General features: G+C 46.1%; 2 protein-coding genes across 2 annotated transcripts; one reads left to right on the top strand and one right to left on the bottom strand.

Moving 5' to 3' along the window:
• The first annotated feature begins 28,043 nt into the window (after positions 1–28,043).
• LOC144256039 (single-minded homolog 2-like) lies at positions 28,044–66,025 on the top strand. The gene is given in 13 exon segments (XM_077801209.1): positions 28,044–28,218; positions 30,109–30,191; positions 33,071–33,160; positions 40,934–41,042; positions 44,082–44,167; positions 46,464–46,663; positions 51,204–51,310; positions 61,281–61,357; positions 62,156–62,297; positions 62,656–62,843; positions 63,498–63,560; positions 63,562–63,907; positions 65,868–66,025. Coding segments are annotated over 13 exon segments (1,824 nt in total).
• Positions 66,026–72,241: 6,216 nt separating this feature from the next.
• On the bottom strand, positions 72,242–88,958 carry LOC144256038 (biotin--protein ligase-like). The gene is made up of 6 exons (XM_077801208.1): positions 88,921–88,958; positions 81,759–81,826; positions 80,259–80,419; positions 76,481–76,595; positions 73,938–74,151; positions 72,242–72,413 (listed from the first exon to the last, which is right to left on the bottom strand). The coding sequence occupies exons 1-6, from the start codon at positions 88,956–88,958 to the stop codon at positions 72,242–72,244; spliced, it is 768 nt and encodes a 255-aa protein (XP_077657334.1).
• Positions 88,959–144,179: the final 55,221 nt, after the last annotated feature.

Genomic DNA, 144,179 nt, shown 5'->3' with positions numbered 1-144,179 from the left:
ATTACTTGCTCCCTTCACCGCCGTGTGTTTGACAGGACGTGCCACACACCAGGCCTCCTGTTGACTTAGTTCCTGTCCGGGCAAAGCTAAATAATCCAAGTCTGAGGAATGGTGTGACTGGGGGAGAAAGGCCCTGCCCTGGGAGGGCCGAGGGCTGCTTGGTGCTGAGGGCTCGTGGGGCTGGGAATCTGCTCCCTCTATGAAGGGTGAGGCTGAGGGGAGGAGGGTGTGCCCACACCTGATCACTCCAGCTGCCCAACACACTGTGGGAGCCACGAGGCCCTCTCTCCCACACTGGAAGGACTTTTGTTGCTGTTGTATGTTTCATAAAAGCCAAACACAGTCAAATAACAGCACATCATAAAACCCAACAGAAAGAGAAGGAAATCCGAGGCAGCAACTTCTTTCTAGAAACAGTACCCCCTGTTTTGAGCTCACTGCAGAAGGTGGTTGTGCTCGGGGCATTAACACCTAGGATCTTCCGTGAGGTGTCTCAGTCCACTCCAGCTGCTATAACAACACTGCCTACGTGGCATGATTTTAAACAGCTTTCATGCATTCCTCACAGTTCCGCAGTCTGAGACGTTCAAGATCAGTAGACTCAGTATCTGGTGAAAGTCTGGTCCTCGTAGATGGTGCCTTCCTTGTGTCCTTACAAGGTGGGAGGACAAGAAACCCCCTTGGGCCCCTTTTTATAAGAGAACTGACTCCAATCATGACCTCTCACCACCCAAAGGCCCTGCCTCTAATACTAGTGTCTTGGGGACTCAGTTTCAGTGTGTGGCTTGAGGGGGGGGGGGCACAAACATTCATACAGTAGCATTCTACTCCTGGTCCCCCCAAACTCATATCCTTCTTACATGCAAAAGACCTTCATTTCATTCCATTAGTTCCAAAAGTCTTAACTCACTGTGGCATCAACTCCAAAGTCTGAAGTCTGTCTAACTAGCATCTCATCAGACTTATCTTAGTCTTTTTTCTGCTGCTATAACAGAATATCACAGGTAGGAAATTTTATAAAGAAAATAAATGTATTTCTCACAGTTCTCGAGGCTGAGAAGTCCAAGATCAAGGTGTCAGCATCTGGTGAGGACCCACTATGTTTCCTGGCCAGTGTGTGCACAAGAGAGCAGGGGCAGGGGAAAGGGCTGCACTCATTCTTTTTTTTTAATATTTATTTTTTAGTTGTAGTTGGACACAATATCTTTATTTTATTTATTTATTTTTATGTGGTGCTGAGGATCAAACCCAGGGCCTTGCACGTGCTAGGCAAGCGCTCTACTGCTGAGCCACAACCCCAGCCCTGGACTCATTCTTTTTATCAGAAACCCACTCCCCTGATAACTACCCCTCTCCTGCTATAGGTCATTGATCCCTTCAAGACATGGTCAGCTCTTAAAGGGTCCACCTCTTATTTCTTTTACAATAGGAAGTAAATTTCAGCCCAAGTCTTGGAAGGGCCATTCAGGTCACAGAAGAACTCATGGTACAATTCATCCTGAGGCAAAGTACTCTCCAATTCTGAACCTATAAATTATGTGCTCCCCAAATACAGATAAGCCCAGATAGACCTCCGATTCCACAGGGGAGAAATGGGAAGGGGTCCCCAGTGAGTCCAAAACCCAGCAGGGCAAACATCAAATCTCAAAGTTTCAACATCATCTGCGACTCCAGGCCGCACTTCCGGACACATGGAGCAGGGTTCCCGCAAGCTCAGGTGCCCTCACCCCACAGCTTTGCTGGGAAAGACCACGTTGCTGTAACTCAGGTTGGGTTCTAATGCTCGTGGCTCTGCTGGCATAGAGTCTGGGCAGCCTCAGCCCCATGCTCCACTGGGCATTGCCCTAGTGGGCTTCCTATGGTGGCCCTCTGCCTGGATGGCTGCCCCAGACCCCAGGTGGTTCCAGCCTTCAAAATCCAGGTGCAGCTGTGACACCTCATAGCTCACGCATTCTATGACCAGTGGAGTTGGAACCACCTGCAGGTGCTGCCAAGGCTTGCCATCAGCTCTGCCTCCAAGGCCAGCCACATGGCCCCATCACACCCGGGCTATGGTCCTGGACAGCACAGATATGGAGAAGCAAGGGCTTGGCCACTTGTCTTCTGGGTTTCTGTTGGAAGAGAAGAGAAGAATGACTGTCCTCTGGATAGAACTCGTGAGGACTGGGCTGACCAAGGGCATCAGCACAGAGGATGAGAAGAACAAAAGTTATTAAACAGGGAAGAAGGCAGGAAGGAGGAGCACAGAAGAAGGGGGAAGACACGGGGACCTGTTCCTGGCATTTGTCTTCTGTCACAGCACCTGCGAATTCCTCTCCACCATGGTGGCGGCCAGGCAGTGGCAATGGCAGGATTTGAACTCCAGGTTTGTGTGATACCACAGCCAGAGCCCCAGGCACCTGCCCTTGTGCCCCAAAGTTTCAGCATCGTGCCACGGGGTTCCATTATTTTTGCACCAACATGAAGATTTCTCTTCTGGGAGGTTATGAGGAGGTTCCCCCAGAACAAAAGGAACTTGCTTTGCATGGTTTTCACCCCAACATCAGTGAGAAAATAAGTCAGCAAACCTGGTTGGAACCAGAGGCCAGGAAGCCGCAGTGCCACATGTGAGCAGCATAAGTCACTGCTTTGGCACACGGGGACATTTTTTGCAGAATATGACTATCTTTATTGTATTTTCTTAAAGAAGTTCTTGTTCATTATTAAATGTCCAAAAGCATAACTGTATGAAGACATAAAAAACAAAAAAAAGATCTTTTCACCATCTCCCTGCTCTTCAATAATATGTGTGGACGGTTCTAATCATAGATGGTACCCTGCAGGCAACGTGGTGCATTGAAGGTGTCTTTCCACAGAGGGACCTTCTGAGGCAGCTCACCCTTGTCTAGGCTGTGAGAGTCCCACTGATGGATGAATCCTGTTTTTATGATCCCCCCTTGATGGACACACAGGTTGTTTCCAAAGTTATGATGTTATTAACAATCACAGATGTCTTCCCCTGTCTTAAAGAATTTTCTCAGGACAGATTTACAGTGCAGATTTTACATTGATTTTATTTATTTATTCATTCTTTTATTCATTTTAAGAGACAAGGTCTCGCTATGTTGCCAGGCTGGCTTTGAACTCCTGGGCTCAAACAATCTTCCACCTCAGCCTCACGAGTAGCTGGCAGTACAGGTGCACAGCCCTGCACCCGCTTAATGACTGGTATCTCCATGCGTGTTATTCTGGGTCACTCCTACCTAGAGCAAACATCCATCTCAGTCACAACACCGTCCATATTCATGGCTTCTCCTGTACCTGCTGTTGCAGGACCCCCAAGACTCTTCAAAATGTACTCCCCAAACCCTGCACTAGGCCACCCTACAGCACCCTGCAGTATTTCTTTCCATGTTCCTGTGCCACCTTACAAGATGTCAACAGCTCAGCCCCTTGATCAGCCTCACCAACACCCAGCAAGCCCAGGCTGGGGCCAGGTGACTGGGACCCTGACAACATTGAGGACTTGACCCACACTCTGGTGGGAGGCGCTGAGGTGTCAGAAGAATGGAGCTATCCGTGGCCCCACCATACACCGTCCAAACCCAGTGCTGCCCTGTCTCCCTCTATCCTCATCCTGGGAGATTCCAGAGCACCTGTCAGGATGGTGGGCCAGAAGGTCGGCTGGCTCCCACTTATGGATGGGTTCTCTCCTAGGAGTCCTTAGGCCTCCACACCATTAGGCTCTGGGCTCAAGGACCTATGGGCTTCTGAAATGCCTAAACTCCTCAGAATCCCAGAGTGAGTATGGTCAGGTTCTTGCCGTGACCATGCTGTGGGTTATCAAACCTCCATCTTTAGGGGGTAAAATGGGCCCCTGGAGAATTTAGAGGGGATAAGTGTCCCAGGCATCTCATGGGCAGGAGGCTGATGAGAATGGAAAAACTGGAAGGTAAAACTCAGAGATGGGCTAGAGGCATTTCAGAGTGCTAGAGTATCAGAACTGGTGGATCCTGAGCTCGTGCATCAATCCGTGTGGCTGCAGTGACAAACATCCCTGAATTTTCAGTGGTTATAGGAGCCCTGTGTTATGGGGTCTGCTCTGCGGCTCTACTCCTTGTGTCTTCCCTTTCTGGGATCCCGACTCACAAAGCAGTGATGTTCTGCCAGCAAGGGAACTGGCAGGAACTCCCACAAGGCTTCTTGGGTAGAGATTTTGTAAGTATGTGGCTTAAGCCCTGCAGTCACATTTCATTGGCTGAAGCAGGCCCCATGGCTAAGCCCAGCATCAATGGGGCAGGGAGGCATCGTCTTTTAAGAGGGAAGATAGGTGTGAAAATAGTGAACACCATCCTTGACTGACACATGTGGCGCATCCCAAGCTGTGTGATACCACCCGGAAACAGGCACAGAGAGGGGGAGTGGCTTGCCTGAGAGCTACAGACCATCTAGTAGCAGAACCAACACTGGTCAATCCTGGCCATCGATCCTGCTTCTCGACCTGACCCCAGAGTTTCCCAAGAGATATTAATGGATGTCATAAGACATTTCAGAGCTTCAATATGGAACTGAAATTTATGACTCTCCAAGTCAGGGAAGTGGGCTCAAACTTTACCAGTTTCTTTGACCGCAAGCCCCACGTGACAGGGTGGAAAGTGGCTTGCGTGCTATAGGGAACACACTTTGGGAAACAGCAGCATGGTACCAGTCAATCGAACGGACTCTAATTTGCTCCCAGGAACATGGGACTTAAGTTCTATGTTGCTCTAAGGAATGTTTTACAATAACATAACCTTAGTATAAATTCTTCACAGCTCACAAACAGACACAGTTTTCCCTTTTAGAAAGTTCACATGACTTTGTAAGTCCATCATTAATTTTGATTATTTTTTCCACTTTCATTTCTTTTCAATTTCAGCCAAAAATGTAATAAATGTCATGAAACAGATATTCATAAAGTCATTGGTGGATGAATCATGACTGTGGCCAGCATGACCACTGTTCAACCTAGGGGGGTACCAGTGCTGTCCTCCCAGGATGTCCAAGTCCATCCTCCTCTCATCTCTGCTGTGGTCAGCCATGGGTAAATCGCTGTTTCAGCCACGGCTGTTTGCTGCCTGAATCCCTTCGCACCCAGCATGTGTCTGGCGTAGCCATGTCAGGCTGAGTGGGAACAGGCTCAGACACCGGCTCATTCTGTGAACCAGGGAAGCTTCTTGGATTCTTTGAGGTGCTGTGTGTAGAGCTTTTGAAATAAACCTTTCTGAGCTTGGTGTTGAAAACCGTGTTGCTCACAGCGGTACTCTGAAGTTTTAACCCCCAGTACCTGTGAAGGCGGCCTTATTTGGAAACTGGGTTGTTACAGATGTCATTAGTTAAGATGAGGTCATCCTGGAATAGGGTGTGCCCTTATTCAGATGTGACAGGAATCCTTATAAGGAAAGAAGGCATGGATACAGAGGGAGAAGCTCTCTTCCCCACCCAGAGAACTACTCTTTCTTGCTGCTCCACGGAGCCCCTCTGGAGACAAACACCTCTGCACAGCAACTGCCTCTGTGGCTCGCTGTGCTGTTTCCCATCCTGCTCCTTCCATTCTCTGTTCCCTCCCTCTCACCGCCTGGGATTGCACCTCCCATATTCTGTATTTTCGTGGGACCCTTGCCTCAGGCTCGTTTTCTAGGGATTCAGTGCCAAAACAGGTAATTCAAGGATATGAAAGTCAAAGAACAGGGAGGAAAACGTTTTCTGAATTGAGACCACATAAGAGACAGGCCAGGACTTTGAATAAGTCCATTCGTCGATTTCATTAAGCGGCTTCATTGACATGATCATGCCAGCTGTCCCCTTGGAAACTAAGTCACCAGAAAAACAGAGGTATCAGGCTCTAGTCCTTCATGCCAGCTCGCCTAACTGTGCCCCGGCTCAGCCCAGACTGATGCTCCAGCAAGGTCTGTGTCCAGCCACTTGGGGTCCAGGACTGTAGCCTCTCATGGGCTCTCAAACTTCAGCCCAGGAAATAAGCAAGGGTGGAGGATCGAGCACTTCTCTTCTTTGCCTTGTGCTGTATTTTAATAATGAACGCAGCAGACATGGGCGCAAAGAGAAGCTTCACTGTCAAGCAGTGAGGAAAACACAGGTGAACAAGTCAGACAGGCAGCAGCCCTGCCCCCAGACACGCCTGTCCTCTCTCCGGTAAGCTGGTCCCCAAGAAAGATCTCATTCTAGTTTTGTCCATAGAAGAGTTCAAGGGGACACAGGCCCAGTGTGCTTGTGATGACCAGGTTCCACTTGCCATCCCACACAAAGATAAAGGTTGGCTCCCTTTGAAGGATCTTATTGAGAACTCTTCCAAGTAAATTATAATTTAAATCCACCAATAGGTAGCCACTCGGACAAAACACACCCCTTAGACTCATATCCTGCAGTTTCCAAGAATCCTCAACATGGATTATGCAGCTTGATAACAACCGCACAAGCTACAAATCTGTGTCAGCCTTGTATTAAGTCAAACCATGTAAAATGGATAATTTCATAAGTTGGAAATAGTTAAATATCAGCAGTTTGGTATATTATTTAATTTATTACACAGTCCATGTCTGAATTCTGGGGGAAAGACCACATGAGTGAGCAAGGGTGCTTGGAGAAGACTTTCAGGATTCAGGATGCGGGGAGAGGATGAGGAATGGGCATTAAATCAAACTGTACCAACAACCTCTGCGTTTCCTAGTAGGAGCTCAGTGCCATTTCAAGGTCAGAATTTGTTCTGTGTTCTTTCAACAAAAGAATCTTATTCCACATGTAAAATAGGTGTTTAGCAAGTATTTGCTGGCTGATGAATGGATACAGAGGTCAACAAGAGGATTACCTGCACCCCAAAAGGAAGAAACAGAGAGCAAAATCATGGCTTGTTTGTCTAAGCAACAAGGGAGCTGGAACATCTGTGATTTCCAATAGGAACTGATTTGTCAGGTGACCTTGGATGAGAATGTTAACACTCTTTTTTGTTGCCATGAAAAAGGGAGACGATATGTATTCCATACAGGGCAGTGCTAAAGGGGGGTAAAGGTAATTGATCACCGTGACTGTGAGGAAGGAAGACGGCATCATAAATACTAATTATAATAACCATTCCTGGCTTCTAAGAAAAATGCCTTTAAAGAAGAAGAAGAAAGTAAAGTGAAATTCCTCCAGAAGGGAGCCTCCTGGGCAGCCTTGTGTGTTTGAACAAACCTGAAGGGGAAAAAGCTTGGTGGCAGTTTGCTGCAGCTGAGTAGGCAGAAAATCTTATATTTTAAAATTGTTCTTATGTTAATGGCAAAAAAAAAATTGTTCCTATGTGAATTAACTTCATGCTTCAATTGCCAAATTTTCAGAAACTTAGATTAATAAACTCAGGATCAAACTTGCAAATAATTATGTATTTCTTCACTTTCTTTACATAAATGCTAAATACGAACACTTAAAATGCCAGGTCATGGATTAGCCCCCTTCAGTAATGCTGTTCTAGTCCATGATGACTGTCTCTCTGGCATCCCCCAGCCCCTAGCAGGTGGTTGGATCCTGGAGGGGATATCTCAGCACCCTGAGGTTTCGGGTGCGCTGTTCCATGTCCTAAACCCTCTGCAGGTCATCAGCAAACAAACAGGAACACATGGCCTGATTTTTTTCGAGGTGGATTTACTAACCCTGAGTCCTTTCCCTCTTGGTTCAGCTCCTCCCTGCTTCTCACACGCATGTTTACAGTGTGGTTTGCAGTGCTTTGAACCCAAACAGAACACTCGGGGCAGGGCAAGCACTGGCTGCTTTAGCCCACAGCCAGCCCCATAAGTGGTGGTAACTGACGCTCGAATGCAGGACATGGAGCATTCCTTCATATCGCGGCCATAATTGAATACACATGAACCGCCCCTGCATGGGTGACCCTGGAGTGTGCCACACACCTGGAATTAGTGAGGTTCAATTAACATGTCACCATCACTAATAGCAGCTACCGGTGAGAACCACCAGTCAGCTGCCACAGCCCAGCAGCCTGGGAACAGAGTGTCAGCAAGCAAGCCCCAGGCTGCTGCTCCCAGCTCTGCTGTCCCCACCAGCATGTAAAACCTGGGTTTTTTTTTCCAGAAAAACTTATTTGCTTTTAATTACTCCAATTAATTTTACTTAATGGTTTGGGCCATATCTCACTCAAAGAGTTATTTGGGAGCTAAAATTACCCCAGTAGCAAAATGAGAAAAGATGGCAGAGACTCAGCAAAATTTTTGTGACAACATATTAAATATTAAAAAAAAAGACAAGAAATGGAATATGGCCTGAAAGATGGGACGGAAGGCGAGGAAAGGCAGGATGTGTGCCATGAATTCCCCTTTCCCTTCTTTCACTCACTCCCGGGGTGTTGTGCACTGAGCATGGCCCCAGACACTGCCAGGGTTGGTGCCAAGAGCTCACAGGCTCCGGTGAAAGAGCCTGGTGAGATGGCAGGGGACTTGGGGCCCAGTGGAAGACAGGGTGGCCACTGAGAGCAGGGAACAGCCTCAGCGGTGCCTGCCCTGGCCTGGAGTCTCGGATGGCTTCCTGGAGGAAGTGGCATCTAAACTCAAGGAGGGGCCTGGGGCTATAGCTCAGTTGGTAGAGTGCTTGCCTTGCCTGCACAAGGCCCTGGGTTCAATCCCAGCACCACACACACACACACACACACACACACACCTCAAGGAGGAGCAGGAAGCAGAAGGAAAATGGCAAAGGAGGTAGGGAGGAGCTTTACGCCAGTGTCTTCCAGAAGTGATGGTCTTCCCTTCCTTTAAGCAAGTGTGTGCACACACGGAATATTCAGATTCAAAAAACCACAAGGTGTGATTTTGGCATATTCTGGGGAGAAAGGAAAATTGATATTTTATAGTTTATACTTCCATTTGTATTTGATAAATCCCATTTAATTGATGAAACCTCGTAGCACTGTTTGAGTGGCAATGAGACTGTCCTCCCTGACCACGCCCCCAGCTTTGCTCTGCCTGGCCCCGCCCACACCCTGGTTGCTTCCTGCAGACTGGGATCTTCAGGCCTCGGTAGTTCTCTGGCTTCCTCTGAAAGGAAGGAAGGTGACTTAGGCACAGGTTGCTTTAGCACTTTGGTTGGCCTCCAGGGGAAACAGGGGCCCTCGGGACCTGCTCTGGCCCCTCTGGACACACTCCAGGCCTTTAAACCTCCTGAGGAAGAGAGACCTCTGGAGAGGGGGATCAACCTAGGTGGCCCTGGGGGGCACTTCATTCTAGTGGTTGGAGCAGACAGGCGTTAACTTCTCCTTAAATCCCACACAAATGACAGTAAAGGCAGAAAAAGCACAAAAAGACCAGGAGAAGAAGCACAGAGACAGGAAAAAATTAATAACAACAGTTTGAAAGGGGAAAGGGGAATGGACTGATGATATTTAACTCAGCAGGAGGAAGAGAGAGGAGAGGGGGAGAGGGTTCAGTCATTGCTGCAGAACCTCAGAGAGGCTCAGGAATTGGGGTACTAGATATTTCTGACTGCGAAGGTACACTGCCAGCTGCAAACAGGGAGGTGGCCAGCATCTGGGAGTGTTGTAACCTCCAGCCCCCTCCGCAGAGCACATCTGTGGTTTGCATTGCCTACTCTCTGAATGTCCACCCTTGAACACTTCTCCCTCATACTAGAAGTTTCCTCTCTGACCAGTGGAAGCAGAGACTCAGCACTGGACCCAGATGAGGGTGGGGGACATGTAGAGCCCACTCACCTAACAGGAGCTAAACCCTGCCCTGTCAAATGACACTGCAAGGGCCTTTGCATTTTGGAATGGGAGGCCATTCCTAGAATTGCAGAATTTTACCAGTTTCCAGGTTGGAATTCATAGTTTGGCTTCTTTTAAAACTGGTGAGCCAGCTGCTATTCTCACACCCATCTCCATTTTTTTTTCACTGACTGAAAGGGAGAATCCTGTGGAGGGGCATGCAGAAGGGAGGAACATCAGGGGGGGACCCAGCAAGGAGGGAGTACTCCACAGGCAGCTACCACAAGGTGTGATTTTGGCATATTCTGGGGATATGCCAGAATATGCCAAAATCTCCTGGGCTGGTGCAGAGATTGTGAGACTGAGAATGGGCAGCATGTCTTCAAGGTCTTGCTCTGTCCTTAAGGTATTTGCTGTCCCTCCCTGCGGAGGGCTACACTTCCTTACCCTGTTGGCAGCGAACTTGCCACATGGCTTCCTTGACCAATGAACCGTGAGTGGAAGTGATGCGTGGTGCTTCTGAGGAGTAGCAATTACACAAGGCTTAGCTCTGTTAGACCACCACTGTTGGCTCCTTCTTCCTCCTCCACTATGAAACCAGCTTGCCCTGATTGTTATGGCTTGAATCTGGAATGTTCCCCCAGAGTCTCATGTGTTGAAGATTTGGTCCCCAAAGCAGCAATGTTCAGGGCTTTTATGAAATGATTGGGTCATCAGAGTTCTGACCCCATCAGTGGATTAATCCATTTAATAGATTAATAGTCTGAATGGAGTATTGGGAGGTAGTAGAAACTTTAGGCAGGTGGGACTCCCCTGAAGGAAGCAGGTCTCGGGGCCATGCCCTTGGAGACTATATCTTGTCCCTGGACCTTTTCCACTGTCTTTCTCTCCTTCCTGGATGCCATGAACTGACAAGATTTCTTCTACCACCTCCTTCCACAATGATGTTCTGCCTCATCTCAGGTCCAAATCAATGGAGCTGGTCAACCATGGACTGAAACCTCTGAAACTAGGAGACAAAATAAATCATTTCTCTCTTAAATTGTTTATGTTAGGTATTTTGATACTGATGGACACTGGGTCCTGGATCTTTCGTGTGTGTCCAGGGGTGAGGAGAACTAAACCTCTGTTGAGTTGTGTATCTGTGATTTTGGGGGCTGTTTGTTACTGCAGCATACCAGTAGCAAAAACTCTGAAAGAGCTCCGGTGACAGTGCTGTCAGGATAGGCAGGAGAGGCATTCTCTGTCTCCTGCAGGGATGATAACCTTTCCTGGCTCCCCAAAGACAGCTGTGTGGGCCTGATGATGGCACTCTTGGCCCAAGCAGGACCACCTTCCCAGAGGGTGCCAGCAGTGGTAGCATAAAGAAGTACCTCCTTCTCATGGACTGTGGGCTATTGATGTGTACAAGGAGGCCAGAATGGGAGGACAGGAGGAGAGCATCTCCCTTGGGGAATCCTAGCCATGTACCAGAACTTTGCAAGGCCCGGAAGCTCCTGTGTAGGAATGTGGGAGCAATGAATGACCCCGAAAGAATCGGGACACTAACGATGCCAATTATGAGTTTCCCTTTCTCTATTCTTTTTTTTTAACTTTATTTGTTTATTTTTGTGTGTGATGCTGAGGCTCAAACCCAGCGCCTCCCGTGTGCTAGGCAAGTGCTCTACCACTGAGCCACAACCCAGCCCCTCCTCTCTCAACTCTGAATGTACTTCTACATTGGGCTTTTTGATGCTTACCACAGCAGGGGACGTGGGAGGACACTGAGAAACATGGACAATGACCTCAGAATGTCTGTCCCAAGCGCCAGGAGCCGGAGGGTTGATAAACATGTACTCGTTGAGCGCCAGTGTTATGCTCCAAATTGTACGAGTGTTGTGAAAGATACAAGATACATAAAATAAGGTGCTGCCCTCAGAGTGCAATCATAAGAGGGCTCTAGGGGACAACGTGCAGATCCAGGGAAGGAACATGTTACGAAAGGCAGAGGGTTTGAAAGGACCAGACTTCTGCCCTGCACAGGCTCACACCAGTGATCCAGGTGTCCCTGGGGCTGACACAGGTGCCAGGTCTGACCTCCTCCTGGTGGAGAGGTGGGGCTGCAAGGAGTTTACCCCTTTTGCAAAGTCACAGCAAATTACAGATGTCAGAGACTGGGGCTGGGGCTGGGGCTGAATGGCAGAGCACTTGCCTAGCATATAAGAGGCACTGGGTTTAATCCTCAGCACCACATAAAGAGAAACAAATAAAATAAAGTCATTGTGTCCATCTACAACTACAAAAAAAATTAAAATTAAGAAAAAAAGATGGCAGAGACAATGTCAGATTTCCAGGAACCAACACTTTTTTTCTCCATAAGAGCAAACAGAATAGCTGAAATTAATAGGATGGAGAATGTCAAATATAAGTGCCACCCAGGGACCAAGTCTTGAACACACAGGACTTTTGGGGACACTCAAGAGGAAACTGAAAAGGTGCCCGATATAATTAATGCTGGACTGAGGAGGAGAGAGTGGCTCATTACATATTCACTGCTGGCCGCCTTGGGACAGAACTGTAACCCACTGGCCCCTGGGACAGCAGCTGCTGTGATGCTTCTTTTACATGGTAGTGGATTCTGTACTCACCCTTCCCTGCGCTCTCTCTGGGCCACTGTGAAGCCAGGTGTCCAGTGTGCGGGTGTCCCCAGGGCCTCTCCTGGGCCTCTCCAGGTTTCTGGCCTGCTCGATCCTCTGGCATTCAGGAGCCTTCAGAAGGACTGACTTCCACAGGTCAGAAATACACTCATGCAGTGAGTTCAGATCCCCTGACATTTGGTTTGGGGAAGGGACAGACCACCTGCTTTTGTCTATAACTTAATGGGTGCTCCAGGACATTTCTGGGGTGGAAGGAGTATTAACCTTGCCAAGTGGAGGTAAAGTCCAGCTATTTCCCATTTAAAACCTTTAAAAGTAACTGTCCATTCCAGAACCTCCCCTCCCTGTCTTCCCACTCGGGTTGCCCTCTTTCTTGGTGTTGATGATGCTCCCTGCAAAGTCCCACCCCTGTTTTGGCTGGATCTGGCTTCTAGTTGGTCCCACAGCCCAGGCCCACAGAGCCCACTCAGGGCGGGGGCCCACCTCTGCTCTTGCCCTCCCCGGGTCCTGGGGCTTCTGTGTTTCATCTAGGTAAGGAGGCCATCCCCTCATGCCTGGCTTCACGGACCAGACGTGACACCCCACGAGGGGCCCTGCAACTTGACTGTGGACACACGGGTTACATATACATGACCCAGACCCATCCTTCATCCAAGGAAATTCAATTTTAAATCTGCTTCAGGTCTCTTCTAGCCAAGAAGTCTTTTCTTCTGCTTGTCAAGTCAAAGAAGTGTCTCTGGAGCCTATTTTGTCTGTCAAAGAACCTTCTTTCTCTTTCTTTTTTCCAATTCTCTCTGTGCAGTATAACTGAAGGGGAATTCTCTTTGCAGTGTCTAATCAAATGCAGAAACATAAGAGAAATCTCAAACCCACAAGACAGCAAGTTTGTTCCTGCAAGCTAAGTAACATGGAGAGACTACAGTGGGCCCTTCGTGTCTTGGGTTCTACGTCCTGAGATTCAACCAACTGCAGAATACAATATTTAGGGGGAGGAATTGCATCTGTACCAAATATGTGCAAAGATTTGTTTCTTTATTCCCTACAGAATATAGTATAATGACTATTTCCATAGCATTTACATTGTAGTAGGTTTATAAGCAAAATAGGGATGATTTAATTATGTAGAACAACGTGTACAGGTTATATGAAAATACCATGCCACTTTTTCTTTTTTTGTACATGGATTGAACTCAGGGGCACTGGACCACTGAGCCACATCCCAGCCCTATTTTGTATTTTATTTAGAGACAGGGTCTCACTGAGTTGCTTAGTGCCTTGCTAAATTGCTGAGGCTGGCTTTGAACTCGAGTTCCTCCTGCCTCTGCCTCCTGATCTTCTGGGATTACAGGTGTACCATGCCATTTTATGTCAGTGACTTGCACATTGAGGCTTTTAGTGTCCAAGGGGATCCTGGGCCAATCCCCCAAGGATACCGAGGACAGCTGTCGTGTAAATGAAGAGACAGACAGGAAGCAGATGAGCTAAATGGCCATGCGTGATAAGCAGAGGGACTGGAGGAAGAACTAAATGAATAGGGAATGGCTGACAGCAGAATTATGGCCGACAAGTTTTGGCAGGGGGGACTCTGGCAGGGTGTGTGCTTGGGGCAAGTGAGCCTTCAGTCCCCCCATATCTGAGAGTATACCAGGTGGGAGGAAGAGGGCCCTAGCCACCAGCTCAGAGCCTCGGGGACACCTGGGTTAGTTTCTGTGGCCCTGACGTCCTCACCTGCCTGCTTCCCAGCTGGACTGGCCCCAGGGAGGACCCTGTCCTCCCACCACCACAGCCTCCTGTGGCTCTGAAGGTGCAGCTGCAGCAGCCTGGCACCCAGGCTGATGCTGGAAGTGGGAAGGCAAGCCCACCCAGGAGAGACAGGGAGGAGGCAGCAGTGAGCGGCTGGCCCACCTGTGACCATACAGCCCTGGCATCCTGAGAAGACGTGGTCATGGGGAAAAGTCTCCCCTGTATTCACTGACCTTCCCTTGTTCACACCCCCCACTCTGACTTCCCTGGGATACACCACCAAAATCAATGTCAACACACATGCTTTCCTGCAGGCCATTTCTTAGGGCACTGCTTGCCTGGCCCCTTCAGGGCATGCCTCGGCAGAGCCATGAGGGCTGAATACTGTCGGTTATGACTTCAGTGATTTTCTGGGACTGGTGCTAGAGAGTCACCTGGGTCTCTGTGGTAGTCTCTACCAAGCTACCACATGCTGGGTGACTTAGAACAACATAAACTCTCTCTCTCTCAGTGCTGAGGCCAGATGTCTGGCGTCCAGCTGCATTCCCAGCAAGGCTCTGGGGAGGTGCCTGCCTCTCTTCTTCTAGCTCCTGGCGTCCCTTGGCTTGTGGCCACATCACTCCAGTCTCTGCCTCCGCATTCACCTTACCTGAGCCTCTGCCTCATTCCTTATCAAGACACATATGGTGGCACTTAAGGGGCACTCAGAGAGTCCAGAATCTCCTCACCTCAAGATTCCACTTAATCACCTCAACAACTTCTGTTTTCCAAATAAGTCTGCCTCCTCAGTCTCCAGGGATCAGGGTGGGTCATACTTTTGAGAAGCCTTTTTTCACCTACTAGACTCTCCCTGCTCTCCTGGCTAAAGTGTACTGCAAGGAAGGAGGAAAAAAAGAATCCAATGAAACTCTGACTTCACAAGCCAACAATTCTGTGGAGAAGCTTTAGCAGGGAGAAGCCTAATGTTTCCACTTCTGATGACTTCTGGGACCCAGGAGGGACCCGACAGTCAATCTTCATGTCAACATGTGCTATTTCTTCCCTGAGAGAAACAGAATGGAACAGTTGAGTGTTGCTGGGTGGAAAGACGGGCTCGTGCAAGACCAGGACGGGCTGTGCGCTCCAGGCACCTGGAGCTGTGACCCGCACACCCAGCCTCTCCTGCCTCCCCTGGCTCATCTCTGCTCCTTTGGGTCCAGCAGTCCCAGCCTTGCCAGAGCTGGGGAGAAACTGACAGAGCTCCATTTGCAATCCACCTGTGGCAGGCTCATAAATCACACCACAGAAAACTAGCTCCTCATGGCAGCGGGCGGAGGAAAGCTCTGCTCAGAGACTGAAACACATGTGAGTGGACAGTAGGTTGTTTGCTTTTTCAGCAGGGGGTCATGTGTAAGAGGGTTTTGCACCGTGTTCTCTCAACTTTTAACGTTAATAAAACCAAGAATAATCATAGGCTTGTCCCCAGGTGTACAAGTCTGTGACTATGAAGTGTGACTTCAGGGGAGAAGGGACGGTCGTAATCCCCCATACTCCTCCCCTGCTGACCTTGAAAAGCCAACTAAGTTAAAACCTCAAATTCTACAAACCCTCCCTTTGAATTTGCCCATGGTCGAAATGTTAATATTGCTGGATACAGTCGCACTGTAAGCATGGCTCTGTTTGTACTCTTCTCCCAGTGATTTCCAAGAATGAGGTGAGTGTGACCTGAGATACTGCCGCAGATGGGACAAGGAGGTGCTGCTGAGGGTGGAGAGGAATAACAAGCCACAGTTGAGTTTCATACCTGGAGAGGGTCTATGTGTTTCTAACTTCACAGGAAAACCAACATGTTGTAAGTGAAACACATAAGCATGTGCATCCGTGTGAAGGTAAGTTCCCCAAAGAACTGTGGGTGATAGCTTCTACTTCCCCATCATGAGAAACCAGCAGCTGGAGAACCGGCTAGCTCCAAAACAACATTATCTCAAACAAGACGCATCTCTGCAGCTGAAGAGGGCTCTGGGGATGCCATGAAATAGACACAGATGGACAGAGGAAAGCTGAGCCTCAAAGGGCAGGGGTGTCCAGGGGAGGAAGGGAGTCACTAGTAACTCCAGAAGTAGAGCAGGAATCACCTAAGATGGCAGAGGCTGGATGAGAAGGAAGAGGCTGAGGGGCAGGGAGATGGGGTGGGAGTCACTGAGAGCAGGGAGAGTTGTCCTGAGACATGGTCCCTTGCGAACCTGAATCTGAGACTCTTACTTGGGGGATTCCGAGGTGATCTTTCATAGAGGAGAGGGAGTTCCTCTAGCTACTGGTGAAAACAGAGGTAGAGTCTCTTTGGAATCATAGTTTGTCTAAGTTGGTCCTGCCAGAATCCTACAAATAAAACCTACTGTACTGATAACTTCACAAAGAAAAATTGACAAATAAATGGAAAGGCAAGTCACTGCTAATTAGAGCTAACAGAAACAAGAGTCAACAGCCTTAGATCCCCAAGGATTACAGGTGTTTCTATATTTGCAACAACATGCAGAAGAGGTAAGTACAAAATGCTTAGAGAAGAGAGAATACACTTATAAAGACGGGTAGGCAACAAGAAACTGTCAGGCATGAATAGATTGAATCAGGAGGGAAAAAATGGAACTTCTAAAACTTATTACTTTAAATATCAAATTTTTAAAAAGCTCAATGGATCAGATAAACAGTAGATTGCAATCAAAGAGAGAATTAATGAACCGGACGATAAATCTGAAGAAGTTATCCAGAATGCAGCAGAGAAATAAAGAGATGAAAATGTGACAAAGTACAAAGGATATAAAAACTAGAATGAGAAGGTCTAGTAGAGAGGTTGGCCTAACGTCCCTGGGTTATGCCTACTTGGCCAATTGATTCTTTAAATAGTTTTATTAGAATACAACCACACTTGTTTGTTTATATATTGCCTCTGGCTTCTTTCACACTATAACTGAGTTGATTTGAATCCGTAGAGACTGTGTATCCTTCAAATTCAATAAAATATTTACCCTCTGGCCTTTTACAGAAAAAGTCTACTCCTGCCTTGATATATGTCTGGGAACCCAACGGGGATGAATGGAGAAGGGAAAAAAAATAGAGGCAATATTTTTAAAGAGAATGACTGAGTTTTCTAGAACTAATTGAAAACATAAACCCAATGGTCCAGATAGGACAACATATTCCCAGCAGGATAAACACAGGGTTATGTCTGCTTTGGTGCACTGAATTGTATTTCTCTAACCCACACCCAGTACCTGTGAATGTGAACTTACATGGAAATCAGGTCTTTGTAGATGTAATTAAGCTTAGGTTTTTGTTTTACTTTGTTTTGTTGTTTTTGAGGGCCTTTTTGTTTTGCTGTGTGTGTTTGTTTTGTGGTGCTGGGGACTGAACTCAGGGGCATGCACACTAAGCACTGAGCTGCATCCTCAGTCCTCAAGTTAAGGATTTTGAGATGAGATCATCCTGGAATTAGGTGGGTCCTAAATTCAATGACTGGTGTCTTTCTAAGGAAAAAATTAAAAAGTGTGGGAGGAAGGAGATAAAGAGGGAGTGGGAAGGAGGCCAGTGATACAGAGATTTTGTCTCTTGTCTAGAGACAAGAGCTATCCAAGCCAGCGGAGTCCTGGAGTCACCAAAGTTGTAAGAGGCAAGGAGGGATTCTCCCCTAGAGTCTTTGGAGGGGATAACTCTATTTTGAACTATGAGAGAATAAACTTCTGTGTTTTAAGCCACTCCATTTGGGGTGATTTGTTATGGCAGTGACGAGGAACTCAGATTTTGTTGTTTAGTGTGGTAGAGTGAAAACGATTCCAAGGTCTTCTTTGTTCCCACATCAGAAGATACCAAGTTCCTCAGCTCTTGAATCTGGCCTGGCCTGCGAGTGTTTAACCACAGAATGTTGAGAAGTGACGCTCCCCCAGCTCCAGGACTAGGAAGCCCCGGCAGCTTCTGCTTTCACACTTCTGGGAACTCTGAGCTGCCACAAGTTCAGTAACCCTGCTGAAGAGTCCATATGGAGGAGCCCCAGGGAAAGAAGAGACTGTTGGCCACGAGGAGAGAAAGGGCAGCCATCAGCTTCCAAACCTTCTGGACACTCCTGGCACCCAATGCTTTAGAGCTGCCCTTTGGTTCTGTTTCACTTCTGCCTGACTCCAGAGCCTGGCTCTCAGGACTAGAACCCCTAGTGCCTTCTGGACCCCAGGGCACTTCTTCAGAGGCAGCTCAGCCTCCACCAGGGGTCCTGTCATATGTGGGTGAGCCTCTTGGCGGTCCCGGCCCAGACCAGCCCCAAGATCACTGCAGCTCTAGGTAGCCCACAGAGTCACCGGGCGTTGGCAAGCCTGAGAAAGAAGAGGCCTTACGGTTATAGGTACCGTGGGCTTAACAGGTGGAGACCATTGTTCTTGCTCCTGCTTTCAGGAGATGAGCTGATAATAATGCATTCTTCAGGCAAGTGCAGGTAGAGCTTCCAGACTGGAGCCAAGTCTCAGTCTCACTGCCACAGGACTAATTTTGTTAACATGAACAGGAACGTTTTATTACAATCATCATTATCATTAATATCTTTTTTACACCAAAATAAACAAAAACTGAACAAATAAAACAAAATGTTCAATTAATATTGTATCAAAACAAACTCCTGGTTAAATATGTGCCTTAGGGCCAGAAACTTAACCACTAGGTGGAACTCTAGAGGCAAAGTGGGATGGAAACCATGCATACTCTAATCAGAAAGAAAAAGCAAAGGAAAGAAGAGACAGAGGAAGGGAAGGGGCTCGGAAAGGGGAATGAGCTCACCGTCCTGAGACAAATGAGAGTCACCAAAATAAAGGAAAGCTTTTGCACTTGCTGAGAGCTAACTAACTGCCTAACAAAACCTGCACCCCAGGCGTTGGCAACGCTGCTGCCCGGAGATTTGCCGGAGCCTTTGTGAATATGACAGTCATATCAGCTGTTTCTCAACCAAACACAGTTTAACTGTAAACTCACCAGCCTTGGTAATTTTGTGGACTTATTTTTCATTTAAATACCTACTTTTTCAATTAAATACCCAATTTTCTTCTTCTTCTTCTTCTTCTTCTTCTTCTTCTTCTTCTCCTTCTCCTTCTCCTTCTCCTTCTCCTTCTCCTTCTCCTTCTCCTTCTCCTTCTCCTTCTCCTTCTCCTTCTCCTTCTCCTTCTCCTTCTTTTTTTCCCAGGATTAAACTCAGGGACACTCTACCACTGAGCCACATCCCCAGCTCTCTCTTGTATTTTTTTAGAGACAGGGTCTCACTGAGTTGCTTAGTGCATCACCATTGCTGAGGCCGGCTTTCAACTCTCAATCCTCCTGCCTCAGTCTCCTGAGCCACTGGGATTACAGGCGTGGGCCACTGCACCCAGTTTATTTTATTATTATTATTATTTAATGTAGTGTTGGAGATTGAACCCAGAGCCTCACATATACTAGGCAAGTGCTCTATCACTAAGCCACATCCCAGCGTCTGTTGTAATTTTTTAAATATTTTTTAGTTATACAAAGATACAATATCTTTATTTTGTTTATTTTTATGTGGTGCTGAGGCTCTGTCACTGAGCCACAACCCCAGCCCCTCTGTTGAACTTTTATTTCATGATTTACTCCTTCTGAATCTGAAATTTTTGCAGAGGGGTGTGTGTGTGTGTGTGTGTGTGTGTGTGTGTGTGTGTGTGGTTTGGTTTTGCAGTACTGGGGATTGAACCCAGGGCCTCATGCCTGCTGGGCAAGTGCTCTACAAATAAACTACCTCCCCAGACCTTTGCAGATCATTTTAAAGCAATCTTTTTATTTTCCTTTTTTTCCCCTATATGATTTTGCCTCCAATTCTTTCATTTCCAGAGGCCCTGAACTCAGGGAGAGAAGCACAATGAGAGCCAGGAGTAAGACCCTGTGTGCAAAAGAGAATCAGCTGAACATTCACTGCTGAATAGCCCCACTCAGCTCCCAGCCCTGGAAGTAAGATGTCTTTTCTCCAATCAAAAAACTGGGGGAACTAGAGAAACTAAAAGCCCCCAGTAAGAAGACTTACAGAGAATAAGAGTTGAGGCCCCAATAAGGAAATCCCAACCACTTTCCAGTGGCCCTGCAGAGAAGCCCAGCCACAGCAGGTCCCACCAAACACCACGGGCTTCTGGCCAGCTCCTTCCCATCTGTGCCCAAGGTCTCCCCTTTTCCATTTGTTTGTTTTGGTTTCTGTTTGTTCTGTTAACCCTCATTTAGATACCACCCTCCAACGTCTTGTGATGGAGATTTTTTCTGGCATTCTAATGTGAGGTGGTCTCTAATGTGAGGTAGGAAATAAAAAACAGGAAAGAAAGGCGAATGTCAGCAGAAGAAAACTTCAACAACGACAACAAGAATCCCCAGGAGAATCTACCCATGCAGAAACGACGACGGAACGTGGAGGCAAAGACAGCGCAACCAGCAAGGCACATTCCTGGAATACAAAGATGCATGAGCTGAAATGAACACTTTGATAGTCTGGTTGGAAAACAGTTGGAAAATCACCCCCCGGGAAATAGGAGACAATGATGGAGAAAAACGAGAGGAGAGAGATGAGAAAATCAGTCAACACAGAAGCCAACATCCAACAAAAGGGGTTCAGGGAGACAATGTGGAGAGGAAGGAGCTACCAAAGAAAGAAGACCCACAAATGTCACCACCGAGAGGCACCATCCCCCAGAATGAACAGGCAGGGAGCACCCGGCACAGTGAACAGGGGGAAAGGGCACCCACACACAGTTAAAAAAAAAATCAAAATATTTCAAAGAAGAAAAAAATAGTTCAGATTTTTAAGATTTAGAGTGATATCAACTGGGTAGGACCGTTGGCTGCTGGAGTTATAACGCAATGGCTGCAAAAACAATTTCCAACCCAGAATTCTATAGCTAATCTGGCAGTTCAGGAATGAGGGGGACAGATAGGCCAAATCTCAAACTCCAATCCTCACAGGCGTCCTTCCTCAGGAAGTTCATTGGAGATGGGCTTCACCAAATGAGAAGTGGTCCAGGTAAGACAACAGGAGAGAAAGAGAGAGAGAGAGAGAATGAACACATAAGCACACAAGCTGGGTTTAGGAAAGGCATTTTATATCATCTCAAAGCCCCACAGAAATACTTACTAACTACAAAGAGAATTGGAGTAAATTGTCGTAGGAAGTCTGAGAGATCCCACCTTCATCAAGGGATGAAATTCAACATCAGCAGGGACAGGGCAAATGGAAGCCCTGTGCCAGTTGATAGGATGCAATGAGCGCGAGGTGTCCCCTGGAACTAATCCCAAGGGACATCAGACAGGAGGGCTGAGGAGCCACTTCAGAATAAAGAAACTAACAAGACAGGACAACTAAATGCCGTGTGCGCTCCTGGGTTGGATCCTGGGTTAGGTTACAAAGAACATGAGAGGGAAAATGAATGGAATTTGAATACAAACTCTTGATTAGATAGTAGTGTTTCAATAGAAGATTTCCTAATTTTAATAATTTCATAGAGGTTATGTAAGGAGTATTCTTGTTCTTACTGAAGTATTTGGGGCTCAAGGGGCATGATGTCTCCAAGTTATTTTCAAATGAATGAGAGAGAGAAAGTAATCAAAGGGGAGGAAATGTAAACGCTTTGTGAATCTAGGTGAAGGGGTGTGGCTCCTCATAGTATTCTCGCCACACTTCTGCAAGCTGGAAATTATAGGAAAAGCTGCAAAATGTTTCTTCTATTCCATTAAGAGTTCACGTCCTCACAGTTTGCCCTTGATGGTTTTACTAAAAGCATAAATGAACTAGCTGGGCACAGTGGCACACTGCTATAATCCCAGTGGCTTGAGACTAAGACAGGAAGTTTGCAAGTTCAAAGCCAGCCTCAGCAACTTAGTGAGGCTCTAAGCAACTAACCTAACCCTAACCCTAACCCTAACCCTAACTAATGAAATATAAAAAAGGCTGGGGATGTGGCTCAGTGGTTAAGAGCCTGTGAGTTCAATCTCTGGTACCAAAATAATAATAATAATAATAGAACTAACAGAGCTTAAGTAAGAGCAGCTATGCAGAGATAGGTTGGACATGAATTAATTTCCCTTTGTCTCACCTTCCTCAGTTATGAAATGGACTAAAAATAGTATTTACAACCCAGATTTTGAGGCCCACATAAGAAAAATGCAGTGTTCACACTTTGTTATTCAAAAGCTCACTTTGAAAAACAAACCCTTAGACACACAACTCCTCTTTGCTGAGACCTCAGCATGCAAAGGTGACACTTGGGGCTTATTCATGCAGTCTGTCCTTGTATGTGCCTAATATTCAGGTTTCTATACCTATATAGGAAGAGGGTGACTGGACTTCCACTTAGCCCCAACAGGTCTCACTATCTCCCAAGTCCTGTTTCACCATCTCAAAAGTATCCACGCTCCAGTGGCCGTTTATACAGAGAGGAAAGGCAAGCAGAGAGGCACATCCCTCTTTCTAAACACAAGAATAATCTAAGAGGCACACCCCTCAACAACTGGGTGTTCAAAACCAACACACCTGAGACAGTCTCCACGGGTCTGGAGATGCAAGCCTGGAATCAAGGACATGCCGTGGATGACTCCTGTTCCCATCCATGAAGAAACATCAGAGCGAACCTTACCCTAAGAATAACCGTGAAAGCTGGGAAAATACCAACAATGGCCTCCTTGTGAGTTGAATAGTGTCCCCAGAGACTCTTTTTCTTCCCAGATCCTCAGAAAGTGATCTAATTTGTATATTTAATAAGTAAACATTTTGAGATGATATCATCCTAAATTCTGAGTGTTCTCTAAATACACCGGTTGGTTGTCACATCATGTGACAATGGAGGCAGAGGCTTGAGGGGTGCAGCCACAGGTCAAAAAATGCCTGGGGTCACCCAGAAGCCAGTTTGGAAGAAGCAAAGAGAGAGTCTTCCCTGGAGTTTTAGAGGCCGCATACCTGCCAGGGCCATGATTTCAGACTTCTGGCCTCCGGAAATGTGAGAGGACTTATTTCTCTTTATGTAAGCCACCTAGTCTGTGATCACTGACAGCCCCAGAAAACTAGAACAGGTCTGGTGGTGCTGAAGGTACGAAAGTCAGGATTCAGCACCTTCCAGAGAGGAAGAAACCGGTAAGTATTCCAGGCGTCCAATTGAGACCCAGGAGCACTGGCCCTAAGAGAAAGGGGGATAAGATCCCGCCTGGACACCAGAGGGGTCTTCTGACGGATGAAGACACCAGGGCCTGCATCTGGTTCACGGGACCCAGTGCAGAGATCTCCGTATACACGTATGTATAACTGGTGGGGAGAAGGGACAGAGAGAGGACAGGGATGAGGAGAACCTCCAGAAACACTAACTGATGCCAGGTGCAGTGGCACAGGCCTGTCATCCCAGCAACCCAGGAGGCTGAGGCAGGAGGATCACAGTTCAAACCCAGCCTTGGCAACTTAGTGAGGCCCTAAGCAATTTAGTGAGACCCTGTCTCAAAATAAAAACTAAAAAGGGTTGGGAATGAGGCTCAGTGGTAAATTGCTCCTGATTCAATCCCCAGTACTGAAAGAAAAAACCAAAATTATAAACTTCTAAAGGACAAGTCTTTTTTAGGAAAAATCAGTAAAACTGATGAAAACCAAGACCAGAACAACAACAACAACAACAACAAAATCTTCTTTTCTTCACCAACTTTATTGAGGTAAAAATTGACAAAATAAAAAGTATACAACATGATTTGATATAGGTATACACTGTGAAATGATTACCACAATCAAATTAACTCCTTTGCCACAATTACTTATCATTTGTGGGAGGGAGAACACTTAATAGCTACACTTATCACATATTGGAATAAATTATTAGGCAATGGCTCTGGCTACCTGTAATTAATTGTAAATGATTAATTTATATTAATATTGCAATGGTCCTATGCTTCTTTCTAGGAGTAGCAATGACCCCAAAGAAAGCTGGTGATGTCTCCATGGGGTTTACACACGGCAAGCAGTGAAAACTCAAGGTATTCTTTCAGAAAATTAGAACAGAAAATCATATGTGATGTTGGACCGCAAGTGGAGTTTCTGAAGTAACCACATGGTACTAATTGCCTGTGTAGACAAGAGCTTATAAATCACATAGGATCGAATCTCGGCAGCTCTGAATTTCCTGTTGCCTCTGCTTGCTCTGGCTGCTGAAGTTCTCTTTAAACTCTACTTTGGTAGAGGTTGGAAATCCAGTGGCTGTAATGGAGGGTACCCCACACACACCACCCCAAACTTAGTAACCAGGTCTCTGATCTGCCATTGCAGCAGCCTCTTTGGAGCCCATTCCCAGCGGAACATCTGGGGGTCATCCCCCTTGATCTCACGCGACAGTCAGTTTCCGCTGGAGATGGGCTTCTCAGGTGGGGGGGGGGGCGCCTGGGGAAGAACAGTTGCCGAGCATCTGAATTGGAAAATCCAAACAGATGTGGGGTGGCCTGGGACCGCCCCTTTCCTCTTGGGGCCTGAATTTCGACCAGATCAGTTTCCTAGTAGAAAATTTCTAAGAGATGGGGTACACAGGGCATGCTCCCTGGCCCAGAAGATTGGAGCATGGTGCCTTGCAAGTAGGCAGCTCCTGGGAAGCTATGGACCACAACTTGCGGAGACCCCTCTTGCTACCTGCCCTCTACAGTTTCCTTCCTGGCCAGTAGGCCAACAGTGGTTCTGGTGATACCCTGGACTGGGGTTGATAGGTGGGGGTCACTACATCTGTGCCTCTCCTGGGGCCATGAGCTGGTCAAATGTGTGGACCAGGAATCTCTCACCACTTCAAGAGTGAGGGACACGTAGTAGGTGTCCAACTTAAGGTCACCACGGGATGTTCCTAATTACTCCAATTAGCACTTGTTCACTGCTGTACCAAGTTTAAGCAAAGCTTCTAACTTCATACTGTCTCACTGTCTGGGTGTTGTCCTAATTGTTCTGATCTGAGGGCCCCAGGCTTTAACTCAGGTAGGGAGAGCCATGGGATGGCCCCAACCAGAGCCTGGGATTTTTTCCTTTCACTATTCCACGTTACTATCACTATCCTTTCCGCTTGGGAATCCTCAAGACTCCTGCCCAAGTACTTGTGGTACTTTCGATCATGCTGTCCGGGGACTCTAGGCCCATAGCCAGTTGTGTGTGTATGTGTGCCCTGAAAGAATGTTTGTGCCTGCTGGGCATCTGCTGAGGCCACTTTGGGCCTGGAAGCATCCCACACCCTGATATCTTAGAGGCTTCTAACGCCCCATTTTGCTGTCACTCAAAGGAGGCGATTTGATCCTGTCTTGAAGGTGCCTAAACAGCGGCTGCTACTGTAAAAACCCGGTCTGGAGAGCTCAAGTGCGCTTTCGGTAAAATCTGGGAAATTTGGTTTGAGCAAAGTTTCCGTTCTTGTTACTAGTCGGGTTTCTCCCACTTCCATTTAGCCATGTTTCTGCCATCTAGGTAATCCCCTTCAAGCCGGGGAGGAATTCTCCCGAGTCCATAATTGAGGGTTGGAAATCGTGGGGGTGAGAGAAGCGTAAAATCCTCCTGAAGCCTGGGAAGTGCTAGAGTGCGCTTGGCAGGGAGGTCTGCAAGAAGCTCTGGCGGGACCGGTCCGCAGCCCTGCTCTTGGAGCCCCTTGTCTGCGAGGCCCCAGGCAGTCAACAGCGCTGCGCGGCGTGGGATTCTGGTCACGGAAGTGGGCCGTGGATGCCTGTTTTGGGCACCTGCAGATCCGCGCCACTGACGCGCGGCCCCAACTCTCCCCTCGCACCGCTGAAAACTGGACAGCGTGCCTAGATCCGAAACCCCAAAGGAAAGTGCGGGTTCCACTGCGCTCCTGGCTCGTGCAGTTTCGCGGTTTCCCAGCACCATTCCTAAGAACATTGGCCACAGTGGATTTAGCAGGACTGGGCAGGCTGATGCCCAGACCAGGTTTATGCTATGAAGCCCAGGGAGGGAACCCACATCTCCTCCAACGCCTCCAAACTTCGGACCTTCAAAGGGGTCCGGGAAAAGGTCAGAGCGTCTACTGCAGGCACGGTAGCCGGAAGCTGGAGAGGAACGTGAGAGCAGCAGACTCCTCCCGGCCAGAGGTAGAGCGGCGGCACCTACCTATCCCCCTATCCCTGTCCCACCTCCTAACCGGTGCCCACCCCGAGGTCGGGGGCCTCCCGGCCCCATAATTCTACACCTTTTTAGCACAGTGCCAAGAGCTCCCTCAGGGCCCAGACACCCAGAAGGAACTGCCCTCTGGCCTGTCCCTGACCCGGTGAAGCAGGGAAGCTGGCAACGGAACCGTCCTGGGGCGTTCAGACTCCAGGAAGGACCGGGGTTTCGGAGATGGCAGTGGGGGGGGGGTGCGGAGGGCCCAGGAGTCCGAAGGAGGAGTTGGGGAGGAGAGGTGGGATGTGACTCTTTAGGTCCAGTGTGGCCCTGCGGGAGAGCGTGTGTTCCCAGTGCCCGCGTCTTCAGCAGCGCCTCCCTTCTCCAACTGCCTTCTGCCGACCACCACGGGTCCCACCAACGTTCCCCCAGTGGCCCTAACTCTCCATGAAACGTCTGCCCAAAAGCGATTCCCCGAAATTTAGGCTGCGTTGGATCAGGCTACGAGACTGCTCTGGGCTGCTGGAGGCAGGGCAGTTGGGCCCCGTTCCCGCCGGCGCCCTGGAGAGGCCTCCCAGCTGGGCTGGGCTCCCCAGACCCTTCCCTCCCTCTGGCTCGCGCGCCCCTGCGGTCTCCCGCTCCTATCAGAAAAGTGTCAATCTCCTTTCGCTCCGGAGTTTCCAGGAGAGAAAAGGCAGAAGAGTGACTTCGGAGCGTGTCGGGAGGGGAATCTTCCCTCTGGGCACCCCCTTTCCGCACACGGAACTGAGGAGGAGGGCGTGGGACCAGCGCGGACTTGGAGGCCTCGATCCTCCCCACAGGGCACTTGGCCGCTGGGTCGCGCCACCTCCTCTTGGCCGCGCCCGCCGGTGACCAGCAGGGTAACCACAGAAGAGGCCTCGGCACCCCTCCCTCGTTACTCTTTCACCCCACCCCGCAGCCCATCCTAACGCCCACGTCCCGCGACTCGCTCTCCAGAGCCTGTCTCCGCGGCGCGCAGCGTTCACTCACCGCGATCTCCCCGAGCCCGGGAGCGTGCCGGTCTTTCTCGGGACAGTTCCTGGAGGTAGAGACGCGGAGGCGCGCCCGTGATTCCAGGGCCGCAGCGGGGTCGGAGGCGAGAATCGCTGCCCCTGCCCCCGCCGCGGTCCCTCCCCCCTGCCTGCCCCCCCCCTCCGGGCCCTGGCCGCCCAGTGCTCCACCCGAAGCCGGGTCCGCCATAAACAAACGGTGCTGGGTTGCACGTGGACTGCGGAGCAGCTGCGCCTCTCAACAGATTGCGGACTCCGTTGCGGGGTCTTCAGGCACAGGGAGCAACCAGAGAGGGCAGGAGAGCGCGCCCAGGCCTGGGTCCAGCCCAGCCGTCTCGGTCTAGTTCCCCTCGGCTCGGGTCCGCTCCATGGCTCCGCAGCCGCCGCGGCCCCTGCCGCCCTCCAGATCCGAGGGGCCTCGCGGCAGCGAGTGCCAACACCCGGTTAAGGACTAAACTGCACCACCGCCTCTTCGCTGGACCCTTATACCCTAAGAAAAGCTGAGGCCGGGGAGATAGAAGGCTAGAAGAGTGAACAGGAAGCAGGACTCCGGGGTCGCCGAGGAACAGTCCAGCTCCAGCCGCAGCTGGAGCGCGGGGCAGCGCAGCTGGTTTGCACTGAGCTCTGGGCTGGCAACTGCTGAGAAGTTCCTCGGTGCCCAGGCAGGTCCCGCGCACCTGTCCGTGGCCAGCACCCGGGATTCACCTGGCCCCCGGTCCCCTTTCCCTGTCCCAGCTGCCGCAGCCTGAGCGGGACTCCGCGGGCCTGGCCAAGTCTAATATGCCCAGAGCCGAGGCGCTATGAAGGAGAAGTCCAAGAATGCAGCCAAAACCAGGAGGGAGAAGGAAAATGGCGAGTTTTATGAGCTGTCCAAGCTGCTCCCGCTGCCATCGGCCATCACTTCGCAGCTGGACAAAGCGCCCATCATAGGACTCACCAGGAGCTACCTGAAGATGCACGGGGTCTTCCCTGAAGGTGAGGCCGCAGGTGGGCGGCCGGGAACTCTGGGGAGTTAGGCAGCCTTGGCCCTGGCAGGAGCCGGCCCAGAGGAGCCATCGAGGTCTCCCAGCCAATACTCGGGTGTCTTGGGAGGGCCCAGCCGGGACGCAGACTCAGGGAAAGGGGCCAGGGCCACCAAACCATCTCTTGGCTCAGGGCAGCGGCAAACCAAGGATTGTTCCAGGGACCAGCGGTCCCCAGTTGGCGTTGGCATGCTGGTCCATGCAGGTTTTATGCTCTCTCTCTTCCTTCTTCTTTATGCTCTCTCTCTTCCTTCTTCCCGCTCTGCTCCTCCCTTCTTTCCTCCCTCCTATCCTTTCTTTTCTTTCTTCTTTGTGAATCCATTTTAGTTTTGTTTTCTTTTCCTCTCTTCTTTCTCCTCCTCCTTTCCATTTTCAAACAATTCTTCTTTGTCTTCTTTTTCTTCCGTCTCTTTCCTCTCCTTCTCTTTCTCCTTCTTCTCCTCTTCCTCCTCCTCCTCCTTCCCTTTCTCTTTTTCTCCCCCACCCCCTTCTGCTCTGGTTTGGTGTGGTTTTGTTTTCTTATTTTTTTCTCTGTTCCTTTACTCCTTTCCTTCTTATTTACCTACCTCTTTTCCCTCCTTCCTTCCTTCTTTCTTCAGCTCCCGTTTCTTTTTCGGGCCTTCATCCCTCCTTCTCTTTCTGGAGAAAAGAGAGCAAGCAAGCAGGGTGCTTGGTGAGGCCACAGCCACCGAGCACTCATGGGAGTCAGTCCTCAGTGCTGCCCTCCCAGTCCTCTGGGGATCCGAGGTTCGGGTAGGAGAGATCGCGGGTTGGCGAGCTGGAACACCTGTGAAGAGAAAGGTAATTATTTCGAAAATGGCAGGCAGGGCAGAGCTTAGCAGTTCTTTTAGGATTGAAAATACACTACTGGCAGACCGAGGACTCACCATCAGGCAGAGCTTGTAAGAAATGGTGGCCTGCTGGATGAGCTTTCCCAGAACGCACACGTCGGCCTCCGCCAGGGACTGTGGCCACCCGGCCAGACCTCCAAACAGCAGGTCCAGGATTTCACCCCCAAGGGACCCCGACACTGCCGGGAAGGGCACTGTTCAGGGTTCTGATGGGCGAACCAGGATTTCCAGGCCCTGGAGCCACACGAGAGGACTTCGTGGTAAAGAGACCACTTCAGCTGCAGGGCACTGGAGGGTCAGTGCAGTACAGGCGACAGGTGTCTTTTGGTCACAGGGCGCCTCCATTAATATCATCCGCGGCCCGGCACTGGACCCGGTAAGCTTTTGCGCTCAGCGCCTCCAAACGTGGTATTTGCAATGGTTTCTGGGTCTGCAAGCTGCGTTTTCCATGGTCTTCCTCGTGGAGCGCAGCGGGCCTTGTCGGCAATTGGGGCCTGCAGTCCTGCGGCGGCCCGGGTCCGGAGCAAGCACCGGAGCAGCCTGGAGCCCTAGGGAGCTGAGCGGCCTGAAGCGGTGGCTGGGCCTCTCGGGAGCCTCCCAGCCTGGCCGCGCGGTCCGCGGTCGAAGGGCGCTTTCCTCCTGTGCGCAGAAGCGCTGAACCTGCTGGGCTGGGGCCTAGCGCAAGTTCCTGCGTTTCCTAGTCCGATCCTCGGAGAACCTCTTCCCCAGCCCCTTCCTTCGCTGGGAGTTGTTCACCGCGGCGTTTCCTACTAGTCGGCCCAGCGATGAGGCCTCGAAGGGAATTCCTCCTCAGGTCTTTTTCTTTTAAACCAAGGACAAAGGGGAGGCTGCGAGGGCACAGGCTGCAGCATGCTGGGCAGAGGAGAAGCAGGGGCACGCTCCAGCCTGGAGGAACTCAGGCTCTGCGTGGCGCCACCGCCTCTTGCTGAACGTGGCCGGCCGTTTACTGGTTGTTTCATTTCCTTGTCCAGGTTTAGGAGATGCATGGGGACAGCCAAGTTGCACAGGGCCCCTGGACAGTGTCTCCAAGGAGCTGGGATCACACTTGCTGCAGGTAGAATCACCACACCGGGGGAGGAGCGCCGCCGCCTCCAGTCGCCCTGGCAGATGCCCCGGCGGGGGCTCCCTTCCGACCCTGCCACCCGAGTCTCAGGTGCATGGCACAAATCCATAGGCCGACCCCAAGCTGAAGAAGCCCCAGGGGTGGGGGTGGCTCCCGCCCGGGAGGGTCAAAACCCAAGCGTTGATGCTTAGCCTGTCCGGTACAGCCTCAGCCCCAGCCCCAGCCTGCATCCCTCTCCCTCCCAGCGCCCCAGGAGTTTCTAGCTCACCCAGACCTAGGCGGAAAGGCGCCCCTGAACGTGGTTAAATCGTTTCAACCTTACTTCGGTTTGTCCTAGACACCAGGCCAGGCTCTGGAGCCAGAGAAGCACCGATCAGGAAGCATTGAGCCACAATGTGGCAGCGTTTAGCAAGTGTGAGTGTGTGTGTGTGTGTGTGTGTGTGTGTGTGTGTGTGCGTGTGCGCACGCAGGAATGCGTAAATGAAACGACAGCATCAATAATGAAGCAGCAACAGTTGGCACTTATGCAGAGTTTATTACAGACCAGGTTTCTTTTCAAAAGTTTACTTTAGCATCTGGTATCACCACCCATCTTGGTCGCTTGGTTTGGGGTCAGGCGTTTTGTGCTTCCAGTTCCTGGCCTTTTGGTCCCAGACTGCTACACTGCCAGGACCTCAGCTTTCTATCCCTGCAGTACAGAAGCGCTGATAGGCACCCCAGCGGTGAATTTAGGATGGGTAACCTGGGCACCAGCGTCCACTTCCGAGTCAGTATCTGGCGCTAGCAGAGGACAGCAATGTCCTTTACAGAGCCTCATCAATGGCCTGATTCATTCACTACCACCACCCCCCGCCCCCCATAGAAGAATGCTTACCCAGACCTATTTTGCATTTCCTCTATTTTGTGTTTCCATTAAAAGCGGAGGGGGGGAGGGTAGGATGTTGGCTGCAGGGCATTGTGACTTAGATCTGCAAGTAGGCCACTGAGCTCTGCATTTTGAAAAACCAGATCTTTTCAAAACTTTTGCCCCAAATGCCTGGGAATTATTTGTTTTTGAAAATACATGTGCGAGGGAGAAGGGAATGGGGGAATCTTTGAAACCCGGAACTTTCACAACTAGAGAGAATTGCAGTAGCATAGCAGCCGGCCAGGTAACGCTCTCTGGGAGCCTGGCCCACACGCCCTTGGCTCGCCGGCTGCCCGCCCTTCCAGCTTTGTGCTGGATGTTTTCCGTGTTTCATACTGTCCACATTATAAGTGACACTAATATCAGGGACAACTAAGTGCTTGCAGGGGAACGTCAGAGAAAGTCTGGTGGGCAAAGTCAACACTTCCAGAGGTCTTACATTTAATTAATTCCTGAGTGGTGTGTGGATGGCTGTCTTTGCAGTTATTATACATGTAAGTGAATTAGGTAATTGAAGCTAGGAAAGCACACTCCATGTTTTCCATTAAGAATATTATTTTTTAAGCTACTGCTGGCAACGTTTAGAATTTAAATATGGTAATTTCTTCACTTATATTTGTTTTCCTAGATGTTGCAAGAGATCTGTTTTGTTAAATGTATCTCTAATGGTTTTAGAGTTTAGCAACTATGCAAAATACACCAAAGTGTCTGTAACTTTAGAAATTGCTTTATAGTTTATATTTCTGAAATGTCCCAGATTCTGTTAGGAAAATGTGTTGTAGCTGAGTTAGAAACCTGAAAGTAAGACATAATCAAGTTGCTGGTCTCAACCTAGCACAGGGAAAGGTAGTGATAATTTAGTTAGCAAGGAATTTTTGCAGCAAATGGTATTTGAGACAGCAGAATGTAAGGATATCTTTCAAGTTTCATTTCTGCTACATTCTTTATAGCCCACCTCCAAGGGGGGGGGTAGAAAACCCAAAGGTAATCTGGTTTCAATTACATGCTGTAAAAATAGAATTTGTGGCCAGAAATTAATTTGGAATATTTTTTTATGGGAGTTGCACTGCGGATTGTATGGGTCTTTAACAAACTTTATTGCTTTTCTTTGGTTCTGGATCTAAAATATGAATGAGTAAATAAAGTACAGTTTCCTTTTTCAAAAATTTAGTCTTTGACACAGAAAAATAATCATTACCTTTTTATTTGTCTTAATTATCTCTTATAGTTTTATCTTATTTTTAGAGGGCTTAGGTAAAAATCAGAATTTCATTTGGGTAGTTTTAATTTTTTTGGAAGATACTTTTTCTCCTTGAATTTGGCAAAAGTTATTCAATCTCTACAAAGTTGAAATAGTTAATTCTATAGACTTTGGTAAAATAATCGGGTATTTTGTTTTATTTTCTGGGGAGTGGCAGTGGTCGGAATTTATTATTCAAATGGTACTTATGGGTAACTAGAATATTGTGGCAAATAAAGAGTATGTCCTAGTGGTATAAATGACTGCCAATTATGACTTAAATGGTCTATATAGTAGTGTATATTCCCCTAAGTACCATAGAACTCCGGATTTGTGCTAAGTGCTAACATAACTCCAAACAATAAAGCTACTACATTTAAACTGAGCATGATAGGAATTCTCAAATTTTTCACATGATTTTTGTGATGTGGATGTAAGGTTGTTTTTAAAGTGCTTTAAAAGCATTTCAGAGCCTGGCTTGGGAAATAAACCTTGAGTGTTGTCACCTGTGGTCCTCATGGCCCTGGCTTCTTTTTTTGAATTTAACAAATATGCGTTGAATTTTTTTCCCCCAGTTCTGGGCTCATGGATGCTGGCGAACACTTCACCACTGAGCTTTATGCCTTCCTCCCACTTCACCTCCAGCCCAGTGACAGCAAAATTTCTAGATTTAATGCTGGTGTAGAACTAACATCTCTTACCCTGATACGTTTTCTTTTTCAGACTTTGGATGGATTTGTTTTTGTGGTAGCATCTGATGGCAAAATCATGTATATATCCGAGATGGCTTCTGTACATTTAGGTTTGTCCCAGGTAGGTATGGCCTAATTTTATGTACCATCAAAATATTCGATTAAATGGTAGCAGATTGTGACAGCTTTGCCTAGCCTGAAAATGAGTCTGCATTTGTGTATGAACATTATTCATAACTGAAAAATACCCCCACCCCCACCCAGTGCTGGGGATTGAACAAGCTCTACCACTGAGCTCTACCCCCAACCCCAAATTTCTCTTAATAGGATGCCCATGCAGTCATCGTCGTCGTCCTCCTCCTCCTCCTCCTCCTCCTCCTCCTCCTCCTCCTCCTCCTCCTCCTCCTTCTTCTCCTTCTCCTTCTCCTTCTCCTTCTCCTTCTTCTTTTTCGAATTTTTACCTTTTTCCTTTCTTTTTCCTTTGGGGCTTGTGACCACTATGTCTTCACCGTGGCCAGCCCTGTTCTGAATCTGTCCTATGTATGCCCTGCCCTATCTGCTCACCTAGTGATGTTAGATGGCACAGAAAAGAGCTTCCCCAGGGGACCTCCAGTCAGTCCACACATGCTGGGCTGCACAAGGTATTGTGCATTGCTGTGAGGTGAGAGGAAGCTGCTGTAGAACATGGATTTTATGCGGCATGTGCTTTGGGGAGACAGAAAGGGAAGGGGTAGATTTATGAGTGTTCACATGGAATTCAAGGTCATTTTTCCTGAGTTTTTCCAGTTCAGTGGTTGTTTCAGTAAAGCATTTTATATGCTTGTGATAGAAACTCATAAAATTCAGTTTACTACTGTTTTGCACTGCAAGGTCCTGGTTTCTTTAGAACATTTAAATATTACCCATTTTTTCTGGAGAAGTGAAACCATCTTCTGAAAAGGGGGTTTCTCCCTTAGAAGGAAGAGATGATCTCAGCTTGTGGCCCCCCAGCCAGATAAGGGTTGGGTGGAGGGTTTGGCTGCTGTCTGGGCCTGTGGATGGCCCGGACAGGGAGAAGCAGACTGGGTTTCCCTTTCACATCTCTGATTTAACAAGCGTGGAACAGAGAGATAAAAGTCACATTTTTTTATACATGCCAGGACTAAACGTTCCTTTATATTGTGAGCTCTCAACGTGACTTTTCATCACAAGTTAGGACATACTTCAATGAATGACAGAGACAGAACAAGGGCTCCCGAAAGGCATGTGAGTGACCTTTCTGTCCATCCTCCTCCCACAGTTAAGCCCAAATGGAACATGCCTATTAATGTTTCTTGAGTTTTTCTCATTGAAAAACAAAATTACCAAATTTGGGAACCTGAGTTTGGTGTATTCCTTTTCTTTTTCTGCCAGTACATTAAAAAAAAAAAAAACTTGTCATTATTTTACAGCCATCTCTTCCAATGTATGCACATCCTTCTCCACATCCAAATGGGCTTATGTGTTTCCTATGCAAAGTCTGTTAAAGGAAATTGCATATTAAAATTGTTTAGAAGGTTGTTTCTTACTCTCTCTTCTCTTATGGGACCTGCTATCCCAAATAGTTTATCAAAGCTTGATTATTTTTTTTAATGTTTATTTTTTAGTTATAGGTGGCACAATATTTTTATTTTATTTTTACATGGTGCTGAGGATTGAACCCAGTGCCTCACATATACTAGGCAAGCACACAACCCCAACCTCCAAAGCTTGACTCTTGCATCTATGTGAACCGAGGGATAAATATGTGTACAGACTGAGAAATGTTTTGAGAAGATTAGATTTACTATTTCTATGGGATTGGAGATTGTAGCAGCTTAGTGGTAGAGAATGTGCTTAGCTGAATAAGTCCTGCCCACCCCTCATCCCCAATCCTCCACAAATAAATGGAAAGGAAAGAAAAAAGAAATGTATTACTTTACATTTTTTAGAATTAATCAGAATTATTTACTTGCACCTAGACTGGTTTCTACTTCTGACCTAATCTGTGGATTATTTACCTTTTAAAATTATAATTTACTTTTGATAGTCTTACAATATTGTCACAAATAAGATAAAACATTTCATATACTTTTAAGATGATTTGTCAAAAAATTTTTGATCAGGGGCTCACACTGGCATTAAAGTTTTTTGTAGCTCCAGACAGAGGCTAACACAACCTCATTGAGGAATCAGAAAAAAACCAGTTGCCCTGCATGATCAACTTGACTTATTTTTTTTTACAATTGTCTTCTCTACAGGGAACAAAGAAGCTAAAGGAATCTACAACTTTCTTAGAAAATGGTAGCACTGGCCCTTCCTCTCTTTTAAAACAAGGATACAAAGTTGTATTTCTGCCTAACATCACAGAAATCAATTTGACCACTATTTTTCAGTATTAAATTTATATCTGAGATCCCTAGCAGTCAAAACAAAATGGGAAATAAATTAAACTATCCAGGAATTTAATGTCCTGGAGTTATATTTTAAATAATATGGTAATGCCTGCTCTGTCTCTCTTTCAGATCATGCTGGGAAACAGATCAGAATAACTATTTTGTGTGATTTGTGAAGTATAGGGAGCTATACAAAAGCCAGACAGCCTCACTTTCATTAAACACAGTTTGCAACTAGAGTCCTTTGGTGGGCATCTCTTAGGGTTGCTCGGTCACTTGGAATATGTGGGCACATCTTTAGGTACTGAGCACAACTTAAGCAATCTGTCACTCAGGCAGCTCAGCCTACCAGCCTATCTTGCACCCCACACAGACTCTTTTTATGTGGGAAAAAGATTCTGTTGCTTATGAACACAATAATTAAGAATGACCAACACATTGGAAAGGTAATGACTAAGCCTTCTGTCAAGACTAACTCCACATGAGGAAATGGAGGCAACATAAAAGTATGATGTTTCCTTTTCATCCATCATATGCAAAAATACAACTTTGTATCGTTGTTTTAAAAGGGAAGAAAGTCCAGGTATGACCATTTTCTAAGCAAGTTGTAGAGATTCCTTTAGTTTCTTTGTTGCCTATGAAAGGACAATTGTTAAAAAGATAAGTCAAGTTGATCATGTAGGGCAACTGATTTTTTTCTGATTTCTCGATGGAGTTGTGTTAGCCTCCGTCTGTAGCTACAAAAACACTTTAATGCCAGTGTGAGCCCCTGGTCAATGGCTGGGGAGTGTTCCACAGTGAACTGTTTACATAGGCAACAACAAACTTTTCTCTTAGATATGCCTTCTGTTCATGATTAACTCCACAGAAGGAAATCTAGGTAGAATTGCAATGTGTATTTTTTTTCTGTCTTCTTTACTTAAACAGTAAAATAAAGTATTGAATAGGATGTCAAATACCCAACTACTCTTTTAAAAAAATGTTTTGCACCCTTTAGATTATTTTCATTATTAGCAAAGAATTGGACAAATATAACAAACCAAAAACCTTAATAAAATAGGCTTACAGAGTGGGGATAGAACTCAGTAGTAGAGTTCTTGCCTAACGTGCACCAAGCCCTGGGTTCAATCCCCAGCATGCACACAAAAATATTAGTAAAATTTTACCCAGTAGACAGAGTAATGCTTTAAAAGGTTTTCTGGTGAATAGCAATTGTAATAATAGCTTATATTTACATGGTGCTTGTCTGTGTTCCTAGAACTTTCAATTACTCTCAGTGACATTATCTCATTAAGTGAGGTTCATGTTAAGTCAAGGTTACACTCCTTGGTAGAGGGTCACAGGAACATACCTTCCCCCATCAGTTCTGCCATAATCATGTGAAAATTCACAGCAGAAGGGAATTGTTCTGTTTTGTCCTGCTTTTGATCTGTACTATCTAAATACCTGAATTATACATTTGAGGATGTAAAAATGATTCTTTATATTCTTCAAACCCAAAGCCATTTTTTTTCTTTCATATGCTGGAGATGGAACCAGAGTCTCTTCCATACTAGGCAAGTGCTCTACCACTAAGCTATACCCCCAGACCATGTTTATTTTATTTTGAGGCAAGTCTTGCTTAGTTGCTCAGTCTGCCCTCGAACTTACCTCATTCTCCCAAGTAGCTGGGATTGTAGGCATGTGCTGCTGCACCAGGCTTAAAAAGGATTCATTAAACTTTTTTTAATTCCAGTATTGGAATTTTAAAAAATCTACGTCTTTTGACAGTGTATTTTTTTAAAATCTTAAGCTAGTAAACAAGAGGTCATTGTTGTTAAACTGTGGTATTAAAAACGGCAGAGATAAGCAGAAAGTACAGTTAGTTTGTCCACCTAGTCCAGAGGCCGAGCATTAGAAAACAGTTGCATCCAACCTGGGGATTCTGTCAGGTTTGCAGGCACAAAAACATACAGACTATTTTAATATGTTGGAAAAAGTAGTGCCAGGAAGCACTCTTATCCATAACATTCACTGAACATTTGCCAACGGATTTGATTCCTTTTTTGTTCTTATTATTGTAATTATTTTACTTATATTTAAGCAAAAACAATCCCTGTATAGCTGCTCTATATAGTTTTAAATATCCTTGTGGTTCAGATTTCCTTACCAAAGTTCCATGTTATATAACATTGAGGTTACTGGTATACATTTTCATATAAAATAGCTGTTTATGAGACACATAAAGAAAAATGTAATATTTGAGATTGATACCAGAAACACAATCATACAAACAGCAACCGTGTAGGTTAGAGGCACAAGACCAAATTCTTTCACTTTTGAAATAAAGAGAAAGGACGATGTTTTATGTTTGTTGACATAACTTGAACCCTGAAACCCAAACCATCTTATTTTTAAATGCTCAATTTACCATACTCAGCAAAACACCCAAAACAGAGTAATATGCATTTCCCCAGTGCCGAGTGACACTGCCCTTCCCCACAGAATATACCCTTTTAGTGTTGTATTTATCATAGGCAGTTTTCTTGGCAGGAGGAAAAGCTATTCAGCAAAATATAAAAAAGCTCTTAGTAGAAAAATCATTCATTTTGTAGTTAGCAGGGTTCTACAAATAATAAGGGATCTCATCGAAGTTCTGTTTTAATAAGTCTTGTGTACAAGTCCAGGGAGTTTTATGGCAACAACTTTCTCTCCTTCTCTAGACAGACAGACAGACACACACACACACACACACACACACACACACACACATTTTTTTTTTCCTGCAAGGTAGTCACATTTCTTCTGGCATTGAAAAGCATGAATAGATAAATAAATACAGGAAACACATGTCAACCATAATTTTGAGTTAAGGTCAGCACTGTTTTATCATTCCAGAATTTGTTCTGTAAAAACATTTCCTTTATTTGAAGGCTGTTTTACTTCCTAGACAGTCTTAGTGTTTTCCTGTCCATTTTATAATGGACCCAAGGACTCAGAAAATCAAGCCCTCCTTCCCTGCCTCTTGACCCTCCTGGTTCTCCAATCTCTGATGAGAACAGGAACTTTGGAAATAGATGAAAAGATTTGGGGATTAAAACACAAATCCCACCCCTAATCAGTAGAGATACAAGTTTTCCTGCAAGTCCCTGAAGGTGTTTCTCAACAGAGACCTTAGTAAAGTACTATTTTTTAAAAATTTTTAAAATTTTTGTTGTAAATGGATAGAATATCTTTATGTATTTACTCCTATGTGGTGCTGAGGATTGATCCCAGGGCCTCACACTTGCTAGGCATGTGCTCTGCCACTGAGCTACAACCCAGCCCGGCAAAGTACTATTTTTTCTCTCAAAAAGAATTTCAGGCAAACCAGAATGATCATTTTTTTTTCCCTTAAAACATGGACAAGGGTATCCATTACAGGCCAATACTAAAACAGTATTATTATTATAATTATTTTAAAATAAGCTGGACCTCAATGGCACAGTGCTTGTCTAGCATGCTTGAGGTCCTGGGTTCAGCCTCCAGCCCCCAGAATAAATATATAAATAAACACATATATAATAAGCCATTGAAATAATGATTTTAAAAATCCAGCTCCTTTAGTGTTTAGCTCGAAACTCCCCATCTTGATAGCACTCTGCAATGTGCCCCATAGCTCTGTCTCATGTGGCTGGCTTAAATGTTGCTGGTTTATTTAAAACTTTTTAAGGGGTAACAGGAATGACTTGAAAGAAGAAGGTTCATTTCTCTCTCTCTCTCTCTCTCTCTCTCTCTCTCTCTCTCTCTGTTTTCCCAACAAAGTGACATAAACGTTTTTCACATGGGCCAATCTCCATTGAGGTCGATCGCAGAGGCCCAGATTCGGGAGGTGGCTGTGAGGAGGTGACAGGGGGATGTCTGTAACAGGATTCTCTCTGTGCTCTGCTTGCCTCATATTCAAAGGAGATGCTCCAGGAACAATGCTGAGAGTGGAGCCATGCAAGCCTTCTGAGGGGATGAAATTACTTAGCAGACCAGAAACAATCTCTTCTGAATAAAGAAGGCAGTTTGCCACATTTTGACAGATTAGGAGAACTGGCTGGGAGGAGTGGGATACATTACTTCACCTCTCCAGGGCCCTTTGGTTCCAAGTGAAGAGCTGAGGGCCCTGGAGGCTCCTGGGAGAACTTCTCACTGAGCCACTTGGCTGGCCTTATGCTGCTGTGGGACCTGGCACATGGCACCTGCAGGGCTGCCCCTTCGTAGATGACCCTCTGACTGACAGCAGGTAGTCTCCAAATGTGCCCTGGCCAGACACAGGACGGCCACAGCCTCCTTGTGCTCCCTAGCATCACACCTCCCTTGGGCAGGGCTGTGAAGACTCTTCCAACCCACTCAAGGTCCTTTGCCTCCCAAGGGCACTATTTCAGTGGGTTCCCACTGGCTGCGTTGAAATTACCGTCATTCTTCCTGATGCTCCTCCAAACAATACTGGGATACACTGACAACTGGCCTTATCTGTCACTCCCAACTCTACTAATAGGAGTCTTGAAAACAGGACTGTGCCCCAGTACTCAGAAGGCTGCCCTGGTGGCTCTTTCTGAAACTTTCTGTGCCTTTGCCCATCTGTGAAGGGGTGCAGGTCTCCAGGACTCAATAGCATATCCCTGAGTGGCATCCGTGCTTGGGAGAACATTCTAAAGGTGCTCATAGTCAGGAACTGGACCCCCAGGGCCCTCTGTGCAAATATCCCAGTAGTGGGGTTTTTCTGGAACCACCCATTCCTGCAGAGCCAGGTCTAGGCCGACACAGACACGGCTGGAGCCTTGTGGGGCGTGTCTGGAAGGAGGCGTTACCCTGGTGTTGAGGTAGCAACCCCAGGAAATAACCACCATGTCATGTGGCTGGCTGGAGTGGCCCCAATCCCTCCTGCAGTTCACACAGAGACACAGCCGCACCCTTGGGCCAGAGCTGTAGAATTTGCACAGTCATCTTGGACCAGGAAGGCCAGAGACACATTTCTGGCAATGTGAGAGAGGCCTGGCAGTGCCTGAGGCCTACGTTTCAGAGCTGCTGAAGAAAGGGGCTTTGTCAGAGTAGAGCCTCTCGTGGTCCCTTGGTCAGCTCTGAGAGGTGGAGTGGACGCGGCTCTGGGAGGGAGCACAGTAGGGCCGTAGTGGCTATCTCAGGCAGGCAGCATGTGAGTGGGGGTGCAGGACGGAGCCCAGAGAGTTGGAGTCCATTTTGAGCTGTCTCTGAAGGACGCTGCCCAGGCCCCTCCAAGGCCCCTCCAGGGCGTTCCTTCCTGCTCGGGCCTCCTGGGCTCTGAGCTCAGGCCCGGCCCTCTGGCTTCTCAGGCATGGAAGGCAGTTCAGAGCTGGGATGTGGGGAGGCAAAGGTGCCACGTTTGACACAGGTGTGGGTCGTGGGCAGACTCCAGTCCTGACCCCAGCAGGGTGTGAGCATGTGGCACACCCTGCACTTTCCCCTGGTGCCAACCCTGGAGAGATGGTGACATTTCTGTTCCTCCCACCCTGCAGGTGGAGCTCACGGGCAACAGTATTTATGAGTACATCCATCCATCTGACCACGACGAGATGACGGCTGTCCTCGACGCCCACCCACCTCTTCACCATCACCTGCTCCAAGGTAGTTCCTCCAGGTGAAAGTAAACAAGGCCACGTTCTTAACTATGACCCAGGGCTTGGCTTACCACACCTGCCAAGGTCTAGGGGTTACCAGAGCAACACTTGGCCCCATCAAGTGGGAGGTGCATTTTGGCCTCTGTCTTTTAAACCAGATTATTTAAACCAGCCCCCATTACTGCCAAAGACTGTTCAGTGCTGCCGGGGACGAAGGTGCTCGTGATTTAGAATTGCAGGTTGCAGCCTCACAGGTTTAGACCTGGGCTGCAGCTTCTGAGGATACAGCCCATGGGGCTGTGAAAGTGCCTGGGGGAAACTACACCTGAAATTCCCCTGGGTGACAGCAGTTCCTTTGCTATGACCACAGACTGTAAACCATCCTGAGAGCAGGAGGACAGTGGCTTTGCTATTTTCATGTTACCTTGTAGCCATGGTGGACATTTCAACATATCATTTATGCTCGTGGCTACTGCAAAATTCTGGAAGTCATGAGACCCACCACTGAACCTTGTTATTTAATGTAGTGATAAAATAGCACACTTACATCCATGTTCAGGGTGTGCCACTATGTGTTTAAATACTGGGATAACTACTTTCCTACATAGTTGGTTTGTTTTGTAACTATATGCATTTTATTTCATGCATTTAAAAGTTTTACTCTGAGCAGGGGTCTGGGTTTTTTTTTGCCATAGCACAAATCAGTTAAGATGCCCTGGGCATCACAAAATTAGAACAAATGCTGGGAAGATACAGAAGTTTTCCGGGACCCTGGCCTTTTAACTTTGTGGACAGCTCAGAGAGGCCAGCAGGCTAATAGTTCTCACTTATGCCTTAGACTATAGTACTCAATGGGGCCCCAATTCCCCAGTGGAACAAAATGCAAATAAAAGACTTCAAAGTGGTGAGGACATTTAGCCATGGAGGAGAAATATGGCTTTCATTCTTATTGCTCCCTTCTGGGGAAGATTACCGTCATGCTCGGAGGGGGGACCACAGAAGCGCATGCTCAGTTGTCCAGCAGCAGTTGATCTTGCTGTTCCTTTCCAAGGAGAGAGTCTGGTGTGCCAGCTTCTGAGACAAGACGGGGCCCGACTATAACTACAGCCTGTGATAGTCGTTGGGATGGGATGGCGTCTAAATCAACATGAAAAAATGATGCCGAGAGTCATTCCCAACAACTATGACTAATCCTTCCACTGTGGCGTGTTTTCAAAGCTGGACACAGACAGCAGGAGTCCTAGAGAATTCCTCAGAACACCATGTTGTTGCTTAAAACACGGCACAGGGTGCACCCTGCCTGGCAGTGAGTGGCCTTCTGCTACTGCCCTGGGTTTCATGTTCCCCGTCCTGTGTTGTAGCCTCTGGAAAAGTGTTGAAGGAATGAAAGTAAGTGCAGCTGGGGGGACAGTGAGGCCTGTCTACTCCTGTTTCTGTGGGGTTCAAGGCTGAGGTGGAGAGCAGTCCTAGAGGAGAGGCAACAAGCTGGGGGCCTAGGGTCCTGTGCTGACTCCCTGCAGCGCCAGCCCAGGGGTGCAGGGAAGGCTCCCGAGCACACGGTGCTCTTCTCACTCACAGATTTTCTGCCTGGATGGAACCCCATTGTTTTATGGTGAAATGTGTGAGAAGTGCGCCCTCCCCCCAGATGAGTAAGACCAGGTGGTACTTTTGAGACGTGAGCTTCCACACCTCAGTGACATCTGTCTGGTTCAGACAGGAGGACTGTGGGTAAAGCACATAGCCTGTCCAGCTGGGGGAACCAAGGAGGTCTCTGAGTCGATTCCCAGACTTCCATGAGGCAGTGCCCTCAGGGACAGTGGAGGACCTTGCTCCACTCCAGCCTTTTTTTTTTTTTTTTTTTTTGGTACTGGAGATTGAACTCAGGGGCACTCGACCACTGAGCCACATCTCAGCCCTATTTTATATTTTATTTAGAGACAGGGTCTCACTGAGTTGCTTAATGTATCACAGTTGCTGAGGCTGGCTTTGAACTCACAATTCTCCTGCCTCAGCCTCCAAAACCACTGGGATTACAGGTATGCGCCTCCATGCCCTGCCCAATCCTTTTTTAATGATAAATTTATCACCAGGCACAATGGTGCATGCCTGTAATCTCAGCCTCTCAGGAGGCTGAGGCAGGAGGATCACAAGTTTAAAGGAAGCCTCAACAACTTAGTGAAACCCTGTTTCAAAATGGAAAAGGGTTGGGAATGTAGCACAGTGCTAGAGACTTGCCTAGGCCTTGTATTTATTTACAAAATAAATAAATAGATAAACTTATTAACCTCCAACAAATGTCTATTTAGAGAGGAGTGACAGCCCCTCACTCGGAGGTGTGGCCTTTCTCTATTGCTGTCTCCGAGGGCTGGTGTCCTTTAAAGCCGAGGAGGACTCCTGTATGTTTGCAAGAGAACTCTTTATGCACAGGGCCTTTCAAAGAAAGGAAAGGAAGGTCTGGCTTAGCTAAGCTGTGAGGGGTTCCCTGGGGAGGTGGAGACAAGGGTTGCTCCTTCCAGGGCCAGAAATGAGGGCCAAAGCTTTGCTCTGGCCATGGTGGTTCTCGGCACCCAGCGCCCACAGTGCAGGAGGTATGAGTGGCTGGCCCCCTCTGCCAGGGAAAGAGCCTACTCTGTGACTGACACTTAGCATCTGCTACCTGAGGGGAGTCAGACTCTTCTGGGCCTTCACGGTATCTCAGGCACCCACCCCAAGACTGCCAGGAAGTTCTCCCGATGCCAAGCCACTCTGTGGCCTCTAGGAGGTAATAGTGGCCATTGGAGTTCTGCCAGGCCCAGCCCTTGACTCCAGGCTGGCCTCCAGGCTGTGGCTGAGATTTGAGCTGCTCTCTTTTGGGGCCTGTGGAAGCCACACCAGGACAGGGCCAGTCTCTCCCCTCCTCACCCAGACCTTAGCAAGGTCTCAGGGTCAGGGTCGGGCACAGAGGAGCAGGCCTCTGACTGTGGCCCTGGGAATTTCATGATGCTGTGTGGGGGGAGATGGGAAGCAGGTGGGACCGTGGCCCATGGAACCTCGCTCCTGTTTTCAGAGTACGAGATAGAGAGGTCCTTCTTCCTCCGAATGAAGTGTGTCCTGGCAAAAAGAAAGGCCGGCCTGAAGTGCAGTGGATACAAGGTATGAAGGGCCCTGGGGGGACGGAGAGCTGCCCGTGTTCTGCACTGGGTACTTGGTATTCCACCTCACACTCAAGGATGTCTGCAGAAGGGAAGCCTCGGGAACCGAACATATCATCCCCACAAGGGCAGAAGTCTCCAGTGACTGGCTCATGGCTGCTTCTGAGGCCCACGTAAGGGCTGGTGCTTTAGAGGGATAGTCCAGCCTGGCTGGCTTTCGTCCCATGAGACCAGAAGTGGCTGTGGCTCAGGTTAGACTTTTGCCCTGGTGCCCACAAGTTCCACTTTGCATGCTGGACAGTCCCACAGTAGCAGCTGCCCCTGTTGAGGATCCACATTTGTTGAGGATTCCTGGGCAAGGTCCCGGGCCATAGTGAGTACTCAGAGCACAGAGCTGTCACTCTTACCCTGGAATGTTCCATCATCCAGGGCTGGTGATCATGAGCTTGACAGTGATAACATTCTTAGGTGCCAAGTAGAGCTTTGCTCTGAGGTACCACGTCTGGTGAATACAGTCACCCCAGCCCTTGCACGGGAGGGTGGCTGTCCTCATTGTGTACCCAAGGAAGGGAGCAGAGAGGGAGAGGGATGGTGAGCCTTGTGGAGCCGGGACCTCCATGCCCAGCCCCTCCTCCTTGGCTTCATCCGTCTTCCAGACAGGTCGCTTGTTCTGGCTAATTCCAGCGTCTAGGAGCAGGTGACCTACAGAGCCGGCTGGCAGTGTCGTTCCACAATGTCAGAGGTAGCTGACGTGGGTTAAGGAAGTCTGCTGTGCACCAGGAGCCTGTTACCCTCCGTCCTCTCTCTGAGCTCCCCACTGCCTCCAGGATCCTCTGTGCTGTCCTCCCTGAGAGGCCACAGCCATCAGTCACTCTGCAGTTGGAGACAGCAAGGAAGCTTTTCTAGAAACATTTGTTCCTTTGAAGAGGAGGGGGGGTGGGGAGAAGAGGAGGCATCTGTGTCTTTGTCCTCTCTTTTTGGAACACCCCTCCCAGCCCCTCCCAGCCCCTCCCAGCCCAGGGTCTTCCTTCCCCTCAGCTCCTCCCAGTGCCTTCCCCATTCCAGGCTGACCCTTCCCCTTGGCCCTCCTCGGCCACCCCACTCTGAGCTCTTCCCTTGGACCTCGACCCCCTCATTTGTTCTGTTTTATTTTATTTTTGCCCTACTAGGGATGGAGCCCAGGGCCTGCCACCGAGAGGTAAGAGCTCTACCACTGAGCTGCTCCCCCAACCCCTGCTCCCTTGGTTTTTAATTGTCCCAGGCTCTAAGCCGCATTGGGCCAGGATGGGCAGCCACCAGCCTGGCCTCTCCCGGAGACATTCTTCAGGAGACTTGGCTCTTGACTTGTTTCTGCTGCTTATTGATGGTCCAGCTGTCTAATCTGCAGCAGAACATCACCTGTCTATCTTGTCCTCACTTCCCTGCTCAGTAAAATGGGAGAATAGACTACAAGGATTTGGAGATTTCTTCCAGCTCTACAGATGATGAATACCTTGAGGGATCCTGGAGAAAGGGTTTTTGAACAGAGAACTTGAAGGCTAAGGATGTTAGTCTGTACCACTGCAGTTACGATGATTGTGATTCCAACACGATTTTACTGACTTAATATGTTTCTGCCATCCTGGATCCCAGAGTCTCGTGCAGGCCAACAAGCTATACCCTGCAGAGCTATGCCCCAGCCTGTTACCGATTTTAACTGGCATAAATTCTACTCATCAGGCTCCAGGTGGTATAGAGGTTCCTGTTTGAACTTGGTTCGTTCTTGCCTACATGGTCTTTGGCTCTAACTGGAAGGCTTTTAGATAGCCACTCTGACTTGTTGATTATTAAGATCTTGAATTAAAATACATGAAATTAAAAGACATAAAAATGAAGATTTAAAAAAAATCTATTGAAAGGATTCTTAATTTACTGGAGTGTAGGAGCATGTCAGGTGAGGCAGAGGTCAAATTCAGTCCCAAAGGAAGGTGGGAAGCATTTTAATTACTGAAGTGAGCATTAGTGAAACAAATGGCTGTCTTCTAAGAAGGTCTTGCTGTGTTCTCTAAGCACGACTCTCAGTGGGTTCCTTACATATAAACTCATCCTATGTCAGAGAGTCCTAATTTGTGACATTCCTTACTCAGGGTTGACAGAATAAGACAGCCCTTATATTTTACTGTGACACTGTCTGCTAAGAAAGGCATCTGTTAGCATATTGTCCACATTCTCGGTAGAACCTGGGTTGGGGACGTTCCATGAAAGGAGTCAGGAGGAGTGAGTGCCACGGCCAGCTGACCTGCCCTCTGCTCCCTCAGGTCATCCACTGCAGCGGCTACTTGAAGATCAGGCAGTACATGCTGGATATGTCCCTGTACGACTCCTGTTACCAGATTGTGGGGTTGGTGGAGGTGGGCCAGTCCCTGCCTCCCAGTGCCATCACAGAGATCAAGCTGCACAGTAACATGTTCATGTTCAGGGCCAGCCTCTATCTGAAGCTGATATTCCTGGATTCCAGGTGAGTTGTGGCACCTGCCAACAACACTGCTGTGACATTCTGGAAGATACCGATGATAGAAATTGGCCCCAGAGCTCCACGATGTTAAGCCAAACTATAACAAGGAATAAGTCCTACTAAGAATGTGGATTAGAAGGGGATTTAGTGAAATCTAGTCATGAATGGAAAGAATTAATTCAGCTTTGGACTCTGGGACTTATTTTAATTAATTAAGTTATATTTGAATCATTTCAGCGGAGTTTGGAATGGGAATATGTGTTGTGGGCACAAGTTATCCTTTTCTGAAGGCCCACAACATCAGAACTATGTCTTGTCTCTCTGCCAAGCTGGTAGGATTTTAAAACCAATGGGTTTCCACACTGAGCAGGGTGAGAAGCCCTCAGATCCCCCACAGCCATGGCAAATTGGAGGCTGGGAGCAGAGAGGTCGCCTTCCCTGGGGGAACACTTGACCAGAGCTCAGCCAGTGCCCTGCCTGTGTCTGGGCTGGGGGAAGGGAGCCTGAGTGAGGCAGAGGCACACCAATTCTTGTCTCTGGAGGCTGTGCTAGAGAGGCCTCAGGTCTCTCCCAGGGCAGGCTGCTGGCCTCAAAGTCTTTGTACTTTTTATTATTTTTTTAAACTGAAATTTATTTTTGCAAGTAATAACTGTATTTTTGTGGGGGATAATGAGATGTTTTTGCTCATGTATGGTCTTGAGGCTTTGGCTTGTGGGGCCTCTTCCATTTTCTTATCTGCAAAATGAGAGACCTGTCCATGCACTGGCTACCACAAGACTAGAGAAGGACGAAATTAGATGAGAGATGAGAAACAGAAAACTCAGAGCCTCAGCTGCAAACCCAGAGCCTCAGTTGCCTGCAAGGCCACCTTGTTTTTCATCCCATAGATTCCTGAACTGTGCAGGCAGGAATGAGCTGTCAGATCCTTCTTTTAACTTGGCATATGTGGCTGAGATTTCTAGGAGAGGGGATATATCCATTTTGGTTCCTGTGTGTCCTGAAGCTAGGATTTACTGATTATATTCCCCCCATTTTTTTGTTGAAACAGGGTCTTATTATGTTGTTCAGGCTGACCTTGAACCAGAAGTTCAAGAAATCCTCCTGCCTCAGCTGTCTGAGTAGTTTTGATTACAGGTGTGCACTACTGTGCCTGGCTACTACTTGCTATTCTTACTTTTTTACTTTTAAAAGACAAAGCTAGGTAGGGGCAGGAGGTAGAGTCAGAAATGACTTGAGCTTACCATGATTGTATCTCAGAACCATCCAAGACAGAGGAGCAGCAAGAGGTGGTGTTAGAGAGTCACCATTATTGTCACAGAAACTGCAAGCCAAGGGCAACTAGGACTCTTTGGGGGAGCTGATGACACCTTTGAGGGTGGCCCAAGGGTGACAAATGCTCTTTTCCTGCCCTGCAGAAGGAGCCCCTATGGGGAGGAGGCCAGGCCAGCTGCCTCCTGCAGTGGGCTATGCAGTGATAGGAGACTTCTTTCCCAACTTAGGAATCACTTCTGAAAGCAGGCTGGAAATTGGCTGTCCAAGGTCATTACCGAGGTTACTAGGGAGAATCCAACTACTTTCTCCCTTGTTTTGCCTCCTAATATTTCTCAGACAATTAAAAACAAACAAACAAACAAAAACCACCCTGAGATCCAGTGAATTCTCTAGAAGAAGAAAGAAGGGGTGTCCCAGAGGGAAGATGTGGAGTCTTTTCAAGTTGTTCAGCCCACACCACTGTGAAATGCAGAGGGTCTTCCAGCAAAAGGTGCAGGTGGTTAGCTGCAAGACAGGCTGCTTCCTGTTCCTCAGGCCTGTGGGGTACCAGTGAGGGCCTGTGAACCTCCCTGTAAGAGCTGCACCCCTGGAGAAACTAGAGAAAAAGGGTAAAGATCTCAAAGGCTGGGTGCAGTGGTGCATACCTCTAATCCCAGTGGCTCTGGAGGCAGAGGCAAGAGGATCGTGAGTTCAAAACCAGCCTCAGCAATTTAGTGAGGTGCTAAGCAACTCCATGAGACCTTGTCTCTAAATAAAACACAAAAAATTGGGCTGGGGATGTGGCTCAGTGGTCGAGTGCCCTTGAGTTCAATCCCCAGTACCCCCCCCCCGGGAAAAAAAAACAAACAAACAAACTCAAAGGAGACTTCTTGTCCCCACCTAAGCCCTGCAATACTTCCTGCTAAGTATCAGGAAGCTTCTAGTAAAGCCTAAGGCTTTTCTAAACTCCTTCATGGAGGAGGGCTTCAGGGGCCAAAGAGCACTGGAGAATCCCTCATGGTCACTGTGGTCTTGCTTTGGTTGCAGTTCCTATGGTTTTTGAAAGGCCTCTGGGCCAGGGCATGGTGGCTTGGGCTGGCCCAGTACTGGGGGGACAGCAGTGGCCAGGCTGGGTGGAGGCGTCAGCTTCTGGTCCAAACCCCAGGAGCCACAGCAAGGGCTTGGCCAGAGGCCCAGTGGCTCCAAGTCACAGGAGCAATGGTGGTAGGCTTCAGGAGGCCCTCTGGCATGCTACCCAGGATGGTCCCAGGCAAAACTGAACTCAGCATAACCTGACATTAGGTACCTAGGGGTTTGTGGCACTTCATTTTGAAATTGTAGCTGGTGCTTTTGCTAAGGATGGGTGAACCCAGCGATGTTTGGGGTTTGGCAGATCCTTGTGACAGGTCTTCAGACACTAGAGGTTTGGAAAAAACCAGGAGGGCATCTTGCCAAGCCCTTCCCCTTCCCTTTAATTTTTAAAGCCAGTATGTACTTTGATGAGAAACTCAATACATGTGTTTCTGATTCATTTACACGTTCAGGGCCCTTGTTCTATAATTTGACATCGAGGAGGCTAAGAAGCCTCTTTCATCCCGCGCTGTGGAGATGTCTGTTTTTCTTTTTGGGGGAAGCCAGACATCTCAATTTCCTGCCATGGAGTTTGACTCCGATGGGGCTTGAAGTTCTAGGTGGCCCTTAGACAAGTCCCTTGAACCCTGAATGACTGGACTGGAGGCAGTAAAGTCTCCTTTCTCTGCCTCAAGCCCCGTTCCTTTCCCACCTTGTAGGAACACCTTGGGGATGTGCACAACAATTTGGGAGCCCCTCCTGGGAACCCAAAGGCTTCCAGAGATTTACCACCCAAAGCCCCAGCAGAGCTCAGCAGAAGGGGAAACGGGCTAGAGAATGGTCGTGAGGTCATTGCCCAGTTTAATTTGCAGCTCATATTTTACATATTTCATATCCTGGCTAGTAGGTCCCTAGCCCAGGCCCTCCTGGGTGCCCTGGCCTTCCTGGGTGCTCCCTCCTCACTGCTGCCCCCAGGACTGATTCTCACCATAGTCTCACAGCCTTTGGAATCTCTTCCTGTCCTCCTCTTTCATCTGTCTCTGCATATCTGTCACCGCAACACTGGCTTAGGGCCACCCCCTCTAAAGGCACAGCTCCCAGCTTGGAGGCTGCAGCTGGGGAACCCAACCATTGCCACACCAGTTTCACCTACAGACAGAGCCACCCCAGGCCGTCAGTGCGGAGGTGGTCTTAGATGCTAACACCTACTGTTCTTCAAAGAGCTGGAATGGGAAATTAATCTGCCCAGGGCTTGACGGAATAAAGAGGGGTGGAGTCCCACAGGCACTGAATAGAGGCTCCCATTTCTATGGAGAGCTTCGGGTCTGCCCTCTAGTCACAATATCCTCAGATGTTCCACTGCTCCTGGGCGGTCTGAGATAATCCTGTAGTGATACGAGGCTTAAACATCTGTAATTTTCCATAATTCCCATTAGTAGGAATCACCCAACTGCAGGGTCCCAGATATTGGGAGCCGGCGACCACACCCTGAAAATGGCGCTGGTTTCCTGCTTCTGCTTAATTGGCAGTAAGAGTTGTTAGAGGTAAACAACTCCTTGTAAGGCTGTGGGGCTGGGCTCTGGCCTGCTTCTGCTGCGCTGTACCTATTAGACTTTTCCACGTGGTGCTAATTCATTGGCGGGGCTGGGTACTTAAGCCAGGGCAGACCGACTGCTCGGGGTCTTTTCAACTTACTTCAAGGGTCCTGAATAAACTGCTGAAAGGAGAATCCTGTGTCGTGTTTTCCTTGCTGGCGAGGGGACGTGACACCCAGAGATCAACTGTGTCCATTAGGAGTGTCCAGCATGGAGTCGAGATTTAAGCAACCCAAGTGCCCGTCCACAAAATGCAAAACGTGATCTCTGCATGAAACAGAGGATTGCTCTCATCATAGCCTCTTTCTCCCCATGTCGGTATCAAAGTTCACTCCTATGTGCCCTCAGATAAGCTCACCCCTGAAAAAGCCCGCAGTCCTAAGCCATCCCAAACACACTTTGAGCCAGGGGTTTCAGAACATTCCTGCTCACAAATAGTGCTACATCCTGCACTGGGCGAGACTTCAAAGATTTGCTTCTTGTAAAAAAGATCACTCTCAGTTTCCAAAATCAACATTTCCCCTCTGAGCCTTTTAGCACTTGATTAGTTGGCAAAACCAATATTAGTTTAAATGAAAGGCAATCTACAGAGCAGAGTGACTCACGGAGCTGCCGTCCTCCCCCAGGGTGACCGAGCTGATAGGCTACGAGCCACAGGACCTGATTGAGAAGACGCTGTACCATCATGTGCACGGTTGCGACGCATTCCACCTCCGCTATGTGCACCACCTCCGTGAGTAGTACCACCTGGGCCTGGGAGGCAGCTGGCCAGGGAGGGGGCATCCCTTGCCTGGCACAGTGTCCAGAGGAGCCTGAATCCTCAGAGGGGCTTCGTCACAGGTGCCAGTTCTTGAGCATCCTCTCCAGAACCTGCTCATGAAGCCGGCAGGTGCAGGGTGTTGGGGAATTGCCTGGATTCCAGATTGTGGACTTGGAATCCAGCTTCTATATGAAGTGTGCACACCAGCTATGAATAATGGCAATAACCAGAGAAGAATTGACCCCTGAGCACTTAACTGTGGTCAGGGACTGGTTTAAGGGATTAAGCAGATTACTAACCCAGTGAGGGGGAGTCTCGTGTGCATGCTTCTCCTTCTACTGTTGAGGATGCTGAGGTCCAGTGAGGTAGAGCCACTTGCCTATGTTCACTCATCAGGGACGTGGCAGATCTAGGAGTCAAACCTAAGCAGAGTCCAGTTGCTGAACCCCGACCCTGCTGGCAATGCTCAGGGAAGGCCTACATGTTCCATGATAGAAATCAGCTTGGAGTGAGTGAACAGAACAGTGTTTGATCGGCCAATGGAGGTGATTTGGGGATATCTGCATGTTTCAGAGGGGATGTTCCAGTCACCGAAGTATCACTATCAAAGTGACACTCCGAGAGTCCAAATGCAGCAAAGAATAATTTGGATGGAGTAGAACACCTCCTCCTCCTGCTGCTGTTTAGTGGGTACATACAGATGGTCAGAGGAGCTCAGTCTCCTGCAGAGGGACCCAGAGGGCTTGTCCTTTGTTCTCGCTTTGCTGGGTTAACTAAGAGATGTTAGAGGACAAGTGCTGGTATCTTGTCAGAGGTGGGCGGCAGTTCCCGGGGCAGCTAAGTCTGAAGCCACATTGTGCAGCGTAGAACACGGCATCACTAGGGTGTGGCTGCTGTTTTCTTCTCCCCGAGTCACCACAGGCAGAGGCTGTGGCAATCAGGACTTTCAGCTGGACAGACTCCTTGCTCCCGTGTGCACATGAAGACTCCGAGTTGTGAACCATCCTTCCTCCCTTCCTTCCTTCATTCGTACCTTCCTTTCTTCCTTTCTTCCAAATCACAATCTCATAAGCATCCCTGTTACTCCTGAGACCAAGGTGGGTAGGGAAGCAACAGCTTAGCATCTGGGTGGAGTCCGTAGTAGAGCCTCACCCCTGAGGAGCTGAAAGTGGTTCTGCCAAGGGGGCAGCCATCCCACAGGCTCCTGGGGAGGAGCGTGCTGGGAGCTTCTGCTGCAGCATTGAGCTGCACGGGAGAGAGTTGCTCAGAGTGTGGCTGGACGCTGCCCATGAGGCCTCCGAGCATGGGGAGAGAGAACCGGTGGCGTTGAAAGTCCTCACTTTTTGAATTTTTATTTTATTTGTGGTGCTGGAGATGGAACCCCTTTTCCTGAGAGAAGGTAAGAGGATTTGTGCTTTGGAAAAATCATGAAGGTCCTAGAGACGCTAGTCATGTGACCCTGGCCAGGGCCAGAATGGGCAAATCAAAGAAAACCAGAAAAGGCTATCGTGGCCATGATGGTGACCGTTCCAGGGCTCTGACAGTGGCTGGGGTTGAGCAGCTCTCGCAGAGACCAGGGGACAGCAACCCTCTTCCCGGGCTCGGGGAGGGCGAGCATGGTGGGATCCACCATGAGCCCCGGTGACTGCCCAGCCTCCCCTCTGCCAGGGTGCCCTGGTGCATAGAGAGGCTGGCATCGAGGAGTCCAGGCGTTCACCCAGCAGAGTGCTGGGAGCCGGCCCCGAACTCACGCCTCGCTTCCACGTCGAGACAGGCCCTGTGCCTGGGTAGCACCAGCCCTCAGGGCAGCCATGACCCCAACCTGGCAGTTTACCCTCAGTGTCTGTCACTCTGACCAAAATACCTGACAAGGGCACTTAGAGGAGGAAAGATCTCTTCTGGCTCATTGCGTCAGAGGATGCAGCCACAGGCAGCTAGCCTGAAGGCAGAAATGTCATGGGGGGAAAGGCGTGGCCTAGGAAAGCCGTCCCCTCATGGGAGCTAGGAAGCTGCAGGGGAAGAAAGAGAGGAAGGGCCAGGGACAGGCAAACTCCTCCCCAGTGAGCGCCTCCTCCGATGGCTCCATTCACCCATCAATGGACTGATCCATGGGCTGATCCACTGATGAGGTCAGGGTCCCTGGGATCCACTCACTGCCTAAAGCCCCGCCTCTGAACCTTGCTGTGGTAGGAACCAGGCCTTCACCAAGAGACTTTGGCGGTCATTCCAGATCCAAGCCCTAACCCCCTCCTCTCCCAGGCCAGACTCATCAGATAAAATAAGCACACATCGCCAGCAGCCGGGGTGGTGGGGTTGGGACTTCATGATGTGACACTTTGGCAACTTCAAAACCTCCTCAGTGTGTGGTCCCAGAGGCTCTCCTTTCTTCCCCAGGCCCAGAACTGGGGCAGAAGGGCCAGCGCCAGGCCTCCTGGTCCCAGCTCTCCATCCCTGGGTCCAGATGCACCTGTTATATTTCCTTAAACTCCAGTTACAGACACTGAGCTTGGAGTACAGGGGCAGTTGTTTAGTTGAACTGAAACATGGGTGGGGAGAGGGAAAAGAGCAGGGAGGAAGAGTCTGCTTCTATGGGCTACTGCAGGGGTGGCTCATGCTCAGTCCCCGGGACTCTGGAGCCTGTATGGCCCCTGCCCCAGAGTTATGGAGCCCACAGGGAGAGGGAGCCGAGGTAGTTAGACTCCAGCCCCTGACAGTCACTGCCTGAGGACTGATCTCAAGGCAGGGCCTGAGGAGGGAGAGCAGGCAGGCAGCGGGAATGGCCACTGGCTGTTGCCCAGGTCAGCCTCCCCCAGCCCCTCCTCAGCTCCCACGTCCCCTGGCCACCATCTGGGGCTGTGTGACGCAGTCCAGGCACTGGCCCTGCACCAGTTCCCCTCTCCTGCCAGCCCTGGCTCTCGACTTCTCTCTGTTTGGTGGGGCCACAACTCTCTCAGGGGCACCGTCACCTCTCTGCCTTCCTTGCCTGGGACCCTGTTGGCCAGCTGCAATGTCCTCCTGTCCAGCTCCTGCTTGAGGGCTGAGGGAGCCCCCACACAGGCCAGTTCTCTGCACTCCAGCTGGATGCCAGCGGCTGCCACCTCTCCTCCTGGGGCCATGTGTCCAGCTGCTGGCCCCATAGAACCCACCCAGGGACCATAGTCCTTTCTTCCCTTCACCTCCTCATGGGGACTGGGCAAAATTGTGAGGGTGGCCATGACAAAACTTGCTGACGAGGTGGCCTAAGTGACAGACACTTATTTTTCCAAAATTCTCAGACGGGAAATTCAGGATCAGGGTGTTGGCAGGGTTGGTTCCTTCTGGGCCCCTCTCCTTGGCTTGTGAGTAGCGTCTTGCCCTGTGCCCTCACATGGACATCCCTGTGTGCATCTGTGGACCTCATCTCCTCTTCTTGCAAAGACGCCAGTGACATGAATGATGTGACCCCAGGCCTCTGTAATCACCTCTTTGAGGGCCTGTCCCCCAGCACAGTCACACTCTGAGGTAGTAGGGTGAGGCCTTCCACAGGGAACCTCATGGCAGGGGACCTGATCCCTCCTGCTTCTCACCCATGTCATGGGCCGGGCTGCCTCAGTCCAGCTGGCCAGGCAGCTTGGGGAGCATGTGAGAAGCCTGAGAAGGCTGAAGGCATAACTTTGCAATGTGATTTTTCAGTCTTGTCACACAGTGCTAAGGCTCAGGGGCCTGGCCCGAGAGGAGGCCCCCAGGCTGGCCTGCTATTCTAGCCTCCTGCCCTCCCATGCTCCACCCAGAGCTGCATCACAGCTGCTGCCGACCCGGCACTTGAGTCCTTTGCTCTGATCAGCTAGAGCTGGCCTGCTGGCTCTCTTAGGAACACAGGGACATTGGCAGCCTCTGCTGCTCCCCCTCCATCCTCCGCAGATGGCTGCAGGTACCGTAGGCCACTGTCCCACCCACCTGGGCTCCTTAGGACTTCTCAGTGAGAGGTACAGAGGCTCCTTCCGGCCAGTTGGTGAGGTCACTGAGCACAGGGACGGAGCGAGCAGCAGCTACCCTGCGGGACCAGAGTGGGTCGCTGTGAGGTTTCCAAGACTACACTCCGCACAAGCCAGGCTCTCTGGAACAGGGCCAAGGCCCTGCGGAGGCCTGACTGGACACGAGGGCCATAGTCAGCTGGTTTTCACACATTTTTTAAAGATGATCTTTATTGGAAGTGGGAGTCCATGGGGTCTGCAGAATCGCGGTCCCCAAGAAATATAACTCACAGCCTTCCAGAAAGGCAAGTGTGAGCAAAAGCAGAGCCTGGCACTGCTGTTGGGAGGACTCTGGGGTCAGTGTGAGTGGCACCGCAGCCCAGGGGGGCTTCTGTGCGCCACAGTGGCAAGTGGGCCTGGTGTCCCAGGGAAGGTCTCCAAGTGAGGCTGTGCCAGGTCTACCTCAGAACCTTCATGACAACAAATGAAGACGGGACCTCACAGGAGAGACTGTGGCCTTCCCACCCACCCCACCTCACTCCTGGGGACCCCAGGCACGATGCAGTCATCTGGCCTCAGACTAGAGAGGCCACGCTCCCCCAGACACCCTGACAGGCTGGTGGGGAGGGCTCGGTGTCTGCGCACCTGATGATAGGTGTCGAGGGACACCTGGTGGGCTTCTGTGTCCATGGTTCAGAAGAATCATGACCTTCCACAGGACTGAGAATTTCACCTCTTTGGGTAGGCCCCTACCCAGAGTGGGCCAAGCCGAAATGACAGAAGAGAACGCAGGCCATGTCCTAGAAAGGCTTTGGGGCCTGAATGTGCAGTTTACAAAATTTTAAGCAGAACTGTTATGACAAAATTATAGGACATTAGAGTAACTGTATAGAGCCGAGGAGAACACTCTCTGAAGGGCACACGGTAGTCATAAGCTCAGATGCTTAGGGGGCCAGGCACATAGCAGGAGTGGGCAAGTTAGTATAGGGCAATAGAAAGTGGCAGAGTCTGGGCTGGGGATGTGGCTCAAGCGGCAGCGCGCTCGAGGGTTCCATCCTCAGCACCACATACAAACAAAGATGTTGTGTCCTCCGAAAACTAAAAAAATTTAAAAAAATAAAAAAAAAACTCTCTCTCTTAAAAAAAAAAAAAACAACCAAATACCACAGGTGGGGTGATTTATAAAGAACACAGGTTTATGAAACCCATGGTTCTGAAAATGGAGAAGGGCAAGATCAAGAGGCTGCTAGTGGCAAGGGCCTTCTTGCTCTTCCCTAGGAGACTGCTCTCTCCCCTGGGTTGGCATGTCTTCTTCCTGGTCCATCTACCCTCCAACTAGCAGGTGTAGTGTTGGGGGTGGGGGAGATTGTACTGGGAAATGGAGACCCAGTCCCAAAAGATGGGTTTCATCACCAACTACATAATCTCTGGAGTCCCATCTGGTAGAGGAGGACCATGGCGGGCACAGGGGCTGCTTGTACCATTTTTTCCCAGCAGGGAAAGGGATTTGTTTCCTGCAGCTGCTGTAACAAATTACCACAAACTGGGTAGCCTGAAACAACAGGAAGGTATTGTCTCTCTGTTCTGGAGGCTAGACGTCTGAAGTCAAAGAACCGCAGAGCCAAGCTCCCTCCAGAGGCTCCAGGGTAGGGCCTTCCATCTTCCTCAGTTGTGGGTGGCCTCACGTGTCCCTTGGTTGGGGCCATATGACTCCAGTTGGCCTCATCTTCACATGGTGTCTCCTCTGCATGTCTTATAGGGACACCTGCTGTTGGAAGTGGGGTCCACGGACCTTGTCTTGAGATCTGTCACTTGATCACATCTGCAAAGACTCTTTCACACATCCCTGGTTGTGAGGATTAGGATCCAATATCTATCTCTTTCGGGGGAGACACTGTCCATTCAATCCAGGACAGGCATTGCAGCATCCTTTTCTACCCTTAAAATGTAAAACAGAGATGGAGGGCTGGGGTGGTGGCTCAGTGGCAGAGCACTTGCCTAGCACATGCGTGAGGCAGTGGGTTCGATCCTCAGCACCACATAAAAATAAATAAATAAGTAAAAGTCATCATGTCCCTCTACAACACACACACACACACACACACACACACACACACATATATATATATATATATATAAAAGTTGGTGAGATGGTGCAGCCTGCAATCCCAGCTCCTTGGGAGACTAAGGCACGAGGGTTGTAAATTCATGGGCAACTTATCAATGCCTGTCTCAAATTAAAAATATAGAAAGGGCCAAGCATATAGCTCAGTTATAGAACATGCCTGGGTCCAATCCCTGATACTGGGAGGTAAAGAGGAGTAAAAGAAAAAAAAATCTAAAACAGAATAGAAGTATGCCCAGACCTGCAGGAGGAATTCTAGAAGGACCAGGAAGGCTGCCTGTTTCTCTGGACAGTATATTTATGGAACTAGAATTTCTATCCCAGCATGGGTGGGGAAAAAAACAGGACTAGGGGCTTTCATCTAAGCATGGATCACGCAGAATCCAGGACGTCGCCGATGGTGGTGTTGGAGATGCCACACACCGAGGGGTGCAGCGAGGACTTCTGCCCTCTGGACTCATGGTTGAGGGAACACCTCGTCCACCACCACCACAAGAAGGGATTTACTTTATAGTTTTGCAGCCTGGGATCATTTCAGGCAGCTAATCAAGGATGACAGACTGGAGGGAGAATTGATGCAGACCAAGGAATGTTGTGACTAAGTGTCTAGGATTTCGATTTGGATTGATGCGTTGACTATTGCCATGGGTCATAGGGAAGCAAAAAAAGAGAAAAAAACAGAAAATTAAAAAAACCCAAGTATCTGGTTGTTTGGTCTCTGTACCTAGCCTGATCATAGCAGAGTCAGGAATTAGACAAAAATGATAGTCGGGGAAGGTCCGAGATAATCAGGTCTCAGCAATTTCTGTAATTTGATTCTTAAAATATGCAGGATAAACTGGCTTCATTTTATCCAGCTTGACATGGTTACGAATAGTTTTTTGGAGTGTTATAAGAAATAAGAGGAAGTAAAGTATAAGATCAGAAAAAAGAAAAGCTCAGGTCGTATTCCCATGGTGCTTTACAGGCACTGCTATGCATGGATATTTTTTTTTTGTACTGAAGATTGAACCCAGAGGCACTTACTCACTGAGCCACATCCCTAGCCCTTTTTTGTATTTTATTTAGAGACAGGATCTCGCTAAGTTGTTTCGGGCCTCACTAAGTTACTGAGGCTGGCTTTGAACTCGCGATCTCCTGCTTCAGCTTCCTGAGACACAGGGGTTACAGATGTGCACCACTGCGACTGGTTTAGGCATAGATTTTAAAGTCCAGGAGACCAGCAAGCATTTCTGTTAAAGAAAGAAGAGTCTGGGACTCCAGTTTGTTTAGATGGCATCTCTTGGCTATATGGGAGCCATCTACAAATTGGCTCACCCCAGAGATGGCTAAGAGAACCTTCTGGAGGCCACTGATTCTTCCTCCCACAGTCCCATGTGTCCTCAGCCACAGTTTGTGGTAATGGAGTAAACAAGGCAAGGCATTTGGAAAGAGCTGGACGTAGAAACCTTGGGGATTTTTGTTAGTTCATTTGGGGTTATTATTGCTTAAAAAGCAAGCCCCCAGAGGAGAAGCGCTACAAAGCTTCCCTCAATCCTGCCTCTGTCTACACTTGTCAGCACTGATTTTGCCCCTGCCATGTTGATTCTGGACAGAAAGAGTAGGTCTCTACACCGTCCCAGAGGGAGCTGCCTCTCCAAGGGGATGGGATGGCTGTTACACAGCAGGACTGTCCTTAGGATGTGGCCCTGATGGATGTGGCCCTGTATTTCTAAAACTCACACCTCCTTCTTGTTGAAAATCTAGCAAATGAAGAAAAGCTGAAATGAGGAAAATGCAAATTACTTGTGGTTTTACCAGTCAGAAACAAGTGAGCAGGTACTGAGCCCGTCATCCGTGTCCGCCACTGCAGAAATCTTCACACGGAGGGCCTCATCCTCCCAACAACCATATGACATAGGGCTAGGGTTATCCTTCTTTTATAAATGAGGAAACTGAGTCACAAGAGGGTCAGTAGCTGGTCCAAGAACACCGTTGGTGCATGTGCAAACACATGTGAGTTCATTCTTTCATGATCAGGGTTCTGCTCTGTGCACTCCTGAATCTCATCTTAACACTATGTCATCTGCATTTCCCACTGTACCACAAATTCTTATGAATTGCTGTTTCAGTGGCTGCATAGTACTCCATAACTTATTTACCCTTTCCCTCATTGTTGGGCAGGTAAATCTCCCCAAAACTTTCTTCTTCTGTTTTAAGCAAATCGAATCTCTTTGTACATTAGTCTGTGTTTACATTGCTTATAATTTATTTCCATTGGATCAATTCTTGGAAGTAGAAACCTGGAAGGGGATGAGCCACTACATTGCTTTCCCAAAGGATCAGGCCGACTCCCTTCCATCAGCACACAGAACACCTTCTCCAGAGATTAGCCAGATTGCCTGTTGCTATTTCTTTTTTTTTTTTTCTCCTTTAGATAAACTCAACTTTTTAATCGTTTCCTTGGTTTTTGGTGAGTGCTGTGCTGCCATAACTTTTTTCTAATTCTGGAATATTTTCAAGGTCTCCAGAAGCAGCCCAGTCCTGTTACCATTCTTTCCCAATCCCCCTCCCACTTCAGCCCCTGGCATCTGCAAATCTGCTCTCTGTCTCTGTGGACTTTCCTCTTCTGGACACTTGGGATAGAGGGAGTCCTACACTGTGCTGATTTGATGGATGGGCTCTCTATGAGTCAGTTCAGTGAGTTGAACACATGTTCATTACTTTGCCCATTTGTGTTTCTTCTTTGGTGAATTGTTTGTTAATGTCTTTCCCTTGTATTGCTTTTGGGGTCTGAGTGTTATAAATTGGTAGTAACTCTTTATATATTAAGGTTAATAATTCCTTGACTATCATATTTGTAGCATTTTTTCCTTCTGCACCAAAATATTTTGATGTGGGTGTTAAAGTGGAAAGAAAGCACAAATGGCAGGGAGAGCCCAGGGAATGTTTGGGTGGGGATGAAAGGGGGGCTTTGTCTTGTTGGTGCAATACCACAGCCGAATGAGGTGGTGCTGATAGCCAGTGCAGTCACAGACTTAGCCCCTTTGGTCTCTTCCCCAGATGTCTGCTCAGGTGGCTGCTAGTTGGGGGCCTGGTGCTAGGCCTACCTTGAGAAACAGGAATGTTCTGGAGCTGGGGGTGGACAGCTGGGGCGGAGCTTTACTCTTTCCATTCCCCACACACAGCTTCTGGCGCTTGCCTCCCCCTCCAGGCCGCCTCCATGGGCCTCCTTGAGAGCTGTAAGGGAGAGTCACAGTTTGTGGGTCCACTGAGGCTTTGGGTGAGCTGCTCAGCACTGAGGTTTGCACCCATGCATAGAAGATGGGCCCACAGGCCCAATTTTCAGGAACTATGTCACCAAGCAGAGGACTCTGCTACCCGAGCAACACAGGAAATGAATTGGCCCCAAGAAAGTGGGTAATTGGGAAGAAAATTTTAATGGCAACAGAGTAGCAAGCAATTTCACTGTGAATACACAGTGTCTGGGTATCAGCAACATTTGACTCCTAGCCCAGTGCCCTGCAGTTACTTTATTTTGTTTAAATGACTACATCACTCACCCCCTCTGCCATTAAAGATTGGGGGGATTAAGACATAACTGTGACATGTTGGATTCTAAAAAAGCAGATGGACGTTTCTGCCCTGCCAGGTACCGAGTTGCCGAGGAGCTGTTCCCTGCAGTGGAGCAGTGCTGTTCACTCAGGGGTCTTAGTGGACTCCTTGAGGTTGCCGGCAGCATCTGAGTGTGAGTGTGTGTGTAAGCGTGCCTGACTCTTCCATCAAGTTCAGAGGGGTCCTTGGCCCCAAGGCCCAGGATGCAGGTCCTTGGCGGGGTGGCATTCCAGAGCGGGGCCCGTGGACTCATGTCACCCTGTGCTTGCAGTGTTGGTGAAGGGCCAGGTCACCACCAAGTACTACCGGCTGCTGTCCAAGCTGGGCTCATTGCATCGCTCCAAAAGTGTCACCTAACGCTCTGTCTCTTTCCAAAACTCTTCATTTGTCTCCTGTTTTGTTTTTATTTGAACAAAATAAGAGTCCAGTTTTGGGGGAGGGTCAAGATTTTCCCAAGCTCAGCAGAGAGGAGTGAGTGCTGGGGGGGGCCTCAGATCCCAGCACAGAGCCCAGGTGGGGGTTGGGGGAAGGCCCCACCTTGAACAGGGTACAAAGAAGTACACATCTGGATCAGGAATACAAGCTCACATAATCCATGTCCACAAACCTGGATCATCTTGAATGCTTCTACGATTTGGGAAAGAAGAAATCTCTCATTTCCCGTCATCTATCCATATAGCCTGTTGCAAATGACAGAGAATACTGAAAACTCCCGAAGGTCAAGTTCAATTGCAAATACATTTAAGGCCATTGGAAGCAACTGAACATGAGTCACTCTGCCCACCAAAGCTATTGTGTATTAAACCACCTTGACCCCAGGCTTAGTCCTGTATTCGATGCCCTCATGGTCCCCCAGCAACCCGGAAAAGAGTCCTCATTTGTGTTCTAAATACTGTGGTAGAGCCGGGGGTGCAGAGCACTTGCCTAGCCTGCAAAAAGCCCTGGGTTTGATCCCAAAAATGGAAAGGGAAAAAAAAAGGCAATTAAGAGTTAGGTTCCAGGTTCTGCGCAGAGCAACCACTGGGTCTCTGTGTGTTAGCTACACAGTGGTCATGGCAAAACTGTAAGGGAGAAATGATTCGGCCTAGTTATTATTCTCAAGCACCGAGGTGTTGGCTGGACTTGGGGGGCCACCTCTCCTTCCAGGAACAGGATGCTCAGCTGGCTGCCAGGATGCCGATGCTGTCTGGAGCCCCTGGTGTGAAAGCCGACAAGGCCAACTCCAGGCTCCTGGCCCTTTCAGGGCCCCTCACTCCCGCTTCTGGGGTGCTCAACGGGAATCAGCCGGGTCACAGATGTGCACCAGGGATGAGATGATGTGATTAGTGGCACTTTGGCCCTCCCTTTTGCCTTGACAGCCTTAGTGGCCCAGGATGTCCCCAGGAATCGTGTTTGGGCTGTATGGGATTGGAGAGGGCTGTTCTGACCTCCCTCGATTCCTGCCAAATAGCACTAATTTTGCCAGCATTCCTGGGTCACCCTCTTGGGGCTTCAGGCAGATTTTATCACAAGATTGAGCTGTCCTGTCCTCAAATGCCACCCACACCCAAGCTCAGTGAGAGGATCCGAGGAATTTGGAGAAGGAACTCGCTCAGGGGACAGAGCCAGGGAAGCCACTCTTCCTCCACCGCTCCTCCTCATGACAGGCCTGCTCTCGCTTTCCAGGGACGTCGAATACAAGGAACTTCAGCTGTCGCTGGACCAGGTCTCCACTTCTAAGTCCCAGGACTCCTGGAGGACCACCTTGTCTACATCACAAGAAACTAGGAAATTAGCTAAACCCAAAAACACAAAGATGAAGACAAAGCTGAGGACATACCCTTACCCCCCACAGGTAACCCACCGTGGTACAGGATGGGGCTTGGGACACCCTGGGTATGCTAAGGAGTGACAGCCCTCTGAACACGTAGCTGGATATCTCTACAGAATGGAGCGGGTCCCCAAGGATGTCCTGCCCACAGGGTGGTGACATAACCTGGGGACAGCTGACATCCAGGTAGACTTGTCAAGAATAGGAACTAGAAGACCATTGGGAGGGCACATGAGCCTGTGAGACTCCATGTAAATAGGGGTTAGAAGCATATCACATGTGTCATGTTTTCATAATATTTTTTTTTAAAAAATGAAACCCCTTATTTATTTTTTTTAGTTTTAGGATGGAACTCAGGGGCACTATACCCCTGAGCTGCATCTCCGGCCCTTTTTACATTGAGACAGGGTCTCACTAAGTCTCTGAGGCTGGCCTCAAACTTGTGATCCTCCTGCTTCAGCCTCCCAAGCAGCTGGATTACAAGTGTGCTCCCTCTCCTCCCCCTTTGAAAGCACTTGGTGTTCTGTCAGATATAACAAGCGTCCATGTGCATTTGGGGTGGGGGTCTCTTTCCATCCAGGGGGTGGGTCACTGGGGAAGGCCCACCTTGGCATGGGGCAGGGACATGGCTTACCCACAGCCCCTCGGCTGGCCTCCATCCATCTTCTTTCCATGCAGCAATACAACTCCTTCCAAATGGACAAACTGGAATGTGGCCAGCTGGGAAGCTGGAGAGCCAGTCCCCCCCGTCAATGCCTCGGCTCCCCCAGAACAGCAGCTCCATTCAGAAGGCAGTGACCTTCTGTACCCGCCATCCTACAGCCTGCCCTTCTCCTACCATTACGGACACTTCCCTCTGGACTCGCATGTCTTCAGCGGTAAAAAGCCAATGTTGCCAGCCAAGTTCGGGCAGCCCCAGGGATCCCCGTGTGAGGTGGCACGCTTTCTCCTGAGCATGCTGCCAGCCAGCGGCGAATGCCAGTGGCATTATGCCAACCCCCTAGTGCCTAGCAACCCATCTCCAGCTAAGAACCTTTCTGAACCGCCCATGAACGCTGCCCGGCACAGCTTAGTGCCAAACTACGAAGGTGGGTCCTGTTGGCAGGCGGGGACGCCGCAGGGAAGGACTGGGAATGGCTGGGGGCTGTGGTGGTAGGTGGTGGTGGGGGCAGATAGAAACGAAGTCCTCAGGGTTTGGGTAAACCTTGCCCTTCTCTGCTCCTAAGTACAGCTTCCCTGCTCTCCTGTGCTTCACAAGAGAGAAAGTCACCTGTGCCTCGTGCACACCAGTGGCACTATAAAGGGGACAGGGATCTGAGCATTCAGACTCCATATAAATTTGGCATCATCCACTCCACAGGGAGGCCTGTGATTTCCAAACCCCCTCCCAGGTTTTGAGAACCCCCAGGTCCAGTTATTTATTTATTACTTATTCTTGTTTCGCTGGGCTGGGGATCAATAGGTCTGTTGTTTTACATGATTACTTTTCACTTTACCCCAAAATGATCTTGAGAGACAAAAAGGTTTCCAATTTCCTTCTCATGCTGCTTTCAAAGTGCAGAAAAGGAGAGTGATAACCCATGGGCTCAGGGACAAAAGTGCCACTCACCAGATCTAGAACCAATAACAAACTCTCCAGGACTCAGTCTCTTCATCAGTCAGATGGGATCATAAGCCATGTGATGTGTCTGCCTTCACTTGCCAGTTCAAACCACAACAAAGATCAGAATGGCTTTCTTAGCCTTCTCCCCCTGGTGGCAGGTAAGCAGTCCTTAGTGGAGTGCCACCAGTTGCTCAGGACACCGGCCAACTTCTTTGACTTACTGGACCAACCCTAAGAAGAGGGTGGAATGTGGGGACTGAGGGTTAGCTGCAGGAGATGTATACCTGATCCACCCAGACCTGACTGAGGCTCAGACTACAGACCAAGATGGTGTGAATGTCCTGCGGCTGTTACTAGGATAGCAGTAAATGTAGATGATGTGCCCAGGAGGGTGATAGATTTCATACCAACCTGAGATTTCATGGGAGAAATCTAACCTTCTTGATGATCATGAGGAAATGTTTTTCAAAAGTAGACAATTTAAAAAGGACCACATCGGCCATCAGGGCCTGCCACCCTGTCTTGGGCCTGGGCCTGTCCTAAGAGCCAGATATTCCTCAGATTTGTATTCCCAGTACCCCCTGGTCACTGGGTCCTCCACAAAGCCAAGAAAAACAAAGTAAAGGGTTTTGACAATAGTTGACAATATTACTCACTTGAGATGGACTTAAAAATAATTATTTTTTCTTTGGGGTTCAGTATTGATATGATACACAGAATTTGATTTTTATTGATATTTTATTGATATCATATTTTATTGATATGATACACAGAATTTGATTTATATTGATATTTTTAAAGTGAAGGAGGTTAATAACTACCTGCATATCATAAGCTTGGTGGGAGGGGGGACACCAAAGATGTTAATTTGAGGCATTTTGTGATCAACTTCCTAATCATTTGGGTATTAAAGGAAGACAAAGGTCCTCATAAAGTAAAAAGCCCAGATTGCTAATTGATGTCAGGCATGTAATTGAGAAGGCTGGTTTAATTATGATCCTCTCAGCAGGATCATAAAGCGCCTCTCCAGGGATAAGCAAAAACCAGGGTAGACTGGAGGGCCCTTGGTAGCCTCTAGACCCCTGTTGTTCAATAAGGTGGCATTTAGCCGGCAAGGCCATCTATGGACATGGAAAAGCAGCCAGTGCTGTTCAAGAAAGAACCCTCTTCCCCACCAAAGAATAAAAAGTTTTTAATTTTGGTCACCACCCACGTACCCTGGTATGTTGCATTAGGTACATTAGTCCACACGAATCCCACCTGTTTTTTAACACAGCTCGCAGGACATTTGCAATTGTCCCTTGTGGTTGCACAATGCGGGCCTGGAATGCACGCAAGAAGGACGGTGGCAGCCCGAGGGTTGAGCTCGGGTGGCCGAGGCTTGGCTTGGGGCAGGCCCTTCCCTCCCTGGATGCCAGCATCTAACGTATCGCCTGTCCCCCCAGCGCCCCCCACCGCGCGCAGGTTTGGCGAGGACACCGCGCCGCCGCAGCTGCCGCCGCCGCCACCGCCGAGCTTCCTGAGCTGCGGCCACTACCAGGAGGAGCCCGCGCTGGGCCAGGCCAAGGCCGCCTGCCAGGCCGCCCGCAGGGAGAAGCCATAGGTCAGGCCTTCTCTGGTTCCTAGTTCACAAAGTCCAGCGGAGGAGAGGGGCGAGCTGTGTAGGAACCAATAAATTAATTTATACAGAGACAACTATTTTAATAGAATGCAGCCGACCTTAGGCGTGACCGTAGCTGCCATGTAACCCCGTGGAGAGGACCTGGCGCAGCCTGAGGTCCGGACACGGCCGCCCATCCTTCTTCTCCAGGGGCCCATCTTTAGACAGAGCCCAAGGTCGCGGCATCTGACATGTGACCTCAAGCTATCCAGCGCCGGGGTCTCAGTTTGCTCACCTTGAAATCCAGCTTAAGTCTCTGATGCTCAAAAACTGGGGCTTTAAGGCATCCCAACTCCATAAATACACTTTAAGCACTTTGAGGAGGGCGACCTCGCCCTGGCAGCTAGCATGCAGGAAGAGGAAGCCTACCGATTTCCGAGCCCTTTTTGATTCTTAGGTACAGGAAGAATGTGATCATTGTAAGTCCCATGAATAGACAACAACTCCACTGTCTTTAAAAGTCATTCATGATTTAATTTTTTTTTAGTCCTTTCTTCAATACAAAACAAGCCAAGACCAAGGGGGTGTGTGGCCATGGGTGTGCTTCCCAAGTACACGGTCAAGCTCTTACTCTCCCTTCCCTTTCCTTACGGACTCTTGGTAACACCAGGAATAGCACCTTCAGAATATATTGAATAGGCATTAAATGCAAAAAAGAATATATAGCCTGATATTTTATGAGAATGACCTTGTCAAGCTTAATTCCACAGCAAAGTCCCTCTGTCCCACACAGATCTATAATTCACTAGGCTCGTGTTTGCTACAAGTAGTGCAATATGGAAAACTGTCATGGACTGCACCTTGTAGAAGACAAACTTGCTTCAAGGGTGTAATGAAAATGATGGACACATTTTAAGCATTTTCTGCATTTTATACATAGCAAGAGCGCTTCATATGAATGTGTCATGTGTGTAACAGGTGAACAGAGACCCTTTTATAATGCACCAGCAGTGTTTTCAAAATAAACTTCCAATACTTTTGGTTTCACTCTTATGATTTTTTTCCTTAAAGATATCACCATTGGATCTGAGGGAATAGATGCATTGAGCTACCACCTTTCAATTTGCTCTGCACTAGAAACAACTCTATCCCTTTGCTGCTTTTTCAAAGCTTATTTAGGAAATTCTTCCACCTTTCTGAATAGAAAGAGGTTTCACATGCTTTTAACTCATCCTTCTAGAATCAAAGTGAGAATGCATAAAGTGTTCTCACAATGTGAACTGATCTTTTGCCAACCCTGCATCAGCAAGGACCCTATGTAATCTCTTCAGGGTATCAGTTGGCTTTATAGTATGCAGGTTAAATTTTGCAAACTTAGGAACATGTGTCATGCATAAGGCGACTGGATCACAGATGGGTACACACACCTCTCTACTTCACTGAGCTACACCTCACTAGCTGCTCTGATGGAGTGTGTACACACATAAAAGAAACCAAGGGTATTCTTTTTTATGGTCGCAAGTCTCATAATTAAACCATGATTCTTGCAAGGTATAGGTTTGATTAATGGGAGACATCACCAACATTTTTCAATAAAGTACCACAAATGTTTTAACATCTACCTGGTTATTAGCCTTTGGGGCTATATTTAGTACACACAAATCAGGAAGCCTTCTGGAGCAGGTTAACAGCAAAGGTTACCACTGAGGAAAATGGCCCTGTTATAGATTTACAAATGACAGTGTCAATAGACTTAACCAAGAGTGTGTACTTAAAGATAAAATGTGTGCTCGTGGAAAATTCCTCATCTGAACAAATATCAGAATTTTCACAGCCTAGAACGGGAAGGAGGATTCCTCTCAAAGCCCCTTTCAAGACGGCCTGGGGCTCAATGCAAAGTTGGCAAGCAGTTACCACGGCAACCTAATATTTTTCCCTCCATCTTCAAGAGTCTGCACACTGAAGCTGGCGTGGTTCCCCGACTTCTGTGAGGTTCTAGCAGGGGAAGAGGAAGCATTTTAATAAATATGCCTCCCTTTGACAAAAAAAGAAGAAAAATCGTACTGGGCCCTAACATGTACCATGTTGACAAAAATACCAGATCAAATGGATTTGAGACATAAGCCCAATTCAGGACTGGCTTGGCCCTCCAAGGGGCCTCCCAGGGAAAGGAATTCCTTTATATTCTTGGAAGCCCTTTTCTAGAAAAGCCATTTCATTCATACCTCTGCAGGGATGTGAGCAGGTGTGAAGGGCCCTGAGGAAATCTGTAAGAGCCCCTATTGCCCCCACCCCCACCCTTTCATCCCTTTAAAAGTCCTGTCAGCCATGCCCCCCTCTCTCCCACCTAAGGTGGGATTTCCAATGGTCCATACATAAAATTCACCCAGGTTGTAATTTATTGGAACTGTACATTGGAGTAGACTGTGGGGGCTACTTCTGATAAGATGGAAGCCAAAGAACATTTTCAAATAAATGCCATAAAATTACAGTAGCTTAAAATTTTGGTGAATCATAGTCTGTTGGTTATTTAAAATGCATGGGTCAATGTGTTCCTGAGCTTAGGTATATGCTATGTAAGATTAAAATCTTGGGGGGAAAGCTTTTGACAAAAACTGAACAGTTTTCACAAAAGAAAAGCCCTAAAAGAACAGAATCTAGAAGTTGTTAGATTTCTTTCTCATCGCCACTAAAGCTTTGTTGTTGTTGTTGTTGTTGTTGTTTTCTTTTAACCTTTGCTAATTTTTTTCTTTGGAATAACAAGATTGCTCTTTTGTCAAAAATACATAAAAACAAAAACACATCAAGCTTCTTAATATTTAGAAATACATCCATATTCCTTATTACGTAAAACATTTAATTTATTTTGTAAAAAAGTCTTTAAATATAAACATAAAATACTGTAACTAAAACAAGTGCCTATTTTAAATAATTAAATGTGTAGTAGAAATACGAACAAACTCAAAACATAGAGAAAGTACATAAAGTTTATTTTGGTAGACTCGCTTTTTATGGACATTGGTTTAAAGTGATTCTTTTCACAGATGATTCTTTGAAAAGCTAAAAAAAAAAAAAGCAAAGGTTTACATTTCCTTTTATTTTAAAGATGCATAGTAATGACCTGGAAATAAGGATTCTGCCATTCCTGTCTGTGAGAGCCATTAGATAGAGAGAAGGGAAGCCCCCTGACCTCTTGGCCCCCTCTGGAATCCCCTTTGCACTCTGTGAGGCTGGCCGCTCCCAGACACTAGAGTGAGAGGCCATCATACAGTATATTTGGGGGTCAGGGGCCACCAGAGGCTGCAGTCCCTTGGCTTTCACAGACCTGTGCATCTACCCCTCACTGAGGCTGGATAGGCAGGCTATTTGCTCCTGTGTCAGATCATGCCAATGTTCTATGGCATGATCCACCAGACCCAAATCCTTCCTCCTTCCTTTACGTCCCTGCAGGATGCTCACCTTGCTTCAGGGGGCCATATGAAAGCACCTTCCCGCTGTGTCCTGTTCTGGAGCATTTCCTCACCAGTCCAGAAGGGGGGATACCTCGCCTTTTAACAAAACCTGGGAGACACTCAATGAAACTGGGGGACAATCTAGTGATCTACAGTTTAGTGGTTACGAATGAAAAGTTATGAGGAAAAACAAAGTTTCCATGAAGACTTTAAAGCTCCTTGAGATGCCAGATTGCTGAACACAGAAATCCCCCAGTTGTAGAGTGTGGGTAGCCTCTGGCAGACTTCCCCAGCTCTACCTTGCACCTTCATTCTCTGCATACAGCAGAAATTCCAAGTCTTTGGTTTGTGTGAGGCAAAACCAGGTTTATGGAAAACACAGCATCTGCTTCATGTCTATTTTGTCTCCCACAAGACAACTCGATGTCCTGACGAGCAAGAGTACCCTTAAAAAGCTCAACTACTGAGGCCAAGCAGTGCGCCCACAACATCTCCGGCTGCTTTGACATGGCCACACTTGATTAGTTTTAATTTACAGAAAGGATATTAAATAACATTTTTTTCCCAAAGCAGAACTGTCCAGAATAGGCCTTCAGCTTAAAACAAAACATAGCATGTTTTTCATTAAATAATTCCCCAAAGAAATTCAAAATTCAAAACGCCAGCTCTGAGGGATGACTGGCCTTATATTACAAAGTTTAAGAAATGAAACTTGCAACGTTAGCTGGAGATCTTTGTCCTTGATGATATTCTGCAGACTCCCTCTCAAGGGTGAGTCCATTTTCTAATTTTGGGGTGGTGTGACTTTTATTTTAACTCATCACTAATTCCAAAAGAAGACCTGGGCATTTAAGAGAACGTGATTTTTTTTTAAAGAAAAATAATTCTAATCGGAGCCTTATTTGCAAAAATTACTTTTGAAGTTCTTTTTTAAAAAAAGTTACATTTCCAAAAGACACATACTGGATTGGTGTACTTAATGAAACATGTTATTTTTTTCATCCTATGGGGCTGTCTGTGTCTGACTAAAGGTAGACATATTTTTATACTGAAAACCGCAAGTTTCTGGAATTAGCCTAATTGCATAAGACCTGGATAAAGACGGTGCTAGTTTACAATGAGGGGATTTTGTTCAAAGCTGAGGGCTCCATCAAGTTTTCTTTCCACTAACTTCAATTGGGACTGACAGGAAGAGAGAAGAGGGGACAAAAATTGGCTTTTTAAGGCTGAAAAGTAATGGGTGTGATTCATACGCTCAACAGTAATAGGAGTTGTGTGGAAAAAGTGTGGGTACATCTGGAAATGGCCAAGGTACAAAGGCTTCCTTTCCTTTGTTCTTCCATGGAGACTTTTAGCACTTGGATTTTGAATGTTTTCTTTTAAAGCCACACACACATACACACACACACGCACACATGGAGAGACACACACACACACGCACACATGGAGAGACACACACACACACACACACACACACACTCCCTCCCTCTCTCTCTCTCTCTCTCTGAACTGATGGCACTCAGTATCAACATCATTTTCTCTCTTGGCAACATAAGGAAAAGGGGGGCAAAACACCTTACAAACGCAATGCCATGGATTGGATCCTCTGTGTACTGAGTCTTGTAGGAATGCTACACATTTTGAAATGAGCCTGAAATTGGTTTAAAAGCTTCAAAAATCCTCCCTGAGTGTGAGACTGAACCTACATCTCCAGCTGTTAGAGCCCAAGCATCTACTCCTGCCTCTAAGCAGTGCCCCACCGATGCTTAAAAGATCTTGAACTTGATCAAATCTCTTCAAAATATGCAGTAAACTTGAACTTGGGAAGGAGAGCACATAAAATAATATCGAAATACTTGACTGATTTCCTCTACAAGTCACTGCGACCACGCCAGCCGGATGCCTCTCTAAGCCTGCAGACATGGTTACGGGGCCACCACAGCGGACAGCAACTCTTGGAAGCCTGCCTTTTCTTTTCTTCACAAACACAAATGTAAAATAATTAAATGCCACTGTCTGTTCTGGTGGGAAAAATCTCTCCCTGGATGCTCAGGAACAGTGATCAGATACCTCTAACCCTCCGCTGGCCTGGGCTGCCATGTTTTGATTTGCCTTTTTTTTTTAATCTACAGTATATATATATGTGTATATGTGTGTATGTGTATGTATGTGTGAATGTGTATATGTGTGTGTGTGTGTGTGTGTGTGTATGTATGTTACAGATGGACACAATACCTTTTTTTATTTATTTATTCCTATGTGGTGCTGAGAATCAAACCTAATGCCTTCCTAAGTGCTAGGTGCTCCACACCTGAGCCCCAGCCCCAGCCCTTGATTTGCTTCTTAATAGCCTGGTGGTAAAGGTCTCCTCTCCTGGGAGAGCATCTGACTTAGTCCTTTGCTGTTTCCACATAACATTTCCCCCCCACACAATAAACACAAATTCAAGCCCAAAGGGGGAGACTGATTTCACACCTGTGGAGGGGCTTTACCTACACTGAATCTTCCACCTGTCAACCCTCTATCTAGAAGCACCGTCAAATACCTGATAAAATAACAACCACAAAATAACCAGAAAAGCCCAGAAATATAGAAAAAAAATAATGAATTATGAAATGACTTGGAGGGAGAAAAAAAATCCACCTAGAACTCTACATTAGTCTTCCAGCTCCCCTGGTGAGGAAAGGCGGCAGCGACACCCGCAGAGCACCTGTGTGGCTCTGCCAGGCCCCTGCGGTCTGCAGACACGAGCCACCGGGCTCCTGCTCTACCGCCGCTTGGGCAGGATGAGGTTCCGCAGCAAGTCGAAGGAGTTGCCGTCCGGGTGCACAGTCACCACCTCACTGCCCTCCTGATGAACCTGCAGGAACCCGGAGTCATCGAGGCCCACTCTGGACAACTTCGGCCCCTGGACACTTCCCAGGCGGACTTGTTGACCGCTGAAAAGTAAGCACAGCAGATCACTGGAGTGCAACCGGAGGCTGGCTGCAGACCAGTAGCAGAGTGTTTATCCCATTATGCAAAGGTGGGGTCCCAGGTGACTGGTTAACTACTACTCAAATGACAGGGTGGTTGGTGGGTTGGACTCTCTTAAGCCACTGACACTCCCAATTCTGACCACCCTGCTGACTCCCTCACCCCCTCCACCCCTCAAAGGCAACAGTGCCACTTCTCTGGGTTGTTGGGTTGAGACTTGGGGCAGGAAAGCTGAGTCAAAATAAAAGATTGGTCTTACAGAATAAAGCTGAACAACATCAATTACAAGAGAAATTAATTCTGATCTTGCTTTCTTTGAATATTTTCCAGATGTACCTGTTCATTACATCCTTGTTAATTGTTTTCAGAATGGAGAATTCCCTCATACCTTAATTTTAATTTTGTATCATTAAAATTTTTATTTACTTATTTATTTATTTACTAATTTATTTTAATGGTGCTGGGGACTTTATATGCTGGGTAAGCTCTTTACCACTGAGTTTCATCTGTAGCCCCTCAAATTTTTATTTTGAGGAATTCCAAACTTATAAAAAAGTTGAAAGAATAGTCCAACAAACCTCATCTCCCTTCATTTATATTCATACCAAATAATAACATTTTCTGTATTTGCTTTCTCTCTTCTCACACACACAAACACATTTATTTTTTCTGCATTATTGAAAATAAGTTTCAGGCATCATGATACTTCATGCTTAAATACTTTAACATATATCTCCTTCGAAGAACAATCTCCTATAAAACCATATAACACCACTGTAACCCTGGAGAAATCCGGTCTTGATACACTAGTGATATCTAATGTACATTGTACATATTAGATACATGCTATCTCATATATGTGTAGCTAGCGTTTGTTCAGATTTCCCCATGTTCAATGGCTATCCTCTAAACACAACACATTTACCTATCATGCCTCTTTAGTCTTCTTTAATCTCCAGCATGTCTCGGCTTTCTCTTTGTTTGCCAGTTTGAAGACACTGCCTTCCCAAGGGTGGAGGCTGGTCATTACACCTCAGAGACTCTCAAAGGTTAGCTGTAGGAGAGTCCCTGGAGCATCTATCCGCACACAGTGTGCAGCCAGGATTTAGTAGGTCCTGGCTGCGAATTTGCCTTTCCAACAAGTTGCCAGATGAGGCTGCCCCTGTTTCCTGGAGATCTCACTTTAAGAACCACTGTTCTAGAACATTCCACCACTTAGATGTATTTGATCATTTTCTCTCAGAACATAATAAACTGATTTTAAACACTTTCAACATTGTGTCCTCCCCTCACATCCTACCGGGAGGTATGAGATGCCTGTGTTCCCACTCCTGGCAACGCTGAAACTTGGTCACAGTGGTGGTGCCCACTGGGATTCTCCATCATGAAAGTGAAAACTAATTACTCAGACCAGGATCCAGGGCCTTGTTTTAAGATACTATTTTAACCAAGGAATTTTAAAAGAATGGAGACAAATGAGCACTGACCTGTGTATCCAGTATTTGTAATAAAGGGGAAGAACACCATTGGGCCCTTTGTCCTGGAACATGTGGATCAGTGTCTCCAGCACCGTCACCGTCCTGGTGATAAGGTAATCCGCTCGCAGGGGCTTCAGGGCTGCATTGTGTTGCTTATTGTATTCTGTGACAAGATCATTGATGCAGACGGTAGGATTACTGTTGGTTACATTGAATCCACAGCCTGGGCAAAAATAAACAAATAATTGATAAAATGAGCAGTTCAACATCTTGATGGTATCACACATTCCTCTCCACCACCTGGAAAACGTTAGTGATTGTTTTGTTACTGCAGTGCTGGGGATCCACCCCAGGGCCTTGTCCCAGGTCAGGCAAATGCCCTACCACGGAGCTGCATCCCAGCCCCACAAAAATTGTTTCACTTCCTTATTGTCATTTCATATCTATGGTCTCTGGCTACTTAGAGACTGATATATCTCTGAGACCATCTCCTTTTTATTCTTCCTATATAAGTGAAGACCATCTCAACTTCACTAGAAAGAAGAAGTTGGGGGAAAAACTCACATCTTACTGAATTTAATTAAGCAGAAGCTATTGTTGCAGCAGAACTTAGTGTTATTTCTGAAATAACGACTCTCATGTGGTCTAACTAGGAATTGTGCTCTGTATCCAGCCCAAAATGAAGTATCCATTTATTTTCCTACTTGAATAGAGAGAATACATGCTTGAAGAGAGAGAATTTTATTCAGGGCTTAAGGCGTAAGCTCTGGATTCACAGATGTCAAATCTTTGCCATGAGACATCCCTAGAACACAACTAATATTCTATCCTCGGAAGCCTCCGGGGCTGAGGCTCTGCTGTTGGAAAGGAGCAAGTTCCTAGGTGTGGTGTTTGAATGTGCTCCTCTGTGCTTACTGCTCCCATCCTCTGGGGGAGGGGTGGTGACTTCAGAGGAGCCCAACCTCAGCCTGCAGCAGGTCCCTGAATCAACCTAAGAGGTTTTCAATAAGAAAACAGGACTGCAAGAGCTAGGCCAAGGCCATCACACGGTCAGTGCCTCTAAGGAAAAAGTCCCTACAACATTTGCTTCAGGTGCAATGACGCACCTGTAGTGATAGGACTCTTCAGGAAATGTTTGGCCTTTATTAATGTAAAGGGACGGATGGGCTAGCCTCTGATTTTTAAAAGCATATTTCAGTTATTAAAACACAAAGCAATGTAAACTGCACTGGGGAAAAAAAAACAGTATTTATGGTAATGGGCAGAATCTGCAGCTGTGCCTTTGTCCACTCATCCAGCAACATATCTGAAGCACCTATTGAAAGCTGAGCATTAAACTGAGAGCGATCCAATGCTGAAAATCTCCCTTGCATTCAAAAACTTGAAAGTCCTAGGGAGATTAGTGACATTAACTACTGTCAACTTAGGCTCTGTCCTGCCAAGGACCAAAGAACACCCTGCTGACAACTCTGAATCTTTCCCTCATTGAAGATTGCCCCTAGCCTCCAGTGGCCTTAAGAATTTAGTAAAAGCTACGGATTCATTCCCCCTTGTAGACAAAATTCTTTAGCTCCAAAACTAAATTAATTTCTTCAATTCCAAAGCCATCCCAGGCCTCTTTGATATCTGTGAACACTGCTTGGAAATTTTTTGCATCTACCTCAATAATTCATTTAAAGATAGGCAACGGAGCTGTAAGCTATGAAGTAGCTTGCCCAGAATAATACAGCCAGTTGGTAGCAGAGCTGGAAACATAAGCCTTGTGTTCTTTGGCTGGCACTTCAACACATGGTCACATGTTTTCTGTCCATTACTGATTTCTGAACACCAATTAAATTCTACTGGGCATCAGGGGCATGTTGGCAGTTAGATGAACAGGGACCTAAGAACTTCTGGAAATGACTCTGAATCATTCTTCTTGTCTGATCTGAATATGCAGAGGTAAAACGGGGATTCCGGACCCCACCTTGACCAGCCTGCAACTGCTTTGAAAGGTTAAAAAGAAGGCAACTCTTTCATGGCTGGAAAGGTCAAGGCTCTGTGGCACAAACCTGTAATCCCAGCAGCTTGAGAGGCTGAGGCAGGAGGCTGAGCCAGCCTCAGCAACTTAGTAAGTTGCTCTAAATAAAATACAAAATACAGCTGGGGATGTGGCTCAGTGGTCGAGTGCCCCTGAGTTCAATCCCTGGTACCCACCCCCCCAAAAAAAGAATGTAAGGTCAGCAGAAGAACTCTTAGAAATTAACCTTCTTAATACATAATGGTATATTGTTTATTTTCACTTCAAATTCAATGATAAGCTGGAGTGTGTGAGGGATAAGACCACACCTGTTTGATGTGATACCATCTGGTGGTTTCCATGGCCTTAGACAGGAAGTTCTAAGCCCTGGAAGTGCTCTCGACCACCTTGGTCCTCTCTGCACATTACCATGCTCTAGAAGACCCAGAAAAGTTATCCCATTTGACAATCTGCTCTTCCCATTGTAGGCTGTTTTAATTTTTGTTGTTTTATTAATCTAAAAACTGCAGATGGAAAGGCTTTAAAAACTTACCAATAAGTATATAGAATGTTTCTCCCATAAGGGTTGAGTTAACCAGAACTCCTCCCATCTTCATAAGGTCACTGTAATAAATATCGTTGGGCCACTTCACTCGTAAGTTGATATCCTAAAGGAAAATCTGCACATTAATGAAGCAATCAAGGACACAGAGGGATCAGATGGAGTCATTGAGCCGAAAGAAGATGAGCAGAATGCTCCTGAAACTACTGCATCAGGGGCCTCGCCTGGTCCCTTCTCCGTTTTCAGACAACTAATCACTTCTTGGGGACAATTCAATATTAAAACAGCTCTTAGAGCCAGAGGTGAGAGACCTAGAGTACATACTTAGCATAAACCCCAGAATTCTCCCCTACACCCCATCACTGCTTTTCATCATCAAAGACACTTTCTGAAGATGCCTCCTGTGAGTCAAGTTCATCAATCACCTCAGTATCAAGAGCCTCCAGCGAGGTGTGCCTATGTGCCTATCTCGTGCTAGGTGCAGGGGGCAGGAAGAGAAGGCACTCTCAGGGTTCACTCCCTTCAGAAGATGGTGCTCAAGAAACAACATGGCCCTGAATTACCAGCATCATGAATGTTGATTCAGGGCACATTGTTGAGACACTGTAGAAGGGTCTTGAGCAGAATACTATGAAGACCCAGAGGAGGGACTTGTTTTACTGAGTTATTAGAGAAAACCCTGAAGACCTGCCAACAGTCAACTTGGACAACAGAAGTGGACTTGTCATGTGGTCCATTGCCACTCCATCTTGGGGATCTGTTTGTGCCCTGGTCATGGTAGAATGGACCAAGAGGAGATACTGCTTTGAGCGAGACCACCCGGGCCTTCACCACCCATATGAGCAGAGATGGGACTGGACCATGTGGACGTCATAGCCACCAGGCTCAGACCTGAGGCTGGCAGCTAAATCTGGCCATGTGGGGTAAAGGAGGCTCCTCTGGGGACCTGAAGCTGGGAAAGAGACACTGGGCACTATGAAGCCAGAGACCAGAGAGCAGCTGGTGGCCTCTAGGTCCCGCGGGGCTCATCATCCTGCATTGTGTCCCAAGCACAGCACCAAGCCCCTTCTCAGCACGAAACTCGCCTGCTGGTGGGACTAGTCTCGTCTGTATGGAAGAGATTATGTGGCTGACTGAGGTTCCAGCACTTGGAAGTGCGGAGCTGGGATTCAGACCAGGCCTCCCTGACAGCCAGGCCTGGGTTCCAACACTGTGCCACGGGGCTGCTGCTCCTGTGAAGCCCTCCTTTCCGACAGGCTCCTTACCTCCCCTGCTCTAGAAGCTCTGCGGTCCTAGCACAGCAGCCTAGGCTGAGAGCAGAAGTGCAGGAGCAGCCCAAGCACCAATAGGACGTGGGGTGCTCACAATGGGACCTTTCAATGACAAGGACCTTTATGTCTCTTTTCTGCCTCCAGTCAGGGTTCTCAATGTGGGGAGGCATCTGGCATCCTGGTTGTCACAGCTTGAGACAGTGCACTGGCATCTAGTGGGCAGAGGCGGGGCTGCTGCTACATGTCCCCTCAGGCCAGCACTGCCCGAGGACAAATATGTCAGCAAATTATCAACAGGCCTAAGGTTGAGAGGCTCCTCTAGAAAACCTGTGAGCTGGAGACTTGAGCCTTTGTCACTCTCCCAATTCTCCAAGGGATTTCTTTCTCTTCTCTTCCTGCCACCTGTGTCCCCACAATGGCACAGTCAAGCCTCTGCCTCCACAGTAGGACAAAAGAGTTCCCATAGCTCAGACATGGCTCCTCTGCCTGGTGGGTGGCAGCTTTGGCTAGGCTTCATGTTTTCCGATTTTGTTCGGGAATGAAGCAGCTTAAGAAATTCTGGGTTCTCATGAGGGCAAACAAGAATGTCTATCCCTAGATGAAGAGACAGGCCATGTTCTCAGTTTTTCTTTTCCCAATCGTTTATTCAAACAGCTGCTGTGATCCTCCCATGGCTAAAGCAGTGTGCTCGGTACTAGGGGGACCCAAGGTGAAGGAATCCTGCCTTCAAAGAGCTGGAACTTCGTGGGAGACATAACAAGATCCCACATGACTCTGCTTCAAAGCAATGTCATAAAAGTGTTTCAGACACTTAAGGTGCTATCAAGCTGTGGAAGGAGTGACTGCTGAGACACTCGGGGAAGGCACCTCCCTGAGGTGGGTCTTAAAGGATGAGCAGAAGCTCAAGATGCAGAGGAGAGGGAGGAGCAGGGATGGGGGGAGGGATGGGCAAGAGCCCAGGCAGATGTCACAGAGAGAAGGAGCAGAGGGAGCCGGAGCAGGCCTCCCACAGAAGCTCTGGAAGGAGGTGGGCCCTGCAGTGATGTGCCTGGGACTGGTCTTGGTTTCCACGCTGATGTGACATCTAACTAGGGGCCAGCTGAAGCCCTGGTGAAGGTCACAAGATAAGTGAACTCTACATAGCTGGGGCCATTTCAACCATCGAATAGTGGCTCTATGTAGGCCAATGAGGCTATATTAAAAATAAATCCAATTCAAAATCCAAGTCACACACACAGGGGTGCTGAGGCGATGACTTGTGGAAACAGGCTTAGAACCTTGGTAGTAGAAGTTTCTTAAGGTGCACCATGGAGGGCAAGCCTTCTCCCTCCCCACAGCCTGCTGCCCCCAGAACTTGGAACAGCCCTGTATACAGAAGGAGCTCAAAGAATGCTGCTAGGTTAACCAGTAAGGCTACAAGGTCAAAGCACTGAAAAAGGTGAACAGATTCATTTAAGATTCTAGTCTCAGTATTTAACTTACTTTCCTAAGCCTCATTACCTGTTGCTCGGATGACAATACTTCCTCCCATAATGGAGCTTTGGATTCTGAAGCTTCCTCTGAGAAGTGTGCAGCTCAGGTGCTTCAGACCTGGCTCCTGAAGGTCTGTGACTGTCTGAGGAGCCCCCAACTCAACAGACAGTAGGGACACTGAGCGTCTGGTAATAAGCATACGTCAGCATAATGTGGGGAACACAGACTTTGGAATTATCTACACCCAGGGGACAGCAGAGACGCATGTGCACATGAAGTCTTGGCCACAGGGGACGGCAGGTGAGAGGAAATGGAAAGGACTTTTCTTTAAATACCAGTGGAGGACCTCAGCTTCTCTGAGAGTCCTGCTCCTAACATGTTGCTCCAGGAACCCACACGATCATGAGAACTGCAGGTGGGAGGGAGTGGGAGGACCTCCTTTCCATATCCATGTGAAATCCTTGCAGGAACATTTGGGGGGCATTTGGGGAAGCAGGGAAGGAAAGGCTCCAGTTATTATCATCCTCTTTTCCTTGTCTTTTTAATAACTGCCACCAAAGCATCCCTCAGTCACAATGACACAGGTACCTCTGTCCTTACTTTGGGAAAGACAGTGACTGACAACCCTGGATGCTGAACTCAGTCAACCGTAGACAAAGGGTAGCTCTGCTGAGCAGAGACAATGGTAAACGCAGGTAGGAAACGAGAAGGGGTTTTTTTAGTCCATAAAATAAGACTTTTAACAGAAAACACAGAAAAATAGCTCCCATCCAGTACTCCATCAGAAAGAAAAAAGGAAAGCAAGAAAGCTGACAAACAGGAAGGACAGAGCATTCTGGGGACACAGGCACTCTGACGGGGCCAGCAGAGACACCTGGTGGTGCTCGTAAAACTCCACTCTGCAGCCAGCAAAGGGCAGGTGGAGGTTCAAGTCCAGCTGCCAATTCTGCAAACATGCCACAAACCAAACAGGCCGAGCTCTGCAGGCTCAATAAGAAGGTAAGAGGGAGCTGAACTACACGTACCTGATACTCGGGAGTGGACCACACTGCCCCCACAACGGCGAGGCACATCAGGTGCTGCACAAACGGAATCCTCTGTCCCAGATGAGACCTCAGGGGGATGGAGACCAGCACAGTAGAAAGGGCACAGCCCACGGGGCTCAGCCAGGCATTCGGTCCCCGCCCTGGAACACAGACCATTGGGAATCTAGTGCTTCACCAAATGGACGCTCTGAGGTGGGAGAGCGCCCCACTTAGTACATGCCTGCATATTCTGGGGTGAACTCAATAATCATAAGGGCACTGTAAAACTTGAAGCTGTGTTGCTGAAAGGGTTTCCCTTAATTAGCATCATGCTCTGTCCTCGTGGCATATCATTTATGCTCTGATGACTGAATCTTACAGTGTCTGAACATCGGCCTGCCTCATTCTCACTGCCGGTCACAGAGTGAAGACAGACATGCTGGGAAACTGGAGCAATCTACACTGATACAGGAGAAGTTCTGAAAGCCACTTTTTCAAAGTGATCCTGTTATGGGGTTGTCCACACAATCCAGTGAACATTACTAAACACCACAGCAGTTTGCTTCAAGTGGGGGGACTGTATACCACATGCTGGTTATCTCAAGAAAGTAGTTTTTAAAAAATGACCCCTAACATTAACTCTCTGAGTTGTTACTTTTCTTAAAATTTAATTTAGGAAAGTAAAATGATCAGAATGATAAGTATGATTAATCAAAGTTCTTTTAGAATGACTTTAAAAATCCACCATACTGAGTCCCATAGTTTGAATCATTATTTTTTCTTATTGAGCTATATTCAAGAGGAATAAGTGCAAAATAACAGATTTTTATTTATCTGCTTCTTCTGAACAAGCTACATGAGCCTCTGAGAGCCTGGCTGGGGATCAAGAGGGGCAGGGCCAACCTGCTGGTGTCTCTTGCAGACACTGGGCAAGGAACCTGGGGCAGACTGCACATGGGCTCTGGAGGATCCAGGCTCTTGTTCCAAGACCAGCAGGTGGAAGAGGCCCAAGCAGCACCCTGCTTCTGTGGTCACTTTGCAAAAGATCATTGATCTAGTGTCCACCTCATGAAAATTGCAGTGCTGGCTAGGGTGGGAATCCACAAGCGAGAAGCCCTTCCACATGATACTTAGAGACACAGAAGCACCCTCGGGAGGACATTCAGGAAAATAAATCTAACACAGTTATGATTTACAAATGCAAAGACCAGAACACATCAGAGAGAAGAATTTACAAAATGTAGGCCTGTGGTTGTTGAAGCTATCAGAAGCAAATGTCGAGTGACAAACCTGCACGGCCGTTTGAGAGAGTATTTTGATTCTGCTGAGGCTAACGCTTCCCAACACGGTTTCCTTCCCTCTGGCCCCATTTCAGAGGGCTGTGAAAATGGGAAAGACTCCAACTCAAGTTGTCTCAGTGATCAGCACACAAGATCAGTGGGCTCTCTGACCAAGAGAATAATAGATTTTAGCAAAGAAAAACAACAAAAGATGACTGACCTTTGCCCTGGGTTTGCCGGACTGCAATGGCAATTAAGCCCATTTCCTGTGGCATCTCAAACATCAACCTGCAAATGGTGGGAAAAACTGGTCAGCTGGAACAGGGAATCATGCAGGAGGAGCACAGCTCTGACAGGAGGGGACAGGGCTTGTGTTCACAGTGTGCGTGTGGCCAAGGAAGTGGAGTCGCACAGCTGGAAGGGATCTGCCCTCCTTCACAGCCTCTGCAGTGAGAATGCACACCAGAGCTGAAGAAATGCCCGAGGGCACCGAGTGCAGAGGAGGGACAGAGGCACCTGTTGGTGTCCTCAAGACTGGGTCAGATGATCTGTCTTAGGAATATTCCACCAAGTTCTTTCTTCCCCCTTTGGTGCATGCACTCTGCTCAAGTGACAACTAGCAGTTGCTGACATTTGTTTCTACTTATGGTGAGTTTCTGTTCAAACACCAGTACACAATCACAACAGAAGTTTCTGATTATTCAGAAAACCAATGTGGTGGCAATAAAGACGTTTAAAAGATATACCATCCCCTGAGAACTAATTAGGCTTTAACTATAGTAAATAAATCTACACCTTCTGAAAACCTGGGAGAACCTGGATCATTTTAGGCTTTAGTCCTGCTTTTAAAATAGTTTCATTTAAAAGAATACAAACTTCCCTTTGGGGGATCGGGAGGAAAGTGCACCACATCTCCACCTAAGGAGTCAACATTAGCTTTTTTTTCCCCAGAAAAGATAAAAACACACAAAACCCCTCACTCTGAGAATTTCCTCCAAACTACGCTCTTCATATTTTAACTATGTGTTGGACCCTTCCTCTGTCTTCCATGTAGTTGCCCATCTGGTACTGAGCACACAGAGCTCCCAGCAAAATTCAAGTCTGCCCATTTGCAGTGCAGCTGGGAGGGACACTCTGCAGTATTTTCTTCTGAGGTAGGAGAGCGGCAGGGCCTGGAGGAGGGAGAGCTAGTATTTTGTGTTAACATAAAGTTTCCAGTGATCAATCTCCAGGGCTCCACAGTACCCCTGTGAGGAGAGAGGGGCTCTAAAGAAAGCCCCTACCCTCCGCAGCTCTCCTTCCTGTCCTACAGGTTAAAGAAATTGCATGGAACTTCCCAAATGTCTGAACTTGGGAAAAGAAGAAAAATACTTAAAAGTAAAGCAAAGCAACAGTGTTCCCCTGACCCAAGGACTCACAGAGCCCACCTGCTGGTGGAGCCCACCAGCTGGTGCAGCTCAGAGGGGCCCTGAGGACCCTTCACTTGTTAAGGAGATCCCAGGTCACCCGGGGCAAGGCTTTTCTGGTGGGACAGTTGTGCTCTCCTGTGCTGCTGGGGCGGGCACTGGGCACTCTGGGCAAGCCATCCAGGGGCCCGTCTCACTTCCATCTCACATGGAACACAGCCCCGCAAGTATTTCTCTTGGACACCGTGAATAACGCATTGAGATGGGGTGTGCCTATGCACTTCTGGGCTCCAAGAATAAAGCATCCTTTTCTTGTGCTGGACTGCCAGAAAGTCCTGAGAAGGAGTCTTTGACTGTGTGGGGAGTTAACATTGTCTTCCAGGAACCTCTGCTTTCTAGAGGGTCCCAGCGACCCTTCGCCTGGGTTCCTGAGGCCTAGGGCTTGGGCTGGGGGCTATTTAGCACATTGTGAGCAGATTACAGAGGCTGTCTGGATTGCAGGCAATCTAGGATGTTCTTTAAATAAACAGACAGGAGACGGTCAAATGCTAGCGCTAGTGATGGTGATGGTGGAAGGGGGTGAAGGGAAACAGGGTGGTTCAGAAACCAAACACAAGCTTCCAGAACAAAGAGGAATGATTAAGGGAACACATGCACTCAACTGCTAGAGGTTTGGCAGCAGTTAACAGGGCATATTAATGAGAGGACTGAGCCTGTGTGCTGAAGGCCCAGAGGAAATTCTGCAAGGAGGGAGAGAACCGGGGAAGGAGCTAATGCTTAGTTTGAGACAACTGGAGGCCACCAGATTTATCTGTGCTATCTGAGATAACTCTGGGGGCCAAACCACAAGGCTCACAGTCAACAAAGAAGCATTTATGAACTTTGTCAATTTTGCATTTCTGAAAACAAAGCTGCCGCAGTTTGCTTTAGCAGAAAAAAGAAACCATAAATGCACTTCCATCCTTCATAGTTTATACCTTTACAAAAGGAGAAAAAAAAAAAGTTCAAGGTTACATAACGATGACCTCCTGGCCTTGGTGTATTTTCTTTCCTGCCTGGTGAAAGTTCCTGTGAGTGGTGACTGTGTGCATTCACCTTTGTACCAAAGGGGCACCCAAGGAAAGACCTGTCTACATCCTCGAGTTCTGCATCTGGACCTTCCAGGGCCCCCTGGGCACTGAGTGAGTCGTGGTGGCCCCGGGGAGGAGGGGGCTCTGCCAAAGGAAAGACCTGATTTCCACCTGGTCATTAGGAAATTTAAGAGTCATCATACTTAGAGTCATCCAGAAGGCCAGGAAGAATTAGGAAAAACTCTGAATGAACAAAAGTTTAAATTCAGACCTATTCCATCCACTTGGAGGATCTAAGCATAAGGAAGAGTCCACACTCACTACAGCATTGGGAAAGGAAAAATCTGGAAATGAGGTAAGGGTTCACTGGGGGAATGGGTGACTGAATTATGGTATCTCAGCTGATGGAACAATTTGTACTTGTTACAAATGACAGTTAGGAAGACTGTAGAGCAGCATGGACGCCAAACCTGCAATACAATGTTACAAAGAGCAAGATTTATACTTTATTCCTTCTATGTAAAATTCCTAGAAAAGGGAGGGAGAGAGCTGGTAAAATGGTAACGGTGGTTATATTAGGATGATTTTTTTCTTTCTTAAAAACTGTCTCTAATATGATAGATTACCTTTATTTTATTTTTTAATTATAGTTGGACACAGTACGTTTATTTTGTTTACTTATGTTTATGTGGTGCTGAGAATCGAACCCAGCACGTGCTAGGTGAGTGCTCTACCAATGAGCCACAACCCCAGCCCCAGATTACCTTTTAATTTAAGAATTATTTTAAATTTGGGGGGATTAAAAAGCATGGTTTTTAAGTTTATATATAATATCAGTAATTAATTATTCATAAATATTTCAGGGACTAAGACCAAAAGATCTGCTTTAATAATAACCCAGACAATCACCCATGGTTGGTTAATCTGCAGCACTCCACAGCTAACAAGTCAGAGCCTGTTTGATGGTAACCAGTGAGCAGAAATCCCCAAACCAGTCTGTCTGTATGAATGGCAGCCTACAAATGTTTACATTCTCTGACTCAGTGACTACACCTCTAGAACTGGCTCCTAAGGTGTATTCAGATGGGAAAACAAAATAATTCAGGTGTGGAACTATTCGTGGTGGCATTACTGATACATTTTGAAAACTCAAGAACAAGCTAAATGGTCCACCATAGAGGGATGAAAAAGCACCTGGGTCCCACATGATACAGTACCCTGCAGCCCTCAGTGACGTGGGCAAATGCCACTGGACTATAGCAGGTGGTTCACTCAGGGTGCAAAATCCCAACACATCATGATGCCACTGATGTTAGAAAATACACTTTTAAAAACTGTGAGGAACACCACATTAAACATTAAGTGGTTTTCTTAAGGAATTATTTGAAAAACAATAAAAAGCAAAAAGCAGAAAATAAGTCACCCAGGTAAGTCCCTCTTCTCTTTTAAGTATATACTCTAGAATTTTTCTCCTTAAAAAAAAAAAACACAAAGACATGACTTACAAGGTAATTTCCTGAAGACTAGAAAATTTTTATTTTGGAGCTATTAAAATGATATTCTAGATGAAGGTTATCGCAATTATCGCTATATCCATAAGCTTTATTTTTTAAAGTCTTAAAAACTGGTAGCATAATATGATTTCCTTTATATAAAGTATGTCTTTATAGAAGAATACAGGGAATATATTAACAGTGGTTATCTCCAGAGGATAGAGGTAGAATTATATGATGCTTTAAATCTCTTCTTTATGTAATCTCAGGGTGGTTAGATTCCAAGAGACTTTTATTTCCTTTTTCTTTACACTTTTTCTGGAATTACCAATATTTCAACATTTGGACTGTGGCTATTTTACTATCAGGAAAGAAGCTATTTATAAAAATATTTATTTAAACTTAACTTTTAAGTAGGGTAAGCCTCACCTACCAATTCACTTGCTGGTGAGGTGCCCCCTCCTCTCTGGAGAGATCATGTGAGAACAGGGCACATGAGGCTCTCCCAGGCTCCAGAGTCGCCCAGCAGCCCCCAGGAAACACGGGGCCATGCCTGTCCTTCACTCATTCCCCATGGGAGGGCAGCATGCCAAAGCCCAGTTATGGGGTGCCCTGGTGCGGGGACAGCCTCTTTCCTAAAGAGATGTTGAGAAGCTTTCTCTGGAGGAAGGAACCCCACCACCCTCCAGGGAATCCCGCTCTCAGGCAGTCCCTGGAGTCTCCATCCAGTCCCCGGGCCCCTCAGCCTGAGGGCGCCTGGAGTGAGCTGCGCTTTCTGTGTTGTTCCTCCCCCACGTTTGGCACCTGGTCTTGGTTCTGCCTTCGTTCTCGGCATGCAGAGAGACATACATTCCCAGGCTGCCCCCAGGTCTTCCACCAGTGGGCCAGAAGAGGGGAGGCAAGGGGACCCTGGCAGTCCAAGGGCTCATGACTTACTTTGGTTTTTAAAACAGTTTGTTAGCAGATGAATCCTCACCCATCACAGCCCCATGGGCACATGTGCGGCATGAAGGAAAGAGTGCCAACCCCCAATTCAAAACTAGTCTTTTTAAAAAATATTTTTTTAGTTGTAGATGGACACAGTGTCTTCCTTTTACTTACTTATTTGTATGTGGTGCTGAGGATTGAACCCAGGGCCTTACGCATGCGAGGCGAGCACTCTACCACTGAGCTACAGCCCTAGACATCCATCAAAATAGTCTTTTTAAGCGTTTTACATTGTGAAGACCAATCATTCTATTTGTGCAGTACTTTTTTTTAAAAGCTAAAAATACAAAATATCAAGATATTTTATTTTTTAAAAGTTTTCACTTGAACTGTACAATTGATTATTATTGTTTTTAATTGCAAGAGTGCACTGTATTGTTTTTTGGAAGAAAATGAACAGTGTTTTTTGCTATAAACACACCCCCACCTGCTGAGAGCCACGGCCAGTCAGAATGGCCCCTGGCATTTTACCAGAAGTTTGGTTGAGAGGCCAGCTATTAAGATGATGTTGGATTGAAACAGGTTGTATTCAATTGTATATTAGACCTTTACTGTCTGGTAATAGGATGGTCTTGCTGCCTCGGGTGCCCCCTACTTTGGAATTCCCATTGAGTTTTTGAGGGGTTCTGAGAGTGTGTGCGTAGCCCAGGGGAGGAAGTTCCGGTTGGTGTGTGGTGTGTTCCTGGAGGAGCCGTGTGGGTGGCATTCAGGAGAGTTCCTGGGGAGTGTGCGTGGAATGCTGTGGGAGTTCGGAAATAAAGTTTGTTCCTGCTTGAGTGGCTTGTGATTTGTGCACAGCCAGACTGCGGCACCCACCTATAATGAGGAGTGGCCGCTGGAGGCTGTGCAGGGTGGGGACGTGGCCTGGTGTGGCCCTGGCCCTGTTATGACTGGGTACTGCTGACCTGGAGGCTGTGTGCATGGGCAAGTTGCTGGTCCTCGGGAGCATGTGCTGCCCAGAGACACTGGGGCTATCCTGACAGCCAATGAAAGGTTCCCAAGGAACTCTGGAAACACGGAGGTAGAGTGGAGACTCCGATCAGAGACCTGGACTGAAACTACAGTGCTGATATGATCTCCATCTAAATCCCCGCAATCACCTACAGACAGAAACTCTGTGCAGTTCTGGTTAAATATAATGGAATACACAAAGTGTCTTTAACAGGCACACCTTAGCTCTTCTCCCTGCCAGGAGACGAGAAGGCCTCCTGTGACCTCTTCCTCCTGGGGATGCAGAGGGTATGTGAGAAGGGGAGGGGGACAGTGTTTTAGGTCTCTTCAAAAATTCTAAGATGGTGCCTCTCTTGTCTAGCCACCTCCTGATGTCTCGGACCCACACACCCACACTACGAGCAACTGGGACCCAAATCTTCATTTCCAATTCTATAGGCTCTGAACCCACTTAGTAAAGCTCTGAGCCACTGGTGGAACAAGCTTCTCTGTGGACTTTGTTTAGGCTGTCGCCTAGGAATAATAGGGGTCATCGAGACTCTGGTCCCAAAAGTCTGTTAATGACTCTTCCACTATGCCTTGAAAGCCACACAGCCCCCCACCAACCCTCCTTTTTAGTATGCCTAAGCTCAGACCCCCTTTCCTCTTTTGGTGTCCAACAAGATGACTGTTTGGAATCTGGACTGTCTGAAAATGATGTCATCACACTCCTGCCTGTGTGCTCCCCAATCTGGGGCTCCACCTGCACTTCCACTAATGGATGCTTGCAGGTCAGCCCCCACCCCCCTCAGGGCCTGTTTGATTTTCATATCTCCTAGCATTCCAACCATTCACAACTTGTGTGTGTGTGTGTGTGTGTGTGTTTTGGTTCATCTTCCTCACCTCCAACGTCATAACAGCATCCACACTCCTGCTAACCCATTCCACTGTTCAAAGGAACGAGTTCTTTGGGTCCAGAATAAGGCACCCTTCCAATAAGTCAAGCACTTATTAATGTTGGTCTGTATTATTCAACAAGATGGACACAAATCATTGTTTCTTACTCTGACACTTCACCATTAATACCAGATGTCTGGGACCACTGGCCTTCCACCTTTGACTAGTGCCATTGCTGAATTCACACACAGGCAAGGAAACTTGAACTACTCATGGTGCCCACAGCTACCAGCTATCTCTTGGCCACATCTCCATGACGATGCTGATCCTAGGTTTCACCTCTGATGGTGAGCCTTAACTGTACCCCAGCACACTGGACTCAGACCATGTCCTGTCTCCTCCCCCAGAAGTCTTCAGACCACAGGACATTCTCAACCCATCTTTCAGGCTGCTCAGAGCTCATAAATACACCTGTCATCTTCAACTCAGGGTGGACCAGCTCCCAGTGAAGAACGTTCACAAACGTTATCATGAGTCATCTACCCAAAAAAGGTCCTCTACTGGGAAATGCTGCAGCTGTTTCAGAAGATGGACCTTACTCGCCTTGACTTGTGGCAAACCGATATCCTGGAACCATTGTCCTGCAGGCACGGGATGTCAACTGGTCATCTAGGATCACTGCTGATATTTTTTGCACTACAAGTACAGCTTCATGTACATTATCTCACCTAAGCCTCACAAAGCTGAACAGGACTTTCCTTCATAGATGGGAACATGGTCTCAGACAGACAAAACCCCTTCTATGGGCCTGCAGAGGTGGAGATCAGGATTCCAATCTGATCTGTTGAAAGGCCCTGCTATTTTTTATTTGATTGGTTTGATTTTTTACTTTAAAATCTTAGACTTATAAAAAAGTTGCAAGAATAATACAAAGAATTCTTATATAGCCTTAGCCCAATATCTAACATTTTCCAAATTTTAACTTTTTCTCGTTTATGCCTTCTCTATTTGCCTGCCTATCCATAATTCTTTTTGGGACCATTTGAGAATAATTCATGGCCATATGATTCTTTATCCCTATAATATACTTCAATGTATCTTTCCTAAAAATCCAGGGTACCATGTTAGAGAACCACAGCATAATTGTCAAAATTAGAAACTTAGCATGGATATAATACTATGATCTAATCCAGGGGCTAGTACACTTTTTATGTAAAGATCAGATAGTAAATATTTTAGACTTTGTAAGTTTGGGTTGCAACAACTCGATCCCATTGTCCAAGTGCAAACCCAGCAATGCCTCTGTTTCAACAAATCTTATTTGTGGAGTCTTAGAAATCTGAATGTCATGTAGTGTTCATGGGGCACCACATACTATTCTTTTTTTTTTTTAACAACTAATAATCTGTTTTCTTGAGCAGACTTAGGTTTACAAAAAAACTGCAGAAAGTACAGAGTTTCTCACAGAACCCATCCCCCGCCAGCCCCTGAAAGCTTCCCTGTCATTAACACCTCACATTGGTGTCATACTTAAGTTATAATTTCTGAGTCAACACTGAGAACATTATTAACTAAATCATGCTTTACAGCAGGGTTTACTCTTGCATTGTCCGTGTTATGTGTTTTGATCCATGCACGATGTTAAGTTTCATTGCCATAAAACCCTCTGTGTTCCACTCACTCATTCCTTCCTCTCTCTGAGCCCTTGGCAATCACTGATCTTTTTACCATCTCTAGAGTTTTGCCTTTTCCAGAATGTCATATAAAGTCTATTTCTTTTCATATTTTCCCAATCTTCTAAAAATGTTAAAACACTTGTAGCTCTCAAGTAGCACAAAAACTGGGAACAGGCCAGATAACGGCCAAGCGCCATGGTTTGCCAACTCCCAACCTAATCTATAGTATGTATTCAAATTTCTTTCTCCCATTGAAGCCAGAAATTTCCATTCTCCTGGTAATGCTCTTTAGAGCAGAACACAGTCCTTTTTTCTGGCCTAGGATCTAATCCAGGGTCATTCCTGCATTTAGTTGTCACACCTCCTTAACATACTTTACCCTGGTCCAGTTATTTAGTCTTGTCTTTCAGGATCGAGACAATTTTTGAAGAGTAGGATGGTTATTTCATAAGATACCCTCTGTTTAGATGATCTGAAGCTCCTCGTGATAAGACTCAGGTCTGTAATTTCAGCAGAAATGCAGAGGGGCAGTGCTGGACCCTTCTAGGACAGGTCTGAGGAGACATGCCATGCTGGCTTTTAACCCTGGTGATGCTGGACTGGGGGCTCAGCCCAGTGAGAGAGGCTGGCCTAGTAGGCCTGAGGCCCTGGGTCCCATCCCCAGAATTATAATAAATGAATAAAAAGTGATGTTACCTTGACCCTCATTAGTAGCAAGGTGCCAAGTTTCCTCACTGTTTGTCCTCTGTATCAATAAACAGCAGATGATGATGCTTCCCATAAAAGAAGACCCACTAATCTTGGCCTCTGTGGATGATTCTTGCTTGGATCAATTATTTATTTGATGGGCATCAAATGGCAAATTTCTGTTATTTCTTTTTTTTTTACCAATTTGTTAAAGTTCTACTGTAAAGAACTTTTTCTTTTGCCCTTGCTTAATTATCTTTTAATTTATTTATATCAAAATGAGCTTATGGATTCTTATTCAATAGGGAGAATCCATTCCTGTCATCACTTATTAAATGGCCCCAAGCCTGGCCGCAGACGGTCCTTTCAATGGGCTCTAGGAATATGTCCTTGTCATCTCTCCACATTGCCCTACCTTCAGGGCAAGAAGTTCCAGCCTCATCTTGAACATTCTCAGTCCCAGCTCTGGAGTCAGCGCTGCTCAATGGGGCTGTGGCTCCTTCAGCAGACAATAGAATTTAAAAGAAATCTGGGTGGTAGACAAGGCAGGGGGCTTCCCTCCTTCTCCCTTGCATTCCTCCTCCTTCCTTCTACACAGTGAGTTACCTGTTTGTGTCTTTTGTCTACTTAAAGAGTTCCTTGTGTATTAGGAAATATTATGTTACATTTTGCAAATAGTCTCTCCTCACGTTTATAACTTAAACGTTTATCAAACTTTTGATTTTGCTTATGGTGTTTTGTGTCACACAAAAGTTTTTTTTAAATTTTTTTAAACCTCTCTGGAGTCAAATATGTCAATCTTTTCTTTTATTATAGCTTTATTTTTCTATCATGGCTGGAGAGCCATTTCCTTCACCCAGGCTAGACAGGAATGCATCCCCTTGTTTCCAGTACTTAAAGAGTTTTGTTGTTAATATTCCTGACCCATTTGAAGTTTATTTTTGAGTAGGTACAATACTGGTCTGTTTCCCCCAACCCCACCCCCGACACTTGTCACACTGTCCCAGGAGCACCGTCAAGAATTCTGTCGTCAGTACACCTTCTACTCTGCACCCAAGGGGTCTCTTTCTGCTGGTCTGTCCACCATTCATGTTCCTGTGCTGCATTTTTAACTACAGCGGCTTCCTGGCATGTTTGAAAATCTGGCAGGGCCAGTGTCCATTGTGTCTCTTTTTTTTCCTGAATTCTCTGGCCATTCTGTATATTTCCTTTTCCAGGTGAATTTCAGCTGCACTGAGGAAAAGTTTGAGGCTTTTTTTTTAAACAAATGCATTAAATTTAGAAATTAACCTGAGAGAACTAACATCTTTGTTAAGTTGAGCAATGTCTTACATTTGTTCAAATACATTTTTGCATCTTTCAGACATTTAAAATCATTTCATGTAGATTTTACATATTTCTTAAGTTTGTTCTTAGGTATACTATCTTATTTGTTGCTACTGTAAATGCTTATAATAACACCCTTAACTAGTTGTTTTGTGCACACAAAGACTTGTTTTTACATATTGTTAATTTTATATCCTGCTCTCTTAGAATTCCTTTATTGCTTAAGTTAGAGAATCACCAGTTCTCTAAGATTTCCCATGTAAACTATCCTTTTATCTGGAAATGAAGTTAGTTTTATTTCTTTTCCGATTACTTAATTGCTTCATCGTCCATCTGGGTGGGCCAATACTTTTAGTAAAATGTTATACCAAATAGTGGACAGTGGTATCCTTGCCATGTTCTTAGTGGGATTTTTTTTTAGGGTTTTCTCATTAACTGATTTTCACGTGCACACACACCCCACACACACTCGCACACACACCCTCTGACTGCTACCTCAATATGACAGGCTTCCAACGGCAAGTAACCAGCCAACACAGCACCATTTTTCCACTCAGGTAAAGACTTCTCCAAAGTCTTGCAAAGAGAGGAAATAATGAGCCACTGGGAAGGGGTATCTTAGCTATGGGTACAGAGTGGGCTCTCTGGCTCTTTGGAAAGTACTTCAAGGTTTTGGACGGTGTATGACTCAACAGTATCTGTTATCAGGCAACAGTCAGTCCCTGAGCCCTGGGCTTGAATAACATTCTCAGTTAAACACTCCAACAGCTCCACTGGTTGTCAGGGTCATTTTACCGATGAAGAGTCTCTGGCTGTTATCAAAACAAAATCCAAAGATAGAAATTCTAACAGTCTCTTGAAATACATTTGTGTAACAGTCTTGGGAAGTTAACAATCTTTTTCTGGAAAGTTCTGGAAACTCCCAAACTTGAAAAGGGATCCTTGCTTTTTTTTTTTTTTTTAAGAACTGAAACAGAGTCATCTTAAATTTTCAAAAGTTGAGTTCTATCAGATTAATGGCCACCTTCATTCACTGCCTTATGTGTCTGAGTAGACATTTTCATGCTTTGTGGGCATTCTGTTTCAAACGTGCCAATTTTCCTTACCAAATTTATGTAAAATAATGTAATAAGACATTTCCTTACCTCCAGAGCCAAGGGGCCTGCCAAACCTCTGGGGGACAAGGCAACTGGAAGGCACTGACTTCCTTCCTCTAGAAGGGCAAGCGCACCCTCCTGCTTGGCCCTCATGGGGCCCTTTGTCCCACCCTTCCCAGGGCCCTTCGGGGTGGTGACCAAGGGAATCCCTTGCCCTGTTTCTCCACCACCCTGCTGCCCAGCTAGTCACCCTTCCTTCTTCCCTCCCAGCCTCTACCTCTCTCCAGGGCCTACCTTGGGCTCCACGCTGCCAGAGAGCAATCAACACACAGCTCTGTGACCAGCCTCCCCCTCCCTCCACAGGACACCGGAGCCTCCTTTTCAGTGCAGGACCTGCTCCATGACATCCTGGGTTTATGGCCCCCACGAACTAAGCTGCTTCGGAATCCAGGACTACAACAGATTTCCTTCAAATGGTTACTTTCCACTTCTCCCTGCCAATTCCACTTTTACTCATCTCTCCCATTTCTGTGCCTGGGGGGCTGGGCCCACCGGGTTGGCTCCTGGATGGCTCCAGCGCAGGCGGGGTGTTTGACATCCCCCCACCCCTGTTCTGAGCCCTTCCGCCATCTGGTTCTGTTTCACTATGGATGCACTGTGCTTTCTCCTCTCCCCTTTCTACCAACGGCTCTGAGGAAGACTGAGAAGCATGGAAGCCCTGTGCAGACACCTGATAAAGCCATCGAGTGCTGTGTAGATCCTGGTTGTTACTGTCCCTGGCTAAAATGACGCACAGTTACCTGTGCTGATGGCCAGGCCAGAAAAGTCCCCTACTAGGGGCCCATCCAGCAGAAGGGCTTCCAGGACTCCCTGGGGACACAGGGCTGCCTGCTTCTCGTCTCCCCAGCTGTCACATCGGCTGCAAATAGGGAGGGCTGGACTTCTCGCAGGTTCCCCATCAGAGCATGCTAGCTCGAGGACTCAGTGGGGCCTCCCTGCCCCTCCCCACTTTGGGTCTCTGGGAGGGTCTCTTTCCCCTTTGTCCTTTCAGGCCCAGGTAGCAGAGCTTTCTTCCAAGGCCTTCTCTGGAGACACGGCCACTCTGCCTAGAGTCCCCTTGGCCTTCCCTCTCCTCTGTCGGGTTCCCTTCTGTGAGTTGGAGCCATGTCCACCTGGGGCCTGGTGGCTGGAGGTACTGACCTGGCTTAGTGCGTGGAAGGGGCTCTCCCCAGCTCTGCTCCAGCAGGGACCCTCCTGCCAGGAGAGGGGAAGGGGTGCAGAGAGGGACATCCTTTCCCCTGGGGCTTCCTGAGACCACCCTCCAGGTGTCTGTCTTCATGCTCTCTTTCCTTGCCCTTCAAAGAGAACCTGCTTCCCACATGTGCATTTCTAAGTGCACATACTGTCTTTTTTATTTTGCTTGACATCTTAGAATCTAAGATGTCTTCTGTGTATGTTTGTATATGCTTTTCTATTTAAACTTTTTTTTCTTTTTCTTTTTTTAAATCTAAAAAACAGAGAACCATACCGCCAAAGGTGTTAGGAAACACGCTCAAATAAGGAAGGCTCCAGAGGCTGTTCTGCCAATAAAATGCCAGTAAAATCTGAAAGCCGGGTTCAGACACACTGGGAATGTTCCAAAATTTAAAACTTAAAAAACTTCTTTATTCCAGTAAATCAGCTTCCCTGTGAATACCATCAAAATCCTATGCTTTAATGAGTGAGGGAATATCAGAGGAAGGGGTGGAGAAGGAAAGGATTTGGACCAGTATGAAATTTAATTTAAAAACTATTATGGGAAGTTTAATTTCCCCATCCCCCAATCAAATGCATAAATCTCTCTGTGCATTTTATTTGTTTCATTTTATCTTAAAAATATGAAGGGAAAAGGCATCCTGAACCATCTGAAATGACGACAGGGAGTGGGGTGGGGTTTTAAAAGCAAATATTTATCTGCGGGATTTCTATTTATTAAAATGCTATATTGGCTTTACAGGAGAATCCAGAGAAATCCTAAGCAAAGTTGCATTCTCAGTAAGTAATCAAACCAGGGAGCAATGGCATGGACAGGAGGAATAATGAACGACACAAGGTCACCCAGGCTACTTAAGATGTAGAGGGACATAGAGGTGTCAGGGTTCAGGGGCAGGCAGTCGGTTGCCAAGAGCACACCCTGAGCTGCACCAGAGATGTGGGTGTCAAGCTCCCTTTGTGGCTGATAATGTCATCTTCATGGGGCAAAGCTGGAACTTGCTGGAGCCAAGAAGTACCGAGCAACCCGCAAAAGGGTTTCTCAGGTGTTTCGCAGTGATGTGCCCATGGGTGTGTACGCGTGTGCATGCGTGTGATGGCGTGTCTAGGGACTGCGGCCTCCATTGTAACTTCCGCCACATGGTGTTGGGGGCTGTGGAGGTTTCCCCTAAGAAAGGCCCCCAGGGCCCCAGAAGAGGCACCAGGACGCTGGCAGGGAGGGGCCATCTTCTGGGGAGTGCCGGGCAGTTCAGCATGCACTCCCTTCCTCCTAAGGTTCAGGGATCCCTCGCCACAGCCAGGGTCACAGAAGACCCAGGGCACTCTACTGGGGGCACACGTGGCAGTCACCTGCCCATGCTGAGCACGGATCTCCTTACACAGGTAGGATCTCGAGAGACTAAGTGGGTTCCCTGCAATGGAGCCCCCAGCAGGGAATGTGGCACACCTTGGGCACTTAGCCAAAGCTTGTTCTTGTCCCCAGAAATGGGCAGGATAGAAGGTTCCCTGGTGGCAACTCCTCAAAGGGAGGAGCTCAGACCTCCCAGATAAGACCATTTTATACAGGGCCCACCTCCCACTGTCCTAGGTGCTCCTGCCTGAGAGAGGTCTCTGAGGGAAGAGGGATCTCCTCTCTCCTTTCTACCAGCGGCTCTGAGGAAGACTGAGAAGCACAGAAGCCTTGTGCAGACACCTGATAAAGCCATCGAGTGCTGTGTAGATCCTGGTTGTTACTGTCCCTGGCTAAAATGACGCGCAGTTACCTGTGCTGATGGCCAGGCCAGAAAAGGCCCCTACTAGGGGCCCATCCAGCAGAAGGGCTTCCAAGACTCCCTGGGGACACAGGGCTGCCTGCTTCTCATCCCCCCAGCTGGCCTGAGTTTGATCGTAGGCTTACACCACTGCCATCTGCAAGATTCACAAGCTTTTGTGCCACTGCTCCATAAAAGAGGCACTTCCTAGAGATGGCATTTTACCTTTCTGAAGCTACACTGTGTCAGGTCCTCTTGGCTCCCATGCCAGGTGCTTGGTGAGGTGTCCTGTGGAAGGTCCCTATGGAACCCACACAGCTGGCAGAACTGATAGGGCACACCCCCTCATGCCCACAGTGCCTGGGCTGAGGCAGCTGGGTTGGGTGTGCATAGTGACCCTCTGCCCATGGAGGGGACCTCAGTGGACACACCACCAGACCTCCTGCTCCACACTGGCCCACTAAATGACCCTCATGAAGCCAAGAACAGTAAATGGAGCTTAACATCCTAAGGAATCAGGATTGCTGGGTGTGCTTTCACAAAATGAAACTGCCTGGAACTTCTCATAATGCCTTTTATGATAAGCATTAAAATGCAAAGAGGAAGATTAAAGTTCCTGCTATAGACCAGGTCTGTACCCTGGGAGAGAGGAGGCCGTGGGCAGGGCCTAGGAGGAGGGCTCGTGGGCTCCATTAGAGTTGGAGATTATTATAGAGAATAAGTGTGTTATTAAAAGGATCCTGAAGTTGTAAAAACTCAAAGGAACTTTTAGTGAGGATGAATAACTTCTTTGGGTAGGATGAATAACTCATACTTCCTACAGACTTGGGGGGCCGCCCCATGTCAGGGCTCTCTAGTTGCCAGTAGTTAGATCTTGTTTTCATAGGGTACCCTGAATGTGGGGGCAGGGGGGGGTCAGAAACACATTCTTTGATTAGGAAAGCTCTACCAGGCCTAATAGAACCCCTCCCCCCAGCCACTGAGCTCCTTGATTATCCTATTCAAAAAAGGCAATGAAGAGCCCCCAGTCATGGGGACCCAGGAGCCCCTGCAGTGGCCTCATCTGCTTCTTACCCAGGGCACACCACCTCACTCACCAGCGCCACCCACAGCTTGAAGCCAGTCAGAACACCAGGGTCTGAAAAAGCTGTTTGAATGCAGTCCTACTCCTTTCAAATACATTTAATTGGCTAAAATTACACCAAAGTATGAGTTCTGGCTTGATCCATGCCTGTAATTTTGTTTGCATCTATAAACTAGGAAATTTCAACCCAACCTGTGTTGATGCAATCATGCATTCTAAATTAGTGAGGACTAAGTTAATGTTTTCCTTCACCATGGCCAGAACCACGTAGGACATTTCACTTATTCATGACTAAAATTATGAGAGTGACCACAGACTGGAAGGCAGCAAAGATTTAACCGCTCACTCTCACACGACCACTATCACTGCAGATATTTTCGGTTATTTTTTTCAAAAGCATGCTTTAAGAGTTTAATCTATTAACCACAAGTTCAACCTGCTTTTTACTTTAATTGAGCTGAGCATTTCTATTATCTTATTATCTTTCTGTTGATGGACAATAGTGCACTGAGATATAATGAACTTAACTATAAATCTTTGTGAGTGTGGGTTTTTCCATATATCTGATTATTTCCTATGGGTAGGTTACCAGAAGTGGGATTGTTGGGTCAAGGATTTGAATTTATCCTGACTCCTGATACCTCCTACCAAATTGCTTTTTTAAAAGGTGGTTCTGATTTGTACTCTTACCAGGGTTCGAATGAGGTTTACAAATGCCTGTTTCATTAAAACCTTGTTCATGGTGGGTATTATTATTAAAAATCATTTGTGTTTGTTTGCTGGCTAATTTAGTGGCTCATGAATGTGAAGGATTATGAAGGGGCTCATGCCACCTCCCCAGGTCTCATGTTTCTGCTTATCCACTGAGAAAGATGTGGAAGGCAGCAAGAGCTCCAATCTGCTTTGTCGTGACTCAGTCGAACAGGGGCTGTCCTGCTGGGAGGCGGGTCATGCCAGGAGACCCAGCTGCACAGCCATTCTCAAGGGCAGGGCTTCCATCAGTCTGCAGGGCATGTGATTCCTGCCTGGTTGCAGGAGACAGATTCTTGGTGTTCTCCCCATTTCAAAAAAAATATGAGATCAGCAGAATTTTCTTAAGCCATTACATTCACCATGGTTGCCTGTCTCTATTGACCTGGCACTGGTGTGGCTTCGTGATTTTTTTTAAAGCAATTCAGGTGTTGAACAGTGTGCTTTGCCAATAAAATGAATGAAATAATATATGGAGCTGTGCCTCAGTTTAAGCTTGCTTGTATTTACAGTGTGCTAAACAGGCCTAATCAAAGATCTTCTAGGGCATGCATGGATTGTAATAGAAATGAAAAAGATAGCAATGTACAGGCTTGTCCAAAACAAAATCAACACACACCCCACTGTGCCCTTGATCATAGATAATTCAAGTAAATGCCAAGAAGCAAAGGCCTCTCCACATGTGCGACCAGTGTCAACAAGTGCAGGGCCCACGGCACACACCAGCGGGGAGGAAGAGACCCAGCCTGACAGCTGAGGACCTTCTGCCCACACATGGAGTCCTCAGAGCAGCAGGACCCAGTGAGGCGGCTTTGAGCGTTTGCGAGAAGCAGCCCGACTGACTGCCAGATTCCTGCTGGGCTGGCCAAGAGGTATGAACCAAAAATGAAAAAAAACATGAAGGATTTGTTTTTTAAAAGCAATACATCAAACATGAAAAGAGCTCTTTTGTATGACTCCTTGGTATGGGAGCCAGAGAGGAGAAATCGCTCTCCCTCCTGGGAGGAAGCAGTTTGACCTCACCTGCGACTTCTCTCTTACCATGTGGATTTTTCTCACCCCATTAAATGTAACCTACTCTAGCTGGGTTTTGCCATGTGAGAGAAATAGAGAGTGATGGGGAGGATGGCCGACAGGATGGCGGGGCTTAGCCGCAGCACTGTGTACCCTGGGAGGCAGCTGGCCCTCGCCAGCCACGTGAGTGGGTGCCACAAGCCAAGGACAGTGGCTGTTGCAAGGAGCGTGTTCCTAGTCACAAACTCCATGTGTCCATGGCTTCAGAAACCCTGCCACTCAAAGCATTCTTCACAAAGGGAAAGAAAAAGAGGAGAAAACCAGGTTAGAATGGGATGTCTCTCTACCAACTGAGAAGAAAGGGTGGCAGGGGTGGACACAGCCTGCTTCACACACTGTGGACCACAGGAAAAGCAAAGAAATAAACCGCAGCTTTGGTATGGCATGGTGTGTGCAGCCAGAGAGGGGGCAGGTGTGCCTTAAAACCCAAGAGCAGGCGGGCTACCTGGAAGCATGCTGGGGACATTGAGTAACAATGAGAGATAGTCTCAGGACCAGTCCCCTCAGCCCCCTTTCCATCAACCCACTGCACTCTGCAGGACCCTGTGCTAAGCCTGAGGAACAAGCATCCTATTCTCCTGTCACATGCAGGAGCCTGAGCTCACTTTGGCACCTGTGTGACGAGGGAAAGCTGCCATCTGCTTATTAATCATTCACTGTAGCAGTGGCCAGAACAGAAGGAGCAGGTAGTAAATCACTGACATTTGACGGTTTGGGTCTTGCAAAGATGGTGCTTTTGTGTGACTCAACCTAAGTAGGAGGAGAAGGAAAAGGAGGTAGATCACCACGGCTGATTTTATTCTGCCAGCCCTGTGTGGGGTCTGCTGTGGTTTCATCCGATCCTTGGAACAGGGCTCCAAGATGGGGACTATCACAATCCCCATTTGTGGATAAGGCAAATACTTTGAGAACTTCAGTTACCTGCCAGGGTCGCACAGCTGTAAGATGTAAGCCCAGTTCCCATGACAAACAATTTCTCCCAAGCAATGACACCAATAGCCTAACCCACTCCTGCAGCCATAGGGCTCTTAGGATGCCAGGTGCCTCCTGGACCAGCGGCCAGGAATGTGCTCAGTGAGATGAGGCAAGGTGTGGGGACAGAGGGCTGTCGACTCTATTTACCCAGGCACACCATAGACACAGGCTTTCCAGAGGGACTTAGAATGGGGAGGCCAGGGTTCCAAAAATGCTATCCAGACCTGAACCAGGCCAGTCCTCCATCTGTTGGTTTCCTTTCCTTCTCTCTCTGTAAGGAATCACATGGTGACTGCATCCATGATCATCTGGAACTGAGAGGTGTGGGCCTGGGTTTGAGTCCTCCATGTAGTTGTATCATTGACTGAAAGACCAGAGGAAGAAATGCTGCCTTTATGTAGACAAGTAAGAGGTCGACATTGTTGAGATCTCTAGTTTGTGTTAAATCATCGACTCTTCTATTGTTCCCTTCATTTCTGGGCATTTCCTTGGGCAGTTACCTTTCCCCTTCTCACACCAGCTCTAAGAGCATCCAGAGACAAGGGTCTGTCAGCAGGCTCAGGAAGACACAGGAAGCAGGCACTCCTACCCTGAGAAACAGAGAAGCTGGGCAAACAAGCTGCAGGTCCAAGGTGAATTTCAGAAGAAAACAAACACGGCGCTGAAGTTATGCAAGGGTGGTGACAAAGGAGACTCTAGAGCGGCGGAGCACAGCCAGAGCCATGCGTGCGCTAGGTACAGGCCCTGCCTCTTGTCCTGCACTTTCCAGCAGAGAGACCTCAGACCCCTGTCTCGACCTCTGTTGTTGAAAGCATCTCACTTGAAGACTGTGTCCTTCACAGTGTCGCTACAAGGAGTCCCTGAGTTAGCACTTACACATACGGCTGCTTGGAAACTTTGCGCCCTGTGGAAGAGCACTTTTAGGCTTTTCCACGAAGGTGCTTTGGACCTGCTGGGCCATTGTGGTGAGCCGTTTCTGTGTACTGTGGCCGCCATTACAAGATGGCGCTGGCTCCGCTGTGGTCTGTGACAAACAACTCCTTATTAGGGAGAGTTGGCACGTTGTTTTTCAACACCCTATGAGAAAGTTCCACGTGGCAGCTTCGCATTGGGGCTTGAGATGCTTTATTAAGGCTGGGAGGGGCATCCAAGGGAGATTAGAAGAAATATCAAGGGCCTGAATAAACTGCTGAAAGAAGATTCCTGAGTTGCGTCTTCCTTGCGGGCAAGGGGTCGCGACAGGCCATCAGCTAAGGGCCAGCTGTGTGTGAACAGACCCTCTGGGGTCAGATGCCCAAAGGACGTTGCTCCAATGTCTCTTTAAGTTCCCTGGAGCACAGGTGCCAGGCGCCAGGCCTTTCTAGGCTGGGTTTTGCAGTGAATGCAGGTAGGTGTGCTATTCTGGGTACGTGCTGGGGGCAGGTGAACAGGTACATGCAGGGAGGCCAGAAAAAGCGGAGTAGGGTGACAGAGAGACAAGGGATGGTGGGAATGGTCAGGGAAGGCAGCTCTGATAAGATATTTGCTCAGAGAGCAGAAGACGCGGGAAAGCATGCTGTGAAGATATTTGAGAGAGGAATATTCCAGGCATTAGGAACAGCAAGGCCAAAGGCCCTTGGTGGGTTCGGGGATGAACAGCAAGGTGTCAAGGTGGCTGAAGCACAATGCAGGGTAAGGGGCTGGATATACATACACATGTGGGTTGGATGGATTCCAGGGCAGACTTGGGGGTTTGAAGACCATGGTAAGACTCTGGATTTCATGTTGAATTAAATAAGAAGCAACACTGAGCTGGGCACAGAGACACTAGCCTGCAGTCCCAGCACTTGGCAGGCTAAGGCAGGAGGCCCACCTGAGCCCAGAAGTTTAAGACAAGCCAGAGCAACACTGAAAAAAAAAAACCATGACAACAGGGGGCAGGGGTAGGAAGAGCAGCAGCAGCAAGTTGAGCCATTCTAAAGCAAAGGGGTGACAGAACTCAGCAACGTTTTTAAAGGGGTTCACTTGGCTGCCATGTGAAAACAGCATGGGAGACAGTGGACGTGGGAGGACCAGCCAGGAGGCCATGTAGGGCTGCAGGTGAGAGGCAGCGGGTTAGGGGGCTGCATGGTGTGGGGAGCAGCTGCTGGAGGAGTGGGGGCATTCTGCATGGTTTAAAAGTGGAACCCACGGGACTTGATGATGGACTAGGTTCCTGAGAGACAGATGGAGACAGGGACGGGCCCAGGACTGGGGGGAGGAGACAGCCATTTACTAGAAGGGGAGGCAACAGCTGAGCAGGCTGGAGGATGGTGTCCAGGGCTGGGCTGGGTTTGGATGCAGCAGACGCGAGACACCTATCAGACAGTCCTGAGGCTCCAAGCAGCAGTCTTCAGTGGAAGGAGAGACCTGGGTGAGGATGCTCATCTGCCAACCACTGCTGTATGCTGGTACCTGGAGCCACAAGTCAGGACCACAAGAGGTCAGATAGGGTACAAGTCCCGCTAGAGAGGGTTTAAGACTTGTGACTAACTTCAGGATTAGACGAGGCTATGAGGGTGGGCTCCAGATGGCAGAGGAAGAGAGACCTGAGCTGGCACGCTTGCTGTGTGGCCACACAATACCCTCCATCAGAGCAACAAGACGGCTCACCAGAAGTTGAGCAGATGCCAGCGCCATGCTCTCGGACCCCCCATCTCCAGAACCACAAGCCAAATAAACTTCTGTTCTTTATACATGGCCAGGTCTCAAGTGTTGTATCACAGCAACAGGAAACAGAGTAAGACACCACTGAAACGGACTTGACAGTTCTGTGACATACACCATGCCTCGCCTGCCACAGGCACTTTCTACACATCTAATGAGTGATTACTTATGTATATTTCTAACTGACATTAGAAAATTGTGGTAATGACTCATTTACAGTTCAACAAACAGGCAAAATGACGATTCCCTGAGGGACTGATTTCTGAAGGTCCCAAGTGGTCAGCACTTTCCTTTCATAGAATCAGACTTGAGTCTCGGGCGTATCACCAGCTGTGGACAAGTCCCCTTTCTCTCCAGAAGCCCCGATGGCAGGGCTCCTGACATTCATTCCTACCTCAGTGCCTGGGATAGTGCCCTGTGCACAGCAAATGCCCCATAAATCTAAATAAATATCAAACAAATGAGCGAATAAAGTCACTAAAAATTAACTGGACAGTTAATTTAGCCTCCTCCCTGGAAAAAGGAAAAATAATGAAACTAGAAAATTATCTTTTTAATGTAAAAATTTAATTAAGGACAAGGTTTTAAAAAACGTTTTGTTGGCTTAAGCAAGCACAAGTGGGGTTGGAAACAGCTGCAACCCGTAACTCTGAAAACATTCCAGTATGTGCTGCAAATTAGGAAAGGAGGGAACTGCCACACTCATTTCATGATTCTACTGTAATCTCAGTTCTAAAACCAGAGAGTTAGCAAGAAAATAAAAAATAGACATTTATACATGTAAATGGGAAAAGCACAAAGAAAATGATAGTTAACTGAATGCAGGGGTGCATCTTTCTTTCTTTCTTTTTTTTTTTTTGGACCCAAGGTCCCACTTAGTTTCACAGAGTGGCCTAGAACTTGTGATTCTCCTCCTTCAGCCTCCTGGGTAGCTGGGAGGACAGGCATGTGGCAGTGCACCCAGTCCCCAAAGGGATATCTTACATATGACACACTATAATCACAACTTGTTTATCCTAGAAATGCAAGGATGGTTTAACATCAGAAAAACGTGTCAATGTAATACATCATATGAGAAGGCTAAATGAGGAAAACAACATGAACTTCTCAACAGATGCAGAAAAGACATTTGATTAATGTCACTGACACTGGATCATTTCTCCAAATGATCCATTAGTCTGATGATCAACTTCCTGATTTTATCAACTTGCCTTTTTATTTATTTATTTTTGGTACTGGGGATTCAATCTAGGAGCACTTTACTACTGAGCCATAACCCCAATGCTTTTTATTTTGACAGACGGTCTTGCCTAAGTTGCTGGGGCTGACCTCAAACTTGCAATCCTCCTGCCTCAGCTTCCCAAGTCACTGGGATTACAGGTGTGTGCCATCATACCCGATGATTGATTTTTATTAAATTTCTTGATTCCCCAGAGCATGTTTCCTTCCGCTATCTAAAACTTTTACAGCCACCGGGATTAGACGTATTGGCAAAGCCTCCAAGAGCTGCAGGGCCTAGCTAACCCAGGCACTGAAGACTGTACCAAACCGGCAGTAACCCTCACACACCATCCTGCCAATCTCCCAGAGTCCCTCAGACTCATCAGGGCCACTAAGAAAGGAAGGAAGGAAAGCTACCTGAGTGTCCCCTATGATTCTTCCACTGGAGGATGTGTTAGTAACTTCCAGAGGAAGAATTCAGGAACAGGACTTCTACAGGGAAATTTAAAAAAAAGTCACCAGAGCCAAGTCTACAAGGTCATCCCATAAAGGGGCCCTTCTACTACCAGTCCCTTTGACACAGGCCTTACATAATTTACCCCATTGCATCCAAAGAGAGTATTTTTTGGTGTGTCTAAAAACTTCCAATCTGGCTTTAAAACAAACAAATAAATCTTCAACACAGCAGAGCAAGGATGTCAGATAACAGTATGGGTTCTCATGTCCACAGAAGCTTCAACAGCATTTAAATCCTACATTTTCAAATGTTATCAAGATTATTCTTCTAGCTTTGCCTTCTATTTGTGTTTTCATAAGTGGGGGAGGGGGACTGATGAACAATTAGCCTGCTGCACGTCATTTGAGAAATTCTGTGTGCAAAAAACTCTATTTTAGTATCTCTGCAGAAACATTCCAAAGAATTTCCTGGCGGATCCCCTGAACATATTACAGTTACTTGTGGTGCACTTACTTGTGGTGCACATTCGAACAGATCACCCGAGCCACTCAGTGAGAAAGCAGGGAAGCTGCCACAGCCGTCACCTCAATGGACACACGCGGTGTGAAGTCGCATCCTGTCCCCACGGCCTGCATGCCTGATTTGGGGCATTTGCACAGTTACCTAATGATCACTTGTTGAGCACTATGCAACACTGTTGAAGAGACTGTGACAGTGGTCAGCAAAGCAAGTTTACCTTCTGGCAGGAGGCGGGAGGCAGACACTCCACCAACATGCAAGTGCAAGCCTGGTTTACTAGGTAAGCGGGTCAGAAATGGTCAAGTGGGAGCGACTGCACGTCAGCGTCTCTCAGGCTGACATCCGAAAAGAGACCAAGGAAGGAAGGGTAAGAAAGATGTCTGAGGGACAAATGACACAGGTAGGGGGGACATCAAGCACTAAGGCCCCAAGGCAGGAGCGTGTGCTTGACATCTCAGGACGCAGTGTGCAGACACATGTGCATGTGCATGGATATGCAAGAAGGAGCAGAAAAGTCACATAGAGCTTCCAGGCAGCTAAGGACACAGGTGTTCACTCAGCATACTTCTGAGCTTTACTCAGGCTGTCCCATGAATTTGGATTTTGTTCCTTTCCATCATCGAGCATCCCAGCAATTCGTTTCTCTGTGCCCCAACTGAAGGATATTGAAGCTATTTCCAGTTTGGGGTGACCTGCCACGAGCAGTGTTTGTGTGGACATAGGTTTTCATTCATTTTGGAGATGGATTTATCTACCAAGCTAGCTAGCTATCAATTCTGCTTGGTCTGCGATCTAGCAATGCCTCTTCTAGGGATCGACTCAAATGAATGCCAGACTATTTTCAAATGTGGCCATATCCGGGAGGCTGGGGTTGTGGCTCAGCAGTACAGCACTTGTCTAGCATGTGCGAGGCCCTGGGTTTGATCCTCAGTACCACGTAAAAATAAATAAAATAAAGGTATTGTGTCCAATACTTCTAAAAAATGATATTTTAAAAGTGGCTGTATCACTGTAGAACCCTAGGAGAAATGTATCAGAGTTCCAGTTTCTCCACATCTTTGCAGGTATTGGCCATCATCAGATCTTTGTTTACCTCTTCTAATGCACATGTACTAATGTCTTGCATTTCCCTGAGGACTAGTGATAACTGAGAATGTTCTCATGTGTTTTAGGCATTCATGTATTTTTTTGTGTGAAGTCTCTTGTCAAATCTTTCATCTTTTTAAAAAATTGGGTTCTCTTCTTTCTTTAAATTTTTTTTTTAGCTTTAATGGACACAATATTCTTTAATTTTTATTTATTTATTTATTTGTACATGGTGCTGAGGATTGAACCCATGGCCTCACGCATGCAAGGCAAGTGCTCTACCACTGAGCCACAACCTCAGTCCCTTGGGTTCTCTCCTTAATATTGAATTATAAGGTTCTTTACATATTCGAGCCATAAGTCCTTTGTCAGATGTTTTGCAAATACTTTCTTCGAGTCTGTGACTTGCCTTTTTGTCTTTTAATTGTCTTATAAAGAAGAAAATTTCTTTTGAGTTAAATAAGATCCATTTGAATATTTTTTTCCAATTATAGTTCATACTTTTTGTGTCTTGCTTAAGAATCCCTACTCCAAGCTGGGCATGCAAGCTGCAATCCCAGTGGCTTGAGGCTGAGGCAGGCGGATTGCAAGTTCAAAGCCAGCCTCAGCAACTTGCTAAGTTGCAACACCCTATCTCAAAATAAAATTTAAAAAGGGATGTGGTTTAGTGGTTTAATCTCTGGTACCAAAGGGGGGGAAATCTCAATTGCAATGTCACAAGTATTTCCTTCTATGTTTTCTTCTAGAAGTTTAATAGTTTTAGCTCCTATGTCTATATTTATAAATTATTTCAAGTTGATTTTTAAAATAGTTAGTTATAGGTAGACATCATATCTTTATTTTATTTTTATGTGGTGCTGAGGATCGAATCCAGTGCCTCACACATGCTAGGTGAGTGTTCTACCTCTGAGCCACAACCCCATCCTCAAGTTGATTTTTTATAAGTTATCAAATAAAGGTTGAGAATTTATTCCTATACAGTTGTCCAGTTGTGAGAGCAACTTCCTAAAATGGCCATCCTTTCCCTGTTGAACAAGATTATCCCTTTTACCAAAAATCAATAGGTCATACAAATATGAGTCCATTTCTAACCACTCTGTTCTGTCCCACAGATCCACGTCTCTATTGTTACAGCAACACACACTCTCTGGACTACTGGGTTAAGTTATTCTTAAGATGCCTCCTGGATGTAAAAATTAGATGTCTACATTGAATTTTAGTTTATTTATGTCTCTAGCCTGCAAATACATATGCAAATCTGAGGTTAAGGGAGAGATCGGAGATGTAAATTTGGAAGTGATTAGCTTAGAGCTGATACGTAAAGCAGGGCATGATGGGATACTCCAAAGGACATAGACTGAGAGACAGGGGAGGGAGGGGCCATGGCCTCAGCGTGCCCACTTAAATGACCACAGTGTGTCTGGTCTGCTTTGTGCTGACCCAGCATAGCCCACCAGCACTCTAATATGCGAGCAGTCGGGCTCCCGTGGCTGCTGTGCCAGTGTGGTCCAATGCAGCTACATCTGCTCCAAGCATCAGAGAACTGAACCCTACAAATCAGAGTCCCAAATTCAGTCCAGAGGCTTAGGAAGTCACTCCAGTCTTCTAAGCCTCCTTTCTTCAATTTGGAAAACCGAAATTCAGAAACTAGCCAAAAATCACAGGATGTTTTATGAACAACAAACCGGTAAAAATGTAAACATGGAGACAGTCCTCATGAGGAAAATCCAACCACTTCCTGTCACCAATTTTGTGTGGGTCTTGTGGGATTCATCTCTGTGCTGTGAATTGTGCTAACATCAGCTGCAGAAAGCACGTGACACACTGCACAGGTCATCCTGAGCCCCCATGAGCCCACGGGTCCCCATCATCACATAGGACCACAGTGAGGGCCTGCAGGACAAGACCCTGCTTGGTGAACCAGGCAGAGGTCAGCAGCGTCAGCCATAAGAAGAGGCTCTGTCACCAAGTTCTCTGATATGATAAAGGTGAACTTAGGTCTGGAACAGATGTACCCGCAGAACCAACAACCCAAGGGGCAACTGAGGGCACCTTCCCACCAGCACCTTCTCAGCGCTTCACACAAAGAGGCTCATTAGTCTTGAGAGGTAGTATTACCCACTGTACTGGTGAGGAGACAGGCAGGAAGGTGCCAAAATTATATCCACTTCCCAGACACGGAAAAGGAGACCTATGTAAGTGGCAGAGCTGGGACTTGAACCCGGTCAACTGGCTGTGGGGTCCCCAGTCTGTGTGCTAGTGACTGCTACCACCTTCCATCTTCAGAAGGGTCACCTCCCCTCAAGCAGAAAACAGGCATTGAACATTACTATGCTTCACTGTTACCTTAAAACAAGCTAACTCCAACCCCCTCAGAACACCAGCCCGGTACGGCACTGCCCACGCAGGACAGGAAGTTGTGTGGACTACAATTTCTTTACCTTGGGATGTGGATTCCAACCACCTAGTTTTGGGGGATGGAGAGTGCTGTTGAAAGAAAGAGAGAAGATGACAAAGTGAAAGAGGATTCCCTATAAAACTTTGTGGCTGCTTGATGTGGCCAAGACACCAAGGGCAGCCTCTGCCGCAGTGGAAATGGCACTGTGGATCTAGTGCTGAGATGCCCCCTGTAGAGAGCATGAAGTGCAGGAAACTATCTGGGCAGATTTACATGAGGAAATTCAAGAACAGTCTACAGGAAAATGGGTGGAACTAGAGACCATTATGGTAAGTGAAATAAGCCAACCGGAAGGTCAAGGGTTGTAGAAGCTAGAGAGGAAAGAGGAAAAGACAGGTGTTGGGGGAAGGGGAGGAAATCTAATGGAAATTAAAGGGAGATCAGTAGAGGAAAGGAATCAGGAGTTGGGAGGAGAGGAGGGAGAGGGGAAGTGTTGGGGAATGATATTGGCCAAATCATATTGTTACACTGTGTGCGTGTATAACAACATTCCCATCAGTATACTATAATAATGCACCGATCAAAAATGTGGACAGAAAAAAAGAAAAAGAAATTCAAGAGCAGGCCAGTAGATCACTGGTATGCCACAAATGCCCCCTGAATAATTAACCTTGTTATTTATGCCAGCCTAAACACCCCCAATTCACAGCAGAAACAAATGTCATTTTCAACCTGTAACAGTCCATTAGAAATTAATGCTACAGGTTGCCTGCCCTGTGACATCTCAGAAATCAGGTTCTCACGCATAATTAGCTCCCAGCTCATTCTGTGCTACATTCTGTGCTAACAATGCGGAAACCATATGATGACCAGGAAAAGGGGGTGGGGAGATTGTCTCAGTTCAAATTTTAACAGGTATGAAAACAATTAGAAAGAACAAGTATGTGACATAGAGCTGTGTGTGCCCTCTAGTTTCAGGGTCTGTGCATCTCACAGATCCGACAACAGTGTGTGTGGCCTGTGGTGAGTGCCTCGTCAATGGAAGCTGACCATTTTTAGTATTACCATGGTTTTGTTTTTGTTTTTATTTTTTTTACTATTACATGGTTTTCTAACATAGACTCTGACCAAGTCTATTAACTTTCTTTCTTAGTCAAGGGGTGCACAAAAATTTAGCAAAACTCAGGTGTGTATTTGCTTCATTGCAAGCAATTGTATCCTTTTTGTAAAAACTTGAAAATAGGTTGATTTCACTTCTGTTGACTCTTTTAGCAACTGTTATTATATGATACAAATGATACAAATGGCCTTTGACAATACATTATATTGGGGCTGGAGTTGTAATTCAGTGGTAGAGCACTTGCCCAGCATGTGTGAGGCACTGGGTTCCATCCTTAGCTCCACATAAAAAAGAAATAAATAAAATAAAAGTATAAAATATACAATAACATTATTAAAAATAATATATTAGGGGCTGAGGTTGTGGCTAAGTGGTAGAGCACTTGCCTTGCATGCATGAGACCCTGGGTTCAAGCCTCAGCACCACATACAAATAAATAAATAAAATAAAGGTATTGTGTCTATCTACAACTAAAAATTATTAGAAAAAAGTTATAAAGATTTATAATATATATTGCAAAGTATATAAAGTACAATTATTTTATATACTTATAGTAGCAAAAATGTGATTTCCTAAAACCGCATAATCAGGTCAGGCTAACATGAGCTGAAACCACTCTAACTGCAGTGGCTCAAGTCCAGCTTGTCACATGGCCTCTTCCAAGTGGTCACTCAGAGCCACAGGCATCTTCCATCTTGTGAGGCCATCATTTTCCTACATGACCCTAAAGATCACTAAGTGGAGATGTCTTGTGGGCCAGGCCTGGAAACAGTGTGCTTCATGTCTAGGCTGGGCATCCAGCAACACCAGATGACTAGAAGGGGAGGCTGTATGTCCCTCCCCCAAACAAAACAGGGCCAGGTGTGATGGCACATGCCTGTAATCCCAATGGCTCAAGAGGTTGAGGCACAGGCATCACAAGTTCAAAGCTAGCCTCAGCAACTTAGGGAAGCCCTAAGCAACTTAGTGAGACCCTGTATCAAAATAAAATTTTAAAAAGGGGCTGTGGCTCAGTGTTTGAGTATTGCTGAGTTCAATTCCTAGTACCAAATAAATAAATAAATAAATAAAAACAGGATTGGGAATCATGCAATATTCTTTCTGCAATATACATTATCTACTTAACAATTAATATTTGCTTTTATAAGTTTTCATTGTACTTTTCACTACATGCTATTTATTCATTTATAAAATATATGTAATTTCTAAATTGAAAAGTTGCTTTTCAAATTGTTTTGCCATTTTCCAGATGAAGAACTTGAGACCTGGAGAAGCCATTGAGCATCCCAACTATGAGTGACATAGCCAGGACTTAAGTTCCCACTCTCTGGATGCAGACATTAAGCCCTTGCCACTATTCTTTGCATCATATTAACCTTCAGGAGCACCAGAGTTCCTGCAGTAGAATGGATTCACAACAGAATTCAGGTTGCCTTTTCGCTCCCAAAGGGATCCAGTGAAATGCAGTTCCATAATAAAGGTAGGATCCCCACGTAGTTCACAGGACTGGAACCCACAGCAGAGTGGGAGTGGCAACGTCACACAACAGGCATTTCAGGGAGCGCTTCAAAAATCAAAATTAATATGGTAACAATCCCAAAGTGAGACTGCTAATTCTCATTGTGGAGGCCAAAGACAGAGGTGCAAACATGGGTAAGCATGATTGAGCTGAAAATTACTGCTCTGCTAAAGAACCCTGGGGAACTGGAGTCTAGTTCCTAACCCTCCCCTTTAGCCAGAAGTGAAGACTCTGTAAGACTCATCACGGAGACACCTGGCTGAAGGGAGCCTGCACAATGGTTGGAACACACTATTTAGGCACAGAGAACCCAAGGTATGGCTGAGCTGGATGTGGAAGTGACACCTTCCTACATCAACAAGGTAGCCTTCTTGACCGGGAGAAGAGCTCAGTCAATGGGTACCAGCAGGGAACAGGGCACAGTGTCCACAGCTTCCCTCTCCAAGGCATCTTCCTGAAAGCATCAACATCTTTATCTCAATATGGGAGGATTTCATTACACAAGCAATGATTTTTCCCTTTCACAACGGGGTGTAATGTGCAGCATTAAATCTGGACTCCAGAAACACTCGCACAGGACACCCTTGTGTCTGTAAGTTCATTGCCAAGGTTCCAGTTAACGCCGCCAGGCACACCATGAGGTTCCTGGATGCGGGGGGGCCTCTGGCGTTCCCTGACAGAGCTCCTGGCTCTGACAGGTTTTGGCTGCAAGAACTATCCTGCGACTGATTTATTCCTCAATTTCAATTCTTCTTTCTCTACATGAATCATTTCCATGTTTCCGAAGCAAAAATAGAAAGAAAAAACCCCATATGTTTAAAAAAAAATCTGCACAGTTAAGAAGAAAAAAAAATCCTTCCATCCAGGGATGGATTTGCTATCAAATATTCATTTCAGGAAACCATCAGGTAGAATCAGGCAATGTAATGGGCAATTTGGTCTCAACCGCCCCGTCAGGAACAAGGCCTGCACACACAGGCACCACAGCCATCCCCAGCGCCCACCTCAGCAGACCATGAGGTTCAGTGAGACGGGTTCCAGCTGGAGGGTTGCTTCCTCTCTGCTGTACCAACATAATGCTTCATTACACCAAGACACAGCACTCCCCAATCTGCCAGGGAGTAAAGAAGGAAGCTTAAAATTTACAGTCCCCTTTAGGAAACTACACATTTCTCCCCCACTCACCCCCGGCCTGCACTCAACTCTCCCCGAGGCTGAGGCTCGGCAGCCTTCCACAGGGTCCCTTCATTCCTCTGGTCTCAGGGCTCCACTCGGGCTCCCAGCAGGTCCTCATTTAAAACTCACAGGTGACACCGTGCATTGCTGACAAGGACCTCTGGGGCAGCTTCCAATTTTGTCTTGCGGATTCTCTAATCACCAGAAAGAAGTTTGAGCCACTTGTGCTAAGGAGATTGAGATCCTCAGAGCAGGGGTCAGGGACAACGTGGGGTGCACGCACATTTCCTCAGAAGCCGCGCTCACCTAGAGGTGGCCTAGTCTGCTCCAGGACGCTACAGGGGGCCATCACAAAATTACCACCAAGCACTGGCTGGTGGCTGACAGAGCAACAGCCCACCTGCAGCTCGCCCATCCTACGTGCCCATGGTGTCTCATGACTACTCAAGATGCCACTCAGAGCTGACAATCTTCCCAGCTGTCTCCTACCACACCCATCCCTCTGTCCTCCGTGTCCTCGAAGTACACTAGCATCACACATCAGAACGGAGGAGGGGGCCTCTGCTCATTGGCTGCTCTACGTGCTGTGTATGGACAGCCTTTCTCAGAAAGGACACCATGTCCACCAAGAACACTGGGGATTCGGTGCTCTCTGTGACCACCGCCATCAAACAGACCGGCCACATGACGAGCAATGAAAAGCTCCCCTGCCTGGCGCCACTGCTGACCTTAATGGCTGTGTTCGACAGTGGACACACTGCCTCTCCTGTGACCTTCCTTAGGGCTCTGGAGGGGGAAGGGCAAGCCCCACCATCCTCACTTTACAGATGAGCCTAGTGGGGCGTGGCGGGACGGAGCAGGCCGTGGGCTAGCAAGGGGCTCTGACCTCCACTACACCATGCCACATCCCCACAGCTAGCCCTCCACCATCACACAACAGGACAGCATAGGACACTTTTAGTAGCAAAAAAGGCCAGCATGATCTCCAGCTTGGGAGACATGAGGCTGGCGAGAAGAAAAGATGCTTCCACGTTTTAAACAACAACAACAACAAATTTCTCAGTTCCCCTCAGTATTTTGTTAAAATGAAAGCTCCGCCCAGGCTCCCCTGGAGTGACACCAGACTCAGCCCTTGCTGTCCTCCCTGCCTTTAGGTCCTGTCCGCCTTCTGGGAGCCCAGCATTCAGGCCCAGCTCCCGGCTCTGTTTACAGGCTGGAGGCAGGACATGACCTCCCCAGCTCGTGGCAGGTTAAGCAGCCTGATTGAACGTGGCTGCTAATTAAGGGCCCCTCTTGTCTGGCAGGACCACCGGGGTACCTTCTGCACTTGTTCATGACCACAGCACCTCACTCAGAAATTAACTCTTGATGAGTGCAGACAGGGGCCCAGCTGGTCCTCCGAGTCCTCCCAAGTAGATAAATGAAGTGTAATCAGAGCGCTGCTAACGGCCAAGGGAAGAGGGATTCTCCGTGATCTCTTGATAAAATCCAGAGTACACTTTTACCGTGACTTAATTCCCTGAACTGGGGACACTTAATGTAGCCAGGAATGGTGTGAACAGACTGACAGACTGGGGACGGTATGGAGGTGTCCATCACTGAATGTCCACCTTATGAGGCAGGAACTAAGACAATGAAGAGGCAACTGAGTGAAAACTAATTTTCAATTGCCAAGCATTTTCAGGGGGTGGGATGTGCTATTTTCCCAGTAATTCTTGAGGTGTGGGAGCATCTGCTCCTAGTGTACTTCGCAAACTGGACAATCATTTCACTCAAAATGTTAAATGTTCATTTTCTACTTTTAATAGAAAAATTCTTTCCCTCAAGATGTATTTAAGCAAAGGAAATAGTGGTCTTCGTTGTCCCAGCCTTCCAGGTACAGAAACTGGGTGGACAGACCATTCTGGTCACACAGGGAAGCTCAGCTGAGAGGAGAACAGCAGGCAGGGTCCTTCCACTCTGTCTGGTGGCCTCTGGGTTGAAGCACATCCCACCACATCGTCTCATCAAGCCGGTACGTGGTGGGTGGTCACAGGTAGGGTGTGGGCCAGGAGACGGAAAAATACACATGGTCAGAGGCCACTTCACTGCAGTGGACCCCGTGTGGCTCCAAGTGTGACACTGTCCTTGAGATGTGACAAAGTTACAAAAGTCAGGTTGCGAGCCTCCACTCTGACATCTGGATTGCAATGAAGCCACATCTCTCCATGAGTATAGAAAGGAGCAAACAAGATCTCCAAAGAAAACAGGTGAAATGACAGCAAGAGTCAATCATATTAATTCAGAGATGCAGCAGTTGCTGGCCAGAAGTAGGACAGAGAGTCAAAGAAATGGGCCGGAAGAGGCACTGGGAGCCCAGATAATAAAAGGTGTTAAAGGGTGCTAGAGAGAAACTGGCACAGCTCCCCAAGGACTGGAGACCCTAAGTTGCTCAAGAGGGTGTGAGCACTGTCCACTGCCGTGTAATAAACAAATCCAAAGCTTGGCTGGCAACTCGCTCAGGTTATCTCCTAGTGTCTGTGGGTCAGGTGCTGGGTGTGGCTCTGCTGGGAGCCTGTGGCTCAAGGTGGGCAGCAGGAGGACATGACCCATCAGGTGTACATTGCATGATCATACACTTAGAAAATCTAAGGTCAGCTAAACACTACCAGAATAAAAATAAATCCAGTGAAGTGTTCAAAATGAGAATATAGAAAAACTAAGTGCCAACATATGACTATATATGAACTATAGCTAAAAAAAATTTGGTAATGATCCATTTACATTGTAGAAAACTTGCAAAATTAAACTGACACATTAAGCCCCCATAGTTCTACTACCAAAAGGTATTTTGGTATATTTCCTATATCTTGTTTTCTATGGTATATGGATACATGAATATATCATATTAAAAAAATAACTATTGTCAAATTACCTTGGTGACATAGCCTGTTTTTTTTTCACTTACAACATTGAGAGCATTTGTCCATGTTAATAATGCTCTTTGGGTTGGGGTTGTGACTCAGTGGTAGAGCACTTATCTAACATGTGTAAGGCACAGATATTGTGTCCATCTACAACTTTAAAAAAAATTCTTTTTAAAGCAATGCTCTTCAAAAAACCCAACTTTAAAAAGCTCAAGAATCATTCATCATCTTGTTACAACTTAAATTTTAAAAACTAGCTCCTTTTACTCACTTAATGGGTCAAAAAAATCAAAATGTGTTTCTCAGTTTTCATTTACTGCTTCTTCAAAAAATTTTGTGACTATCCATTTCAATTACTTTATGGACTTTTTAGCCATATTGCTTCACATTTTAAGTGTCTGCACCAGGGATCACAACACAGGTTGTAATTTGTTGAGAGCCCATCGCAGTCTACACTGCACCAGCATGCAATGGAGACCTCATGCCCCACGGAGGTCTACACCACCTGAGGCCCTTCTGTTGCAGTTGTCACGTGCAGCACATCTACTGACATCATGAGCCTCACAACACAGTGCTTTAAGTAGTTATATGGTTAAAAGAGAAGTTAATGGGAGAAAAACATAAAGCAAAAACCCCGTATTTAATATATACCCAAATGTATACCATTTCTGATGTTTGTCATTTTCTTCTAAGGATCTGAGTTCTCCTCAGGTATCACTTCTCTTCTGCTTGAAAAGTTCCCTTAGCACTTCTTAGAGTGCAAGTCTGCTGGTGATGCAGTCTCTTGATTTTCTTTTACCTAAAAAGTCCTTCTTCCCTCCCATTCTTGAAGAACACTTGTTCCAGATACAGAATTCCAAGACGAAAATTGTCCTCCTTCATCCCTCCTTTTGCCCTGGTCTCTGTGGTTCCAGGGAATAATTCAGACATTGACTGGATTACTGTTCTCCAGTGTTATTTTTCTCTTCAACATTTGTTCTTTTCAAAAAGTGTTTTCCTAGTTGTTGATGGACCTTTATTTTATTTATACAACATGGTGCTGAGAATTGAACCCAGGCATATGCACTACCACTGAGTTACAACCCCAGCCCCCAAGTGGGAGAAGGAGGAGAGTTGTTCAGGAAGGTCTGGTCTATCATTCTCAGAAACAGAAGTTGTCAGATCCTGGTTTCCAAATATCATTTTTCACTAAAGGGAACCAGAGTTCCCTGGAAAATGTAAATGCAAAAAAAAAAAAGTGGACATCTTGTGCTTGAGCATAAAGCAGGCACAGAAGGGAGCAAAGGAGAATAGGTTACCTGTGGCTTATGAAGCAACCACATCAGCAACAGCATACTCTAAAAATGACTCTACAGAACACCAGCAAACAATGTGGAAGGAATAAGGAAAATCATTTTGCAAACCCTGGAGAGTAGCTAATGCAGGCAAGGACCCCTGAGCTTACTGGACCATGCTGCCTGGTGCCAAGGAACTTGGCTTACTGGAAAAAGACTCTCGCCAAGCTTTGGGGACTAAATTCCAGCATCCAAGGAATACAGGACCCAGAGGAACCAAAATGACACCACAAAAGCAGTCAGTCATATCCACAATGTAGGACGCTCTTTAATACAACTTGATCTGGCCTCTTCAAGCAGCCAATGTAATTTTTTAAAAATTGTTTTTACTAAAGCAAGTGTCCATTCATTTATTCAACATTCACTAGGCCTTACTATATGGTGTTCTACAGGAGCTCAAAGATCAACCAAATGTGGTCATTGCTTTCAAATTATTCATGATTTCGAGGGGGCCAAAAGCAGGTACAAAATTTATGGATGAAATTTATGAAATTTGTGGATGCCAACAGCAAGCAAAGCCCAGGAGCCAAGTAGAGAAGAGAGTGAGAGGTAGAAGGAGTTAATCTCCCTATTCGCCCCAGTGGGAGTCTGCTGACACCTGCCTTTTTCCATCTCCACCTCTTCCCATCCCATCAGCTCCCATGGGGGCTAGGCCCTAGTGCACGGGAGAATTCCAGAATCTGAATACAGTCAACATAAAATCCCTTTAAATTACATACCCCTAATTAAGTCAATACAATTTGAAAAATGACAATTCATTTTATAAAATATGATTTTAAACTTTAAACCCTAGTAGACAAAGCAAATGATACCTGCAGAGCTATACACCTCTCCCCAGACTTAGGTAACAACAGCATGGCTTGTCCCAGGTCCTCACCCGGTTTTGTCACCTTCCAATCACGGATCTGAAACCTCTTCAAAATATCAGCACAGGATTAGGCCACCTGTGCATCAAATTTGGCTCAAATGTGACAGCCATCTAGAAACTGACCTTCATGAGCTTCTCAGGAGAAAATTTCATAGCCCAGGAACCTGGCAGTATCCAACATCTAACCAAACATCCACCTGATTTCCAGGAATCAACAAGGAGAGCTACACTCCAAAGGAAACTCCCCACAATCTTAAGGAAAGGCTAAGTCAGGGACTTACTCTCTTGAAGAACTTATGTACTTTATTTTTGTGATTGTTCTTTTTTAAAAATATTTTTATTAGTTATTGATGGACTTTATTTATTTTTATGTGATGCTGAGAATTGAACCCAGGGCCTCATACATGCTAGGCAAGTGCTCTACCGCTGATCTACAACCCCAGCCTATGAGTGCTCTTAATCTTATCCCTCAATAAGATTCCTGTCAACTTCTCATAAACTAATTTGTTTGCCTTTTAAAGGCACTGCCACATACAATAATTACTGACCATGACTAGCTTTGTTACCTCATCTAAGACCCCACTGGTCACAGTATGGGTCCCCACTGTGCGAGAACTGAGGGAACAGGGAACAGTAATAAGCCACGTTATGGACAACCAAAGCTACCCTTCCTGCGCACTTGGATAATGACACACAAGGCCTGGCAGAGGCTGGGGAAAATAGGTAAATGTTTACTAAATCAATGGGTGGTCTGGGAGGTGACATTCATGTGTCACTGCAGAGTTGCTTGCGGTTCACCTCAAACACCATCTTCTTTCCTCTTTATGTGTGTCTGGGACACCCCCTGTCAATTTTTACTTTTTATTTTTTGTCAGTGTGGGATGAAACCCAGGACCTTGCACATTGGTAGGCAAGTGCTCTACCACGAAGCTGAGTCCCCTGCCCCTCTCCCACTCCTCTGAAACAAGGAACAATGAGTGCAATCATTATGAGTGTCTCCAGGAAGGGGTCATTTCCATACGAACTGACTTTGTTAACACTCAAGGATACAAGAAGGCTCCTGAGCCCTCCCATCCACTCCTCCCTTGTAACCTGTGCATGTATTACACAGTCTACCATGTAACTAACAACAGCCAACTTCCAGTTCAGAATGCACAGGAAGTGTGTGCTGGTCTTCAGTCTTTGCCTTGCTCCACTTCTGTGTGGGAAGGACAGAGGTGGAAGTCTATCAGGGCCAGGGGTGTGCTTGGTAAGTGCACTTGGCAGGTTTACCACCACCCACTGTACAGAGTCAGGATCAAGCATGCAAATTAGATTCAACTGGGTTTTGTGTTTGCATTACCTAGATAAATACATTTTTGCATTGGAGCTACACAGACCAGGCCTATTTAGCCCTTTCCTCCCTCCTGTCCTTGGAGGACATAACCACTTTGTTGTCCTCAGAGGTTCTCTGCACCTTTAACCCTATGATATCAAGAGAAACCAAACAGAGCATTGACCCCATGCTTGTTGGAACAACAAGAGAATGGAGGACAGTGAATAGAATCATGACACTGCACTCCTTACTTGTAGTTTTGTTTTACGTCGTTTTTCATTATCTGTAGCCAACTGTGATCCAAAAACATTAACTGAAAATTTTCAAAAATAAACAAATCATAAGTGTTCAGTTGCATGCCATTTGGAGTAGCATGACTAAATCTAGAGCTGTTCTACTCTGTCCCACTGGGTGTGACTCATCCCTTCACCCAGAGTATCCACCTGGTATATGCTGCCTGCTCATTACTCCCTCAGTGTGGTTCCCTTGGTTATGAGATAAACTGCATCAATAAGGCAGTACCTGCATTCAAGCAACCATTTTTTTTACTTATTAATGTCCCTAAAACACAATAGTAGTGACACTGGCATTTCAGATCTCCCAAAGAGAAGGTGAAAAAATGTTTCCTTTAAGTAAAAAGGTGAAAGTTTATTATCAAACAAATGTATAGGAAAAAACATAATATGTGTTCAACTTGGTACAATCCTAAGATTCAGACATCCACCGGGGATCTTGGAATGTGTCCCTCACATATAAGGGGAGACTACTGCCCTACTAAAACATCACCAACTCTCAACAGAAACAAAAGGGAAACTATCAGAGTATTAGAGTCTTACTAACAGACACTAAACCTGGGTTTCCTGACAGCACAGGTCGGGAGAGAAGCATTGCTTTAGTACAGTCTCAAGAAGTCAGTTATCAGGGCAAGTCCTCTTTCAGTTTTGTATTAAAAATTAATTACAGAGTTTGTTTCAACTAATTCTTGAGATCGGTTTGGTTCCGGTGTGCATCTATGTGTATACATGTTGTCCTATGCGACTTTTAAAAGATTCGCTACATTCATCTTCCCAATTTGTTGGCCTTCTTGTCTCAATTAAACTGCAAGAGGCAGGTTTGGATCCTCCAGTCTTGCTAGGGATTCACTGTGGAGTCCCCAATCACTCCCATCCCAAGATCCTACCATTCTGCAGGCAGAACTAGCATAACTGTGAACACAAGTGGTGGCTCCTGACCATCCCTACGTGACATCTGCAGCACTGCGCACAACCCTGAGGACGTGGCCACTGGAGAACATGCCACAGGCAGGTACCAGAGCCGCTTAAAGGACACTGCAGAGGAAGCAGGGGGGAGAGTGTAGCAACCCCGCGCTCCTCCAGGCACTCCTGGGAGACAGGGAGCAGGGGTGGGGACGGTCCAGGGAGGGGCATCCTCACCAATAACCAAGAAAAGAGCCACCTGGAAGCAGAGGAGCTTTTCAACCTGGTGCCAGGAGGAAGCAATTTTTTTTTCAATTAAGAAAAATGAAGGAACCTCAACAACTGTAATCTGTGGCTAAGACTGTAATGTATGAGTCACGATGGTGGGAAACTATGGGAAGTGGGCCTCACTATTACCCCGTGCACATCGGAACTCCTGACTGCCTGATGAGTTTAGGGTTTTGAGTCAATAATATTTGAAATACACATCCATCTTGTGTTGGTCCTGGTTTAACTGCTTTTTACCTGTGTGTGGCCCTGGGGCCCTCCAGTCCTTCCCTGTCCATTCTCATGCCTGCAGCTCTAGATGCTGAGATTCTCCAAAGACCCAGAGTTGGGCCCTGACTGCTAGGCTCACGATGTGCCTACTCTTGTCTCCCATTTGTACAGGTCTTACAGTGACATTCTATCTGTGGCATTTTCTAGAATGGCTATATCCAGTGGTAACCCACTCTTTGCACTATTTCATAACACCATGAATGAACTGGGCAATGTTGTCTCTCTCATGTCCCCCTTGAGGAGGCCTGCCTGTGTCTATAATCAGCAGCGGAGCCAGGATGCCACTCGACTCCTCTGCTCCCAGTCAGCATCTGCACCATGAAAATGGAACACAGATTCCAAGGAGAGACAAGGGAATGGCAGCAACGGCGGGTCTAGGGTTGTCTTTGCAAGTATAAATTCAACCCTGAGCAAACATAAAGGCAAAATAAAAGAAAATGAGGAAAAGAGGAATTAGATCCAGGATTCCAAGAGAGTTACATATAACAACTAGACAAGCGGGAGGAAGGGCCACAGATAGAGGACAGCAGATCACGGTGACCGAGAGGTCCAGGAGAAGGCAGCTGCGTGCTGGCAGGTCGGGAAGCCGGAGGAGCCTGGCAGCATCCGTGGGGGGCTCACACATGAAGCCTGTTCTGAGAGTAAAGAGACTTGAATGGGCGTATGCAACTGGTCAGTCAGAATGGCCGCCCAGCTCAGAGAGAGAAGCACCGAATTGCCCAGGCAGGACACTGGGTTCTCCTGAGGCAGCAGGTTTGGCTTCCCAGGTAGGCATGCTCACTGAGGCTCTCCTGGTGATCTCTGATGCATTTCCTTATGTTAAAGAAATTCTTCATTTACCCTCAAACTTGGGAGTGTCAGTATTTTTCCTATTTTTGCTCCATGTTCTGAGGATCAGAGAAAGGATGTTCAGTTTGTTTTTTTTTTTTTTTTTTAACTACAGGTGGAGGTCTAGTTCAACAGGATCAGAAGGAACTGAATAAACCAAGACACCAGAAAGGACACAGGGACAAGGGGGTGGGGTTCCCCTAATAGGACTGGATTTCTTGAAAGAATATCCATGCTTGTACCTTCAGAGTTCTGTGGAATTAATGAGAGGAGGAATGGGTACCCTTCCCTAGAGCAGGCAGGACCAACACCTCAGCATAAGATGGTGCTTTTCTTTTCTCCATTCTTCCTTCTCCCCAAAAGGGTGGTGGCTATTCAGCAGTGCTTCACATTAATAGGTAACGTGATATAATATTTTCACCAACAGCTAAAACAATTCACATTAAAAGAGGCTCTTCCATCTACCAGAGTTAATTTTTTAAGTGGGTAAGCAATTAAAGATGCCAAGTAGATTAAAATTGATCTCTAGCATAAAAGTTGTGATCAATAAAAAAAACAATCTGTAAATTTGATTGCATAAATCCTTTTTACTGAAGTCCACCAAAAGCATAATTTTCAGGATCACTACTTTGGGAAAGAAAATGGAATAAAAACAGCACCACAGAGAGCAGTTACATAAAATATATATTTAAAAATTTGAACCTCCCTTGGAAGACAAACGGGAGAGAGTCAGGCTACGCTGCTAATCAAGGAAAATGTGTGGTTAAGAAGTCCCCTGGGATCCAGCTCGGCTCCCACACAGTAAACGTGTTCTTGAAAATGCAGCTTGCTTTATTTAACTGGTTCCAACAGTTCCTCACTGGTTTTCATGGTTTGGGAATGTTGGACATTGTCTTTTGGCTTCCCACTGCGAGGTTTTAGTTCACCCTCCGCCATCTTCCCTCCCCTCACCCAGGCACCTGCTTCCAGTTCTACTGAAGTCCTACAAAAGGCCAGCAACAGATGGAAGACGCCTCGTTGTTCCACCTACTGGGCGAGCGTCCTGTTGCCCAGTTTGCAAGGGAAGCAATTCACGCTCTGCTTTTCCTTTCACGTTTCCTCATCCATGTCCGTCTCACCTGTGACACTCTGTCACTGTCCAGTGTAATGTCACACAGGCTCTCTGTCCAGGAGCAGCTGATGTGTCCTTTGTGCTTTGTTTATGAATTCATTCCAAAGTTGACATGCCAACTTTCATGTTACGACACATGGGCAGCAGAGCAGTGAGTATGCTCATATCCATGACCATGAAATATAGGCAGCACAGGTACAGCATATGTTAATCACTGCATGAATAATTAGGAACTATTAATCTGCCATAAGGTCTTAGTAACTACATAAATATTTCTTTTTTAATATACATACTTTTTAGTTGTAGATGGACACAATATCTTTATTTTATTTTTATGTGGTGCTAAGGCCTTGCACGTGCTAGGAGAGTGATCTACTGCTGAGCCATAACTCTAGCCGTACACATATATTTCTTGTGACCCTAGAACATTAGGATTATATTTTCTTCTCAGTATGCTCATTGTGCCATTCAATGGAGAATGTTTCTAGTATCAAAATTCAAAAGATCCTCTTATCTATTCTAATAGTCACTAATAGCAGTCATGTTGGCCATAAAAATGTCCACTTCCCAACCCCTGGCACCTGTGAATGTGACCATATGTGCCAATTGTAATTAAGGACCTGGAGATGATATCACCCTGGGCCACCTGGGTAGCCCTAAATCCCATGACACACGTTCTCATAAAAGACCAAGGAAGAAAGCTGGGCATGGGGGTGCACACCTGTAATCCCAGCAGCCTGGGAAGCTTAGGCAGGAGGATCACGATTTCAAAGCTAACCTCAGTCATTTGGTGAGGCCCTAGGCAACTCCGTGAGACCTTGTCTCTAAATAAATATAAAACAGGGCTGGGGATGCTGGTTAGGTGGTAAGTGCCCCTGGGTTCAATCCTTAGTCCCCCCTCCCCCCAAAAAAAAGAGCAAGAAGGAGAATATGCAGTCAGAGAGGCAGAGGCAAGGCGGGGGACGGAGAGATGCAGCCGCAAGCCGCACATGCCCTCGTCCCTGGAGCATCAGTGTGTGTCCAGCACATCTTTGTAAAAGTCACCTGCCTGGCCCTTCAGTGCAAGGACTCATCTCTTCATGGATTATTATTTATCTGAAACTCCTCCCATCCTTCCTGTAGATTCTCTTACTGGTTGCTGAAGCCATCCTACAGAAGTCACAGTGATGGAAGCTGTCCACAGACCTGAACCGTCCAGTCCTGTAGCCACCAGCCACACATGGCTACTGAGCAGTCCACTGAGGCTAGTGTGAATTTTACTACCCTGAGTTTAAGTGGCCATGTGTGGGAGTGGTCACGGCACTGGATGGGCAGCCAGACCATTAGGACTTACTTTCTCTTGTTTTCCCCTATATGTTTCTATATCATAATCCCTACCTTTTTTATATTTCTAGTCCTTATCTGGAACATTTCTTTGGCTTTATCTTTACTCTAGCTTCTTCATTGATTTCTTAATTTTGACAATCATTCTGCATTTCCAATGCACCCCATATCTATCTAACTATCTATCTCGCTCTCTATTGCTCTCTCTCACTCTCTCTCGCTCTCTCTCGATCTCTACTGGGAATCAAACCCAGGACTCCATGCAAGCCAGCCAAATGCTCTACCACTGACTTGCACCCCAGCTCCTACTCCTTAATATCATCTTATTCTTGTTTTAGGGTGAATGAGTATTAACTTTAGATTCATTCCATAACAAGAGGTGTTGTTCTACAATTCTTGTTGGTGAATTAAATTTGTTCATGCATACAATATAACAATATAATCTGTCACTCCTCAGCGGTAATTAGCAGTTTTAAAATTCTACGCAGTTCACTGAATTAGCTCTTCTTTCTCAGGTGTCAGCTTTCCTGTTCTTCTTGGCCTCTTTCAGATTTTAATACTGAGCCTTGTAATCCTGTTTTCCATCAGTATTCAAACTTGAGACAATAAAAATGATGGACAGGTAGTGGAAGACAGTCCCCCAGGAGCACGGGGGACTGAGTGCTCTGTGCAGCCTGAGCACTCAGAGCAAAGAGCGCAGCCAGTGTGGGGAGAAGATGAGTGGACAGAGACATCCCCAGGAGCAAGAGGTGTTCCACTGCTCCAGAGACTGTGCTGTCTCTCCCTGCAGTCATATGTGTACATTCCAAGGAAGTAACACCTAGAGGCCTGTCCCTCATTTCCCCTGGGGACCCCTTCCCTCTCCCTCCCAGGAGGGCTTGCTTAAAACCCAGAATAAAACTCTCTCTCTCTGACCCTTCTGTTGTTCCCCCCAGCAAGAAGGAGGAGCAGATGTGTCAGTCACTCTCTATATAAACTTCTACGTATCCAAGTTCTGGGATCCCTCTCCTGTGGTACAACCCAACTGCACATGCAAGTGTTATGACCTGAACTGTGTCCCCCAAAATCCACGCTGAAGTCCTAACCCAGCACCTCAAGCCAGGACCATATTTGGAGACAGAATCTTTACATGGGTAATTAAGTTAAAGTGATGTCCTCTAGGGGGGCCCTCATCCAATATGATTGGTATCCTTATAGAAAGAGGGCATTTTATTTATCTGCAATGTGGACAGAGACAGGTGTGGAAAGACAGTGTGAAGATGCAGAAGACAATCTCTACAAGCCCTGGAGAGGGGCCTGGAACAGATCTCCCTCTCAGCCCCAGAGGAACCCACTCGCCCACCCCTGCATCTGGGTCATCCAGCTTCTGGAAATGCAAGAACATGTTGTTGCAGCCACTGGTCTCTGGTGCGCTGTCCTGCAGCCCTGGCAAAACACCAGGTCGACTCACATCAGCCTCCAGTTAGCCACGAGGTGCATGGAGCACTGAGGTGCCCCGGGCAGTCAACACCTGGTCTGTTCACAAGCTTGACCACAGGTCTCCTGCTTCCCATCAGAATCCACCCTTCCCTACAGAGGAGCTGCAGGCTGTATCTCAGGGAGCACCAGGGCCTGTCAGAGTGGGCTTCACTGCCACAGCGGTGGACACTGGGGATGCCTAGTTTCCAGGACCAGGAGGCTCTTCCTTGAGGCATAGCCCCACAGGAGTTCCCTGGTATCACCTGGGAGTCGTTCTGTTTCTTTCCAGGTGGGAGTCCTGGAGTGTCCTGCCCAGGGTGGACCCCTGTCAGTCTGCAGTGTGGGCAAAGGAGAAAGGGTGTGGACAGCTTGCGTGCAACTGATCCCTCCCCGAATCCTGAGCCCCCAAGATGGATGCTCCCCCTTCAGAGTCTGGAGGCCTCTGGGCCTCTGGGCACAAGGCCCTCCTGGGTCAGGCTTCCCGTGGACTTGGGCACTTCCTCAGCTGCCTCTTCTGTCTGCTTGTCTTCTAAGAACTGGTTTAACTTTGTGTGCTGATAACTGTCACCTAGTTCCTTCGCTGTGGTAGGTGTTCAGTCTTTAGGGTCATTTTAACAGGGTCTCAAGAAGGACAGAGATGGCATGTGCTCAACCAGGGGTGCCCCTCCTTTTTCTTCATGATGCTCCTGACATGAAATCAGACAAGAGACTCGGAGTTACCTTATCCACAGTGGCTTCCTCAAGAACTCAAGGAACACAAGACACATCACCCAAACAGTTCCTTCACATACGACAGAAATTTTTTAAGGAAATTGGGAGAAACAGAGATCTTTGAGGGTAGCTGAAGGCAGGACAAGGAGTTACAAGTCTCCAAATATAAAGTTGTTATGTCAAACCAGCAATTCTGTCTGAAAATGAAAACATTATGATATTCGGGGATTTAATTGCTTGAGGCAACACTTCTCTCTAATGTGCATCAGTTAAAGGTCTGAAGAGGGTGAGAGAGACATGAAAGGAAAGCACGTACTGGCTAGAGCTCCCCAGCCCCACCTACAGTGGGGACAAGGACTGCTGTGGCCATAGCGAGATCTGCACATGCCAGTAAGAGCCCAGACCCAGGTCAGGCCCAGACCGCCTAAGCTGACCTGCCGACCTACCCTTCTTATTCATAGTGTTCTCTGAAATATGATCTTGAAATCACTTGCTCTCATTTAACAAGTGAATATCATGCTAGCTTAAGAGTCAGCAAGATGTATCCTTGAAGGTAGATAATAAAAATAAATTTCCTCAAATGGTAGCTCCTACTGTAGCATGGATCTCATGGGACTGAGGGTCACAGCCACTCTCTAACTGTGACTCTCCAACTTCCACTTCTGCTGCTTGGCTGACTGACGGGGGTAAGGTAGCTCCTTACTTCTCAGTTTCTAGAAGAACAAAGGGGATTACCATGAGACAGAGGGAGCTCAGGCCCCCACAACAAAGATCAGAGTGGGGAGGGCTACTGAAATCTACTTCATGGCTACAGCATTTTGGGCAGTGGCCAAATATTATCATTAACCGGAGATAGCATGTCCCAGAATATAACTATACAAAGGCCCTAAGATGGGAAGGAATCTTGGATGTTTATGGAAAAAAAAAAAAAGGTGCCATGATCCTATCATTTAGTGAATGGGAGGGAAAGTGCAGGAGAAATAGGTAGGGGACAGATGAGTAATGTCTTATTGACCAAAATAATTCATAAATTAAATGTTGTCAGGGCAATGGGATGCCATTAGTTAGAGGGGTTTACACAACGGTATTGCATGATCTTTTGGGCTATAGAATAAAGAGTGAATATTAGATGGTCTTGCAATTCACTTTGAAGATAGTCCTGAAAAGTCTTACCAATGGATTGGAAAGTGGAGGGAGAAGAGGCTTCATGTGTTGCTGTTGCTTTGGTCTATATGAATGTGATTAGCATGATTGATAGAAACAATTGATGATCAATTTAAATATCACCTTTGTCAGGCAATACAGCCTGAAAAGTGGGAGAACATTTTGTGAGTTATAATATACCTTCTTTGATAAATTAGTTTCAAGTTAAAAGAATTAGCATCTTCTATAAAACAATTATAAATGTAAAACCTATTGGTTCAGTGATCAAATAATAAAATGCAAGTAAAATTATCAGCTACTGAAAGATTTCTTTCATTTAAAAAATAAAAGCTCACAACGTTAAATAGCTATAGTGGACTCAGAAACATGGGCAGGCAGGATGTAGGCATTGTTTGACAGGGCAATTACATCCAGCATTGGTTAAGAGAAGATACTGTGTGTATCTAGCCTGTCCAGAGTGAACCTGTTGCTGTTAGGCAGCTGTAGATGCTTCTAATCTCACACATCTCTCCTAATGTTGCCATAAGCAGCCTTCTGAACTTTCATTTCTCTAGTAGGTTGTCTAGTTAGAAAAAATACTTGTATTAAAATTAACTCCATGATAAATCTTTCACTTTAGAGTTTAACCAACATGAGAAAGTTTTCCCAGTACATGGTCACCTGTGATTAAGGTGTATATTAAGGAGTAAGATCTGCAGAACCAGAAGACTAAACTTCAGAGTAGAGAAAAGTAATAGAAGCACTGAGACTTTTTCTGATCAATCTAACGTTTTTATCCCCACATTATCAAGGATTAAATATTCAACCAGATGAATGAGGGGCACTTCTGTGTGTTCTGAAATCTGTCCCTTGGTATTTCTAGCTTTCTTAACAGAAGAGTAGATAGCAGTAATATCCAGTTTTTAGTGTAGAATTGAAAAAAAAAAAATATTATTTGATAGATCCCTTATTTTTGTTCATGTAGTCTTCCCTGAATTTCTGCAGTAGCCTCTTAGCATGTCAGTTTCCATACCATCCTTAAGATTGGCAGGGTGAGCTTTAAAAATACAAATCACTCCCCAACTTAAAACCCTTCTGGTTTATATGAAATAAAATCCAACCGCCGCTTACCATGACCAACAAAACATCACAACCCTCTCTACAACTTCATCTCCTACATTCCCCCCCCTTGCTCTCTCACCTTTAGCCTCCTCTCACATCTTGGAAGAGGGGAACATCCCTTCTAGAGGCTTTGTATTGCTGTTTGCACTTCCTGGATCATCACACCCAAGGACTGCATATGGCTCACCTCAATCTTGAGGTTCAACTCAAATATCACCTCTTTGGGGTTGCTTTCCTTGGCCCTTTCAAGCCAAATCAGTACTTTTCTCCCTTCATCTTCTTTCCATCACAGCATCTGCTTCATATTGTTCACGGCAATTGTACTATGTGGAATTATTTATTGATTATCTCCTGAGCAGAGTGTAAATTCAAGAACAACAGGGACCAAAATATTGTTCATCACTGTGACTCCAATGCTTGATACAAAACATACATTCACTAAAATAGGTATTATGTGAAGAATAGTTTCTCAACTGATTCCCCTGTCAGAACCTAATGGGTGAGATACCTGACTGTGCCTTAGTTTTTCCAACTTCAATTATAATGGAAGCATTTATCATCTAACTCACTTTTGGAGAAAAAGTATCTTCATATCTGGAAATATTACTCCTAAATAATATAATACTGTGGAATAAACAGGTATATAGGAAGCATGGTAGGTATACAATGAAAATGTGCCTTATTATCAGGTAAAATTCTGGATTTCTTTTTTAAATTAATTTCTTTATAACCTTTGGTTTCTCTAGAAAGTGACTGAGATATACCAGTTCAAATTCAAATATACAAAAGAAGGAGCCACTATGGATTTTGACAGGTAGAATCTAATTATTTAATGAACCTGATAAAATATATAGAAGTGAGATAAACATAAATTTTTATAAGCCAGAAAAAAAGTTTTATACTTTTTTATCATTTTTCCATAACTCCCATAAAACTTCACTATTATAAAAATGAACTGTAATAATTAAATTTCTGAAATCTATGGATTTAATTGATGAGAGTAGAGGACATGATAAGCATCACCATTATATTAACAAGGCTGTCTGAAAAATGTTGATTGAAGAACTCCATAAGGCCCTGTCTAGCTACTAACCCAATGTTTCTTCAACTGCTATATTGAGATATTGATCTTTTACACCTTCTATATAGTCAGTTGGGGGCAGGGTTAGATAAAAAACCCTGGACTGTTTGCCTACCTGCATAACTTTTGTCATCTGCCTACCCCACCATGATGGACAAATAGCATTTTCTATGTGCTTCTCTGTATGTAAAAGACTGGAAAACACCTTATTGTCCTATCAAATCTAAAACTCCAAGTTTTAAAAACATTTAGTGAATTAAATAGCACACTAGTGGATTAAATAGTAGTTCAGAAGGGCCCAATGCAGATGAAGATGTTTCTTGAGGAGAAATATTTATTCTTCTTTCAGTAGTTTTTTGGCTTCAGATTATCCAGGAGGTAGATACAGCTAAAGATTTACTGATACAATCGAAATGGAAGATGAAAATGATAGTGAAAAGCCCCAGGTAGTAGAGTGCTCCAAGTAAGGGAGATGGATATCTCTGACAGGAATGAATTTAAGAGAAATGTGACAGAATTCTCCCTTTTCTCTATTATTAGCTCTCTGGGGCTTGATGATTTCTCTCTAATACTCACTTCCTTAATTATTCTATCATTTATAAAACTTTTAGGCAATATTCAAATGTGAGAACAAAGTTCCAAAAATGAGAGTTAAAATTTTAATTATCACTAGCTAACGTTTGTATAGCACTTTACAGATTATATTCACATTTACACATATTTTCTCACATAAAGCTGTTGTTTTTACTCTCTAAAACTCAAATATAAGTATCCCTGGCAACCAGATTAATCTCTTTGGTTATAAAGACACATATGCCAAGAGGTAAGCAGTAAAATAAAAAATGGCCAAATCTTGCAGATATTAGGGAGGCAAGAAAATAATACATATTAGAATTTCCTAGAAGCCAAAAAGTAGTATTTGTTTACATCAGAGTTTTGAATGATTTTACTGATGAATCCTGGAGGATCCCCTGGGCCACCTGGCTGTAGCCCTTCACTCAGGTTACCATGTTTAAATTGGTTAAATTCTGGCAGACAAAGCTAAGTTGTTTGAAATTGATAGAAAAGCTTAATAAAGGTTTGCTTTATAAATTTACACTGCCTCTAAAGATCAGTTAGGGGAAAACTCAATAGTTCAATTACTTAGGATTATTTTTCAACACTGTGCAATTATACTAATAATCATAGCTCTTCCCCCAAAACTACTCAAATATGAGACTAATTGGAGAAGAAAATTTCAGAGAGAAAAATGTTTAGAATTGGAAGGTAATTTAGTCCAACTTGTTCATTCATATTCACTGAATGAAAGATATTGATGAAAGATACAGTCACTTGCTGCTTAGTGAGTGACAAACAGTTCTCCTAAGTCTGTGCAGAGTCTGTGGGGATTATAGGAGAAGACTTCTTTGAAAAGATGACACATTGCATTAGGGTTTAGAAGAGAAATAGAAAAACACAATATAGGTGGAATGAACAGCAAATGCACATGGTTGAGAGGAAATTGGACAGTAGTTGCTGGTGAGAGTAGAGAAGAGTATAAATGGACATTAAAGAGTATAAATGAACATTAAAGTTTATTAATTTAATGGAGGCATTTTAAGCATGAATGGGATATGAGCATATTTTTCTATTAGGGTTATTATTTTGTCTGTGGTATGCAAAATGGTTTGCAATGTGTAAATGAAGGAAAGAGGAAGAATAGTTAAGATTCCCAGTGGGATAATCCCTGCAAGTGTGAGGATGGAATGCCTTTGAGAGATAACCAGATGGTAGATACAGAGCTAGTAGCTGATTTTATGGTTAGGAAGTTGTAGAAATGTCTGTAAGCTTATCTTACAAATGACATAACCAAAAAAGTGTATCTAAATGATTTGACTGAAGACATTCAGCTAGTTAACAGCAGAGATTATATTAGATGCCAGGATATCTAATTCCAAATCCAGTGTTCTCATTATTATGACATATGGTTATTTGTAATAAGTACATTTTAAAAAAATAAAGTCATATTTCAAATGCTTTAGGTGAATGTATTATTTATAAGTCCTTTGTATATTCATTGAAATTGTATAATCGTTCCTTTAATTTATACTCTAAAAATTGTCTCCAAAATGTCTAGATGTTTATATTTATTTGATCATATACTCAAAAGTTGTGTTCTTTTGGGAATATATTGTCAGTATTGCATATGATTGAAAAATATGCCTTTTTTTTCTATGTGATTATAGCAGTAGTACAAGCTTTGAAAGTGGAACAAATAGTAAAGATATTAAGAAAGCCAGTGTACTACTGATTCGTAAATTATATATACTGATGCAGAACCTTGGACCCCTTCCTAAAGATGTTATACTTACTATGAAACTCCATTACTACAATTCAGGTAGGTGTAGACCTTTATTCAAATTCTTCTTAAGTACTAAACTAATATTTTATGTAAATAGAAGGATTTTACAAACATCTGAAAGATACATGTTGCTATACTTAAAATATTTTTCTGGCTTCTATTGAAACTAAGTTTCATGGCTTTTTGCCCTTTTCATTTTGCAGTGACTCCACAACCGCCTGGTTTTAAAGGAGGAGTGAACTCACACTTCTTGGTGTTTGATGGGGAACCTGTCAATCTGCAAGTGAGATTGGTCTCCACAGGCTTTCACAGCATGAAAATAAAAGTCACTATGGAGGCAGCCAGAGTATCTGATTTGGAGAACAATCTGTTTCAGGAGAATAATACTACTGAAGTTGCCCATCAGGGTCTAGACTGTGATGATGAAGAAGAGGAGTACAAATGTTGTGAACAACCAATAAAAAAAAATTATAAAATTTTTAAAAAAGAAAGAAATATTCAACCACACTATTTAAGTAAAATATTTTTAAATAAAGTAAATATATGTATATTCATATGTATTTGTATATGTGTATACACAAAAGCATAAACTCTGGAACAATCCTTTTCAATGATGGGGAGAGTGCTGGTTTGTGGAAAAGTCAGGAGCTTTACCTATATAATTTGAAGTCTCCTTTTCTTAAATAAATATTAATTTTTAAATTAAAATTATTTAATTACAATAAATTTACAAAAAAAAAATCAATTGAGGCCAAGTTTTAGTGAGTCTCCAATTCTTCAGTTAAATACAGCTGACATTTTTCACTTTGCAAACAGGTCATGTCACAGTAACAACATTCCAGTGGAGCATGCCAGGTATAAAAACTGAAACAAAACAAGTTTTGACATCAAAGATTTTTTATTCTAAAAAAGTACAGTCCTAGCCAGCACAGATGAGGTTAATCACAGCTGTAATCCCAGCAGCTATGGAGGCTGAGGCAGGAGAATCACATGTTCAAAGCCAGCCACAGCAACTTAGCAAGGTCCTAAGCAATTCAATGAGACAGACCCTATCTCTAAATAAAAAACAAACAAACAAAAAAATGCCGGGGATATGGCTCAGTGGTTAATCACCCCTGGGTTTAATCACTAGTACCAAAAAAAAAAAAAAAAAGTCAGGGCCTTAAGAAATAAATATGTTTTTAGATGAAATTGCCTATTGCCCATGATTAGGAGAAAAATATTTCCCAATATATTTCTAATTTTAATAAGTGATATATTTTTAGGACTTACAAATATTTTAGGTGTCTATTCATATCAAATACAAGTACAAATCAGCTCTTTATTTTCTGGAATAATCAAGTGGGAAGGAGCCAAGAAAGAAAGTTTGTGGATTAAACCAAATCAGAGTGAAAACAGAATGTCAGCACTCATTTATGTGGAGAGACAAGCTTTGGGGCTAGATCACTGGGGAAAACCAGGGAGCTGTTGGGTTTGCAGCCAAAGGAGCTGAACAGGCAGGGCTCTGAGCCCCTTATCTTGCATTTTGCATAGACTTTAGAGTTGGGTACTGCTAGGACTCCACTGTACCCTAGGTAAATCTATACTGTTGGCTTACTGTTTACTGGCTGCTAACTGTAGGCTGACATTGTATTAAAAGTGTTCTGAGACAAACACATTTTAAAAATATTCTCAGGAGAAATTTTAAGATTAGGATAGTAACTTATTTGACTGAGATAATCTGAGTCATACTTATAGAAGATGACTACGAGGTAATTTCTGGAGGTTCTTTCCAGATCTTTAACTCAGTGATATGTTTACTGCATGGGAAACAAACCCAGTCTTACTTGAATTAATATAAATAATACAACCAAACTAACAACAAGGTTGTTTTGTTTTGTTTTCATTTTTAGTATCTTCACAATATCAGTCATGAAAATAGGCTTTAGAATTTTGGTACAGTTTTCTTCTCTGATTCTACTCAAGGAAGATATAGCTAACATAGAAAGGCTAAGAAAAACAAATAAAGGTTAATAAAAGAATGAACAGATTTCAAATGGATTTTTATACTTAAAAAATTAAAAATTTTTTGTTTGCCAAATAAGATTTAAGTAAGACAGCCTGGAGAAGTATATTTTAAGTAATAGATTAAATGAGGCAGATGATGACACTTTTCCAAGTATATATTTAACAGAAGCTATATGTACAAAGATCTGGCTTTCATGGTAAACTTATATTTGATATTAGTTTCTCTCTCAACCAGCCAGTCATATGAGAGAATGCAAATATACTGAAGTGCTACTGACATTTTTTCTACTAAAGATTCCTATTGTTTTACTTCATGGAAAATACCAAATTTATACACATGTGTACATCTGTAGAACTTTAACATTATTGCTTTTAAAAATTACTGTATTTTGAAACATATATTTCATCAAAGAGAGTATACAAAAGTTATTTGTACCATTTAAAGAATAATGAAAACATCCATATACCCACAAGGCCAAGAAGTAGAAATTTACCACTAGAAATCCCTTTATTAATGCACTTCATGTATCTCTAAAGATAAATACATCCTGAGTTATTTTATAATCCTTCCTTTGGTCTTTTTAGTTTTATCATCTACCAATATTTGGGCCCTTTTAAAATTTCTATATAAAAACAATGATACTCCAAGTATTTTTCTATGATTTTAGTCCTTATCTTGACCATCAAAACTGAGATTCATCCATTATGTGTGGTTGTTCTTTCATTTATACTGTTGTAATATATTTTACTCATTTGTTTTGTTTCATTTTTGAGATGGGGTCTTATTCTGTTGCCCAGCCTGGCCTCAAAATCCTAAGCTTAGGTGATAATCTTGCCTCAGCTTCCTAAGTGTTGGGACTACACGTGTGTGCCACCATGCCCAGTTAATATCCTACTCTTGTTGAAGTTATTTCTTTTAAATTGTTAGAAACATTCATGTCCACATCTCCTGAATACACATGTGAAAGAATATCTCTAGGGAATATATCAGAGAGTTCTAGTCTTGCACGTTTTAAACTTCATTAGGTAACACAAAACTATTTTCCAAAATGATTGTACCAATTTATATTCCACCAAGTTCTCCAGTGCCACCTAGTTATGGGAATTTAAAAAAAATTCCTGGTATTTATCTAGCTGTATATCAAGGATGAAGTAGGAGGCACTGTGGGATTCAATTCATTCAGGAACCATTAAATGGTAAGGAATCTCCTTTCATTGAAAGCTCTGGAGAACTCTCGCAGGCAAGTCTTCCCAAAGAGTGGCACAAAGGTCATATGAAGCCAGGCCCATTGAGGTCTACCATGTGAGGTCCATGTGTGTTTTGACTATCAACCATGGCTGCCACTCTTTAAGAATAAAATCATGTGATATCCTAGCTGATATTTGCAGTGCTGTGTGGAAAGCCACCCTGGGCCTAGGTCTCTGTTTCCAAGGTGACTCTCATGCGTGGCCTCCTAAAATTCCGACACAATTCATGGCAATACTTCTCTGAGGTCAGTTCAGAATTCAGTCTCTAACTGGAATCACACCAGAGTTCAAGCTGAGGTTTACACAGTAATGTCTTCTAACCACCACACAAATAACCACAATTCAAACCAAAACACTCCCACACGGTCCTCATCTTCTTCAATATAGACACTAATCATAATCTCTGGCTGGAAGTTTCCATGAGGGCCCAGCCCAAGACAGTGACCAAAATAAGCTCCCATGCCCCTCATTTGCCTAAAGCCAGGGTGGCCTGGACAACCTTCCTGAGAACCAGCAGAGATCAAATAGGCCTGTCCTTAATACTGCTCAGCTACTCAAATTTGAGGCCAACTGATGGTCGGGTATAGATTCTTTATGTGAATTCGAGTCATGAGAAAACCGAAGCACCTATGGGCTAGCCTCTGCAGGGCTTTGAAGAACTCATTGGACCCAAAGGATTCCTATTCTCACTTCATGGATGTCAGAACCTTACAGAGGAAGGCAAGAGAGTTCATCCATAATGACTGCTCTTTTGGACATTTTTGTTTTGGATGCACACATGGGAGCTTTATTTAGTTTCATGGGGTGCTGATAATCTAAGCCACAGCCTCACACAGGGCCAAGAGGCTGATTCAGACACATCCCTTTACAAAGCAGTTAACCAAAGAGCCACAGGTGATGCATCTTCATTTTCATTTGGAAACTGTTTTCTTCAGGCTTCTCAAAGCGGTGGCCTGAGGCAAAGACCTTCCTGACATTCAGGGCAACAGTACAATAGGTAAGAAAAAGGCCCAAAGCAGGGTTTCTCCACTGATACATTAATGGTTACACTGATTTCTGTGTTTTTTGAGAGGCTTGGCATTCCCTTCAGCTATCCAGTACATAGCCATGTCACAGAGCTTGAAGGTGGTACATATCTTGGAGAGTGGCCAGAATTCAGGAAGAATACAGGAACTTAGGAAGATAGTAGGTGTTGCCCATTGATAAGGCAAGCCACAGTCCATTCAAAAATTAGGTAGGAAGAATGCTGGAAAGCATTCCACTAGACAGGACAAATCCTTTGATGCATTCTGTTTTCTAATGTCTACAACCACAGACACAGTGGGATACATAGACATAGAAACACCCGCCTTGATCAAATGACTCACTAGAATCTATTCACTCCAAACTGAACAAACCACCTTTCCTACATATTCTCAGAATATGAGACAAAACCACAAATTCAAACACATACCTACAAAGGCACCACCTTTCCCCAATTAGGTTGCAACTACCTGGAGTGTCCTCTGACTGGTGGGCCATACTATGTTCCCCAGCAGTGGCCTGTCCTGTCCCAGATCTGGTCGCCTTGACAAAGTCTGTGAAGTTGTCAGGAGCCAGTGATGAGCCACTACCTTCTTTCTCAGGAAAGTCCCCTCTTCAGAGATTTCCTAGCATTTGGCCATTGTCACATCAGTAGGTACCAAGAAAGACTGACTCTGTCCATGGTTATTCCAAACAAGTGAGCACAATGAGACTTGGACTGGGACTGGCTCTGGATGCATCACTACCTGGATCACAAGTTCAGAAAGTTCCATCACCAAGGAATTGAGGTGAGGTCACTTCCTTCAAGGAACTGAATGAGGTCACTGCCTTGGCAACCACTTTGTCCTAACAGTTGCCTCCAAGGGTCCCATGAGATGAAGGCTGGCCCATCTTCCTGTGACACTTTCACAAATTAGAATGGTATATAAACCATAGGAACCCAGGAACAGCTATTCACACAGGCCTGGTTTGATCCATCTTCCCTGCATTGAGAAGAGAGAGGCTGATTCAGACACATCCTTTCATACTGACCAGGTTGATTGCCATGGAAGACGACTTTTGTTCTCTCAGGTCCTCTATAGCTGCCTACATCTTCTCCAGGGATTATTTCTGCATCTACCTTTGAGATTCTCAGCAGATGTAATATCCCCTACATTCCTGTATTGTAAGATCAACTCTGTACCTGCTCTTCTATAAAGTTAGATTGAGGGAATAGTGTATAATTAGGGTTAATAACATGTTCGAATTGGGTTAGGAATCATTCTGCTGGATGAATACTGCTATTGGTAACCTGTGATGTTCATAAGAATATATAGATGAAATATAAGTATGAAAACAGAAATCTAGGTAAGATTTGAATCACAGAAGGGCATTGGGCCCTTCATTGGGATACATAGATTTGAATTATGTTCTGCACATACGTGTCAGATAAATCAATATACAATGGCATAGGATATTTTACCTCGGATTATTGAATGTAGAAGAGAATATCCAGTCAAAAAGTATAGTGGGTAGGATTAGTAAGAGGGTCTGTAGGATTAGGAAAAAGAGTGATTATAGGATTTGGATCAAAACTACTTTTGCAACAGGGTGTCAGTGAATGTAAATGTCAGCACATGTGAAGAGTCAGTCACAATGATGAACTGGGGAATATATGTAGGAAAGCATATATCAATACAGACATTAGGAAATAAGGCAAAGTATAAAATGAGTGATAGGATTAGACATTTACAACAGGGGGAGGTTGAATATATAATCTTATGAAGAAACAAATATGAGGTCACCAATATGATTGAAATTTGAAAGCATTAGGCAACATGGACATGGATGTCTTTGGTAATCCATGCTCACCTTCAATTTAGGCTTTGGTACAATCCTAAGTGTGACCTTTGCATTTTTGTGAAGAATATTACTGTGATGAAATGAATATGTAGATCAGGTGACATGAGTATATCTTCCACCATTTCTGTGAGCAATATTTTGAAGACCTATAAATTAGTATTGGGGATACAAGTAGGTGTGCCCTGCGTCTATGACTATAGAGATGATGCATGAATAGACCATACTGTGAATAAATAATATAACTCATTTCAAATTTAAACAATTTGTTAAATTGATATCTGAAAATATACATGAAATCTGTTATTGATATACATACATTCATTCCAACCAGTTATACATTTAATGGTAATATTAGTGTTACTGTTTATCATGAAGAGTGTGTGAGTTTTGCTTCAAAAATGATTATGGAAATCGAAAATAATGTGTTTGGAAAGACATCTCATGAAAAGACCAGTCAAGAAACATGGAGGAATACATGCGTTCTGAAGCAGGAAGTGATAGAAAGTGAATCAAATGCCTATAAATTTGTGAACTTGAAGATGAAAGCATATATCCTATGATGTACATAAACTGAAGAAATAGTAATGTACCAATGTTGAATAAAAATTAACGTCAAATTACACATCATGTTCCATAGGAATCTACTTGCATTGATGTTACTGTAGAAATATTAGGATTTTTATGGACCATTCACTTAAGTTAGTTTTCAGTACTAGGAATCATATATGTATTTTAGGATAATGAATATTTCTGAGAATAATCTTGTGAAAAGTTGATTATAAATCCACATACATTAACATGAGTGAATTTAGGGAGTGTATAATAAGACATATATAGTTTATATATTAAAAAATCTGGAAAGTATACACACACACACACACACACACATTAAAAAGTAGCAATATATATGCCAATTGAAATTCATCCATGGAATATATGTCATCCCCAGATTAAAAAAAATATTCATTTTACTGAACATGGTTTTATGTATAATGTTGTTGAACTAGGAAGCTCACCCATAGGTTGAATTTTCAGTTCCATCAGCATTTAACGGGAGTGATCTCTTTAACAATTTGTTAAAGAGGAGGAGATAAGGAAGATAAGGAAGGCTATTCTGCCTCTCTTGCCTCTGGGGACTGGCTTCCCTGGGACGATGGGGGACAGTGGTCCCCTTGCCATGCCCAGGCCACTCTTGGCCTGAAGGATGATCCACTCATCCTGCACCCTGGGGGGGCCACCCCAGAGCACAACAGAACCCACAGGCAGCAGCAACCAGAATTAGGGTTTTGGAGCACAGCCCATCTGAACAGGTAGTACCTGGGTCCTTTTGGTTTTGCAGCCACCTGACTTCCCCTATGAGGCCTAAGCGAGTGGAAGAGAGGCTTGATCAACCTCTGTTGGGTCCCTAGTACCCTCCAAAGTGGTTGGAGCTGAAACAGACCCAGGGAGACACCTGAGTAGTCTCTGTTCTGGGTCAGCGAGCAGACGGGAACCCGTGACTCCCTTTTTGTTTGGTTTAGAACTGTTGGAATTTGGGTGGTATAGAAATTCTGTCCTGGCAATGTCTGTGTGAAAGTGTGTGAATGAGATGGACAAAGGGAAGGGTTCTGACTCAACCCGAGGGCCGAAGCGAGTGCAGAGTCCTGATCCTCTGTTCCTTGGCACCTCATACAGTCTATGGTGGAATTTCACCAACCAACGTCTAGGTGAAAGCTCCAGGTCGGGTGTTGACACTGACCCGCAAGGCTTAGAGGGCCCTAAGTCCCCGGGAAGGGAATGGCCGGAGACGGACGAAGCGAGTCTTGTGGTTTGTTCTAAGTGTGCGACACTGATGCAGGGTGGAACATAGGAGGCACCTAAGGAAACTGAGCCTTCTGAAATGTGTGTTAGAAACCTTTAGGAAGGTTTTCCTGGTAACTGTGGGGTGAGATTCACTCCACAAAGGTTGCATACTCTGTGAATTAGAGTGGCTCACCCAAGATGAGGGCTGGCCACCAGAAGGATCTTTAGATGAGAGAGTCATTGCTGAGGTCCTTTTGTTGTTGGAACCCTGAACCACTTCTCTTATACTGAATGCTGGCAAGAGATAGTACAGAAACAACCCCCTTGGTTGAGAGCCTGTCTAGATGGACAGTCAAAGCTGATGTTAGCCAGAAGCATAGTGGTCTCTAAGACCCAGTGGAAAGCAGCTAAACAGAAAACCTGACTAAAAAAGGCAGGAAAGGGAACAGTTTTCCTGTGAGCCAGAAGAGGACCCAAGACCAACTTTGTCGAGACCACTGGGACAACAGATTGTCCCCTAGCCCCCTTGTCCTCAGAGGCAAAAAATGATGACCCCCCCCAATCCCCCAATACTGGCTATTCTTTCTTCTGTGATGTCCTCAGAGCCAAAGTCTTCCTAGGACCAAAGACTCTTTCACCTCCCAAGATTAAGGAGGGAGATTTGTCCCAATATCAGAGCCACAACTCAGATGAGAACTCTCCAGATGCTCCTGCAAGGGACCAAAGGACTTGCCCATATTGACCAGAGGGAAATGCCTAAGGGGAAACAAGCCAGTTTGGTGTGCCAGCCTTTCTCCACCATTGAGCTCATAAGCTGGGAAAATCATACTTCCTCCTACATGGAGAAACCTTGGACCATGACTGATCTGATGCAGCCCATTATTCAGACCTAGGATGGGGCCCCAACAAAGAAGGTCTAAAATAAAGAGTTGTCAAGAAGTCCTCATAGAAAGTCTAAAAGAAAAGAAAAAGAGAGAGAGAGAGAATAAAACACACTGTCTGTTCCCAAGAGTTAGAAGGAATTGGAGCCAGCCCTGAGCCTTAGCCTAAGTCAAGCATCTGCAGACAAACAGCCGAGATAAGCCTCCCACTGCTCTAGCATCTCCCTCTCAGACTCTCAATAACCCTGAATATTTCTCTCTGCCCCACATCTTCCTAAGGCCCCTCTGCCCTATCAAACTGGCAGCGATGATCAAAAGAAATGTGCCCAACTGACTCAGAGCTAAATGTCCAGGCCACTGCTGCTGCCGCCCCTCTCTCTGCCCAGAGGTGCCCGGGGGAGGAAGGGCACATATAAGTGTAGTAGCCACAGTGCAAGTTCATCAGTGAAGAAATGCATAGGCTCAAGCAACAGGTGACCAATGCAGCCTTTGTGGGACAGGCTCAAAGAGCCATTTGCCAAAATTTCAATCCTAGAGGGCTTTACTGAGAAGTGTGCCAGTGAGCTGATGAAGGTGGCCACCACAGTTTTCATCAATCGAGATCCAGAGACTCAAAGATAGGGAGACCAAAAAGATGAAGTGGAGAATGGATCTTCTTATAGCACCCATCACCACAAACCCAGAGGTCACTCAAAGGGGGTTTTCACTAGAACAAAGCCAATGGTCCAAATGTTTATAAGAAAAAAATAAAGTGTGGCCAGTTAAAATGGAAAGCCTCCAGTGGCCATGGCCAGCAAGCACCCACTGCCATGCTCAAATGCTAAGCCTTGAACAGAGAAGGAATTAATTTTTTGGCCCCAGCCCCTCCTTTCAGTTTCTTCCCACGTGCTTGTAAGTCAATCATTGACGAATATGGTAGGGGTCCAACAGACACACAAAACTGCATCAGATGCATGGAACCCAGCACCTCAGGAGGGCTCAGCTGCTGCAAGCCTCCAAATGAACCAGGAATATGTTCATGTTAACAGCCAGTAGTGGGACATAGGATGTTCACTCCAAAAGGACATGCCACCCTGGCTCCAAGCCACATGCTGTGAGCCATCAGCAGAAAGGGCCACAGAGCCCCATGCACCCAGGCATATTGAACAAAAACACAAGCGGGCATCTACTATAGACAATTAGAGCAGGCTCTCACCTGATAAAAGGAAAAAAGGCACACAGACAAGGAGAAACACCTAGGTGGACACAATGTGGCTGCCACATTGGGACCTGCACGGAACCGCACTGCTGCCCTCCAACCTTGGCAGACGGCCCACGGCAAGATTGACATAGGTGCCTTTTATACAAATGATGTCCCAGGTCATCAGTCTCTGCTAAGATTTACGTCAGATTTAAGAGTTGAAAAATTCCAGCAGCCAAGGTCTTGTACTGGGAGATAACAACAACAACAAAAAAATTTCCTGCATCTTAAAGCTCCGGATGCTCTATGTACACCTCCCTTCCCTAAGTGACAGTTCCTCCCAAGAACTTGAGTACACCATCCTTGGGAGAGCAGTGAACTCTGACTTAAAAGCCCATATCTATCAAGAAAAAAGTCAAATACTTTGGTTACCATCTGACTCGACAACAGAACAGACAATAGCAACTGGGCCTCAAAAGAAACAGGAGATCTGCTCAATTCCAGTCCCTTCAACCTGCCATCAGACTAGAGAATTCTTGGAGGCTACTGGGTTCAGACATGTATGGATCCCCGACTTTCAGTTATGACAAAAACCCCACTATGAAGCCACAAAGGAGGGAAAACGAGATCCTCTGATGTGGGGGCCAACTAAGCAAAAGGCCTTTGAGGACATTAAAAAGTACTCAACAGTGCACCTGAATTACGGCTCCCTGACCTCACAAAGCCTTTCTTTCTGTATGTCCATGATTGGTCTGGAATACCTATAGGAGTTTTGACTCAGATGCTGGGGACATGGCACCATCCAGTGGCCTATTTGTCCAAACAGCTGGACTCTGTAGCCCAGGGGTGGCCACCTTTTTTATGGGCCCTTGCAGCCACAGCTCTTCTGGTTTTAGAAGCTAATAAACTGTCCATGGTACAAGAACTGATTGTCAGAGCTCCTCATTCAATTTTGACATCATTAAAATATAAAGGACACTATTGGTTGACTAATGAAAAAATGGTCAAATATCAGGGCATATGATATGAAAACCCACGTATCCGCATTGAGGTCGTCAGAACTCTAAACCCAGCAAATTTGCTGCCCATTGGACGTGAAAAACCTGATCACAAGTGTGTTGAGGTCATGGGTGAAGTGTTCTCCAGCAGACCAGACCTAACAGACTAGCCTCTCAAGGACCTTGATGCAGAGTACTACACAGATGGAAGCAGTTTTATAAGTATGAAGTATGTTTTGCTGGATATGCAATGGTCATTATGGACTCTACTGTTGAGGCAGAACCTCTGCCTCAAGGAACTTCAACACAAAAAGTAAAATTTATTGCTTTGACTCAAGCACCTCAGTTGACAGCAGAAGTCTGTGTGGATATTTACAGACTCAAAATATTCGTTCTCTACCCTTCATGTTCATAGGGCCTATGTAGGCTAAATAACTCAGGAGAAAAAAGGGGGGGCATGATGTATGGACAAGAAATTCTTAAACATGGATGCACTGTGAGCTCCCAAGAAGGTTGTGATTATATATTGCCGAGGTCATCAAAAAGGAAACACTGTGGTTTCTCAGGGAAACCGGAGAGCTGAAAGAGAGGCCAGGTTAGCTGTCTGCAAGAAATGGGAAGAAAATCCCATCCCAGGTTTAAATGCTGCCCTTCTTCCTGGCTGACAAGCTAACAGAAAGGGAGCCAAAATACTCCCAACATGAAAGTAAGTGATTTAAGACTGAAAAAGGAAATTTTCTCCCAGGTGGATGGTGGAGATTTTCTGATAGCCAGAATAGCCATCCCAGAGATTTTAGCCCAAGCCTTTATCAAGACAGTTTCACAGGAAAACATGTCGGACATACAGCACTTGAAACAGTTCTGAGCAGACTTTTCTATGTCCCCTGGCTCACAAGCAACACCTGGATGATCTGCAAACAATGTGAGGTTTGTGCTCACAACAATACTTGTCAGGGGCCAAAGCTCCCACCAGGAATACAAACTATAGGAGGAGCACATTTGAAGACTTTCACTGAATTGCCATGCTCACAGGGCTATAAGTACCTTTTGATTTTTATGTGTTCATTCTCTGATGGGTGGAAGACTTTCCCACCCACACTGAAAAGGCTAAAGAGATACTAGGGTGCTTCTCTGGGAAATTATTTCCAGATTTGGTGTCCCAATAATTATTGGATCAGAAAATGGGCCAGCTTTTGAGCAGAAGTGATACAATTACTGATCAAGAGTTTAAATATCAGATGAAAGTTACATACTGCCTATAGGCTGCAGAGTTTTGGTAAAGTTCAAAAGATGAACAGGACTTTAAGGCTCAATTGGATAAGCTGGTCAGGAGACTCACATTGTGATGAACTTCTCCCTTTTACACTGCTGAGGATTAAATCCACTCCCACTAGGAGGACTGGATTCTTTTCTTTTGAGATAATATATGGGAGACCCCCCTCTTATTAGGGGACTACAGGGAGACTTAAGAGAGATAGGAAAATTAACCCTGAGATGACAGCTTCAGGTCTTCGGGAAAACTTTAGAGGTTCTCAACCAATGGGTTAGAGAAAGATTGCCAGTAAGTTTGATCCAGGTGCACATTCCTTTAAGCCTGGAGATTGACTCTACACATGGCTGAAGCTTGAGGAGACTACGACCCTGTTTCAGCCACACAGAAGGGACTGGCTGATCAATGAAAGATAAACTTCCCACCAGAACTAATGAACTCTTTTCAACCTCTGAGATAATTCCTATACTGTAATTCATT

Source organism: Urocitellus parryii, chromosome 7 (assembly GCF_045843805.1).
Source record: "Urocitellus parryii isolate mUroPar1 chromosome 7, mUroPar1.hap1, whole genome shotgun sequence".
NCBI lineage: Eukaryota > Metazoa > Chordata > Mammalia > Rodentia > Sciuridae > Urocitellus > Urocitellus parryii.
Note: the sequence above shows the minus strand (reverse complement) of the source record. Positions and strands in the feature narration are given on the sequence as shown.

Coding starts and splice junctions, on each gene's coding strand:
- LOC144256038 (XM_077801208.1), bottom strand. CDS start 88,958: ATGGTTCCAGGATATCGGTTTGCCACAAGTCAAGGCGA. Junction 74,152..76,480: donor AACATTCTATATACTTATTG/GTAAGTTTTTAA, acceptor ATTTTTGCCCAG/GCTGTGGATTCAATGTAACC. Junction 72,414..73,937: donor TACAAATACTGGATACACAG/GTCAGTGCTCAT, acceptor CTTACTTTTCAG/CGGTCAACAAGTCCGCCTGG.